The following is a 144,179-nucleotide window of genomic DNA, read 5'->3' as shown; positions in this document are numbered from 1 at the left end:
TTTTCAACTTGCGGCACACTACGGGAGATTCACTCGACGCACTTATAGATATTATTATTTGTAAATATAAAACACAGTGGTATTTTTTCTGTGATTATTGATCTCCTTCTCACAGAGAAGAAAGCTCTACGACTGCTTTTTCCATGTGGTAAATCATTATGCTTATTTTCATTCTAATTTAATAATAGAAAACAATTGCAATGAAATATTGGACTCTTTTTAAAAACTGTGTCCAATATTTTACTACGAAGGAAGATCACTAAATAACGAACGAACAAATAAATCTATTTTACTTTTAAAACACAAATGTAGGTAATTTGTCGAGAGGATTGAATAATATTTTAAATTTTCAAGTTACGAAATAGTCTGCAACAATAAAGAAGCAATAATGGTCATAACAATGATAACAAATACTCTTTTCAACATTAGAAATGTACAGAACAGTAACCCGGTATGAAATTTAAGTTGTTGATTCATAGTAGAGGTTCATAATAATGTGAAATGCAAATATATATTTTCCCCTACGTTTTGCAATTTGATTGCTATAAAATTAGTAATTTTGTTTCGATTTCCCCCGGCACACCGATTGGGAAACGTTGGAGTAGATGGTTGAATTCGGGGGTGATGATTTGACGTTCAGTGAGAAGCAGCTGAAAATGAAACTTTTCGACTACTTTGGAGATCGCGTAGTCATTACAAATATTCCAAGAAATAGAAGCATAGCGACCCTGAAAGATGCAACAGCTAATATTCTGCACGATGCTTGATATTGTGAACGTAAACAGACCCGACGAAGAAAAAACTGCGTTATACTTAACTGCGGCACAACTAAGTAGGCAAGATATACATTGGTATACATATTCAGTGGATGAATACCCAACAACTGACGATATGGAGAAACGAGGCACTTCATCTATCCCGGCTTCTTTTCACGTATTACTTCAAGAAAGTATAATGAAGACAAATAAATGGCTGGTGGGTATGTAAAGTGCGTTAAGTCAAAAATTAATGTTTTAGGGAAATCGAATTTATTTATGTCTGAAACCCAAAACCGAGTTTTTGGATTTATATTTGAACTTTCAAATGCGATTTGTCTAAAAGACTAACTTTTGACAACGCAGTTTACAAATATATATTTTCCCCACCCGCCAAATATAAGGCATCATAGGAAAGAAAATGCACCTCGACAGGCAATTTCATAATAAAAGCAACCACACTTCATTTATATATATCGACACTCCTTCTCGCTACAGAAATTCATGTTCATCACCGATACACATCTCGAAGACTGGAACATTTTTAATAACTCCATTTGTTGAATTGCTCTTAAGTTCAGTTTTGCGAGGTACTTTATGGCTTTAAGATAATATTCCGAATAATCTAAATGTCTGAGCAGTTTAGATGGCCAGACTCTTATTGATGAGGTCCGGGGTTCGAGTCCGGGAATGAAATACTTGCGAACTACAAATAAAATTGGTCTAGAATGGAAAAAGGGCTAATTTCTAGTACTAGAATGACCCATAAATATCACAGTTAATAGTCCAATGTAATCTATGAATACATTTAAATGAGAGTAAGTATGTTACTTTGCTGCTTCTTTTTCTTTATTTTGAGACTTCTGACCAAGGTGTACTTTAATAATATGTTTGACCTCATGATAATCTTTGATGTATTTGCTGAGAGACATTCGCACTATAAATGCAACATGGAGCAAAAAAAAAAAAAAATGCGGCTGGCAGCCAAGTTGGATTGACCGCCATATTTGATTAAGCAAGAGTGGGAGAAGCACAATATTTTGACATGTTGTTATATGCGTATATCTTGGCGACTCTAGGTGTAAGTTTTCACAAAGTCAACAGTTATATCCGGGTTTTCCTCCCGCCTATACTGGTTTTTAAGTGTGGTTGGCAGCCGTTTTGGATTATCCACCATATTGGATGAAGAAAGCGTCAGAGAAGTGGGGACTTTTAATGTGTTATTATACAAACCTTAGATATTTGTGTGCTAAGTTTCAGAAATTCAACAATTATGTCCAGGTTCACCTCCTAGCTATACTGGGCTATCTGATCCAATGCGTCTCTTCGGTCCTGAAAATTGAATGACCTCTTTTAAAACAGAAGAACGTAGGGCTACTGGATGTGACGGTTCTCTAGCTCTAAGATCAATTCGTAAATGAGAAATACATTACTGCTTTTTAATGGAAAGAAGAAGAGATGGAGTTACGTCGATTTGTCACCAAGTGGACCTTTCAAAATTATATAGATGCGTAAAGAAAAACGAAAATCCAATTTTTGGAGTTACGTTCTTCTGGTTCTCATATGGCGATATGAGCAAAAGAGAAATTCAATGTACCTAATAGCAAACATGTCAATCGTTGCCAAAATCAGATCAATAAGGTTGCATAAAATTTCACTAACATTCTTATTGATGTTTATTGTTTGATCTGAATATCTGCAGTAGTTCACCAGATATTCAACAGTATTTCAATGTGGTGCTATGTACTGTAGAAAAGTACATTAAGAAAAATCCGTTCTCCTGACAGCGGTATATGGTGCAATTATACTGAATCCTCTTGCTCACTACAGAAATCAGTACGGAGCATACGATTATCCATATGCTACATATGCACTGCCTTTAGATGTTACATCATGCCGTTGCAGGATGTCTGACATCTAACAGTTTTCCGTATATCTCATGCATATACTTATGTTACACTACATTTCTCAACTATTCCTTATATACGCCGATTTGTGTGTAAGATCCTGACCGCCTATACTGTTTTATACGGAAAGTACGTATAGATGGAACACTTATACAGAGAGTATTATAAAACATGCGTTATCAGTTATACGTCTGCTGTACGTTGAGTCCAAAAACTACAGGAATTACGCATATAACCTACCTTTTTAAATACGCCATCTATATTTCTCTCAGTGTATTTTACTGATTTATTTTTACATATGCGTTTATGCTAAAACTAGCCTTTGCTTAAGCATATTGTTAGGGTCTAAATTTATTTTCACAATCATTAACGAAAAACAATGCTACATTATAAGAAGTAAGACATTTTTAAGTATTCCACCTACATTTCTTCTCGGTGTACTTATAAACTCTCAAAATGCATTTATTAATGCAATCTAATGTATTTTATAAGAACCAATTTCCCTTGTTCTATTCATGGTTCATGGTTCTTGTTTGTATAAGAATGTAAATTCCTCCTGTATCTCATAGTGTATGTAGATTTTTTTTTTTAATGTGAATATATTGTTTTGTTCAGCAAATAGCTTTTGTGTGTCTGTGTGTTTAAATGGTTCACGGATTGCAGGTCACAGGTAGGCGGTATGTTACGTGTTGCTATGATACAGCTGTGTCTTCCCTCAAGGGCCGCCACAAAATCAACAACCTTATATATATATAATGTTTTATTATAAGTTTATTTGGGTGCATACATAGAACCAGAATGAGTCATCCTTGCTTCGGCGAGAGGTAGAGGCTTATGAATGGAACTTCACACATGAATACGATGTTTTGAGGTGAATATTGTCACGTACTGATTTCTTCCTTCGAGGCTTTCCCATATGATTTGTAAAATGTTGAGAGGCTGTTGAGTGATCCCTTAGAGTATACAAGGTCGGATTAGTATTCTTAGATGCCCCAAGCACTTAAAAGATATACAAGTGATTCTAACTTTAAACAATATAAACCATAAAATAAAATTTTTATTTATTAATGTTAAACAAAAGTTATAGTAAAATGAAAACTAACGTTTATTTTTGTGTAATTCAACTTTGTTTTATATTTCAAATTTCCCTTCTATTTCTTTTAATTGTAAAGTTCGTCAGATTCTCAATCATAATTATTATCAATCATTATCATTGCAGTTACCACTATTATTTTTATTCATACTGGCTGTTTCAAACGGAGTAAAACTTTTTTTTTTTGTTTGTTTGTTTGAGTGACGTTGATCAGAAAATTTACAGATTTCACACACTGCATACAAAGTTTCCCCTGTTTTACGCATTAAAGGAACATTTAATTTCCTTTGACTTAATGATTCTTGTCAGCGGCCTTCATTCTATGAGTACTCTTGTAATTATTGCATGGGTATATCATTTGTCTTTTAATGTGGGGCCTCCTTTGTGGATCCTGGTTCAGCTGCACTATTTTCAGAAGTACATCATATGAACCATGGACTATGATAAACACAAATATGGAAATTTTTATGATACCTACTTTGTTTGATGCCCTAAGCATGTGCTTATTTTTCTTTATGATTAATTCACCCTTGGGGGTGTACCTAGGATTTCATAAGTAGGAGACTTTGGCAAACTGTGGCCTCAGCCTCCAGCCATCGCCTTTGCCGGCCTACGACCTCACGTCAATTACATATCAAGCTTTCAACAAAGAATGTATTTAGTGCATTTGCTCTTAACATATCCTGAACCTGGCTCAGCTGGGGACTTCGTATTTCAACTATCTAAAAGATAAGATTTTGTGTCCAGAGAAGGCACCATTTAGATGACACGGCAATTTCTTCATCCACCTTTAGACCTCTTAAAAACAAAACAAAACAAAACAAAATAAATAAATAAATAAAATAAAATAAAAAGAAATAACTTTTGGCAATTTTGATGTGAGTTCGTCCCAGAAGGCTACAACCATGCAAAATTTTCTCATTCTAATCCTGCAGGAAATGCCTAAACATTTTGGAGAATAGAAGATGTCCCATACAAATAACATGAGAAACATTTTTCAGTTCCCTCCCCCCCCAAAAAAAAACACACACTGCATTCAGAATTTTTTATTTTAGGTTACTTACTTAGGTAACCTAACACAAACGTACAAGCTTATCGAATTTCAAGTTTTTGTTCCAATTCCAAGTACCCAAATATGAGATTATAGGTTCAAAAAAAAGTATATTTAAATAACATAGGGAATTTCTTCATCCCGCTTTAGACCCCCTAAAACTTAAACATATTCACTTTTGGCAATTTTACTGTGGGCTAGTCTAGTGATGAGCGTAAGAGTCTTCATCTTGCAGTTTGTTAGCGTTGCCACGAGACGAGACAAGACGAGACTTCAGGATATCTCGTCCCGTCTCGTGAAAAGCATGTCACGTCTCGTGTCTCGTCTCGAAAAAATGTGCTCGTCCCGTCTCGAGAGGTTCTGTCCCGTCTCGTCTCGTCTCGTCTCGTTTGTCTTGTTTTGTCTCGTCTTGTCTCGTAAAAAATATAGCAGCATACCATGGAAACGAAAGTAAAATGTAGCAGACTGCACCATGCTAATCAAGATACAACAAAGTTATTACCAAGAACACACTAGACAAGAAACGTCACGGTAGCTACACCGTGAAGCATTCACCTGGTTTGTGTGGTAGTCGGTTCGATCTCGGTTAGTGCCATGTGAGCTTTGTGGTGGACAAACATCGAGTGTGTGTGTTCTCTCGAAGTATTCTTGTATCCTATCACTTTCTTCATTCCACTAATTTTCCCATCATCATCTATTCGGAGTGGGTCAAAGTTGCCTAAAGGTCTTAAAAATAAATTCAAATAAGCTCACAAGATAAGGACAAATAGTTTACAAGATAATATACCTGTGCTGTTAGTTGTCTGAGGCTTCTCGACCCTGGCTTTTTTTTTCATTCTGAAACTGAAATTTGTTTCACCAGTTTCAATACACGAATATACAGCAAATTGCTCATAGGTGCATCGAAGATGAAGACACTAATCTTAATTAATGTTTACGCGACAAGATGTAAAGGTGTCACCATCCCCGACACTGCCGTATACTATCAGCCCACTTGCTTTAGTGTCAAGCCGTACTAATCCAAAAACTACTTCCCATTTTAGTATGTTTAGATTTGTTGCAATTATTGTTATTTTTTTTAAAGCTTGGAACCAAATAATTTTATTGAGTAATGGAAAGTATTTGATTGAAATTTTATAGGTTACTGCACAGTAAGTTCTACTTAAAGTGCATAGTAATCACTAATCATCAATCTATTCCCATATCCGCGGGATGTGTGTCCCTATATGGTGGATGCTCCGTTTGTGTAACAAACTCACGACAGTACACCCAGATTAGCTAGTGGTCTAAAAAATGATTTCTGGGTGGCCATTTTGGATTAAAGTTTCTTATATTGTCGTGATCTATTCGTAATCATACAACGTACACCTTCATACCAAGCCGAGCGGTCTGCGGCGATAGACCATCGGCTTGAAGGACCCGGGTTGAGTCCCGGAAGGGTCATGTGTATGGATTTTATCAGCATTTGTTTTTCCATATTGTGTCAGGGGTCGAAATCGTACACTGAGAAAAATAATTGGGTTGAAATTGACCCTATTGGTGCATATTACAACTCAACCAGGTGGCTAAAACTGCTCCGACCCAAATAGGGTCAAAGCGTTTAGTTAAATTTGGTTGAAATAAATACAACCCAACGTGTAGTTAAAAGTAGGAGTCCAACCCAACGACCCAATTGGTGTAAAATCGCATATGCAGTTAATACATTTAACCCAACTTGGTGTACAATATGACCTAACAAAGTGTAAATTCCATTAACCCGATAATGCGTTTGACCAAACGTGTAGTTAAAAGTGAACAAGCGTGGGGTCGCTTGGAAAAGGGAGGGAGTACAAATAACCCAACAATGAGGTAAAATTGACCACGGTAGAGTTAAAATATAACGAAATAATGGGTTAAAAGTGTGGAGGTCACATTAATCGTAACGGGATTTAATATAACATGTGCTTAATGTTAAACCATCAGTTGGTTACGAAGGTGGCCCAACACAAAATGATTATCACTTTAGGTTGTTACTTGGAATTTTTTTCACACCAAGGCTATTGCCTTCCGAGCATATCAGAAATAACTACTTACTAGCTGCGAGCATTTTCATTTCTCACAGTCGGTAAGTAGTTATTTCAGAGCTTTTATCAGTATATTTGGCATTTGTGCGAAGTAACAAATAACGTTCTATGTTTTCTGTAATTTGAAACAATAATGTTTTTTTTTAAACTTGTGACTAATCTGATAATAGTTATACGTGTAACAGTTGCGCCATCTGTTATTCTTATATGCTAGGACATAAAAATAACGTAAGTAACATATTTTGTTTACAACACTACTGTTCAGGCATTGTGGCTTTGATGCAATGATATTTTTTTTCCTTTTGGCGTTAGTTTCTTCCTGGCTGGAGCTAACGTTGCTATAGTAATCTTGCTCTGTCAAGATATAACTCCGTATAAATTTAACTGAATAGAGAATAGAGAAACATGTGTTGTAATTTTTGTAGTACTAAACTGTTCACGTAAATCAGCTTCCTTTAGACAATATGTTTCACGCATCACGCATCATGACACTTTCTGTTAACCACGACCATGACCCAAGTGTAGGTTTAAAATTTTCTACAGTGAAATATAGTCATTTTGTTGACCCAAGGGTTTATGCAGTTGGGTTGCAAGCGAACACCCATCGTTCCCAACCAACCTAATTTGGTTTGAAACTTTTTAACCAAACCGCGTGGTCACGTTTCAATCCAATCATTTTTCTCAGTGTACGGGATAAAAGGATTTCAGTCTGAAAAAAATGGAGAGGATATCCTCGCCAGGTTATTTTCATGGGAGTAAGGAATTAGTAAAAGTATAGGATATAGCAGGGTTAAAAATATGGTTTGGGTATCCTATTTCTTTTCTGTTAATTATGTTCTACAATGTTCGGATTTTTAATTATTCTCATGATCTTTTCTGCTTTCAACGGAGTTTCATGAATATTATACCAATTACACTTATCAAGTTCGAAAGGTTTTATGTGCCTGTAAGAAACCATTTTTGAAAATAATTCAGGTCCTAATCAATATTATTCACTAGGAAAGGGAAGTATTCCCCTTCTCTCAACATAGAAGGAGAGGGCAATTTCGCACTCTGGTCAGATGAAACATTTCCGCGTAACAAAAGGAATGCCCCCTATTAAACCTCTTCACTTCCAGTGTTATTGTTAGTACCATAAATTTGCTGAAAGCAAACAATTTGAAGGGTTTCTCGAAAATATCTTTGCTTTCTTTGTCCTTCGCCCCGCTTCCAAACGAAGAGGTGAATTTTACAACATGACTGCTGTAAGCGAGCGATTGGTAAAATGGTAAAAGTGTGTTTTTATGTGTGTGTGTGTGAGAGAGAGAGAGAGAGAGAGAGAGAGAAAGAGATAGAGAAGACAAAATTTTAGTTGCAAGATGACAAACTTCAATTGGCGTTTTCGGTTAATTTAGCAAAAGGAATACCGCCACCAGAGAATAAAGACAAGTGTAGTCTGTTAACTATACAGTCTGTGATGAGTGTAGACTCAGTTTTCAAATTGAATAGATTGTTGTGGTAGTTTGGTTTCTTGACCTTGTAAAAAATCTTCCCTGTCTTTGTTTTGTTTGTCATCACTCCGGCCAGAAATGAAGAAAATGAGAATTCCTCAGTTTACAGCAAGGGAAATTTGGGACAAGAGATTAAGGATGATATTCCTGGAAGCTCGTGTATCACGATTGTTTCATTCAAAAAACAGAGGACACTTTTCTATGAAGGCTTTTCAACACCTTTTCTCACAAAGGGGATTTTTCTTTTGGAATCTATATGACCACTGGCAATTTCAATTTTGGCCATTCCCGCTAGCGTTTTCATTTTCGAGGCACGAGACGAGACGAGTCATTTATCGAGATGTCCCGTCTCGTCCCGTGTCTTGTCTCGTTTTCGAGACGAGACACGAGGAATGTCTCGTCTCGTGGCAACACTACAGTTTGTGCAAAAGTCTTGCATGCCAGACCAAGACCAAGACCAGGAATCCCGATGCAAGAACAAGACCAAGACCATACCTGCAAGACCAAGACCAAGACCAAGACTCTTGCGGAAGAGTCTTGCACAAGTACTGGCTCAGTGGTAGAACGTTCACCTGTGATGCATGGGATCCTAGGTTCGATCTCAGCTTGCGCCATGTGACCTTTTTTGGTGACAAACACCGTGTGCGTAGGTTATCACTGGGTTTTTCTGTTTCCTCCTACTTTCTTCATTCTACAATTTAATTCGTTTTTTATCATCACCGTCTAGCCTCGGTGCATAATCGTCGGAAGTTAAACTAGATATTTCATTTTATTTCGATATATATTAGTGTTATTTTTTTTCAAAACTAAAGAGAAATGTAGTATTGAACATCGGTAATTTCGTACACCATAGGTGCCGACTACATGGGTATGGCCTTGGCTCTGATTCTCAAGCATCCATTGGAAATGTTTAATGCATTCTCATAAAATTAATATCGAAATAACATTTTCATGACATTTACAAAAAATTAGTGCATGTGACCGCAAGCTTGATTTCATGGGCGGATGCTTATACATTGAATAATTGTTTATCAATATAACTTTTAGCCTCCTTAGGTATAAGGCACATCGAGGATTGAACGATATAACATCATACAACGATAACTAATGCATATTCACAAGTAAGAGTGATTTTGTACAGTTATTTCAAATAACTTGGAGTTTGATGCCGTTATTTTGTATTTGTAATATAGATAAAAAATGTTTATATAAATTGAGTTTACACAAAAGACATATAAGTTGAATCGTTTTCAGTTTTCACTCAAATTTCCTAAAATATTAACAGGTTTGACTATAATCATTATTATTTTAATTTCTCTCTCTCTCTTTTTTGGCCAATATTGCTAAACATATCATCATCATCATAGCTATTCTGTCATTATAGGAAGGTGACTTATTGCAACTGAGAAGCTTCGATGTACGGTTTTCCTCAGCCATTTTCTTCGTCTTGACGTAGCAATTTTCTGTTTTAAGGCCGTGTCTAACGTTTTCAGCTGAGATCATCAATCCCTATATAATAACATGGTGAACTTCTTTCCAAAATATTCTGAAAACTATTTGTCTTATGGAATTCAAAATTTCTCCAGATGTTAGCCTACCACAATACTACATGTTCATTTTTTTTATTTTTAATCTAGCTCTTATAGTTCATTAATATTACTTTTTACAAATAAATATGACAACGTTGGAAAGCATATAAGCAGGATTTCTTTTCCTGCTCGTGGAGGTGCAGAGACCTGATCAATTCACACCATTGTTCCTCAGTGATCTTCATAAAGTTGGTAGGGGAGGGAAACAAGTTACGAAATGAGATAAAATTGTTTATCTAAAAATGGGGAGAGTGCATATCTTCGAAGCTATGTTCGTTGACAACCTGATCACATGGTCGGAAGAACATAAGGTTGCGAGAGGCAAGACTGGCTGCTGTCAGAAATGAGACAATTTTATCTATCTATGTATCTTTTTAGTTGTATTTTGTAACAAGCTTTCTTGTCAAACAGCGTGCGCTTTCCTTATTTTCCTATTTCAACTATTTTTGATCCTAAATCTTGATTTTTGCGTGGAGAAGAAAGGAGATATGTCAGAGGAATCGCAAAACTAAAAGCTTATCATCAATATTTTGCTTTCCAAAATAAGGAATATAAGTTTAAAAAATAAAACTTTAAAAGAAATATCTGGGAAGATGAAAGAACAAATCATGGCATTTCATGCGTGTGCATAACACTAGTAGGCATATAGAAAATAAATAAATAAATAAATGTTACAATATTTCTGAGGGTCTAGATCATTTGGATCCGATAGTGGTATTCCAAAGATAAGCAAGTAAAATATTTTTCACTTGATTTTGACTGAAAACTTGATTTACAGAATTATGTATATATATAATATATGTGTGTGTTGTGTTGTATAGTATATTTGGACTCAGTTTCCTGATCAAAGTTACGTTACATCTTATGAATCTACAATTACGTCACTTTTGAACAAAGAGATGTTTATCGTTGTTTCCCCTATGTAGTTCATAACACTTATAATTTTAGGGAAAAATATCTGGCAACGTGTATTATTTCTACTCTCCTGATTCATTTAAAGAACGAAGTACCGGTTGGTCGCAAACTAGAATTATTATTTTCAGCTGAGGAATATCAATTTTTCAATCAAATTTGGCCGATACATGAACCTCGTCGCAAATTGGAATGATCACAAATCGCACTGAATCAATAAAAGTATATCCACAGAAAGCTATATTAGTCCATATATCCACATTCGTGCATAAACCTACTTCTATTTTGTAGTTGACCATCCATTAGAGGAGAGTTAATACTTGATCTGATGATGATTTGCGGGTGAAACATCTCAATCAAAATCTCGCGGCCTACAATTTCGCCTGGCAAATACCTGGATAACGTGTAACTTACGTAACTGAGATACAGCACTGAAAAGTTTGCTCCATTATTAATATTATGAAGGATAATTTACATTTATGCTCTAATAATGATAAAAAATATGTTTTGGTTAGTGGCGCATTTAGGAGGCTATCGGGCTCAAGAGCTCCCCAAAATAAGTTCATTATTATTTTTTTCACATTATACGTACAACACAAATGCTTCTTACTGGTTCTCAAGCCTCTCCCTCCGAAACAAGATCCTAAATACGCCACTGGTTATGATAACATTTGAATCGATATTATAAGTACATCTCTACAAGCGTATTGGCAGTTTAAACTGGTTAATATTTCACTATGGCGCGGCGTAAGAAAAACAAAAGCTGGATATTGGTTGATATTTGTGATGTATTTAAATTTTAGCAATTCGAGACGTATGTATTTTTTATTTCTATTCACATAATGAGCGGATAAACTTCTAGTTTACGCGCAAACCCACCGTTGCTAACGCACCTTCTCCCTACAGACGCAGCCCTGCGCAAGTCCACCAGTTCATCCCATTCTGAACGTTTGTTGGCCACGAGACCAGAAATTCATCGATTATAATCTCGAAAACCACACGAGAAGTATCTTCTTAAATTAGAGACGGCGCAAGAAATACAACAATTATCGTCTCGTTTTCGAGACGAGAAATTTCTTGAGTCCCGTGGGCAGCATTGATTCACCCAATTTTTGATCTCAAACACTGTTTTAGTGTTACATGATTCATATGTAAAAACTTACAAATTGGTAAAATGATGATACGAAAGCAATGAAGAGCATTTATCTACGTTTAAAATATGCAAGTCGTTACACAATTTAGACCAATAATAAGTATGGTTTAAATGTTATTATACCACATTATTCGTGGACCAATTGTGACGAGGAACGGTTGTGATACTTCCAGATGAAATTAAGAAACATTAGGGCATAATTTCTAAAAATAAAACATAAATTACCAAAACAGAACAATAAAATGTCGAGACAAGAGCGAAAGAAGTCTTCGAGGATCGGGATGTGACGAGACCTATTAAATTTAGGAGACGAGACGAAAAAAACCTTACTTCTCATCTCGTCTCATGGGGAACACTATTTGAACGAAATAGATAGATTCTTGCTTGTAGTGATTACCTGGCAGATATTGCAACATTTTTTTGACATGAATAATAATCGATTTTGTGGCATATCAATCTGCAAGTGTTTCATCAATCTGGTGCTATTATTGGGACATTAGCCAAGAACAGAACACTGTAGAATGCATTAGGTTATTATTTAGAAATGAAGTGAAATCTTTTGTGTTTTACGTCCCACGATTATGCCGACTAGGCTAAAGGAGACGGTGATGATGAGAATGAATGGAATGAAGAAAGTGGAAGCAAATGAGAAAACTTACGAACATGATGTTTATCCACCACAAAGCCCACTTGGTGCGATCTGGGATCGAACCGGGAGCGCATACACACCAGAGGTGAACACTCTACCACTGAGCCACCGTGGTCCCCGCTATTCTTTAGGGCATAATAACTTATGTAAAAGAATCTTTGAAATTCCCGTATTTTTAATCTGCAAGAAAATAGATTTGATAAATACTATTTCTTCTACTTGGGTTCATTAAACTTCCAAACTATTCTATGCAAAGGTTTCGAAAGTCTAATAGAACGGCTACGTCCGTCTGTCTGTTAACAGGTATCACACCAAAAGCGGCAAGAGATATCGAGAAGGGTTTTCTGGAATCGATTTAGCTTCCTAAGAATAGGTTCCATCTCCTCCATCAATCTTCTATATAAATCGGAAGTAATAGAGATGGACCACTTCCGGGCCATAAATGAAAAACTATATTACCTAGCGACAAGCGGTTTTAGGGAATTTATTCAACGTCTCTAGAAAATGTACCATCTCCAATCCTATCTCTCTATTGAAAACCGGAACTGGTAGAAATTTACTAGTATTTCCGGTTTCAATATTGATGTTCATAGAGCATAAATAATATGATATATCGAAAAGCAGTTCTCGGTCGTTTTCTTCTTATACATATATTAACTGGGTCTAGGAAAATTCGGTGTAGGAAAATTTGGTGTAAGAAAACTCGGTGTAGGAAAATTCGGTGTACAGAAAATTCGGTGTACGGAAAACTCGGTGTGGGGAAATCTAGGTGTAAGGTAGTTTCGGTGTAATACATATTGAATATTACCACTTACGATAATTTACGACACTTCATATTGTGAAAACGAAAACCATAAAATGTAAGGAATAAAATGTTATTTCCTATTTCAAGAAAAGCAAATTTATTTATTTATTTATTTATTTATTTATTTATTATTTTTTTGCCTTCAGTCCACTACCTCTTGCATGTCTTTCTCGGGGTATTACTATAAACTACTTTTCATCACACAATGAAGCTGACACTTTTTTTGTCAGAAATAAAACAATTATAAGTTCAGAGAATAGTTATAGGAACAACTAAAAACACCTTTCCTATAGTACATCACAGAACATATACAAGGTGATTCTTTTAAAACTCACGGATTTCATTTGGGTCTAGAATTTCTAACTGAAGTCCGATTTTCATGTGGTTTGTGGCAAATGATCAAGGAACGTTGGGAGATTTATGGAACTATGTTTACTGGTTTAAATTCATTTGGGGTAATATCGGCCACGCCTCTAGAAAAACAGCAAATATTCGCCACTGTATCGAATTGGAATTAGGTGAGGTGCCGTGTGGAGATTTGAGTTTCTTCGTTAGATGGCAACCTCGCGACGGTCAATAAGAAACAAGAAACTGGGTCGTTATATTGAGAATTATGCTGTGCTACTGTATCAATATGATCAGGACACAGTTACAATAATGTACTCTTTGGAGCAACGTGATTTTATCGTTAAAAAGTTTTGGGAGAACGGAATCTGTTGTTGCTACGCAAAGGGCATTTACACGCAACTTTGCCTCACGTTCTGCCCCAGACAAGAACATAATATGGTCGTTAGTGAATAAATTGCAGGAAACAGGATCGCTTCTGAGGAAGACAGGGAAGCATCGGACCTCGCTGGCGGATGTTGTGAAACATGTCAGGTACCGACTCTAAGTCACCCAAGAAATCTCTTTTTAACATATGATTTCGCTTCAAATATCCAATATCTCATTCGAACTGTAACGTACAATGGAGAATATTTGCTGTTTTTCTTGCGGCCTGCTCTATATTACCCCGGATGAATTTAAACCAGTAAACATAGTTCCATAAATTTCCCATCTCCCCTTGATACTTTGCAGCAAACCGCATGAAAATCTGACTTCAGTTAGAAATTCTAGAGCCAAATGAAATCCGTGAGTTTTCAAAGAATCACTCTGTATATTCGTATGTAAGATGCAAAAATATATTGATCAAAAAAGTCTTAGTGGAAAGGGCAATATAAAGCAGGATGGTTTTATCAGATAATATTTGTACAAATAGTTGACTTCTCCTCCAATCAGACACTTTAATTTGTTTGCCTTAAGGTAAACAAACTAAAGTGTCTGATTGGAGGACTTGTAGGACTAAGGTGTCTGATTGGAGGACAAATGTCTCGTCATGTAAGGGCCATAAAATGTTAAAATCCCTCGAAATCTAGAATTTCAAAAATTTCGGGAAAACAATTCAATATAAAGCAATATAAAGTAGACAGTAAACAGTAAAAATGATAGTAGACAGTAAAAGTACGTTCTACACAAAATTTGAACTTCAAACTAATACGCTCATTTATCCTCAAGGTTGAGTTTCTAATAAATCCTAAGGTCTACTTCAGTTTGAACTTCAAACTAATACACTCATTTATCCTCAAAGTTGAGTTTTTAATAAATCCTACGGCCTACTACAACGAATCTTTCTTTACACCTAATATTCCCCACACCGAGTTTTCGGTACACCGAATTTTTTGTACACCGAATTTTCCTACACCCAATTTTCTTACACCGAATTTTCCTACACCGAAATTTCCTACACTGAATTTTCCTGCTCCCAAATTAACTATTTTGCAGCTCGTTATACATCACAACAGCATAAATCCTTTTCAATCTCTGTGTAAACGTTTGTCAGTTGATGCGACGAATAAGCTAATTTACTCTACATAATACAGTTCAAAACTTCTTTTATAAATGAACACGTCCCTCACTTGAAAGGAACATAGACGGATTTTCTGAAACTTTCGTACGTCGTTAACTCTAATAGACCTCTACAGATGACTATTCGTGGAGATGTTTGTGTAGAATCAATGGAATCTTGAAATTCTATGAAGAAAGAAAAAAAACGGACTTTGCTCTTATCTGCTGTCAATCTGCATTCCATTGGTTTCTTCATCTCCGGAGACAACCTAAGTTAACGCACGTGACCTAGCGGGGGACAGAGAATGAAAGAAACCTACCTGCTTAGCCTCCTATCTGCTGTCCTGCGCTGTTGAAAATGCAGCCATTATCTTACACAGCTTTTAAATAGGAGAAAATTAATTTTTAATTAGCGCGCTCTAATATTACCCTAGCAAGAAAAAGTAAAAGTGAACATGCAATATTAATACTAACAAACATTTGGACGAATTTTGAAATTTATAAAGTGAATAGTTTTCATAATTTTTGGAAAGAAATATGCCATGTTATTATATAGGGAAATAACAATGCATTTCGAGGGTTGGACACAGCCTTAATGTATTCCTTCAACTACAGTCTCCTTCGTCCCCTCCCTTTCTTTCTTTCCACCATATCCTCCAGCACTTCTCTCATAATACAGTCCTCAGATAATGTATCAATCAGTTCCTCTTAATTAGTCCCTACACCTAATTTTTTTTTCTTTTCTCCCCTACTGCAGCTATTACTAACACCTCATTCGTTTTCCGTTCAACACAGCTAGTACTCTACTTTTTTCTCCATGCTCACGTTTCGAAAGCCTCCAACTTTTTTCATCACTTTTGCGTAATGTCCACGTTTTTTCCCCATAGAGCACAAACGAAATCTCGATATTTAATTGCAAGTTTGTTGAATACAAAGATTGTTTAATCGTGGTTGAAAGGATAAAAATCTGACTCCTTTGGAGTCTAAAAATAATTTTGCACTTCAAGGTAGGGATGGTATCGAGACGAGACGAGACGAGACTTTGTGCAGTCTCGGTCTCGTCTCGGTTTAAAAATAGCTGTCTCGGTCTCGTCTCGAGTCAAAAATTGCAGTCTCGGTCTCGTCTCGGTCAACAAATGCTTGTCTCGGTCTCGAGGGCCAAATCTCGGTCTCGTCTCGAAAGTCTCGAAAGTCTCGAAATAAATAGATGAAATTAAAGTTGTAAAAGTATTATTATTGTAAAGTCTGTCGTTTCTGCTTCTTATTTTTGGCCATATTCTTGACTTAGAATTATAGTATGGTGTACTTCTTCAGAGCTAATTTGCTAGTGCTGATGGCTTCCATGCGTGTGTTCCAGTTTCAGTCATCAGTGGGTATATCATATCTGGGATAAAATTCTAATAGTAACCCATATTTTACTTTCAGCAAAAGACTTTCTCATATGGCCTCAATACTGCCTATACAATTAAACTCTATTAAATTAACGTCAGTACTATACAGTAGTTTATTTCCTTCCTTAGAATAAGAATTGTTCAATACATTCTAACGGATAACGCAACACATAGCAGCATGAATGTATTTAATCGTACCGAAATTGAAATTTTACAATTTCTGATTTAATATCCAATACATTCTGCTTTGACTGTCATTTTAAAAACATAATATAACGGTCATTATCTGAACAAATAGGGTAAATTATTACTACAATATATTTCGTTTAAAATTGATCAAATGCTTTATTACCGTTTCACATCTACGTGTTTAATTGACACCTTATAACACGAAATTCCTGAACTTTGTGGTGGGAGCTACGGCACTCATCTTTGCTATGTGTGGCCTCGGGTTGCATCACGAAACAAGTTAGATTCAAAGTCAGATGTTTCGTATAGTTCGTGCCTAAATTTAAGTACATTCTGTTTCTTATACAAATTCCTAAAGTTGTAATGCATTACATACGCATACGTATATCCACTGCCGTAACATACATTAAACTTATTCCTGAGCTCTTAGCGGTGCATGTGATCTTTATTCGAGAAAACCAATCGTGCGTTCATTACGTTGAAATTTTATATTGATTGAAAATTACTTGCGAAACATGAACATACATATTATATAAGTATACAGATAATTCGAGCTAGCTGTATCTATTTTCTCACTCTCGCCAAAACAAGTGATTCTTAAGTTTCTAGTTTTCTTTTGTATTCATTTTCGTAATTTTTGCAGCAACATGAAGTATTAAATAGTCAAAAATATATTTTTATTCGCTGTACGTCTTTCGTTAAATTTTGGATCCAATTTTACCCTACCTTACCTAGTAAATTTATACAGTATATATATATATATATATATATATATATATATATATATATATATATATATATATATATATATATGAACATTAGTGGTAGACTATGTTAAGTCACTTTTTGGTCAAATTGAGTTAGAATACTTTTTTAATAGACTATGTTCTTTCTAGTGGTGTAATAATGTAAGTCTAAAGCCATCTTACTAGTTTGTAACTACTTAGTATAGCTTGAAAAACAGTATTATAGATCTTAGTTAAGGAACCGGTTTTTTCTTCTCCTGTAAAATTACGAAATTATGACTTCGTTTAGTTTACCTCTGAGGTCTCGATATAAAATCATCACCATCATCATAATCAAGCATTATCAATCCACTGCTGGATGAAGTCTTCCCAAGTTTTCTCTACAACTATCTATCTTGGGTATTTCATTTCCAAGTTACTCCCCAGTGGTTCCTGATTTTGTCAGAATTTCTTGTATGCGGACATTTCCTAGGCTGTTTTTGTCACGTGGTATCCAATCTAAAATTGTTTCGTCCATCGATCATAATTTCGTCTTGCAATATGTCCATCACATTTTCCGGTCTATTTTAAACATTATTTTATTACTACCAGTCATTAGTTGCTAAATAATTCATTTCTATATATTTGGGCAAGAAATAGTTCATATCCTCTACTTTTGGAGCACAGACACGCTACTTTTTGATCTTCGGATCTGACAACACTGACTCAATTATTTAAATCAACACAATGTAAGAACCCCCATTTGCTGTAATGGCTAGTACGCTTGATTTTGGTTCGCATGGTCCCGAGTTCGATTCCCGGTGGCGGTAATGTTCAACGACTGAAGTTTTTCGGATTCCACTATGATCAGTAACTCCACGTCTCCTTTAGCCGCCCTAGCATAATCGTGAGACGTTAAACTAAAACAAACCAAACCAAAAATCAACACAATGTGTATTACTAACTGTAAGTCCTTGAATAATTGCATATAGCTATATGGTATGGATCAAGTTTGAGGTGGTCGGTGGTCAAACTATAACAAATGAAATGCAGTTAGAGTGTAATTAAAATTTTAATGAAGCAATGTTTTAATCTAAAAAATACACCAGGCCTAAGGCTTAGGGAGAACAAGTAGTGCTACTGAAAAGTTGTCAGTTACGTTTAATTTCAGTTACAATTTGCTTTTACATGTATTGCTGGAACGAAAACTTTGACATTAACATTATAAGTAGCCCAAAGACTATGAGAAACATCGTGTTCTGAAAACATTCTTGCACCATAAAACAAATTATGAGTAATTTTAAAATATTTTGCACTTTATCTACGTTATTTGTACTATATTTATAATAATATTTAGCAATTTATTTCAGTTCGAACACTGCTTAAAATAATGTAACTGCGACTTGTTGTAATTAAAACTACTGAACACTAATGTTATAATGTTACTGCCATTTGAGTTCTTAGAGATCTCCAAAATGTTGATGTTAGTGATATGTGTTGTCCTTTGTTACACTGAATAATATATGTGCTTTTGTGGTTTAATTTAATATCTAAATTAGAAATATGTAGAGCTCTTTCGTGTCTAAGCAGTTAGCCTATGGCGTGAGAGACCCGGGTTAGATTCCCGGCGGGAGCTCATGTGGATTAGATTCAACGTTAATCAGTAGGTTCAGTCTCATATAACCTCGCTGCTGAAAGGGGCGTTAAACTCAATTAAAAAAATGAAATGAAATTTTTGAGTTTTACGTCCCACGGTTATGCCGGTTAGGCTAAAGGAGACTGTGATGATGAGAGATGAATGAAATGGTGGAATAAAGAAAGTGGAAGGAAACGGGAGAACCCCGAGAAAACCCACGCACTAAACTAAATTAACTGAACATAAATATGTAATACCAATCGTAGTGCAATTTGAGAAATTACAACTTTATGTTCCGTTGGCAACATTGCTTGTTTATCTAGTGGTATTGCAGAGTATCTAGAAGAATTTCCCCTTCCATATTTCACACAGCATTTTAAAAAAATTCAGCATTTTTAATATATATGACTATTATATATAACTAGGTAAAATACCCATTTTTCGCATGGGACCAGTATTTGGAACTCAAGGCCTGTGGGAGTATCACTATCTCAGCAACCGCGAAAACTATGTATTTGACACTAATATCGGTCATTTTGTATTATTTTTACATGTCTCGGTACCCCTCTCCAGCAGGTAAACCCCGGCCCGCATGCACTGGTAGCTGACTTTGAAAGTCATCGCTAATGTAAGTATCATCATTGATCTCAGCGACTGCGAAAACTATGTATTCGACACTAATATCGGTTATTTTCTACAACTTTTACATGTCCCGGTAAACGCCCCTCCTGATTCATTTTTTTTAAAAACGCTTCTTCTTGGTCTGAGGCCTGGGACATGATACTTGTCACCCAAATTTCGTAGCTCTTGGACTCTCGTCTGGTGCCCAGGCTGCACACAGGCAATCAGAAAGACAGGCACGCAGGCACACAGACAAACAAACTCTTCCTTTTACTTATATTAGATATGATATACAGGCGAGGATCCAAGGGGAGTGTTAAAGGGGTTATACGTGTATATATATGGGGGGGATATGACTATACACATCAGCAGTGGATTTTGTTTCGGGAGAGGCTTGAGAACGAGTAAGAAATATTTGTGTTGTACGTGCAATGCGAAAAAATGATCACAAATCTATTTCGGGAGGGACTTCAGTCCGACAGCCATCCCCTAAATACGCCACTGAACATTAGTCAACTGTTCCCATATTACGTAATACAGCAAGGAAAGAAATTTTGAGTAAAGGTCAATCTTAATAGTTTTCTATATCAATAGTCGAGACGAGACCCAGACTTTCGAGACTGACCTAAGTCTAGTCTCGGTCTCGTCTCGGTAGATAAAAGGCCGTCTCGGTCTCGGTCTCGTCTCGGTAGATAAAAGACCGTCTCGGTCTCGTCTCGGTATATAAAAGGCCGTCTCGGTCTCGGTCTCGGTACCATCCCTGTTCAAGGTATAACCATATTCTGTAATCTGTTCCGTCTTGATTTCTTTCATGGGTAACCTCCCCAGTTTGGGAACCACTAGAGAATGGAATCTGTCAAAAAATATAAACTTATTACGAAATGCTGTGATTTGTGTCATAAGTAGTGAAGCGTGGGAAACCATTAACAAAAATAAAGGTCACCGCCTATGTTGTACACTATCATTATACTTACAGGAAGGTAAACTGTATAACATTTAGAACCATACATTGTATTCCCGTTACCATTGGTGTATTGCAGAATTATTAACCCTTATATCCAGAGTAAAATTTACCTACGAAAAGCAAAAGATTTCTTAAAAGCAGGATTTGCAAGACTTGCAATACTCTTGCAAGCAAGACCAAGACCAAGACGAAGACCAAGACTCGGTGTGCAACACCAAGGCCAAGACCAAGACTGGGTGTGCAAGACCAAGACCAAGACTGGGTTTGCAAGACCAAGACCAAGACCGAGACCACCTGGATCTTAGTCTTGGTTTTGCATTTAGTCCGTTAGTCGCGGAAAGCTACAATCATGCAAAATTTCAACTTTCCACGTCAACCGGAAGTACACGTTATTTTATGTCAGTTCATGTAGTTTAACATAGAGTTAGGACTATTCCCGGCTAGATGGGAGCTTCGCCTCCAAACCTCAGCGTTAGCTCCCCTACGGCCTTGTACCTCTTATCCCACAATTCTACAATTTTCACATTTATTTTCCTATTTCTAAAAATAAGATTTTGTACTATCAAAAATATGATGTTTTCTATTAAAAAAAAAACTATTTAAATAGCATTGCAATTTCTTCATCCCCCTTTAGAGTTTTTTAAAACTAAAAATATTCATTTTCGACAATTTTACTGTGGGTTGGTCCTCAAAGGCAACAATCATGGCAAAATTCATTATTCTAATCTTGCCGAAAGTGCGTAAACATTTTGGGGTGTATAGGTGTCCCATATAAGTAGCATGGGGAAGATTTTCAGTTCCTCATAAACCCACTCTAAAGTTGTAAATTTTTATTTTTGATGATTTAGTAAGTTAACGCTAGTAAAAACGTACAAGCATCCTAATTTCGAGTTTTTGTTCCAATTCCAAGTATCCAAGACACGAGATTATAGTTCCAAAAAGGTCCCTTTTAAGTAACATGGATAATTTTTCATCCTTTCTTTGTATCCACTAAAACTTAAAAATATTCACGTTTGGCAATTTTTCTGTTGTTTAGTCCGAAAAGCCTCAAACATGCCATATTTCAACTTTCCTCGTCTACCGGAAGTACCCCTACATTTTATGTCAGTCAGTTCATGTAGTTTCATGTATAGTAGGACTAGAAATTGGCTAGCTGGGGCTTTGCCCCATACCCCCACGTTTGCTTGGCCTACGGCCTCGCATCTCTTTTAAATCAGTCTTTGCATCAACAGTGAATTTCGTGCATTTGACTTTTACTTACATTTCCTTAATTTGGAACAGCTGGGGAATTTCCTCCCTGAGCCCCGCTTTTATTGGGTCTACGCCCTCGCACATACAATTCTATCAAATTTCAAGTTTTTCTTCGCCTTCCAACTATCTAAAAGAAAAGATTTTGTATCCCAAGAAAACACCTATTTAAATAACACAGATTTATTATCATTTCCCCTTTAGACACCTTACGACTGTTATATAAGGCTGTGTTATTGAAATAACACAGATAGGCCTGCATCCGGGTGACGGATACGCAATATTAATAAAGGTCTCCTCGACACAAATTAGAAATCAAGTCTGTGTAATAATAGTAAATTCAGCTTATGAACGGGTTGTTACTTTAAACTAACTAATTTGAGGTTTCGAATATAGTTTGAATCTAAATGATAATTTCGAAATTTCTGTAAATATATGTGAAGAATATTTTTAACAATACATTTTGCAAAAAAAATAAGCGATATAAAAATAACAATCCAACTATTATTTTAATTACGGCAAAATGCTCTAAATCGAAAATACCATGCCGAGATAGTATTATATTTACTTTACAGAATTCTATACTGATCTAATTCTTTCGTACTTCGATGGGTCACCAGAATGGACTACAAACAAGAAATGACTCGTGATACAATAGAGAGAAGAAAGTACGTAATGTAAAGCAAGTTTAAAGAAAAAGATATCAATTAACCAACCAAAACAAATAATGACTAATAGAAGCAACTAGTTAAATATAGAAAATGAAAAGGTGCAATACTTACGTTTCCTGTCGGATCACATTGGACATATGGTTAATTAATCCGTTTAATGCCGACACAAAGTTACAATTATCAAACACACGCTCTTAATAATGCCTTCGCTTAAATATTTTCAGTGGAGCACCATATTGAATAATGAATTATATCACCTTCACGAAAATTTGTTCCCGTAGGTCAAGTAGATTTCATGGCTTCTCACCTGTCATCGATGACGAAGGCCAGAAACCATGAAAATTCCCACCAGAGGGCAATACAATAGAAACTTACGTAGATAGATATATATACTCCAAGTACACCAATGAGCAAAAGCTCATACATTCCATCTTGACATATTTACCAAAAAATTTTAAAAATTTACAATGCAATAAAATGAATTGGAAACAGAGTTAGGTAAGACAAATAACGTAAAGATGGAAGATCATACGTTACAAGACCTAAAAGTATTTACCTTTGACAATTTCCTTGTGGGTTCACCCTGGAAGCCTACAGTCATGCAAAATTTCATTATTCTAATCCTGTCGGAAGTGCCTAAACACTTTCTGGTGTAGAAGATTGTCCCATAAATAATATGGGAAAAAGTTTTCAGTTCCCTATGAAACCACTCTATACTTAAGAATTTTTATTTTTGTCGATTTACTTAGTTAAAGCTAACAAAAACGTATAAGCATTCCGAATTTTAAGTTTTTTTTTCAATGCCATGTACTTAAAATATGAGATTATATTTCAAAAAAATAAATAAATAAATAAATAACATAGCAAATGTTCTCATCGTTCCTTTAGACCCCATAAAAATTTAAAAAAAAAAATCACTTCCGTCAGTTTTTCTTTGGCTTAGTCCCGGAAACCTATCATCATACCAAATTTCAACTTTCCATGTCAACCGGAAGTACCTTTTTATTTTATGTCAGTCAGTTCATGTTGTTTTATACATAGAATGATATGCCATACTGCAAACTCATGAAGCCATACGTTACATCTTCGTGGCACACTCTCTCCTCCATTTTTGTTGGCGCAACTTACAATCAAATCCCATACATTAAAGATATAAGTTGCAACATCACACACTTCCTATTTACTTAGAAAATAAAATGCAGTTTTTCAGTTTAACGTCCCACGATTAGTCTAAAGGAGATGATTAAAGTAAAGGAATGATTATGAAAAATGGGAGGAAATGGAAATGCCTCGAGAAAATCCATGTATACGATTTTGTCCACCACAAACTTTCTAGGTCGGGGATCAAACCGGAGACCGCACGCACCAGTGGGAAGCGTTCTACTACTCCTGAATATAATGTGAAACAATCGAAAATGTGCCCGAACCTAATTAAGCACAAGTCTCACTCCATTGAGGTTGTCAAATGACCTTATTTGGGATTAGCAAGCCCGAATCTGAGTGAGTGCAGAACAGATTGCCCTGTCTCATAGTGCTTTCTCAAACATTGGTTCATTCTTTCCCAAACATCAAGTATTGGCGACAGTTCATCTTTGCTTATTCTGTCACTTCTTGTTGTTTCGTCATCGAATCGGATGAATATACACCAATACTTAAACCTGTTTTTAGTTATATATTGGTGGTCAACAAAATATTGGTGGTCCATACTTTTTGTCCCATAGCACTTGTATATTCAGATCTTTTGCTTTGAGATGACCAGCAGTATACAATACTACAAGGAAACACTTCAATTCTCTCTTCCATCGGCCGGCTTCTACTGGTTCTGCATCTTGCGTCCTCTGTGTTCAAGTACTGCTCTTTCATTGGTATACTGAACAATAGTCTTCAATACCTCGTCTTGAATAAACAATAACAGAGCGTCTAAGAGATTTTCTATTGTTTTATTAGAAGAAAAAATTACCTTATAACTTCCCTCCTAATGATGTTCTGAGATTTCGTTTTCTGCAGTCGAGGAGGTTCAGAAAACCAGGTGGTTTCATCCTTCGCATGGAAAATCTTTCCATTACTTCTGTACTAATTCCCAACACCTTCATTCTCAGAATCACTAATCATATCAGAAATAGTCCAGTCAAATTACATAAAAAGCGGGCCAAACCTGGACATTTAGAATGAAAAGATGGGACCTTCTGGAATTTGTTCGTGATCTCTTCCTCATTCACCTCCAGAAAATCAAAAGAAAAAAATCCAGTTGCGGGTTTTCCGTCATTTTGAATAAATAGTCTGTTATCTTGGATTTCTCTCATACACTTAGTTCATGCCAAATATCTTCTAAACTAATCAACGTAGGAGGATCACTCTTTCTTTATTATACTTCTAATGTTATAGGCAATGTAACAAGTTATTATCACTTTTCTCCGAGTAACCACTTTTTACAACTTTAGGATAAAGTGAAAAATTGGGATTTGTATTAGCGGATATATTCTTTTCATTGCTTCATACAACTTAACATAATATAAATATGAAAAAAGTGCTGTAATAAAAGTTGATGGAAATTTCATAAGCTTTAAAACGATGGATATATTGTCACTATATACAATGTCAGAGATGCGCAATGAAGCTTCAAACGTCATCGGACTGCGCACAATTTCTGTAGAAACATATGAAGTAATCATTTAACATGAAGCAAAAGATATTTATTGATTTGAGACGGCTATTCATTGCAATTTCCAGTAAGTATCAACAGGTTTGGAAGTCCGGCTAGTTTGATAAATAGTTCGTAAACAGTGGCGTTGGTAGGGGGCGCGCAAGAACTCTGGAAGTAGACTTTAGCGCTATCTTTCTGTATGTAGACCTATGTGTCCATTAAAATTAGTATTTGAGATGAACATTTTAAAAAGAAGATGAAATCTATTGAAATATGTTTTACTGATGTTGTTATCTCGCAAAAGAAAAAAAAAACAGTTGTGAGTTTTCCGCCTTTTTGAATAATGAGCTTTACTCCAGTGCAATTACGACAAAAATCGATCAAACTTAAAGATTATTTTTCCTAAAAGATTAAACGTGTTAGAGTGTGTTATATGTATTGATATTATACTAAAACAGTCCCAAAGCTCTAGTTGTTTGATTTCCATAATTTTTACAGGCAATAATATGATGAATATACGAGGTTTGTCACAAAACACTATGGTAAATAATGTATTGTATTTGATGGTTATGATGGTGGACTTACTGTAAAGGATATAAAACACTGGACATGAACAAAGAAACTATAAATACGTGTAATCGTTGAGGATGACATCCATGTTAATCGTTTATCTCAACAGGAATTTCTTTCTAACACAAAGAACAAATCCGAATTCATATCACTTCTGACGATATATCTCGAGAAATCTGATTGTACCGTTCATCAATCACCTGGAGATGCAGACACATTAGTTGTGTTAATCGCAACAAATCTTGCAAAATCTGGCTCATTGGTAATAGTGGGAGAAGATTCAGATATTCTGGTTCTGATGGGAGCACTCGCAACAGCTGAGACTTACATGTTTATTCCTGGCTCGAAGCCACCACTTAAGATATACAGCAGCACCAAACTTCATAGTGCATTGGGAGATATTGTGAATTGCATTTTATTTCTGCATGCCGTCATTGGTTGAGATACAACTTCTGCTCCGCAGCGTAACGGGAAGAAGGTTTCGTACAAAATACTGAAAAAAATGAATAAGTGTGTCGAGAAATTGATATTTCAACAACCCAACATCATCTGGTGATGATGTAGCAGCTGCTGGAGAAAAAAGTGTTCTTAGCTTTATATAGATGTGCTGAGAAAGAAAATCTGGATTGTACAAGGTTCCGCATGTATATACAAAAAGATTTATCCAAATAACGCATTAGTGACACTTTCTACTTAGCAGTACTCTCTCCAACAACAGCTGCTGCAAATCAGCATAGTCTCCATGTGTTCTATTAAGTTCAGCAGTGGAAAAATCAAGAGATGACTCCAACGGAATTGTTCTGGAGAATTTGTGGTGATTGCCTTCTTTCTGTAACAACATTTGAACAACCTGTTTCAGAAAACTTGTTAAAGTTTATAGCATGCAACTGTCAGGCAACCTGCGGAAACGATTGTGGGTGCAAAAGAAGAGAGCTAGATTGTACATCACTTTCTGGACAGAGTAGTGTACACGGGTGTGGTAATAGCACTACTTTAACTGAAGATGCAGATGAAAGATGTGATGATGAAGTTGCCACCAAAACCAACTTCTTTGAGAAGGAAGTTAACGAAACTGTATACATTCAACTGCAAAACGCCATCGAGAACCGTAAGCCTCAAAGTACGCTAGTATATTTAGAATTTTAGTTTAAGTTCATTTATCATCGCTAGGTTTCTACGGTGCCCTATACACTGATCAGCACTTTAATTAGAGACAGAAGAACAGTTGTAGAAACCGCCCTGCAGAGGATCCACCAATGCACATGAATCAAATGCTTCGCGAGGTACTGCTGCCGTGTATTTCCTGTCTAGGTATCCGTGTCAGTACAGTGTGTAATGGGCAAGACGAAGAACCTGAGTGCACTTGACCGTGGTCAAATCGTAGGGGCCAGACAACTGGGTGGTTCGATTTCGGAAGTGCCTGCGGCCCTCGGATATTCAAAGGCAACTGTGTCAAGGGTGTTTCGTGAGTACCTAACTTGCTGTAAAACAGCATACACACGGGAAAACTGCCGCGGTCAGGGGCTTGTCGACGACAGAGGTAGACGCAGATGGCTCGCATCGTAACAGCCGAACGACGGGCCACAGTGCGCCAAATCGCATAGAGGTTCAACGCAAGACAACAACACCATGTCAGCAGCCACACAATTCGCAACAATCTGCTCTCCAAGGGATACAGAAGCCATCGACAGACGCGAGTATCCCATCTAACAACACAACACGGGAAACAACGTCTAGCATGGGCAAAGTAACTATACCTCTGAACCATGGAAATCTGAGACAAAGTTGCCTGGCGAGTTTCACATTGATATACACGACTCCAAAAGTGCATTACCACTTGCAATTCTCATTTTCCTGCAATAGCAGGCAACCCAAAAAGCTCGGGGGTTGGGTTGGTTGCAAATTCGAAATTCGTTGGACTAAACCTCAATTTTTTCACAAACATATCAGTGTGGCAAACTGAAAATAAGAGAATAAAACACGTTGTTAAGAATGACAATTTTATTATTGTGACGGAGTTGGATGACATAAAAGTTACAAAATGACTTATTTAAGTAGTTCAAACAAGATGAATGGTAAGAAACAGATATAAGAAGAAAGCATTTCTCCCTTTCCCTCACCCCATTGAAAAAAAAAATCATAAAAAGAAAAAGTTATATAATATAAATGTTTCATATAAAAGCCTAACAGCACAAAAAAAAATAGCCAAACGAAACGAAAAAGAAATAAACACAGAATAGCTGACACGCAGAATAGCAAACTTGCGGCCCTCACATGCAAGATAAAGAGATGGGACCCTAGTTGTAAACTTCATTGTTATAATAATAATAATAATAATAATAATAATAATAATAATAATAATAATTATTATTATTATTATTATTATTATTATTATTATTATTATTATTATTATTAAAAAGTCGTTTCCTTTTCAAAATCTCTGACTCTTCTTAAGAGCATTAACGCATATAGCGATTATGTGTGCACGTTTTGTCAATGAGCGGTCCCAAAGGAAAAAAGGGGTCGAAATCTCCAAGAGAGAGAAATAAAAAAACGTTCTTATGGTAAATTCTAGTTCAAAGTTCGAAGCACTTGCTTTTGGACGTGATATTTTGTTACTTTTTTCTGGCGCCTAAGAAATTATGCCATATAATATTGCAAATTTGCAAGTGGGTGTATTTACATTTCAATTAGTGATAATAAAGATATGATGATTAGAAAGCAATATTGTAAGAGGTAAGTTTAATTTCTTCTTTCAACGCAAGGCTTAGGAGCCCCTTATACGTCGCCCCCCGAATATCGATATCGAAAATTTAGAATGATATATTCATGTCCATATATTCGCGATATCGAATGTTGATTTATGATAATATAGATATCGACGATAGCGATATATCCACATATCACAGGCCCAGTACCGAGAAGTGATGCTTGAAATATACTGGAATCAAGAATCAAATTCTAAATAAGTTCTCCATTTCCGTATTTCATGTTGAGGGGGAAGGGTGTGAACCCGAATAGAAATTTTAGGAAAAAAATTGTTAAGATAAAAGTAGGTTTTCCGTTTCCTCTTGAATACAAAACTATTAACAAAAAACTATTATTGTAATTTACCTTTTACTTCTGTTTCTGGTTGCTATCACAAATCAGCGACAGTAAACATACTTTACACAGTATACCAATACACTCTATAACTTCTCACAACCAAGCAAGCCGGAAGATGAATTTCATGTGATATTAAAGAGGAATGTACTACAAAATAGTAATAATTCATTAGCCATATTTCTATCTGTACTTTGGTACAGACTAAGAGCTACAAGACTAACAGAACAAGAAATTAGATATTTCATTCAGTTTTTCTCTCAGACTAAAAGACTTCTGCATTTTCCAGAGATTTTCATTTTCTTAATATAAGTCCCCTATCCTGGGCTAATTCTGGCTACCGCGGTTTCGAGATAATCAGTAATGGAAAGAGTAAAGTTTGTTGACTCTCAACCCTCGACAGTTTGTGAAAACATATTTCAAAGTTCGTGTTGTTATTTCTTCGTTACAAAAACACTTCTACTTGACTCTATTCATGGTAAATTACTGAACTTATTAACATTTACAATTATTGAAAAAGGAATAGTTATTTTTAAACATAACATGTCGTTACAGTTCAGTAGAGTGCAGTAGTAGATGGAAGTGAATGAAAACATTGTATATTTGTTGATATGTGCAAACTGTATGTGAATAATAAGTGTTACCCAGACTCTTGTCCAGAGACGGATCTACGATGGACTTCTAGGGTCTCGGTGGTTTGTAATACTCCTACTTAGAGCTACTTTTAAGAGCTCCAAACTCTGGAATTGGTTTCGTTTTTATATAAAATAAGAAAAATTCCCTTTTTGGTGGGCGATCGCCTTGATAGCTCCCTCAGCTCTTGTGTAGGAGACTTTAAAGACTTTTAGTTCGTGTCTGCTCCTGACGATACTGATTAGAGATGGCCACTACTGGATAATTTTTTATTATGATATCGGATAGAAACTTATCCGGATTTGAAATATCCGGATGGCGGATAACGGATGACGGATAAGATCCGGAGAACGGATGATATCCGGATGTCGGATAACGGATAATATCCCGATATTAATATATCCGGATGTCGTATAATATCCGGATAATGGATTTATCCGGATAATTTATAAAATTAAGACAACGGATAATATCCGGATAATAGAACATCAGGATAAATGATTACATCCGGATGACGAATAAAAGATAATATCCGGATAACATATATGGTTCTAAAAAGACCATATAGAAGAGGGACATATCAGTCTTTTCTGCTCATGGAATTTTTAAAAGACGATCATCGGGCAGTGATCTTTACCTTTGAAAGATATTGCTTCTTAAAATGTTTCCTAGTAACTTCCCATTTTCTTGCTTTTGTTGTGGGGCGCGGTGGCTGATTGGTAAACCGTTTCATCTGGTGTGTGGGGTCCTTATTGTTTCGATCCCGGCCAAATAACTTGTGTGGTGGAGAAGATCGTATAAGTGTGTTTTCTGAGGTTACTACCTCTTCTTCCTACTTCTCATTCCAACAATTATTCTATTATCATTGACTTGCTTTAATCATTGGGCGCGGTGGCTCAGTGGTAGAACGCCTCCCCTGGTGCGTGGGGTCCTCATTCTTTCGATTTCCAGCTAAGTAAGTTAGTGGAATACAAGATCTTATCTTTGAGTTTTTTCAGGGTGATCCGCTTCATCCTACTTTTCATTCCACCAATTTTTCCATTATCATTGACTTTCTTTAATCATTCGGCGCGGTGGCTTCGTTCTAAAGCGCTTCCTCTGGTGCGTGGAGTCCTTATAGTTTCGATCCCTGGCGAAGTAACTTGTGTTGTGGACAAGATCTTGTCCGTCGGTTTTCTCAGGGTACTTCCAATTCTTCCCACCATTCATTCTACCAATTCCTCTCATATCATTGATTTGCTTCAATCATTGGGCGCGGCGACTCAATGGTAGACCGCTTCCTGTGGCGCGTGGGATATTTATTGTTTCGATCCCCGGCAAAGTAAGTTTGTGGTGGACAATATCGTATCTGTGGATTTTCTCAGGGTATTTCCGCTTCTTCCACTTTTCATTCCACCAATGCTTCTATTATCGTTGACTTGCTTTAATCATTGCGCACGGTGATTCAGTGTTAGAGCGCTTCCTCTCTGGGTTACGTAAGTTTGCGGTTGACAAGACCGTATCTGTTGGTTTTCTCATGGTGCTCCCGCTTCCTCCCACATTTCATTCCGCCATTTATTCTACTATCACTGTCTTGCTTCAATCATTGGGCGCGATGGCCCAGTGGTAGAGGGCTACTTCTGGTGGGTCAAGTAAGTTTGTGGTGGACAGAATTTGTCGGTGTGTGTATGACAGGGGTTCTTATTGTTTCGATCCCTGGCAAAGTAAATTTGTGGTGGACAAGATAGTATCCGTTTGTTTTCTCAGGGTACTCCAGCTTCTTCCAACTTTTCGTTCCACCAATTCCTCTACTATCATTGACGCTTTAATAATGTGGCGCGGTAGATCAGTGGTAGAGCCCTTCTTCTGGTGCATGGGGTCCTTAATGTTTCGATCATCGGCCTACTATGTTTGTAGTGGACAAGATCGTGTCCGTGGGATATTTCAGGGTATTCACGCTTCTTTCCACTTTTCATTCAACCAATCTCTATATTTTCACTGACTGGCTTTAATCATTGGGCACGATGGCTCAGTGATAGAGCACTTCTTCTGGTTCGTGGGGGCCTTATTGTTTCGATACCCTGCCAAGTAAGTTGTGTGGTAGAACAGTTCCTATCCACGGGTTTTCTCAGGGTACTCCCGCTCCTTCCCACCTTTCATTTCACCAATTCCACTATTATCATTGACTTGCTTTTATCATTGGGCGTGGTGGCTCAATGGTAGAGCGCTTCCTCTGGTGCGTGGGGTATTTATTGTTTCAATCACCGACCAAGTAAGTTTGTGGTGGACAAGATCGTATCAGTGGGTTTTCACAGGGTACTCCCACTCCTTCCCACCTTTCATTCCACCAATTCCACTATTATCATTGACTTGCTTTTATCATTGGGCGTGGTGGCTCAATGGTAGAGCGCTTCTTCTGGTGCGTGGGGTATTTATTGTTTCAATCACCGACCAAGTAAGTTTGTGGTGGACAAGATCGTATCAGTGGGTTTTCCCAGGGTGCTTCTGCTTCTTCCCACAATTCATTTTACCAATTCTTCTATTATCATTGACATGCTTAAATCATTGGGCGTGACGGCTCAATAGTAGAATGCTTCCTCTGATACTTTTGGACTTTATTATTTCGATCCTCGTCTAAGTAAGATTGTGGTGCACAAGGTCATATCTGTGGGTTTTCTCAGGGTGCTCCCGCTTCTTCCCACATTTCATTGCAAGAATTCTTCTATTATCATTGACTTGTTTTAAACATTACGCACGGTGGCTCAGTGGTAGAGCGCTTCCTCTAGGAGCCAGGTAAGTTTGTGGTGGACCATTTCGTATCCGCGGGTTTTCTGAGGGTACTTCCGCACCTCCATACTTCTCATTCCACCAATTCGTTTACTATAATTGAACTGCTTTAATCATTGGGAGGGGTGGATCAGTGATAGAGCGCTTCCTCTGCTGCGTGGGGTCCTTAATGTTTCGACCTCAGCCAAGTAGTTTTTTGGTGGACAAGATCGTATCCGCTGGTTTTCTTAGGTTACTCCCGCTTCTTCCCTCTTTTCATTCCTCCAATTCCTCTATTATCATTGACTTGTTTTAATCATTGAGCGCGGTGGCTCAGTGATAGAACATATATAATGGTGAGAGGGGTCCTTATTGTTTCTATCTCCGACCAAGTATATTTCTGGTGTAGAAGATCGTATCTGTGGGTTTTCTCAGGATGCTCCCGCTTCTTCCCACTTTTCATTTCACCGATTCTATTGTCATTGACGTGCTTGAGTCATTGGGCGCGGCAGCTCAATGGTAGACCGCTTTCTCTGGTGCGAGAGGTCCTTATTGTTTCGTCCACAGGCAAGTAAGTTTGTGGTGGACAAGGTCGTAACGGTGGATTTTCATAGGTTAGTTCCGCTTCTTCCCACTTTTCATCCACCAATTCTTCTATTATCATTGGCTGGCTTTAATTCTTGGGCGCGATGTTTCAGTGCTGGAGCGCTTCCTTTGGTGCGTGGTTCCCTTATTGTTTCGATCTCCGGCAAAGTAACTTATGTGGTGGACAAGATCCTATCCGTAGTTTTTCTCAATGTAATCACCCTTCTTCCCACTTTTCACTCCACGAATTCTATTGCAATTGATTTGTTAATTATTCCGCACAGTGGCTCAGTAATAGAGCGCTTCCTCTGGTGGGCCAAGTAAGTTTGTGGTGGACAAGATCATATCCGTTGGTTTTCTAAAGTTTACTCCCGTTTCTTCTCAATTTTCATTCCACCAATTCCTTAATTATCGTTGACTTCCTTTAATCATTGGGCGCGGCGGCGGGTCAGTGTAAGAGCGCTTCCTCTTGTGCGTGGGGTCCTTATTGTTACGTTCCCTGGCCAAGTAAATTTGTGGTGGACAAGATCGTATAAGTGTGTTTTCTCAGGGTGATCCTTCTTCTAGCCGCTTTTCATTCCACCAATTCATTTATTATCATTGACTTGCTTCAATCATTCGGCACGGCGACTCAATGGCAGACCGCTTCCTCTGGCGCGTGGGGTATTTATTGTTTCGATCCCGGGCAAAGTAAGTTTGTGTTGGACAAGATCGTATCTGTGTGTTGCTCATGGCGCTCCCGCTTCCTCCTACACTTCATTCCACCTATTATTCTATTATCATTGTCTTGCTTCAATCATTGGACAAGGTGGCTGAGTGGTAGAGCGCTTCCTCTGGCGCGTGGGGTATTTATTGTTTCGATCCCGGGCAAAGTAAGTTTGTGTTGGACAAGATCGTATCTGTGTGTTGCTCATGGCGCTCCCGCTTCCTCCTACACTTCATTCCACCTATTATTCTATTATCATTGTCTTGCTTCAATCATTGGACAAGGTGGCTGAGTGGTAGAGCGCTTCCTCTGGTAGTTCAAGTGAGTTTGTGGTGGACAGATCGTGCCCGTGGGTTTTCCCAGATTACTCTAGCTTCTTCCCAATTTTCATTTCACAAATTCCTCAATTATCGTTGACTTCCTTTAATCATTGGGCGCGGCGGCGGGTCAGTGTAAGAGCGCTTCCTCTTGTGCGTGGGTTCCTTATTGTTACGTTCCCTGGCCAAGTAAATTTGTGGTGGACAAGATCGTATAAGTGTGTTTTCTCAGTGTACTTCCGCTTTTTCCCACTTTTCATTCCACCAATCCCTCTAATATCACTGACTTGCTTTAATGATTGTGCGCGGTGGCTCAGTGGTAGAGGGCTTCCTCTTCTGCGTTGTCATATTACTTTTAATAGAAGCCAAATTACGATTTTTATTAACAAAGAGAAATTGTTCTACTAACTCTGGTAAAAAGGAATAATAATAATAATAATAATAATAAAGCATCTGAATAATAAAGATATTTTTTCACTTTTAAAATTTCTGTGCGGAATCTGAATATGTTGTTTTATAATGTATAATGCAAAAAGTCTTCAAACATCAATCTTGCAAAAGTTATTTGTGTAAAAGACACGAACGTCTTATCAGTTGTTCTATAAAAAATCAAAAGAGCTGACCTTGTTTCTGTTTGCCTTTAAACACAATGTTACAATTTATCAGGCACAAACAAAAGTATAGAGCAAGGTGGTATTTCGCCTAAGGGCTGTTTCGTTGCTAAACAGAAGACTAGCATTCTGTCAATATATTGCATGGCTATCAATAAGTCACACTCACACTTTCTTTCCAAACGTTTTGTATAACAGGTTAATCAAACTGCGTTGTTGTAGGTAAGGGATAAGACTCTGAAAGACCGGATAGTGTTGGAGCTCAGATTCGTAGCTAGAAATTTCGTTGCCCGGGGCGAAGTAAAATTCGGCGTCCCTCGACACTCACCTTACCAAGCTTTGACTTTTCCTTTCTGTGCTTTTATTTTTAGCATATAAGAGAAAAATATTTTTGTTGTTATCCTACGCTGATTTTTTTCAAGCTGCTTGGACAGACCATTGCAACAGCCAAAAGCGATTTTATGTATCCTTTAACAAATAAGTGCCCCTCTTGAGAGGCTTATTTTAGACCTCCTGTTAAACTTGAGGAAACTACTTGTACCTTGTATACAAATCCATTTGGAGAATAATTATGAAAAACGCATGGAGTCGATTCTCCTACGTCAGGGGGCCATGTTACACACGGAGTTAGTGGACGCGAGTGGTACCGTTGGAGAAGTCCGGATTCCCTGAGTGCAGTAGTAATATCAGGCCCACGAAGCTAAAGTAATGGGGTCTTGACAATATGGGCTCGGGTCCCTTCTTTCACCTATTAAACATCAAATTGTTGGACGGAGTTGGAGGCATTTCAAATGTTTCGATCCGCTGAGCACAATTGTGATGTCAGAAATCGATCGATAGCGTTGAACCGAAAGAAACGTGGTCCCGAATTTTTAGATGCGGGTCCTTTCTATTCCCCTTTTAAACATGGGGTTGTTGGACGCGGATGGTAACATTGGAAAGATTCTAGTCGTTTGAGCACAGGGTAATGTCCCAAGTCGGTTCCTGCCCTCAAAGCTAAAGAAATGAGGTTCCGAATAGGTTCAATCTCAATACCTGGTTGAGCAAGATAGAACAATATTTATAGCTCTATGAATGGTTTTATCAAGCGTAATAAAATACTGAGATTGAACCACAGCAAAGGTTAAAACCACAACCCAAATGTTTGGGACGGGATCTGACTTCCGACATCACCGCAATGCTCAAGGGACCAAGACCTCTCCAATGATAAAAGCAAGTATATGATAATAGATGAATTGGTGGAATGAAATGTGGGAGGAAGCGGGAGTACACTGAGAAAACCCACGGACGCGATCTTTTCGACCACAAAATAACTAGGCCGGGGATCGAAACAGGAAGGGCCCCATGCACCAGAGCAATTCCTCCACCACTGAGCTTTCGCGTACAATGCTTAAAGTGTCAATGATAATAGATGCATTGGTGCAATGAAGGCTGGGAAGAAGTGGCAGTACCCTCAGAAAACGCAAGGTTTAGATCTTGTCCACCACAAAATTACTTAGCCTGGAATCGAAACAATAATTACCCCACGCACCAGAGGAAGCGCTCTACCACTGAGCCACCATGCCCAATGATTAAATCAAGTCAGCGATAATAGGGAATTGGTGAAATGAAAAGCGGGAGTACACTCAGAAAACCCACGCATACGAGCTTGTCCACCACAAACTTACTCGGCGGGGGATCCAAACAATAAGGACCCCACGCACCAAACAAAGCGTTCTACCACTGAGCCACCGCGCCCAATAATTAAACAAAGTCAATGATAATAGAGAAATGGATGGAATGAAAAGTTTGAAGAAGCGGGAGTAACCTGAGAAAACTCAGGTATACGATATATCCCTCAACAAACTTACTTGGCCCACCAGAAGAGGCGCTCTATCACTGAGCCACCGCGGCAAATGATTAAAGCAAGACAACGATAATAGAGGAATTGGTGGAATGAAAAGTGGGAAGAAGCGGGAGTACACTGGAAAACCCACGGATACGATCTTCCCCACCACAAATTTATTGGCCCAACAGATGAAGCGCTCTACCACTGAGCCACTGCGCCCAATATTTGAAGCAAGTTAATGACAATAGAAGAATTGGTGGAATGAAATGTGGCAGGAGGCGTAAGCACCCTAAAAAACCCACGGATACAATCTTATCCACCACAAATTAACTAGGCGGGGGATCAAAACAGTAAGGAATCAATGGATCAGAGGAAAGATTCTACCACTGAGCTACCGCGCCCAATGATTAAAGCGTCAATGATAATAGAGGAATTGGTGGAATGAAAGGTGGGAAGAACCAAGAGTACCTTGAGAAACCCCACGCATATGATTTTGTCCACCACTAACTTACTTGGCCAGGGATTGAAAGAATAAGGACCCCACGCACAAGAGGAAGCGCTCTACCACTAAGCCACCGCGGCCAATGATTACAGCAAGCCAATAATAATAAAGGAATTGGTGGAATGAAAAGTATGAAGAAACGAAAGTAACCCAAGAAAACCCACAGATACGATCTTGTCCACCACAAACTTACTTGGCCCACCAGAGGACGCGCTCTACCAATGAGCCACCGCGCCCAATGAGTGAAGGAGGACAATGATATTAGAATAATTGGTGGAATGAAATGTAGGAGGAAGCGGGAATACCCAGAGTAAATTCACGGATACGGTCTTGTCGACCACAGCCTTTCTTGCCCGGGGAACGAAAAAATAAGGACCACACTCACCAGAAAAAGTACTCTACCACTGAGTCACCGCGTCCAATGATTAAAGCAATTCAATGATAATTGAGGAATTGGTGGAATGAAAAGTGGGAAGAAGCGGGAGCAACCTGTGATAACCCACAGACACGATCTTGTCCACCACAAATTTACTTGGCTTTGGATCGAAACCATAAGGACCCCACACACCAGATGTAGCGGTCTACCATTGAGCCACCGGGCACTATAGCAAGAAAAAGAAAATTGGAAGTAACTAGGTTCTAACCATTTTAAGAAGAAATATCCTTCAAAGGTAAAGACCAATGTCCGATGATCGTCTTTTAATAACTCCATGAGCAGAAAAGACTAATATGTCCCTATTTGATATGGTCGTTTTAGAACCGTATACGTTATCCGGATATCATCTTAAATTTGTCATCCGTAATGTAATCAGTCGTCCGAATATTCTATTATCCGGATATTATCTGTTATCTTAATATTATAAACTATCCGGATAAATCCATTATCCGGATATTATTCGACATCCGGATATTTTGATATCGTGATATTATCCGTTATCCGACGTCCGGATATCATCCGTTATCCGGATCTTATCCGTAATTCGTTATCCGGACATTGTCCGTTACCGCCATCCGTTTTGTTATAGATCATCAGGATATTGCAAATCCGGATAAATTTCTATCCGATATCATAATAAAAAATATCCAGATGTGGCCATACCTAATCAGCATCAACAGGAGCAGACACGAACTAAATGTCTCCAAAGTCTGCTACATAGGAACAGGGGTGGACCCAGAGGGCGGTCAAGGCGATTGCCCCCCAGAAAGGGAATCTTTCTTATTTCAATATAAATGAAACCCTTTCCAGAGTTTGGGATTCTTAAAAGTAGCTCTAAGTAGGAGTGTTACAAACTATCAGGCTCCCAGAAGTCCATCGTAGATCCTCCTACGGAAGAGGGTATGGAAAACACTCATTATTCACAATCAGTTTACACATCTCAACAAATAAACAATATTTTCATTCACTTCTATCTACTACTGCATTCTACTAAACTGTAACGACTTCTTATGTTTAAAAATAATTATTCATTTTTCAATAATTGTAAATGTTAGTAAGTTCAGTAATTCACCATGAATAGAATAAACTAGAAGTGTTTTTGTAACGAAGAAAAAACAACATGAACTGTGAAATATCTTTTCACAAACTGTCGAGGGTTGAGAGTCGACAAACTTTACTCTTTCATTTACCGATTATCTCGAAACCGCGGTAGCGAGAATTAGCCCAGGAGAGGGGACTTATATTAAGAAAATGAAAATCTCTGGAAAATGCAGTAGTCTTTTGATCTGAGAGAAAAAAGGAATGAAATCTCTAATTTCTAGTTCTGTTTGTCTTGTAGCTCTTAGTCCGTACCAAAGTACTGATAGAAATATGCCTAATGAATTATGACTATTTTGTAGAACATTCCACTTTAATATCACATGAAATTCATCTTCCGGCTTGCTTGGTTGTGAAAAGTTATAGAGTGTGTTGGTATACTACTAAAGTATGGGTACTGTCACTGATTTGTGATAACAATCAGAAACAGAAGTAAAAGGTAAATTACAAAAATAATTTTCTGTTAATAGTTTGTATTCAAGGGGAAACGGAAAACCTACTTTTATCTTAACAATTTTTTTCCTAAAATTTATATTCGGGTTCACACCCTTCCTCCTCATCATTGAATACGGAAATGAAAAACTTATTTAGAATTTGATTTTTGATTCCGGTATATTTCAAGCATCACTTCTCGGACCTGGGCCTGCGATATGTGGATATATCGCTATCGTCTATACCTATATTATCATATATCAACATTCGAATCACATATCGCGAATATATGGACATAAATATATCATTCTAAATTTTCAGTATCGATATTCGGAAAGGGGGTGTGGCGGTGAAGTATAAGGGACATTTAAGTCTTGCGATGAATGAAGAAAATAAACTTACCTCTTACAATATTGCTTTCTAATCATTATATCTTTATTATCACTAATTGCAATGTAAATACATCCACTTGCAAATTTGCAATATTATATGGTATAATTTCTTAAAGAAACAAAATATCACGTCTAAAACCAAGTGCTTCGAACTTTGAACTAGAATTTAATATAAGAACGTTTTTTTTTATTTCTCTCTCTTGGAGATTCCCACCCCTTTTGGCCTTTGGGACCGCTCATTGACAAAACGTGCACACATAATCGCGATATGCATTCATGCTCTTAAGCAGAGTCAGAGATTTTGAAAAGCGAACGACTTTTTAATAATAATAATAATAATAATAATAATAATAATAATAATAATAATAATAATAATAGTAATAATAATAATAATAATAATAATTATTATTATTATTATAACAGTGGAGTTTACAAGTAGGGTCCCATCTCTTTATCTTGCATGGGAGGGCCGCAAGTCTACTACGCCACTGGTGTCTCCTATTCTGTTTTTGTCTCTTTTTCGTTTCGTTAGGTATTTGTTTTTTTTGTTTTTTTGCTGTTAGGCTTTTATATGAAACCTTTATATTATATAACTTTTTATGAGTATTTTTTGGGAAGGGTTCGGGGAAAGGAAGAAATGCTTTCTTCTTATATCTTTTTCTTACCATTCATCTTGTTTGAACTATTTAATTAAGTCATATTTAACTTTTCATGTCATCCAACACCGTCACAATAAAATTGTCCTTCTTAACAATGTGCTTTATTGTCTTATTTGCAGTTTGCCACACTGAGATATTTTTGACAAAATTGAAGTTTAGTCCAACGCCTTTCGAATTTGCAACCAACCCAACCGCCGAACTTTTCGGGTTGCCTACCATTGCAGGAAAACGAGAATTGCAAGTGGTAATGCTCTTTTGGAGTCCTCCAAAAGTTTTTCATAATTTTATGCTTTTTCAAAACATGTATACTTATATTAGTGTAGGACTAATAGTACCTGAGCTATAAGCAACTTTATTCTGTCGTGTGTAAGCCACGGTGCGGCCCAAGATTTACCTTTCCACAAACGGTAGATATTAGCAGCTGATGATGAATAATACATATATAATATTCTCTGCTTGCAAGTATATAATCCTGAGGATTAAGTCTGTCTATAATTTCATTTAAAATATCCATTTTTAATATCAATTGAGGGGCTTTTCGGAAAATAACCCTTGTCAAAGCAAAAAATTTCTCTGAAGAATGAGAAGAGAGCTTTCTCTAGTACACAGTGTGAGAAACTCTGCAAATCTGCTTCTTTATACGTGTCTCTGATACTTTCTAAAACATGTACTAATATGCAGCTTTCTGTTCATTTTTTTTGAAAAAATCTTGTTTTGACAAGGGTTGTTTTTGCTACAAGTTCTTCGATTTATGTACTAGAATGGTACTGAGCAGAAAAGAGCACGAGCCAGATTTCAAAATTGCCTTCAAGAGAAAATCATGAACAATTTGCCATTCACGTTTATATATATATATATATATATATATATATATATATATATATATATATATATATATATATATATATATTACCTCCTTTCCCTCTTAAAACTTACATGCAACGGTAAGAAAAAAAGCAAACAATAAGATATACCTAACACATTTTATAAATGATTAAGTTTTTAAACTGTGAAATCTTATTTACAGAAGAAGCACTAGCCTATTATTAAGATTGTGTACAGTTGGTATAATACAATAAATCTATAATTATAAACTTAATAGAAGGAAACCATATACTTAAGTAATATCTGCACAATAGAACAAATTATTTGATTTCTTGAACTAGTTCGCAATAACGTTATAACATTTTCATATAAAGGTAAAAAAGAAAGTTCTGTCGCCTTTTCACCCACCACTTTCGAACATTGACATGTCTCCTAAGACGTACCTGGAAGATCAAAAATTGTCCTTATCAACATCGAAGATCCTCTGCCAATGTTATGGAAGACCATGCATTCTATCGCGGTAGAACTTTGTGGGCCGTGAAACGAAGAAAGTATCAAGCTATTTTGGCATATCTACTAGAGATTTGAACTGGCGTCCTCTAAAGTGACTATACAAGGAATGGAACAAGCGATAATTGAAACGTGCAATATCCGGGGAGTATGGTGGATGCATTAGTGATTCCCATCCAAGGCGTAGAATGTTGTCCCTGTTCATACTAGCCACGTGGGGCTTAGCGTTGCCCTGTAACAACCCCTTTGCGATTCAGAAGTACTGGCTAAAGAGTTTTGAGATTTTCTTGAACACGGTTCAACTGCTGACAGTACACAGTCGCATTGATGCTCTGACCAGCTGGTAGCAGTTTCCGATGTCCGATGCCGCGAACAGTCCACCAACATATAAAAGCATCTTCTTCTGGTGTAGTGCTAGTTTCGGATATTTTGGAACCGAGTGACGTGATACTAACCAATGATGACGGCGGCGTGGAGCTTCATACGGGTGCAGCTTCAAGAGCTCGTTCGTCAACATCCCACAAATGCTCTATAGGAATCAGATCCGGTGAGATAGAAGCCAATGCATAAACTACAGCTTTCCTTAAGCCAAGCAAGTGCTGTCCTGGCTTGCTGGCACCGTGCTTTGCTGTCGTGGAAACTGCCGTCTTCGTGTGGGTAGAAGTGTTGCATTATAGGGTATACGTGGTTGTCTAACGCCTGCAGGTACACAACGGATGTCTCGTTGTGGTCCAAACACACCAACGGGTTCAGTCCATGGCAACAGAAATATCCCGAAACCACACAGCTACCCGTACAGTATTCACCATGCATGAGGGATCTATAGCTCCGTTCGAGAATAGTAGCACAAAGAGTGATTTATCGCACCAACACATCTTTTACAACCATCCATGGTCCAATCAGCGTGTCCCTATGTTTGAGCGTGACGAAGTATGTGGTAACGAGTCCTGAGGAGTGGGTGACGAGTGTGTAATCTGCTGTGGAACTGCATGCGTGTCAGTGTAGGCGTATAGTTGAGTGGGATATGAGTGTTCTGCCTCCACCATTGTACTGGTCGCGAAATTCCCAGACACTGACGGTTCATTTGGCTCTCACGAACTTTTTGACGCGACGCTCGCCCTACGTTTTAAACTTCTGTATGTTCCCGTAGTTCAACCTCTTGGAGACCGTTACACCATTTTCTTCCAACTCCTTACATACGTTCATTACACAGGAACGGGCGCATCCGACAAGTATTGCTGTCTGGGTATTGATGTACCCATTGCTCTGGTTTCCACAAGAAGACCCTATTAAAATGCGGACAAATTATGTTCACTTGCCACAATAACAATGTGCTGTCTGCCAAGATGTAGCCTCGAGTGTGTTCTTTCTCTGCAATACTACCAGTCGGGCTGGTCAGATAATCATCTTGGCTGCTGGCCACACTTTCTTTTGTGGAGATCGCAATTCGAGCACTCAGTGTACATTGTAAACATACACGGAAAAAATATCACTGCCGTTTCTGACTTTTATCGTGTAGATGGAACATGTTAAAGTAAAGTTTTGATACATGTACCAAACTTTATGACTTTTCCACCTGATGATCTTCGTCTCGTTTCTCGTAACTGTGAATAATCTTGAACCAACTATATGTAGAAATGTAGAGTTAGATTTTTCCTCCATGTGTGGATACTTTAGTGGACGTTCCCATGATAATTCTCCTGCCTATGACGATGTTACCTGCTTTGATGATGACGAGTGTGAACAATGCAGCATTTTGTTTTAACTAGATCGGACTGAGAACTGATTTGAATTTTATCAGTCAACAAGTGAACACCGATTGTATATAACGTGTAGTAATATTGTAGAAAGTAGAATATTTAGTTTTACCTTCTATATTCCATGCGTTTCGGGTGGGTAGTCCGTGATGTTATCACAGTGTAAAGTACACTATTATTTTTCACTGTTAAGCAGCTACCGATTGTTGCCAGTCCAGGACATGGCAGTCTATAAGTGATGAATAATGGAGTGGCCCTGATCTAAGTTAGGAACAATTCCTCGAACCAATATTGGCCATATTAAATAGCAATAATACAAGTAGAAATCGAATTAATAAAATATAGTAAAAATAAATTTGTATATAACAGTTATAAATAAAATATTAACTTACGTGCATATTAAAAACATATATAGGCCCTAAATGCATAAATGTTAAAGCTCAGAGGTTTATTTCGTTCCGTTAGTGATAGTTTCCTCGTATACTAGAAGGATAAGAATGCTGTTAATGGATTCGATTCTCTGAAAATATCCCATTAGAATAGTCGAAAGGGTTGATAAATATTTTTCTCCTCCTAATTATTATAGATATTGTAACGAAACTAGGCACATACATTATGTATAGACAGTAGTATTATTCAAGGTATATTATATTCAAGCTCCTGTACCCGGTACCGCTTCAGGGGTTTCCAAATTTCAGAACAAAGATTTTTGCAAGGATTTTTTTTTTCATATTTATTCCAAAACGTTTTTCTTTTGTACATTACAAACACATGCCTAAGGAATTATTTAAGGCATTGTTTCATTCTGAAAAGAATGACGTATTAACCATGATACTTGGATGTATAGTACTGTGTTAGGAAACTTATTGTATATATGTGTTCCACTTTACCTTACTTATACATGAAATTCGGTATTGTCAAGTAGGATTGAGAAATATGTTTTTCCGTCGTAACTATTCTAGATATTGCAATAAAACTTGGAACACACATTACACATAGACCATTCTATTTTGCAAAGTACATTATATTCAGGTACCTGTAGCCAAGGTTGTTACAAAGGGCACTAAATTTTAAAAAAAAGAATTTTTCGGAGGGAAAATTATCTATTTAGCCTCTAATTTATCTTCCCTTGTACATCATGCAAAAGTGCGCATAATACCATTTGAACGCATGTTTTATTTTGGACAGAATAACGTATAATCTATAATACTCGAAAGAACGGTACTGAAGTAGTACTATTTAATTGAAAGCCAACATTTTCCTCAAAAACTGCAAGAGTCTGAAAGTGTTAAGGGGGTAGAGAGGAAAGCAAGAGGGGGAGGAATGGGTACTTTTAAGAAAATACCCCTTATATTGTAGTCTAACGTTCCTGAAAAATTCATCTTCTTACTAATTAGTCCGGACACAAAACCTTTATTAGCTGTACTATTGTGAATCCTAGGTTCCTGTAGGCTTCATGAGTTATTGTTTCTAAATGTTGATTGACGGTTAACCTATGATCAAATATTACTTCCAAATCTTTCACTAAGTTTAATTTGTTTAAATTTCCCCACGAATGGTGTACGAACATTCTCAAGAAAACTCTTTCCTACAGAATGTCAGAAACACACATTCATCTACATTCATCTGAATTGTGTTTACTTTTCACCAATCATTACATTATTTACGTCTTGTAATAAGTAACAGTTTTCCCGTGTTTTGATTTTTGCATATATTTTGAGATTTTCTGCAAACACTTGCTTTTTCTGAATTTGCAATACAACACGAAAGAAAAAAAAATGAAATGAAATCTTTGAGTTTTACGTCCCACGATTATGCTGGTTAGGCTAAAGGAGACGGTTATCATGAGTAATGAATGAAATGGTGGAATGAGGAAGGTGGGAGGAAACGGGAGAACGCCGAGAAAACCAACACACACCTTCTTTGTCCACCACAAAGTTAACCCGGGACCCCAAGAACCAGAGCTGAACGCTCCACCACTGAGCCACCGCAGCCAGACAACACGAAAGATTATTGATGAAAAGTAAAAGGAGAAGAGACCGTAAGTTCGATCCCTGTGGAACTCCTGAAGTAATGTCTATTTTGTAGCAAGAAATTCTTTACAGAGAACGGACTGTTTATTAGGGTAGAGTAAAAAAAAAAACTTTTTTCACTAAGCAAAACGCCTGGGGTCCAAAAAGTTGCGTAGTGGCCTGGTGATAACGGGTGTAAAATATCTACTCGACATCTATCGGGCTGTCGCAACCGGGCAATTCCCGCAAGGGCTGGGAGGCAGAAGTCATCGCATGTTGTCCCATTCACGATGGTTGACTACTGCAAATCAAATCTTGCAGCTGTATGTGGCGAGTGAAATCCCATCTGAAAACCTAGTCATCCTGTCCACGTTCGTGGTCCGCGTGTACGCTCCAATGTGGTTCAATATCAAGCGCCATTGGAGGATCACGAATGCACCAAAGAATCTATGGCATTCCATGCAGTTGTCCCAGTACCTCGATCCGGAACTGAAGAAGGTCGTTTACGACACCATGCAGAGAAACGCCTTCGCCGCACATCCCGAAAACCTCCTACTGGCGATGCTGCATGACGAGAGACCTCATATTCGTACTTTGGCCAAGAAATGAATCCTGAAGGCAAGAGAGACTCCCCCTGGTCATGGCGGCTCGATTCGAACCTAGAAGTTCCGCCGTTGAACTTCAGCGCCAAGGATTACACAGAGATCATCTTTTGGCAATACCTCGCTGTCACCGAACCTCCACTCGTTATTGGACTGCCAGAAGATAGCCTGAATCAAGATCAACTAAAAAATCTGTGGTGGAAGGATCTACCGTGCCATACGCAAGCAGTCGAACGATGTATTCGTGTGGTGACAGAAGCTGCAACTCAATTCTGTGGACAGTACAGGCACGATGGTTTCATCCGGGCACGTCTTCTGAATCGGCTCGCGATGCCGAAGTTTGAAACTAAGAAAGACTTCGCCCCTGTTAATCATTAATGGATTAATGAATAATTAACTAATTGCTTCCTCAACTTACTCTTACAAACAATACATGAATGTTGCTAACAGAACTTCAGTGCACGAATTGGGCTTAATGGAATAATAGCATTTATTGGTAAAGCAAAAACGGATGTTACTTCAGTGCGCATGCGCAACCTGAAAATATCAATCGATCAAGGAAAAATTTTACACCAGTTGTCAACTTTTTGGACCCCAGGCGTTTTGCTTGGTGACAGAAAAATAAAAAAAAATAAAATATCCTATTTTTTTTCAAATGTTCCACATTTTCGTCAAACTTCAGTGCGCATGCGCAACCTGAAGATATCAACCGATCAAGGAAATATTTTACACACGTTGTCAACAGGCCACTACGCAACTTTTTGGACCCCAGGCGTTTTGCTTGGTGACAAAAAATAAAAGAAAATAAATTAAAATATCCTATTTTTTTCAAATTTTCCTCATTTTCGCCAAACTTCAGTGCGCATGCGCAATTTGAAGATATCAACCGATCAAGGAAATATTTTACACCCGTTTACACCAGGCCACTACGCAACTTTTTTTGGACCCCAGGCGATTTGCTTGGTGAAAAAAGTTTTTTTTCGCTCCACCCTACTGTTTACGGTTTTAGAAGTAAAAAAGAAAGAAATTGACCATAGCAGGAGTAAAGTTAAATGAAGCTTATTTATATAGTAAAACATGTTGTACAGTGTCAGAAACCTTACTGAAATTAGTGTATATAACATCCGCTTGACCATTCTTGTCCAAAGCAGAAATTAAGAAGTGTGTAATAATGCCCAAATTTGCAACTGTCGATCTACTTTGTAAGAATCCATGTTGATACACCGAGATTGCAGGGAGCACGCGATTTAGTAATCGAACATATAGGACACTTTCTAATATCTTGGCAAACACGTGTAAAATTCCAACAGGACGGAAGTTTTCAACATTTTTTTTTCATTTCCCTATTTAGGAATTGGGCAAACTATTGAGTGCTTCCATTTGCCATGAAAAACACTGTTTTTTATTGCAAGATTAAATATTATAATTAGAGGGTATTTAAAATTATCCATAGATGCCTTAACAATATATGGAGAAATGTTGCTATTTCCCATTGATAAGTTATATTTTAATTTTTTGAATGCCCTTTCAATCTATTCTATGGTTATCTCCGATATAAAGAAAGAGCCTAGCATAGTATTATTATCAATATTGTCACCAAATATATAACTACTATCATCTGTTGACGACGTTGGTCGATATAAATACTGGAAATGGTGTTCAAAACATTTGAACTCTGATCACTTTTGCCCAGGCTACGTCCCTTGTACAACAATGGTCCAGAAGAGACATGTCGCGTTTTATCCTTACTATAGTTCCAAAATTGTTTTGGGTCTTTCAGTATGTTATTTTGCGTTTCTAAAATAAATAATTTATATTCCCTAGCTACTTCCTGTTTCACTTCCTTCCGCAATTTACTAAATTCATTACAAACAAGTGCTTCGAACTTTGATCTAGAACTTATTATAAGGAAGTTTTTTGTTCCTATCTATCGAAGATTTTCATCCCTCTTGGCCCCTTCGACAACTCATTGACATAAAGTGCATAAATGACCACTATATAGAGACATGCTGTTAGAAAGAATCAGAGATTTTGAAAAGGAAACGAGTTTCTAATAAAAATAACATAAAATATTATTATTATTATTATTATTATTATTATTATTATTATAACAATTGGGTTTACAACTAGGGTCTCATCCCTTTATCTTGCATTGGAAGCCCGCAATCTGCTACGCCACTGGTGTCCGTTATTCTGTGTTTGTCTTTCTTTCTGTTTCATGTAAATGTTTGTTTCTGTGCTGTTAGACTTTTATATTAATCCTTTACATTATTCAACCTTTTCCTTTCCTACGAGATAATTATTATTATTTATTTTTTTAGAGAAAAATGAGAGAAACTGGTTTCCTCTGATATATATTTCTTACCATTCCTCTTATTTATACTACTTAAATAAGATAATTTTGTAACTTTTTATGTCATTCATTGCCATTCCGATAAGAAAAACGTTATTCTTAATAATTTATTTTATTCTTTTATTTGCAGTTTGCCACACTGATATATTTGTAAGAAAATTGGAGTTTGGTCCAATACCTTTCTAATTCTCAACCAACCAACGACCCAGCTTCTTGGGGTGCCTACTATTGCAGGAAAGGGAGAAATGCAGGTGGGAATGTACTTTAGGAGTCGTCCATACCTAAGTCCTATAAAAATAAGATTTGAGCATGTACTTAACTATATAACCATATGTTTTAATAAAATCTAGTCTAAGAAGAGAAATGTATCCCTTTACACATTCATACAATCATAGAAGAAAACCCCCATTGAAGGAGATAAACATGGTCAATAACCAAACTCGGGGCAAACACTTGGCCACACTAATATTTGACAATTTTATTCCCGTGGAAGAAGACGAAATGAATTACCTAAAATGACAGTGATGCGGTTCCAAGACCTACAGAGCACTTACAAACTATTTTTTTTAGAATTCCAAATTAAAGTGGTTTGGCTGTGTACCATAACAAATTTTAAGAGGGTAACACCGAAGTACTAATAACCTATAAAAAGGAATAAGCTCTCATACTCGCCCATATAACCATATAATGTAACGAAGCCTCGTAAAAGAGATAAAATAGGTCCAAAGTAACGAAATTTTATTTTTTTGCAAATTTTATATCCATGAAGGGAAACGAACTAGACCTCCCAAATTTAAAATGATATGCATTAGAGTCTTAGAGAACATTTACCAATTATTGTTATTTGACAATTACCAAATTTTAAGCGGTGGTCCTAGATACTCCTTCCAAATTTTTAAATGTGTGCATCAATGTACCCATGCCCTATGGAAGAAAATGAACCCCTCTACACATTTACATAATCATATAAGGTAATAAAGCCCTCATCAAAGAGTATAAATTGATGGTATTTACTAGAGCAATATACTACTATACATTTTTTTTCAAGTTCGCAGTTTCCAAAACCTAAAGCGTAGGCCTATTTACTCCTCTTAAATTAGAAAAGGGGAGTTCCAAATTGAGTCCATATCTTATAAAACCTGCACACGCCTATATAAACATATAAACTAATAAGAGGATAAATTAGGTCATATACTTCCGAAATTTATTTTTCTTGGCAATTTTACACCCATGAAAGGGAACGTGATGAATCCCAAAACCTACAAAGGTAGAAATCTTGGTTCTATACTACCATACCAAATATTAAGATTTAGCAATTTCCTAAATTTAATGGGAGTGGTCCTAAGTACTTCTGTCAAAATTTTGGAGGTGGGCCAAGGTAACCCTCCAGAACATATAGGGGCTTGTCCTAGGTACCCCTAGGGTCATTGATCCCGTGGAAGATAGTTAGGTCATAGACATTTGGCCTCTCAAATGGTTGCTGCTGACTCGGCGAGATATAAAGCATGATCTACTATTGAGGAAAATTTATATTTTAATGAAAAAATAAGACACGTTAAATTACCTTTCTAAAATCGCCCACGGCATCTTTTTCCTAGTGATTCTAGATTATATTTAATATATTCGCCAGTCAAAATCATATTAATTACTGAACAACGAAATATGCCTTTTCAAAATTATCTTACTGCCGGGAATCTGGAAACAATATAACAGGTTTCACGTGCAAGTTTCTGTTTTAAAGACAGTTCTGTAAATTTACGTAGCACACCGTAGAATAAAGGATGGTTGGTAGAATTTGACGATAAAAAACTCGATAGTTTTGTATTAATATTACGATTTATTATTGCGTAATGAAATACAATACAATGGAGCTGGACAAATCATTATCAATACGTAAAATTCAGTGAAACGTTCTGAATGGATCAAGAGACTGAACTGGAACATAGAATTTTGAAAATGTACATTTTATCAACTTTTTATTATTTATAACAAATAAGTTACTTATTTAATAAATGTATGAACTATTTGTATTTGTTTATTTTCTGAATGTTCATTCACATGTGTATAATATACACAAATATTTTACATAATGCTACAATCTGACATTTCACGAAATTAAAATTAAAAATAAAGCAAAATTGAGAGGAAAGAAAGCTTTGTGGTTTAAGAACTGATTTAAAGTGCTCAACTACACTATCCATGCAGATTTATAAGATTGAGACCTATTGTATGAAGAACCTGTTCCACATTGTTGGTATAAAAATAAAGAAAAATGATTAGTCATTTTCTTTCAATGAACATTCACTTTTAATTATAATTTGAATTGTGGTTTCCTTCAACACTCATTAGTTGGTGCCTTCTCCTTTGTTTCGCTTCTTATTTTGCCCATTTCATAGCCTTCGTATCTCTCAGAGACCTCAGAAATCAAATAATTTCTTCCAATTCTATAGCAGAAGCCAGGCAGTAGTATCACCAGCAGAATCGCGAGGAAAACGATGATTAATATGCCCCTTCTATGCACAGAACTTTGGGAATAGACGATAGTTTCGTTAAAACCAGTTTCGCTTCCATTAACAATTGGCGAAGAGATGGTGTAGTTCATTGTGACACCTATATTGGACTAGGTCAGACGTACCAGAAGATATTTACTTATAGGCAGATGTCAGTTTCTCCTTCAATTATAGTTGATCTGCAATGGAAAAATCATGAAATTAGTGACACGTAGTAGAATTCTAAAGAAAATGTGTTTCAATGAAAATTTAAATGAAACAGTGTTCCTGATAGGAGCTACTTTAGCGCTTTCAGAGCCGGGTGTTTATTCGTTAGACGACTCTACAAACACATTTTTCAAATATAACTTAAATCACTCTCGGTATCTACTTAATGATCATCGGTAAAACATCGATTTTTATAAGTTGTTGATGTGACCATAAGGGGCTTTAGTAGAGTTATATACATTTCTCATCATCACATTCTGATTGGTTGAAAATCAATGAATAGGCATGTCCTCACCCATCTTCTAATACAATTAATAAAAATGGCAGTTGTGATATAATTAATATAAAAATTGACAGGTAAATGAATAGTTATAGGAAATTAATTCAGAGTTTGGCTACAACGATATATTAATGAGTAGACGGAATTTATTGTATAGTATAAATAATGAATAAAAATGACAACTGTGATATTAAAAATACTTGAATTGTAAATTTGACAGTAAAATGAATGATAATAAGCTTGAAATTAATTCATTCGTGTGCTATATATAATAACATGCAATACTGAAAAGAAATTTGGATATTAAAATCAACCTATCTACGTAGGCACTATTTAATACAAAGGAACCGAGAAAGAAGTCTTATTTCTTATATAGCTATTCCATTAATTATTACGGGGACGTTTCTTTTTTTCTTTTTTTTAAAGTAGTTTTGGACTTCTAATTACAGACCGAATAGCACGTGCTTATTCTAAAGACTTCTGGAAAATTCGACTTTAACTAATTATAAAAAGAAATAAATCGCTGATTGCGGAAAGGCAATGTTTTTAAATAAGAATCATTTGTTTTGGGTAGACAGCTGAAAGCACCCCTGGGTTGAAAGAGGATTCCGTTCAAACAGAAAGATAATGTAGGTCATTGAGAGACATAACATGGTAGAAATTTCTATATGTTATGTAGATTGGGTATAAAACCCAATGTAAAAACCACTGACCGTGCATTGTGAGACAATTATCTTTATGTTTATTAAGAAGTGCAATTTCGTAGCTATAAATAGATATTCAACCTTGGTGTAAACTTGGAGAGAAAATTAAAAAAAAAAAGATGTGAATACAAAATAAATTCCTTTACTTTGTTTCTAAATTTATAGAAACGTAATACTTGTCAAGTTGTGTATGGGGAAAGATTTGTTTTAAACATAGCGTATTATTACTTTGGATGTTTAACACACCACAACACCGATACGATATTGAACAGAAGCCATTGAACCGTACCGGAAATCGAACTTGAGGTCTTCCATGCGGAGAGCTATATAGCTCGGCAAACATTAAGTGTATACAACTATGAATTGTGTAAAAGTTTACAAGAACAGCGAAATGATACGGGACAGTGGCCACCGGATCCTACTGGTTATCCAACTCGACATCTTCACGCGGAAAGCATAAGGATTAAGCATATAGTTTCGCGAAATTTAGGTGTATGCTACTATGCATTACGTAAAGATTAGAGCACCTTCGAGTGATACAGGACGGGGCCGTTTGAACATGCCGGAAATCGAACCCGAGGCATGTCGCGTGGAAACATAAATCGGCGCACTTTAGTTGTATGTAACTATACCTCGTGTAAAGCTTAGATCAGCACCGATGTTATACCTTACAGGTGACACCTGACCCTCTTGGGAATCGAACTAGGGTATCTTGCGCCAGGAGCCATATAGTCAGTTGAACTTTAGGTGTATTTGAGTATGAATTGCTTGATGTTTAGCACAGCATCGAGGCTATTGCAGACATGAACTTAATGTAGCAACGCGGGGATTTACCAGCAATCGGCTCAGGAGTCTCTCACGGCGATAGCTTGTGGGCTAACCATGTAATTGGTGGGCCTTAGGTGCATTTGAGTAAGAATTGTGTAAAATTTAATACTTCGCCAAGACGATACGAGACAGGGCACTTGACCCTACCAGGTATCGAACCCGAGGTTTCAGACATCGAAAGTTCATGTATTAACCATACAGTTTGACAGACTTTAGATATATGTAACTATAAGTTGTGTAAAACTTCAGGGCACCATCGAGGCAATACGACAATGAGGCCTCTTATCCACTGGGAAAAGAACCCAAGGTTTCCAGCTCCATAATCAGCGCGTTGAATATATATCGGAAGGAATTTCAGATCGGTTGGAGTTTTTACTGCAACATAAATTCCACGTGAACGTTGCACAATAGATATAGTGAATAACTTTTTTTTTCAAAAATTTTGAATTTAAAAAAAAACACAGACTTTATTGTTATATTTCATAATAAAAAAACAGCAATAACACGAAAATAAACTAATTGTAACTCAGTTTTGCTCTTAGTGGTTAAGCAATGTGAAAGTGCTTTAACTACGGAAAAGAAAGAGTGGCGACTAGAAGTTACGGGTAAGAAAAGAATATTGTACAATAAACACCGATAAAGAAAAAAAAATAACGTTATATATTTAAATTATTATTATTATTATTATTATTATTATTATTATTACTGATTTTAAACCTTTTTGTTCGGTTTTGAGTTGCTTCTTTGAAAAGGTAATCTTAAGGTTAGGATTACGTACCTGCTCACTATTATATTTTTAACTCTAGATATAGTAGAGACCTGCACGGGCCGGGCTTGGGCGGGCCGACTCTGCTATTTCTTTGGACCGGGCCGGGCTTGGGCGGGCCGACACTGTTATTTCTTTGGGCCGGGCCGGGCTTGGGCTGGCGACACTGATTTCTCTTCAAGTCGGTCCGGGCTGTGGCTGATCAATTGCAATTCTTTAATAATTATTGACTTTCGTTAAACGATAATTGGAATAAAGCCAAACGTTGAAGAAGTGTGTCCCTGAAAAATGTTACAAAGAATGCAATAGGAATTTACAGTTTGTTGCTTAGCGGCTCCACTTTCACTATAGAGGATTGCAGGCATTATGCGGTAAATTGAGCTCTGACCTTGACCTTCACTGAACTCAAAATATAATAAGAAGGGGTGGGAATGTTTTGCCAGATGCCAATATTGTCATCTTCACTTTATGCTAAAAATCAATTAAGTTAGAGTTTTGTTACAGGGAATGGAGTTTTTGTTCTCTCGATGACAGGCAAAGTTCTAGGAGGCAATGGTACCATTCGGGAATCAAGCGTCAGGTTGTGAACCAGAGTTTAGAAAATGTTTCTGAGGATTAGGTCAAATTTAGTACTAAATTTTGAGACAGATTGGGGCTCGAGCTAATTTTTTAAAAAAATTATCGGGCCGGGCCGGGCTCGGCCGAAAATCCTCAAAACTTTCGGGCCCGGGCTGGGCCGGGCCTAGGTACCTTCGGGCTGGATTGGGCTCGGGCCGAAAAATTCGGCCCGTGCAGGTCTCTAAGATATAGCCCTATTGATGGCATTTTTTTCATTTTTCTAGGAATAGTCTTGCATTATAACGAACACTATTGAGGAACACATATTTCAAGAAACATTAATAGCCTAAAAAAACTCCCACTCGTCATCCAGAAACTTGGAAACAGGTTTTTGAACTTCAAGCACTAGGGTATAAATGAACGTTGGAGATTTTAAGTAATTTGCTTTCGCTATTGCACCAATATTTGAATATCAATGAACATGTTGTACTGAATACTGTACGTTCAGCCACGGATATTATTAAATTATTTATTCTTTTCTGTATGGAAAATATGTATGATGTGGCATACATAACTTCTGTGCAATATATGTCGTAGAGTAAAGAGGAGTTCGTGATAAAAGTGTGTCCGATGTGTATTTTTATTTGCTATTCGCGAGAATATGGATAATGCATGATCTATTCTTTAGGAGGGGTAGAAGTCAATTAACATTGGTTAGTCATTATTGTACGAAATTAATTTGAAGGACTTCTATTAAAAATTGAAAATTTTGGAACTGATGATGAAAATGACCCTGGAGAGATGTTGTGGCAAAAGTTCAAAGAAATAAATGAAGAAAACGAGCAAATAGATCTTTTGAATAAAGATCATTATTCAGAGTATATTCGACAGCAGCCTCCCTGGAACCGTCAGTCCGAGGTCAAGGTGGGTATGAAACGGAGTGTAATAAGTTTGAAATTGTGCGGAAGAGTGTGAAAGAATGCTCCTGGCTTAATATGAATGGAGTGGAAGTTATTGAAAGGCCAACAGGACAGTGTTGTATAACAAACTCCATGGTATACATCAGATCCATGATTGAGTATGTCTTAACACCATCCTTCAGGATACACTGCAAGTGACTTTGTAGGGCTACGAATTAATTACGATAGGAATATATTTGATAAAGTGTTTGCGTCATCGTAAACGGCTATACTTAAATGCGGGTTTTATAGTAATGAATCGTTTCTAGTGGTAGACGAAATTGAATTTCATTTCGATATAATCGACTGAATCCATGGTGGGGGAGTGCCAAAGACTGTTACAGAACGGAAATATGCATACATGACTAGTTCTGTGACAAAGCGTGTAGTGTCCACCAATGCGAATGAATTACTTTGTCTTTCCAAATCCATTTTGCATGGAGTTGCGAAAAATGAACGAAGTAATAATGTGTTATACGTATACTAAGACCCTGCCTAAGCGGAGAACGTGGCAGAAAAAAAGCAGAGAAACACTGGGTGGAAGCAAAGATATATGTAGGGACAGACAGAGGTTTTATTGAGAATATGTGTTTCATTTCCCAAATTACTTGCTGAAACATAACTATCAAGTTGTAGTTTATGAGCTACTAGTTAGATTGAAAAACATCAGTGGCATCGAGTGCAATAGTCCAATAATAAACGCCGAAAAACATATTTATATTGTGTGAAAGATGGGATAGACTCGGACATTTTCAATCCATTAAAATGTTACATTTTTATTCGTAATGCTTTTCTTTTTTGTCTTTCGTGCCTGGAAGAATTTAATGTAACATGTTGGGTTTACCAACGCGAGATGAGATGTTCATATTGTTATGGACGTGAAGAAAATGCAAAGTTGCACGTTGAACACAATGTAATTGAAACTTAGCAAGAGGCTCTTCTTCTGACAATTATTTGCAATTGAATAAAGTGATGAAATTCACATATTGTTACCAGCGGCACAAATTTGTCTTCAACATTGAAGGAGACAGGTAACACGGTTCAAAAACACAAACACAAAGTTGAAAAAACTATGCTGTGGAGGATCAGGAGATCAGAGTTGTCTTCAACATTGGGAGGCGTTCAGATTTCAGGATCGTTCTGTGGGACATCAATTTCATCTCAATTTTTTGTGGCAATCGAACATAAATAATCACACTTCTCCCATCAAAAAACGCATTTCAAATCGGATTATTGGGAGGACAGTCTCCCGAGTTTCAAGATTAGATGAACGATGTTCCCCTCATCCACCCGTCATTTGCGCCTGTGGATGTCATGTGAAATTGTGTAACTCATTTGGAGTAATTTACGATATGCGAAGAATATAAACGGCTCATATGTCCGGCGACCATTGTTGTATTCTCTGTAAAATGCACATTATTGTTGGGTATAGATACGTTGAGTATAGATATATTGTTGATTATATATACTTTTAGTTCTTTCTAAGCAAGCAAACAAACAAATAAAAAATCTGAAACGGGGAAGTTTGCAGAAATGTTTAATTGGTATATACTTGATATAAATTATCAGTACGTCCCATGCGTTATTTTCATGCCCCTGAAATCTGTGATTTTCAACAAAATATAATCATTGTAGTCACCGAGAATAGCTGTGTTGTAAATTTACCAGAAGTGATTTTTTTGTTTGTTTGTTTCAGAGAACTTCTATGAAAATTGAGACTTAGCTGAGGTGTCAAAAGATAGAATCCATATGCAGTCTTAAAAGTGACAGACCTGTGGCCTTAGAACTGTGTATTTTATGTGCAGAAGATGCAGCTAAACGACCCATTGAACTTGATGAAAAGGAAAAAGAAGTTCTAAAAACAGCATCGGAAACAACATAAAAATATCGAAATATTGCTACAAGACATGTTTTATCACCTTCATTTTATTCTGGCTGCGTATTCTGGTGTAAACAAAAACACGTTGATGAATTTCTAGCAGCAAACAAAAATCCGAACTTCCAGTTCTGGTGAACCTATATGCAGATAGTGCAGATTCTCCTTCTGCTCACTCGAGCACGGGGAAAAGGCAACTGGTAGCTTGACCTGCAAGCATTTCATCAAATGTTGCCTTTTTCATGAGGTACAATCATACACAATATGCAAAATGGGGGCTGTCTATCCATGTGAGATTCACCAGCTCCTAGAAAAGGTCAGGGCTAAATTAGACAACGGTACTTTTATTGTGGTAAGAACAAAACAGATATTCAAATAAGTGGACCCAGGTCACAGCCAGGAGTGGACGAATGGTATAGGGAAGAAAATGGTGTAATTGTTGGGATCATAAAGACATCACCAGCTCTCATCCGATAAGCCATTTCATACAACATGCGAAGTCACTTGGCTACTGAGACAAAACCTATCTTTGAGATTGGAAGGAAGGATTCCTTCATTCACGATGAATGCAACACAGGTTGAAACGGGACCTTAAATATTAAGAAAATCTGATGCAATCCTTCAAACATTCAAACTATTTGCTGAAAATCCACCTGAACATCTGGAAAATATTCCAACAAAGGACAAGGTCACAGGGCAGATTGAAAACCTTATTCTTGCTCAACAGAAGGTTCAAGAACAGCTTGTTAAATTTGTTGAGGAGAGGCTTTTGCCTGCCGCTAAGATTCCCTTTAGAGATAGTTTACGAAGGAACATGTATCTGACCTTTTCTTCTCTCTTTGAGGTTGTAAGGAAGAAAGGTCAAGCAAGTGACCACAAGGTAATCCAAGCAAACAGGAAATTCTTACAACGCCTCATCACTGCCATAAATTCTGGAAGAAATGCCAATTTTAAAGACATACTGAGGCATGAGCTGATTTCAGCCCCTCCTGCGCTTGCAGGTATTAATGGTGATCTACGGACAGGACAGTAATCACTTCTGATAGATACTGTGATTGGTGAACCCTACAAACCTTGATCCAGTAGAGTTCTAGCAGCAACCTACATTGATAATTGAAGACCAAGCTTACATATTCGCATTGGGGAGTCCCTAAAAGCAAAAAAAAGAAAGAAAAAGAAAAAGAAAAAAGAAAAAAGAAAAAAAACTTTGACGATTTTGCTGATGTGTTTGTTGCCTTTATACTTCAAACGGGAAGTACTTTCTGTCGCATAGACTTTGTGTTTGATAGGTGCTATGACATGTCAACAAAAGAAGGTACCAGGAAGAGGAGAATCAAGAATGTAGCACCAGTGCGGCGAGAAATACATGACAGGAGTCTCCTCTCCCAGAAAAACTGGGACAACGTTATGGACATGAAAGAACATAGAACTGATCTGGCGAATTTTCTGTCTGAACAGCTCATTCTACAGGCTGCTCCAAAGTCATTATTGTTTTAGGTGTTTTCACTGATGAAGAGCAGGCTATAGCATATTGCGCTTTCGTCAATACAAAAGAGCTGGAAGCCCGACAGGAGGAAACTGATACACGTATGACTTTCCATAGTTTAAAGAGCCATGCTTCCCCTATATACATGCGGGAGACAGATATGTATTTGTTCTTCTGCTAGCTCATTTCACAAAGATGGCAGGTCCAAAAATCTGGATGAGGTCAGGATCATCGAAACGGAAGTATTTTCCAATTCATGTTATTATATCTGAGCTTGATGGTAAACTAATCACCAGCTTTCCATTCACTAACAGGTTCTGATACCACATCATTAAAAAAAACTGGACCGAGGAAACCAGTTCACTGACCAAATATGTTCTGATGCAGGACAATTCATTTGTAAAATTTACAAGATTGATACAACTGGGTCAGTGAACGATGCAACACTAATACTCTTTGCACAAGGACATTCTCAAAAATATCTGTCCCTAACAAAGATGCCCTCCCCTTTTCTATCAAGAGGGGACACTTTCAAGCATCAGCCTGGTATCAAACGAATAAGCAATAACTTGTGTTGGACCAACCTAACACAGCTGGATGGGTAAACAAGAGTAGCAGAAAAATTACCGATCTGGGGCATATTACGCCATATTAGGCCAATCTGGGTCCGATCCGAAAGTCTCAATATTCCAGTTTCGCACAAACTTTCAAAATGAAAATGAAATGTAATCTTTGAGTTTTACGTCCCACGGATATGCCGGTTAGGCTAAAGGAGACAGTGATGATGAATAATGAATGGAATGGTGGAATGAAGAAAGTGGGAGGAAACGGGAGAACCCCGAGAAAAAACACGCACACGTTGTTTGTCCACCACAAAGTTCACATGGCAGGGTCTGGGATCGAACCCGGAACCCCAAGCAACAGAGATGAACGCCCTAACGCTGACCCACCGCGGCCTCGCACGATCTTTCATGTCCCACGTATAGCCCGGCTATGGAAAATCGAACACCCTGGAAACTGTTCTCTTTTATGACCTCATTTTAGGAGTATGTTCGTTCCCCTCTACGAGAACTATTCTCAACCCCTAATTAACATAGCAGAGAATGAACCAATAGCAGGGGTGTACTCGTTTTCTTTTTCAACCCCTATATAACACGGCAGATATTACATAAGACTATGAACACATAGACTACGAACATCTATTTTAGCAGCAATCATATGTATAAAAGAGTATGGAATATTTTAAACCACTATTTAACCTAGCCCAGATTACATAATACTAAAGTAACTAACTAACTAACTCTATGGCCTATGGAACACAAAGGTTCAATGCCGCGTTTACAAAAGCTCTCCACTGACTTCTATTCTTGGCCAATTGGATCCAGCTTCTACTTTGTATTCCTATCTCTGCGAGATTCATTTTAATATTGTCCTCCCGTCTGCGCCTAGGTCTTCCTAATGTGCGTTTTCGGTTGGTCTTCCAGTCAAGACTTTGAAAGCGTTTCTATATTCTTCCATTCTAGCTACATGACCTGCCCATCTACGCTTCCTGGACTTGATGATCCTAACAATGTTGGGTAAACCGTATAAATTATGTAATTCCTCGTTATAAAGTTTGCGCCACTCCTCACTCCCGTTCCTCTTGGGTCGAATATTCGTCTCAGGATCTTGTTCTCAAATACTTTCAGTCTATGTTCATCCCTCAAAGTAAGCGACCATGTTTCGCAACCATACAGAACAACAAGCATGATTATCGTTTCATATATTACATAAGATTATGAACTTATATTGCAACCCCTATTTAATACAGCGGAGAATATGAACCAATAGCAGGAGTGTACTCGTTCCCTTTCATCAGAAATTATATAATATAATAGAAATTACGCAATCATTCATCAAGTACTACATGTCCCAAAAGTACTGACCATCGAGGCCAAAGGTCAAAAATTTAAACCCGAATAATTTCTAAACGAATGCATATATTGTGGTACTGTTTCCGCATTTAGTAACAGATCATCAAATACTACATGATCCGAAAGTACTGACCATCGAGGTCAAAGGTCAAATATTCAAATGTAAATAACTCGTAAACGGAGCAACGTATTGAGGTGCTGTTTAAGCCATTTTGTAATAGGTCAAGTACTATATGTTCCAAAAGCACTAACCGTCGAATCAAAGGTCAAATAGGTAAATGTAAATAACTAGTAAACGCAGACCCATATTAAGGTGTTGTTTTCACATTTAACAATAGGTCATCAAGTACGACATGTCCCAAAAGTACTAACCATCGAGATCAAAGGTTGAATGCTATAGCCCGAATAACACATAAACGGAGCAACGTATTGAGGTGCTGTTTCCGCATTTTGTAATAGCTCATCAAGTACTACACCTCGCAAAAGTACTGACCATCGAGGTCAAAGTCAAACATTTAAACTCGAATAACTCGTAAACGGGGCGAGGGATAAATTTGTTTGACCTATTCAATCTTGTACTAAGCAGAAAAAAGTGAAGAAGGAATAAATTTGACTGGCTTATATACTTTTTCATTAACGAGAAAAAAGAAACAACGATATTTTAACTAGCTCGGTGTTTTATGCCTTTTCGTGCTCTTCAAATAAACGAAGAAAATACATTTGGATTGAGTATTTATTTTTGTACTTATCAGAAAAAAACAAAGATATGCCATTTTAAGTAGCTGAAAATTTTATATCATGTTTTACTATTTAAACAAAATTTAGTGACATATTCAATTTTGTACCAACCTGAAATGCCATTTTCATTAGCTAAGGATATTTATTCCTTTTTGCGCTCTTCAAATAAAAGAAGGAATAAACTTGAGTTTTAAATTTGGTTTTGTACTAACCTTAAAAAGGCGACGAAGGAGCATATTTAACTAACTCAGGATTTTATATCATTTTGTACTACTCAAATGGAAGAAAGTATAAATTTGTACTAACCGGAAAAATCGAAAAAGGGCCACTTTCACTAGCACAGAATTTATATACCTTTTGTACTACTCAAAGAAACGAAATAATAAATTTGTACCAATCAGAAAAAGAAAAACAAGAACCATTTTAACTACCTGAGTATTTATACCAGTTTGTACTATTTTATAAACAAAGGAATAAATTTGTACTAACCAGAAAAAAGCAAAAAAGAACCATTTAAACTATCTCAGAATTTGAACCTTTTGTACTACTCCAATAAACGAAAGAATAAAATTAGGTGTTCTACTTTTTATACCAACGAGAAAAAGTGGAGAAGATCCATTTTAACTAGCTCAGAATTGTATACCTTTTGTACCATTTAAACAAACGAAGGGATGAATTTGAGTGACCTATTTGTTGTATCAAATAGAAATGAAGGTCCATTTTAACAAGCTGAGAATTTTATATCATCTTGTATTAGTTAAACAGAAGAAGAAATAAATTTTAGTGACCTATTCAATTTAGTACCAACGAGAAATACCATTTTAACTATCTCAGAATTTATGTATTTTGTACTACTCGAAGAAACTAAAGAATAAATTTAGTCCTACTTTTCATACCAACGAGAAAAAAAATGTCCATTTTAACTAGCTGAAAATTTTATATCATCTTGTACAATTCAAATAAACAAAGGAATAAATTTGGCTGGTCTATTCAATTTTCTACGAATGATCTCACACAACAAATACATGATGTTCTGCAACTGAGAACGAATATATTTCCGGAGAAATGATGCATGTGTACATTAGTGGTAAAACAAGGGTACACATATTTCTGTTTACTTGGCATCAAAATGTTGAAGGTAAAACAGAGTAATAATACACTCTATACCCTTGCGAAATGTAAGATATCGGAAAATTATTATTCAAAACACGCAGGGTGATATAATTCAATTATACCACAAGTAGCAGAAATATTCTGAAAGAAAATATTTATTTATTTATTTATTTATTTATTTATTTATTTATTTATTTATTTATTTATTTATTTAACAATCACCAGTACAGGTCAGATGCCATTTTATACTGGATATCTAAAAGCAACGACAGCAACAAGAATGGAAAGATTATGGAAAGGTATTGGTCAGGGTATGTACTAGTAGATACCATCGCGGGATTTGCCTGGTAGGACTGAGGGAAACCTTGGAAAAACCCAGTAAGGATGTTCGGGAGTGGGAATCGAACCCAGGACCTCCCGAATGCAAAGCCAAATTCCTATCTCAATGATTCAGAAGCAAAAAATTTGTACGAATAAGATCTTACGTGCTTCCTCCTCAAATCTCTCAATTAAAAAGAAAAAGAAATTGTTATTTCATAAATGTGGTGCTTTACTTAAGTTAATTCTCGCCCCACTCATTAGTGCTCTTGCTTCAACAATCTTTTTGGAAGATAACACGCCGGAATTACGTAAAATGCTATTCGTTCCGGAAAACCTAGTTCATAGAATACAATGTATCTAAAGAACATGAAGAACATCAATCAAGACTGGATAAGGATATGAGTGATATTCTACAACGTACTAAAATAGAAATCGTATTAACGTATATTACATCAATATTTACATAATAAATCGGGTCATACTAATGAAAACCTTATTCCCTTTTCAATTGATGGCCTAGATAATGTAAGTAGCCCTATATGTAGCGGTATTTAAACACTTGTGTCAGATATATTACAACCACTACCAAAAACGCCTCGAAATAAAACAACTGTATTACTTACATAACTTATCAATTCATAAAAAATATTGTGGAGCAAAACAGATAAGTGGCTATTAATGAAAATATCATCCCAGATTCGATTTAGTGATTTATGTTGTTCCTACAGGGAGTTATCCAACACAAACAGAAAGAATGCAGACTTTTAAACGCTACTGGGTGATATTAATGTTCGTTGGAAATTTACTACTTCACGATCACCAGGACCAGCGGCACTCGCGAAAGTGACTGGTAGTAACATTCTAAAACAGCATTTCCCAACCGGTGTGCCATAAATGGGCCACTGGTGTACCGCGAGGAATAGAAACAAAATTATTAATTTTTATAGCAATCAAATTGCAAAACGTAGGGAAATATGTATATTTGTATTTCACATTACTATGAACCTTTATTATGAATCGACAATTTTAAGTTTCATACCGGGTTACTGTTCTGTACATTTCTAATGTTGAGAAAAATTATGTCCTATCATTGTTATAATCATTATTGCTTCTTTATTGTTGGAGACTAATTCGTAACTTGAAAATTTAAAATATCATTCAATCCTTTCGACAAATTATCTACATTTTTGTTTTTAAAGTAAAAGAAATTTGTTCGTTCGTTCGTTATTTAGTAATTTTCCTTCTTAGTAAAAGGTTGGATAGAGTTTTTAAAAACAAAGCGTATTTTTAAAAACCTGAGTCCAGTATTTCATTGCACTTGTTTTCTCTTTTTGAATTAGAATGAAGAATAAGCATAATGATTTACCACAGGGAAAACCCAGTGAAAGAGCTTTCTTCTCTGTTAGAAGGAGATCAATAATCACAGAAAAAAATACCACTGTGCCTTATATTTATAAATAATAATATCTATAAGTGTACCGCACCCGTAGTGTGCCGCAAGTTGAAAAAGGTTGGGAAACGCTGTTCTAAAATATAGTACTAGTAGACGGCACTCTTCGATTGCAGTATTATCAGCAACTGCACCTAATATATTTTGGTTTTGGAAAGAATATCAAATGTAATCAGAATGACTATAAAAAGTCTATTACAATTTTTCGGACCCTGCATCCTTATCCAGTGTTAGCACATTATAACGCGCAAAAAAGTTTTATGAAAGAAAATTAAAGAATAGTGAAGATCAAAAGATGCATTTACACTACACTTGAAAATACACTACATTTACCGATACACTACATTTACCAATACCATTCACCAATACATTACATTTACACTCACCAACATTTCAGCGAAAACAATGCTGTGTTTGGAGTCCAAATGAAATATTACAATTGAAATTGGCAGACATGTAAAATTTTACAAACTATAATGACGGTTATCGATATGTTTTATGTGCAATTGACATTTTATCGCGGTACTTATATCGCATTCTCTAAAAATAAAAAAAGAGGCATGAAATGGCTAATGCAATCGCTTCAAATTTTAAATCAATGTTGATCATTGATTCATGTTCAAACTATTTAGGAACAGAATTTCATAATTGACATTTAAAATTATTTGAAGATTTTGGAATTAATCACTATAATGTTCATTCGGAAATTAAATGTTAATTAGCAGAAAGAGTGATTCGTACCATAAAAAGTAAAGTACAGGGTGTTAATGAACTATAACGACAAACTTTAAGAGGTGATTCCTCACATCAAATTAAAAGTAAAAGTTCATAAGGAGCTATTGCGAAAAGTGGATGGTTTCAGAGTTAGGGCTCTCCAAAATCGCGAAAAAGCAAAATTTCAAGAGGCCCTATTTCGAATTTAAGAGACTGTGGATGGTGTATCTTATCAGCATAAAGAAAGTCACACATACAGAATCCAGAAATGCATATTTCATTAATGTTCAATGGGAATACAGATTATTCCCTGCAGAGTGAAATTCCCAGACATGCCATCAACCGAATTTTGAGATATGCTCTGACTTTATGATTGGTCCAAAGTAGTCAAACGATAAGCCTTGATAGCAGTGAACACGGAACCCTTTGGTGCGATGTCGCAAGTGATAAGCATCGTCAGCAGAATGGTTTCTCGTACTCGGGAAAACGCATGGTGTGACGTTTTGTTTCACGCTTATAAGTGAAGAAATCGTGAAATATAACGTGACGAAATATATATCGTCACACGTCATTCCGAAACAAAGAAATATGGAGCTGCCGGTCAACACTTCCGCCTTCCCTCAGATGCATTGGATGTCCATTGTTGTCAAGGTTTGCCTGGTGCCTACTTTGGACCCTCCTTGAAACCAGGGTATATCTGAAAACTCCATTGTAAACATATCTGAGAATTACATCCTGTAGAGAATACCCTCTACACCTATTGACAATTGATGAAATATAAACTTTTGGATTGTGTATGAGTGAATTTCTTTACGCTGATAAGATCCACCATCCACAGTTTCCGGAATTCGAAATAAGGCCTATTGAAATTTGGCTATTTCGCGATTTTGAACAGCCCTAGCTCCGAAAGTGTGCACTTTTAGCCCTAGGTCCACATGAACCTTTCCTCTTATTTTGACGTGAAGAATCACCTCTTACAGTTTGTCGGGATAGTTCGTTAACACCCTGTATACCATTATTTTACTGCTGTAAATATGCATCGGTATATTGATATTTTAAATAAAACCGTATACAATTATAATCATAGTTAACGAATAACAATTGAAATGATACATGCGAATATTACCTATTCAAATGTCAATCAAATGTGGAGTAGATTGTACGGGAAGAATGTAAGTTAAAATAAATTAAAGTGAAGATTTGAAGTAGAAGATTATGTTCTTCTTAGCAAATATAAACATAACTTTGTTAAATGTTATATATGAAATTGGTCAAGACATATACTTGTTTTTAAGTTTATGAAATCAAATCTTGTAACGTATACATTAAAAGATAGGATTGGTTTTGAACTTAAGTAATGTTATTTGTTGAATAAATACAAAAAATATTTTCAATTTCAATCAAGACCTATTTAAGTGAAAAAATTCTTGAAACTAAGAAGGATGAGTGTTAGTGAAATGGGTGGGTTACTTAGAAAGTGTGGATTCGAATCGAGTATCTGCTAAACAGTCTGAATTATGAAGTTGTCATTGAAACACGCATTTTAAGTGACGTTACTCTCCAACGTAAGTAATGCCCTTTTTGATTCCAACGTAAGTATTACTACATTTTCATTTTGAATGAAACTTTCACGAGCCATATACTTAACGGACGAAGAATGTTTCAAAGGTTTAAGACAACTTAATATACAGTGGAGTTTCTGTAATGTCGGTCCGGTGGACAAATTACAATTGATACATTTATTAATGGCGAATATACTCGATTTCCTCTTAAAATATCGGAAGATTATTGCGCATCCATTAAAGCCATCTTAAATCTAATTTTGGAGAAGGTACGTATATTAAAATATAATTATTTCAAAAATCAAGTGTATATTCAACATTCTTTCAGGACACGTGATCGTTGTGTTCCAGGCATTGCAGAAGGTGAGCAGCATGTATTAAATTTTATGAATGAAAATACAAATTCTTATTATCCAATTATTTACACACACACACACACGCATTAAGTACTTTAGGAAAAAGGAAAGGGATGATTAAAGTAAAATTTAAATGTAAAATTAAAATTAAAGTAAACTTTAAACTAAAGTAAAATTTCAGTGATCTCTAACGGGAATTGAGACTGTGACTACATCCACCAAAGGCGCATGAGCTAGTCACTACAGCAGCAGGAAAGACGGACCTATATTAACAGTGTCATACAAATGACGAACACGATGTTCCGTGTGTATGACAGTGTTCCAGGCTTGTTACGGTCATACCGTGTCACCAGGCTGAAAGTATAAAACATTTGTTACAACCCCAATGGGCGAGAACTAACTTTGCTCAGGTATTTTTCTCTAAAAACGGAGTTCAATCTTCGACAGGAGTTCATGTGGTACGAATCTAATGTTAAACTGTAGATTCATGTCTCATTTAGCCTCGCTGTTGAATGGGATGCTAAATTCAAATAAACGAATAACAAATATTCTCGGATAAGTTCTGAGGACCATTTTCTACGTAACAAAACTTTTTTCACATCAAACAGAATAAACATGTATACATAACAGAAACATTCTGTAAATCCTTTAAAGGAGTATTGAAACCCTTTCAGAAAGGTTTGATGTGAGAGCTTCCACCAAAAATTGGTTGTGGGAAGAAAAGTAGGCTAGTTTTGGCATTATTAAATTTGGTACATTCGGTAATGAAATGTTGTCCTTACTTGTTCTACTTGATATATATGCAAAGAAAATATATGAACTTGTCTAAAATTTTGCATGTAGAAACAAAGTAATTATATATGTTCATTTATAGACAAAATTGAGAAACAGAAGCTGGTTCAACAAGCTACTACCTGGTCTCATCGCTAGTTTAGCCAGTTTTTTAATGATAATTTTATAACCATTGTTCGTCAAACTTGTGTTGAGTTCTTGAAGATTTAAAGTTCTTCACACATTTTACATTATATCAAGAAATGCATTCAAGATCTACATTTCAAGGTAAAGTCTATATATTAAAGGAACTTGTGTTTCAGCATATAATGGTTAACATTTTTGCTAACTTCCAATATTTTGCAATTGATTGCAGTTTAATTTATCATCAATCATTGCTTAATTTAATACTTAATTGCTTCTAATATTTGTCAGATTACCTATAGCATTTTCAAGTATAAATGTACTCATTTTCTCATTTATTTATATAACGAAACGTAATGGCATAGTGAAATTTTCCACTATGTTTTGTATTTTGTTTAGAACTAAAGGTAAGTGTTTTATATATAAAGAAAAACAAAACATTTTATTTATATTTAGTTCAAGAAATAAAGATGATGGAAAGCAATGTGCTGACCATACACGAAATAACTCAAATCCATTTCCTTTCCTTAGTTATTTATAGACTGCAATTGAATAGGGTACAATTTAATTTTCAGCACTAAACCTATTTATTGTTTTTATTAATAGTAAAATCTAGAACGGTTTTTACGTTTGTAATATTCTATTGCATCTTCTTCGCTTGATAACAATAGATAACGAGGAGTATCGTAAAATGACGTATCACAGCTAGTTATTTTGTTCTACCTGATGAATGAACAATAAAACTAAAATAACGGGCGACGAAGATTCAAACACTTATTCTGTGGGTAAGAGTACAGTACGGGTACAATGATCTACGTAATAACAGGGTAGAACTCATGTACTCTGTAATTATGTGTATAATAGTCGTACTTTTCAAGCTGTAAATAAATGTAGTTTTTCTTCTTTTTATTAAGTTTTATTATATTGCTATACCGTATTGTGTGAATTGCAAAGAGAAAGATAATACATTATTGAGTTTGTTAGGGATCGGGCCTATAAAATATTTAATTAAATCGCAAGTTGGTAGAAAGGTAAGCATACCAATTTCATTCTCATAGTAAGGGACAAAATATATTATCCAGCAAAAAAAAAAAATTCTTTTACGACAGATAATACTGCTTACAATACAATAATAAATTCAAAGATAGAACCAGTTTCGTGGACTCTAAATCCACATCAAATAGCCATTACTAACTGTCTTTGATTGTTTTCGTTCCATACCGGAAAGAAACGGAAATGGTTATGCTTTTACAGCCTCTGGTTTAGGTAGAGAATAAATAAATGACAAAAATCTATTCTTGAACAGTGGAACTGTTTAAAAAAAAGACAAAAATCTTTTTATCTGTCAAATATTTTGATCTATCGCGATAAAATGTAAAACCTAAAATTGTTACTTTCAATCACTTACGTATTAGATGACATCTATACTTGGGACGCTGAATCGATTGCAAAAAACAGCATCTTAATCGCATTGACCGTTTTTGCTCTACGGCAATCAGTATTGAAATCTGGAATAATCGTGAAATTGAAAAGCCTCCATTCTTCGTAGAGATTTGTAGATGATCATGATATATTGCCTTGAAACGTTTAAAAGAAACGCTTCCCTAAGTGTTACTGTTTTTGTCCTTTGGCGATAAACGATGAAATCGGAAATGACTAATTTGAACTACTTACAATTTGAATAGAGAGTTATTGAAGGGCATGGAACCTATCCTTGGGGCGCTGTATCAAATACACAAGGCCATCTGGATAGCACTTACCATTTTCGCTGCCATACCTGTCAACAGACGGGCGGATGGTAAAGGAGTTCTATAAGACTTCTGGCATTTACGTATAGCAAACTTTGGAAGTGTAATGATTCCCAGTTCACCTGATTATTACCTTTTTCGGGTACATATTTGTCCCATTTCTTAAAATGTAGAATAAGCCTAGTTATTACAATTTGAAATTTGATCATATATTGCGTAAACTGAAATCAAAATACTCAAATATATAGCGGTAGAACTAACAAACTATATAATACTGTCATTTTATCCGTGACTTCTTAATAGATTGTGAGGTAAATCTATTTGAGTTGCAAATTTTAGAACAGTAACAGTGTGTACTCTAAGAGAATTGAGCACTTCAACAAATTCTTTTATACAATATTTATTCACACAATTTTCCATTTTCAGGCTTAGTTACATTTGTATCAGTAATAATAATAATAATAATAATAATAATAATAATAATAATAATAATAATAATAATAATAATAATAATAATAATAATAATAATAATAATGCAGTACCAATCAGAGATGGAGTGGGTCAGTGGGTCGGTGGGTCAGTTACAGTCATCGTTACCAACGTTACAATCATCAGAATACCTTGGGAAGCAACGAAAACAATCACTACATTGGCGGATCCCAGAACAAGTCAACCAGGAACATGTAGATAGAGAAAGCATTTCAGTGGATGAAATAATGATATTTATATGCAGAAACAAACGTTTTCATGACAGGAATACAAAACCACGTAACAAATGAAAAATATTACAAAAACACATCCAAACAATATTGCAACCAAGATGGAAAATTCAGAATATGTAAAACGTATGGAGAAAGAATACAACATATCACAAGTGGATTTTCAATAATAACACCAACTGAATACAAAGGAAGATGCGATAAAGTACCAAAAAGCATGCATCAAGAAATATCAATGAAACAGAAAATGATTCTAGGAGAACTACCACATTACAATTCTAGAAGAACTACCACATTACAAACACCAAACAGAAACCATACTAGAAACAGAAAATCACAAAGTTTACAGGATCGGAACAATACTAACCTATAAAAAAAGAACATCATTGCAGGACGAACATCGCAGTAATAAGCAAAGAGAAAAGAAAGGTACGTGTAACAAACATTACAATATTAAGCACAATAAACATGCAGAAAGCACACAGAGAACAAATGGAAAAATACAAATAGCTGACCGAAAATATAAAAGAAGAATGAAAGAAAAATGGAAAAAAAATACCACTAGTAATATACCGGAATTGCTCATAAGACATTAAGAAATGCTCTTAAAACAATTGGAATTGAAGAAACAGTCATAAAGAAAATTCAGTGGTATATGATATTGGGCACATGCAGAATTCTAATAAATTCCTTGCAAACCTCAGAGTAATATACTCGGGTGACCCATATGCCATATATGTACTGTATTATATCCCTGATTAGATAAGAAGTCGAGAAAATGAATAATAATAGGCCTAATAATAATAATAATAATAATAATAATAATAATAATAATAATAATAATAATAATAATAATAATAATAATAATAATAATAACACGTGTAATAATATACATGAGCGAACACTCCAAGAAAGTTCAGGTACACGATGTCAAATAATATAAACCGTAATAGCCTAGGATGAATCATTGGATATTTCGTATTATACGAAAATGCAAAGGAAGACTCGAGGCTGCATGGATAACGTATGCGCCTTTCGTATAGGAGGCGTGGATTCGTTTCCCGATTATAACTCATGCGGTTTGGCTGTAGGTTAAGTGCTCGTATAACCTCGGTGCTGAAGTGGACGCTGAAATTCAACGAACAAAGACCTTATAGGAAAACTTGAGCTGGGCTCTTATTTTGTGAGGTTTATGTTTTATAAAAAGGTTTCGCTAGCATGTATATGCTTGTTCTTGCTAAGCAATCCTGAGTTCCTTTTATAGACTTCGTAATTGAGACCAGGTGAATGCCGGAACAGTACCTACAATATAGGCACTTACAGACCTTCTTCCACTTATCTTTCTCTTTTAAATCATTGTTTGTGGGATCAAAAGATGCAATATATTTCAGGCAAAATTTTTCTTCATAGCCGTGTATCTCGAGAACCACATATAGTGTACCCAAACCAAAACAAATAATTTGCTCAGTATGATGTGCAATCTTTCGATCCGTTTTTTTTTTATCATTCCTAAACTTCTTGTTATTCCAGTGTAAACAGAATTATGGTCTTTGTCCTAAAGTTAATTCAATAAAGAAAATGAATACCTTGCTTATGAATACGTGAGTACAAACAGAGAAATAAACTTACTGAGAAGCCTTAATCACTATGATTTCTACGCTTCTTACAGGCGGAAGGAAAATCTTTGATCAGATCCGAACTCAAGTGAAGAGATAACAAAATAAAACGAAAGCACGAAGAAATGTGAATGTGTGTGTACATTTTCTGATGGGATTAATATAATCGTTGGAAAAACCTTACTTAGAGTAAGAGATAGCGAGATTCGAATCAAGGGTATGGACGTCAATCAGAAATATTACAAAAACTTCATTATGACAGGTGACTATCGTCTCTCGTATGCTAGAAAAGCTTCCAAACTTTATGTAAACAATCATATTTGGTTGATACAAGTATAAAGTTCGTTTCCAGAGACGAGGTTATAAGAAATGTTGGACTGCATTGATTACAAAAACATCCAAACCACCAGAATGTATTCAAGTTTCAAGGTCACGAATCTAATCTGAAATTTAGTCCAGCAAGAACTTAATCAAGTGTGAAACTTATTTAAAGACGAAAGTTTATCTCTAAGAGAGTGACAAGGTAGTGACTTTAAAAGCTTCCAAGCTACAAAATTATTATTTATAGTGTTACTCGCATTAAATAATAACTAATAGTTTATATGTCATGCGTTATTCTACTTAATACTGTTCGTTACACAATTTCACTGTTACCTCAAGTATGAATAAATAAATAAATAAATAAATAAATAAATTTAACTGAAAATTGATTAAGAATTCAATGACGAAAACAAAATGAAATCGAAAAATAATTAGTAACATTCTTTCCACTTCTGCAGAATTTCGGGTTACTACCACTTTCGTTTATGTTTGTCCTAAAATGTAAGTACATCAATACATTAACAAACTGTTATAACCCATCTGAGTAAACTTACTAAGATTGAAACCATGCTATTCATAAGTATGGGAAATCTTGCAGCACGGTTTTTCTCCTTTTTCCGTCTGTCTTCAGACATGCAGCTGACTAAAAACATTAGAAATAACAAGAAGTGCCCTTCTGGATCCAATTTTGTATTCCATGAATAGGATCATTTTCCCCTTATATGTCTCCCTCTGAAATTTATTAGTACTTCCGAATTCTATAATAATCCCCATAAAAAAGAAACGGTTACAAATATTAAGGAATGCATATATATATATATATATATATATATATATATATATATATATATATATATATATATATATATTACACTATTTATGTAGACCCTGTGTATTGGATGCATTATTTATCTTGAAATGCCACTGTTGTTTTTAAACTAGTGAACAAAACCAGTCAAATTTTGTACTATGAAAATATCTGCAGAAAAACATTCTTTTTTTTTTTTATTTTGCCATACACCGTAAAGCAACAAAGTGAACACTGCTACAAACCTAACATAAGGTTTTGTATTTTTAAAGGCACTGCGCCTGTTTATTAAATATTTTAAATGTGTATATAAAGAAAAACATTTTATTTAGTGTTACAATCTATGGAGGCTACAGTATCACAAACATCGAAAATCAACAAAATTCTTAGCGATTTTACAACAGTAAAAAAGAAAATGAGACGGACTAGGTAATGCACATCCCAAGTACCGATTTATCGAAAGCCAAGGCCGTTTATGACGTATTTCGAACAAAAAGAAACAAAGTTACAATGAATTGAAAGTTTAAAGTTTTTTTTTCAAACGAATTTATTTTGAAAAAAAAAAAAAAACTATTTAGGAATTATGAAATCAAATTACGCACATTTTTTTTTACAAAACATCAATATCATAGTTTTTTTTTCTATAGCATTAAAAATGCTTTTATTGGCAGGTATGTTTAGAATAAGTTCTAAAAATTGCATAATTTTAAGCAGTGTCGCTAACTTTAACAGTTTTTGTTGTATCTCCAGAATTGTATGAAATAACAAATTGCTGTTATATCCTTCGTTATCTTCATATATGTTGGAAATAATCTTTGGAACTGAATGAGCTATTTACTCAAGCATTTTTTTTTTTTTTTTTTTTTTTTTTTACAAATAAAGGTCTTTGAAAGAAGTCAAATTTTCAATATCTTAGAACTTCATACGCATTCAAAATTCTTCATACCATGACATAGTATTAAACAGTATAGACTTCGGATGTGCATTCCTTGTCTCTCTCAATTGTATTATTATTGCTTTATAGACAACCAAAATTTGAATGTTTATGATATTGAAAAATCCTTAATTTGCAACACTCATTAATAAATGTAACATTGCAAGTTTCAGTTTAACATGCAAATTTGAAATATGTAATAAGTTGACCTAGTACTATTTAAAAAAGTAAAACTTTATGCTCGTTTGGCATCTGTTAACCTCGTAGTATCACAGGACATTTCAACATTTCAAACAATGTCCGACTGCCAATATTAACATAGTACAAAATTTCATCTTTTTGGCCCATTATTTTAAAGATTGTTAGTGTGGACCATTTATACATGGTGCAAGTGCGTATCACGTTAAATAGTAATCGAGTTAAATATAAATTTATATATATATATATATATATATATATATATATATATATATATATATATATATATATATATATATGTCGTTTCAATCTACCTACACTCACCTTTTGGAACAAGAGGTCAATTTACGCTTTCCGGCTTCAACACTGATCGCTATACTGAGAAAAGATTAACAGACAGCGAGAACGAAATATTTGATATGCATTCAGTACAACATAAATATGATTCATTTTTGACCTTGTCCCTGTATTACAACCAGGAGGCACCAGATACCACTTCCGGTTTTAATATTAATCTCCATAGAGAAAGAAAACGGTCCGAGATAGCAAGAAATGTATTTATTTTTAATATATAGATCGTACGTCGCAAGAATAGATTAAATCCCGATTCTAATTCATCAATTAGGACTAGAAGTTTTAGATATGCTACTTTTGGTTTCAGTAATAAATTGGGGGACGTGATGGCTCAGCAGAAGGCTTACCTCTTGTTTATGGGGGCCCTAGTACGATCCCAGCCTAAATAAGTTTGTTATGGACAACATCATGTTCGTGTGTTTTTTCGGGATACTTTCGTTTACTCCAACACTCTCATTCCACACATTATTCCATTATCATTCACTTGCTTTTGTTACCATCTTCCTTAGCCTAAAACTCACAATAGTGGAACGTTAAACTGAACAATTAATTATTAGTATTAAATTTCCATAGTTTAAAATATATTGTAGTTTCAAATTATTTAATGGAGACACACACGCACACACAAATTTATATATTGGCGTTGATAAAACTAAAATTTTAAATCAACATACAACCAAGACGGCGACGGTAATAATTTAAACCGAAAAAATCACATGTAAAAGACCGAGTATATTGAAATCTTTCAGTTTAACTTCCCACGGTTATGTCGACTAGGCTAAATGAGACGGGAAGTATATATTATTAGAGAAAATAATGAAACTCAAAATTCAGCAAGGGCGGATCCAGCCTGAATGTTTGCAGGGGGGTCATTCGAATTCAATGCGTTTTATTTTACATTTATAATGTGAAAATTCTTAGGAAATGTTATATTTTTAAAATTAAAATAAAATTCTATTCTGAGGATAGCAATCGCCACGATCGCCTCCCCTAGATCCCCCTGAAATTCAGATTTTATTTTTTTCTGATTTTAAAAGAAAGCACACAAGAGACTAGTAGGTTACTATAAACTGATTTATTTAAAGTTACACAAACGAAAACAGTGTTGAAGCACGCGAAATATTCAGGAAAGTGGTAGAATCAATAAAAAAGAGACAATTACATAAACAAAACTAGGATAATCAAATGAAAGAAGAAGATAGGGTCTAATTAAATGAGAACTGTACGTAATGCAGTAATATTACACATACAGGAGCAAACAATTTTAAAATAAATACAAAATACTCCGTGAAATTGTTCCATAGAAGCTATAAACTTAAAAATGTGACAAAATAATCAATACTTACGTTTAAGAAAGCCTTTCACTTTGAAGAACGATGGTATATGTCACTCCTATAAACAGAAAGAAACACTATTGTATAGATATATTTTGCAAACACATACTTCCTGGCATGATTAAATGATATAGTGCCACATTCCTCAACGCCATCTATTGGAGCTATGCAACCATATACCTTTAGACATGACTAAACGATACACTGCCACATTCACTGACGCATTCCATTCAACGTTACTGCTTGCGTTGCCTTTGAACCACGTGACTTACTGCATGCATTCTGTTTTATCCTACCTCAGTGGTGGCTCTTGGGGGATGTGACACATATAAAAGCTCGAATTTTATTATTACAATGTAATGGAAGAGCGTTTACCTAATTACTAAGTTTTGTCTACAGATTTCTCAAGCTGTCTAAAGCTTTCTTCCCTTACATAGTAACGATAACATTTAAACTTTTAGCTGTGATTTCCTTGAAGAGACGCGTCTGACGTATCTCTTAGCATTTATTGAAACATAATTCTACAGAACAGAATACAAACTGATAAGCATTTCCTAAATTATAATAGGAACAATATGCTGGTTATTATACCAGAAGAAATAAGACAATTTTGAGAAGCACCCGTAATGTTGATAAAGGAAGGCGATTATAGCAGTGAAATTTAGAAGCAATTTTAAATATTGAATAAAATTTTCTTATACTGCACTTTTGTAATTGAAAATGGCATGTTTTGGTTTCTTCAAGTAATACTATTTTTATTTACAGTGGCAATGTCTAGTTGAGAAAGATATGCATATTTCAAGGATCGAGTCAGGCAATTAATGAACCTAAAATGTTGATAATAATCAATTGTCGATTTTGATCAAATAAAATTGTCAATTGCTGACACCGACTAGAAACCGAAAAATAATTGTGCTAAATGTGAATGTGCTGCCCACGCAACACCATGTTTAACGTAAATTATCTGGTATGCCATAGCCTTCCGTAAGCTGTAGTGGTAGGGATAGCAATATATTAGATTAAGCATTTCATTATTTCTCTTGAAAAGCACTCACTCAATTCAATTTATGAGCGTCTGTATTATCTACACTTCGCATACAAATTTTAAAAATCAAAGATTAAAAATAAAATTATTCTTCTTCTACGTCCCCAGAAAAATGATTTTATTAGTAAACACTTTTTTTTTCAATATCATGAAGTTTCAATTTTGGGGAATATACAATTCTTATAAGAAAAGTAAACATCATAGAACATGTTGTGATAAACAGTAGTTTCAAATTATGAAGCAGCTACAGTTTTGTTCGTTCAGTGCACTTTCACGAATGGAGTCAAAGAACTTTTTAAATAATTATAATGTGTGCAACAAAAAATATTTTCAGAAACAATATATTAGTGGAACGGTCTGGAAATGACACAAAATTGTACCAAAAACAAACGAATGTAAGTTTTCAATTCAAACTTCATACAATCAACTCTTTTGCAACCTGGGTACTTATAGAAGAGAGAGATCTAGATTGGTGAATGTCATAGTTCAAATGATTGATTTTGTGTAGTTTCACGTCCGTTTTCGACTATGCAAAATGAAAATGAAATGAAATATTTCAGTTTAACTTCCCACTGTTAAGCCCTTTAAAATAAGGAAACTTGATGATTAAGGCACGTGAATGACGGTGGAAAAAGTGGTGGAACAAGAATGAGAGAGAAAACGAGAACACCCGAGAAAATCCCCGGACAAAATGTTATCCATCACAAACTTACTTTGTTGAGAACTGAATTAGGAATTCCACGCACTAGAAGTAACCGCCACCGTGTCCCTATCTTTCGACTATGATTTCACGTCCCAAAGTAGGACGGGATCGAAAATAACATTGGACTTGTTAGATCCAATGCAACGAGGATCGAACTCAGGACCATATACTGAATATACATATATTAGCTACATGACTACAAGAAGGAATCTGAAAAATAATAAAGAATACTTTTAATGATCCCGGTTTAAAATAACATTTTTGCATTCTAAAAGCCGTATGAGTCCCTTTTATGTATCTACTTAGGAATTCTATAAAGCCCAGATTCTAAAAATGCATAAACCCTTTTAAGTTCTAGTATATGTAGGCAGTAAAGTGGTGCCTTCATTATATGATTAAAAAAGTACCAATATAGCTTTTTAATTCGTATTTTTTTTTTTTTTTTTTTTTGTTTCTTGAAGTCTAGATGCGCTGTAGAATGCGTTAAGTGTGGTTTTACGCCTTTCTGCGTCGAGACGTAGAGTTTGATGACGTCATAACTCAAAAATATTTTTATTATATATATATATATATATATATATATATATATATATATATATACACGGGGTGCCCACAGAGGGGGGCTATGACGCAAACTGCGTCATTGAAATATTTGAGGGGGTAAAAATCTATATAAATATGATTGAGGAGGTGTAAAAATTAATCGAAAAGAAGATTTTTTCATGGAAGAACACCTACGGACAGACAATTGGGGGGTGCGTCCTGGACATAAGGGGGTGGGCACCACTGGTGTGCACCATTTATAATGTCCCACATTTATAACAGAGAAACCAAGAGAAAGAGAGAAGCGAAACTTTGCACAAAACAACTACAGGAAGGGGTACATCTATCGATGTATTCGGTAACATCACCAGGTGAACAGTGTTGCCAACCCAATATAAAGTTATGATTTTTAAAATGTAATGACCTAAATTTAATTTCATCGAATCAGCAATGAAAACAAGGACGAAAGAGATGACACACGCAGATCAGTGTAGCATACTTTTTCAGAAATATTGTGAAACATGTGTCAAACTTAAACGCCTTTAACACACGCAAGGAATGAAGTAGTAACTATTTGTGCACATTAAATGAAATACTGGGAAGACCTCTTTAAAATTACTTCAAGTTTAGAAGGATCAGTTAAACAGTGTTGCCACAACAGAAGAAAGAAAAGTTGAATTTGGAAATAATGCAATAACTTGAAAAAGATCCCTAGAATAAAAATGATTTAAAATTCATAGAGCAAATCAGTATGCCATAAGGAGCATTGTCACGTTTATTTGAGATCGATAAGTCAAGTACTTACCAAGATATTCGGTACTCTGTAAAAGCTGAGAATTTTGTGCTGTACAAGATGGTAACGCTGTTTAAAAATTCCCTTTTTTCCCACTGCGTGGGAGAGATATTAAAGTAATAATCTGTGACACAAGTTATTTTCTGTGACATGCCGAATTAAAGCAAACTATTTAAAATAAGGAAACAGAATATGTTTTCTGTTTCATGAATTGTGTAATGTATGTTACGAATAATTGTTTCTTGATCATCATAAACATATATTTCTTTAATTAATTTCTTTCTCCTGAATATAAGTTAGAAAAGACAATAAAACGTAGATATTAATAGTTGTAAAATTTGAATTGAAAATACATAGGCTAAGTTCTCTTAAATGGTAGCAAAATTTTTCGAATAATCCAATTTTAGTAGACCATACACAACTTATTTTGTATTTCATTCACCACAAAATTAAATACAAATAATGTATAAATCAGGGGCGTCATTTCAGACTTCGCTTGGGGGGGGGCAAAAGCACCACCGACATAAGACTTTCATGTTTTGTACTACTATATTAGTATACAATTGATTAAAGTATATGTGTTCCTCAAACTCTTGGGGGGGGGGGGAATGCCCCCTCCTGCCCCCCCTAAATGACGCCCCTGGTATAAATATTGTTTTTTAAGAATTGAGTTGCATTTATGGATTCATAGGTGCCGATTCCCTTATGAGGACTCAAACGTGATGAGTAAAAGTACAGCACGTAGAAGTATGCCATAAAAGCTATAGTGGAATAAACACCAACCAACCCCTGTTAAGTGGTTATTAATAACAAGAAATGTATGTGATCGGTTAAGAAACGGAGAACCTGGTGGGACCATGAACGGTTGGATCCGTAGTAAGTTGACGAGTAAACGAGTAGAGTATATATTAAAAAAAAAATCAAATCTGTGCTGGATGACCACAACAAGCAAGGAAGTATTTAACCAAGTCAGGGCAGGTCCAAAGTAGTGGAAACTCAAGGTGTCTATAGGGACCAGGCGCGTTAGCAAACGTGGGTAAGTTGTAAACAAAATAGTGTAAACATACTGTGTAAAGAATATTCCATAGTTCTTCTGCAAATTATATACGAGATCGTGTTCCTTAGCGCAGCGTAACTTTCTGTATAACGTCCCATGTTTATGCCATTTAGGCTAAGGGGGACAATGATTAAGGCAAGTGACTGATGATAGAAGAACTAATGGGATGAGAATGTGAGAGAAAGCGAGAGTACCCGACAACCCCATGGGCACGATGTTATCCACCACGAACTAACTGGATCGAAAATCGTCTCAGGGACCCCACTCACCAGAGGTAAGTGCTGTACCACTAAGCAACCGTGCACTCGCAGTTTAACTTTAAGAAAGCATAACCACACAATTTTCCTATTATAATTCAATCAAAATCTTTTGTTTTTTGTACAATGGTTCACAATAATTGAATATAGATTTATGATATACTTCAAAATGATATATCTGAAAAGCGATTATTCTCGGAAAAATACGTACAAACCTCTGCAAGATGGTCACTAGAAACTATCATTTCATCTATTTGAACAGAACGAAGTTGGAAACTCACACGGGCTTTTGTTCGTATAGAGGGGGCATGTCAGCTACAGTGTATATGCGCGTAAAGGAAGATAACGGAGAGAGACAAGCACCATCCTGTGCTACGTGGGACTGTGTCCGTAGAAAACAAACACGTCACCACATGAAAGTAAAACCGAAATGCTTATTTTTGCTTTGTGTTGACGCAAACCGTTACGAAATGAGAGGGTTCAGGTATAAATACGAGGGTAATTTCAAAAGTCTTGCACACAGTCTATGCACGACCGTTTGAGTGGTTTGATCAAGTTCACTTTTAGGTCAGTTGTGGGTCAGAGTTTGGAGTTGACGATTGTTTCTATGTTTTCTGGTTTGCTTAGCTGTGTTGTGAGAAATTCAGTGGTGAACCTGCCTGAAATTGGGTTACACATGATGATAAGCGTTCCTATATCAACATCGAAACTCTATGTGGAAAGAATCCAACTGAAATTTACAATGCTTTGCGGGAGGTTTGTCGAAATAGTGTAGTGGATCATAGCACTGTATTTCGGTGCTCAGCTAGTTCCGTGAAGGTCGTGTAAGCACTGCGGACACCCCAAGAAGTTAAAGACCATCAGCTGCAACAGACTACACTCCTGAGATTATTGTGAATGACATTTTGAGAGAGGGTCGACGAAAACATGTAAGAAAATTGCATATGAGGCCAAAATATCTGTCACTTCACTTTACAGAATCATCACTGAGAAGCCGAAGATGAAAATGAGATGGGTTCCGCATGATCTGAGTAAAGAGCAGAATGCATGTTGCAAAAGAATCGCAGAAAAATTGTTTCAACGTTATCAAACAGAAGGAGATCAGTTTTTCCAAACGACTGTTGCAAGTGATGAAACCTGGATACGAGAGTTTGAACCAGAATTGAAGTTTCAGTCGTCACAATAAAACAGTTCAGACTCATGTTTGCAGCTGGTGTCCTCATTCTGAACGATAATGCAACGCCGCATACTGCTCTACAAGTAAGGGTGACAATTAATAAGTAACAAGTATGGATGGGAAATGCTTTCTTTTCCAATATAGTCCTGATTTGATCTCGCCACACTTTGATTTGTTTCCCAATTTAAAAGAACTACTCTGTGGAAATGTTTAGATTAGATTGACGAAGCTTTCAGTGAGGTGACCCGAGTGATCAGACACCTCAACAATGAAGGTGCAATATACAGAATACAGAATTTGCCAAATGTTGGGAAGCTGTCATAAACAAGTATGGAGATTGTATTGACGACCTGTAAAGGTATTTTGTACAATAAATTATTAGCTTGCATAACATCTTTCAGTGTGCAGAACTTTTGAAATGACTGTCGTACAATATATTGCAAAAAATATTCCGAACAGTTGCTAGGACATAATATTGTACGTAATGGTACATCTAAACACTAAATGCAAACATTAGAAGCTATTGGTACTATAACAAATAACAGTCTATGTGCCACGCTAAATAATAGTAAATGAGTAATTTCGTATTAAAGTTCGCAAAATTTGCGGATCGCAAATGAACACAAACAATGCAATAAATAATTATAATTGCGTACCGAGAATCGTAAAAAAAAAAAAAAAAAGTCATACTTTACATTTCGTTAACACAATCCACTGCAAAATGAAGCCGTATGAAACATTTTAAGACCTTCATTAACTACGGCCTAGCAGTTGTGTATGTAAGAGAAAACTTGAACCTATGATTTTTGTGATATTTATGCACATTTCACAAATGTTTACGTTCGCTGCAGTATTACAGAAGGAGTTTACCAAATGTACACTAAACTAAGCTAACCAAAGCCAACCTACGTATCCTAATTCATATTTTATGTTCAAGGAAAAAAGAAAAAAAACACCTAAGTAAATTTTAATGAACCCCATCAGCAGTATATTACAAAAGTTAAACATATCATGCATTGTTGTGCGTGAGCCAGTGTATAGTACAATACGTCATTCTTACTACTTGCTACTACTTGCATTTTGGTCAACTTATTTACCTTTGAATTTATTGTAAATATGGTGCTTTTTTACTTTTGGCGCACCAAATTTTGAAAGATTTACATGTAAAATGCCGTACTTCGCATGAAAAGACATAAAAAAAATTCTGCAAGCGATAGAGTTAAATACAAAGTAATACACCTGTATTTTATGTTTACATGAGTAGGTTACCATAGTCCGCGTCCCTCAATTGACGTTACTATGCCTTCAGGGAGGAACCTAATCATTCATAATTGTCCACAAATACGAACAAAATTAATTATGAATGATTTGATTCCTCCCTGAAGGTTTAGTAACAATGCACTGTGAGTTTATTGGTTGATACCACACGCCAATTTGGGTGACGCAGAGTATAGTGTAAAAGCCTTATGAGTACTTTACTACGAATAAAATAAGTGAGTGCATATAAATTATGGTTGCATTAGAAACTATTTTCCACCGGTGCTGTATTTGTGCACAATGTACAGAAGTTGTATTTTATGTTTACAAGTTGAACGCTTCAAGTATGAAACCGTGACAAGTATTATTGAAACTCGTATCATTACCAAAATCCACTCATTTCACTATCTTTATTTTCGCATATACCAATCTTCGCTGACGCACCCCCCTCTCTAGAGCTAGCGCCCTTCAGCTGCGCCCTGCCATGACTCGGTGAGATAGCATTCGTGCTTTTTAGTGGCCTACTAGCACAAATTGTATCTTGTTTTTTGCATTGCAGTTTTTATGCATACTTCCGCACGCCGTATTTACGCGCAAATCCTAGAAGAATTTTAATTATTCAACAACTGATTATGATTGTCCCCTTGAAATTTAACTATTCCATTTGACAAGTTTCCATGTCGGCCAGCGCAAATCATTTAATAAACAATAAGAAGGAGTTTGTGAAAGACTTGTAAATTTTGAACAATTATTTCGAGTTGTGCGGCAAAAGTAAAGCTGCACGAGAAATATTCCTAAAAATGTACTTATAATATTATGTCGAGCTTCACATGAAAGGCAGTAGCGCGTTTCAAACTTATTCGATGATTTGTACCTTTAAATTCAATAAATGAGCTGACAAATACAGAAGATAACGTACAGTTTGACAAGTTGGCGGCAAAGTAGAAATTTAAAAATACACGAATTTTATGGCACATATAATTAGGTATTTCCAGAAAAAAAATGCCTATTTCATTGGTGAATATAGGCTACAACTCATAAAGCTAACCTTTGTAGAGATTTATAATATGGTAGCAAAATAATAATAAATAAAAAATACTCAGTTAGGGCGAATGACTAAAATTTTAAGTTCCTAAGTGAGAGTTCATCTATACAAATAATATTACACAAAGAAATTTGCTTCTTGACCTGATGGGTAATGCCAGACACTTGGGGAACTATTCCGATATGGATTGCGTTAACGCAAAGCAATATTTAACATTTTGTTAGTGATCATCGGCATAGCAGTTATAATAAATTCTTGCATTTCTTGCATGTACAATTTCTTGAACATTGCTTCCGAATGATCCCCTTAGACGTACAAACGAAGAAAGTGAGTAATTTAATTATCATGGTTACACCGCTTGGCTACACCCACCAGCTACAAAACAGCCAAAGAAATTGTGCTTGCAAATCATCCTTTGTATTGCTTCAATTGGAACAAAACGTTACTTATTACATTCATTCGTGTTTAAAAAAGAAATAGTAACAAGTCGGTAATATTTACAGATAATATTGAATTGTTTCGATATTAAAGTTGCACGAGAATAAGTATATTCACCGCACGAAATAGTTATTAGGCAACTCTCGTAAACGTATTTCTACCATCTTGTTGAAATGTGAATTCGTATTACTAACTCAAGAACAATTTATATCCACATTAAGTTTAATTAGTCCCTTCAAGAACTCAAATGAATTTCATTTCCTTGTATGTCCATTGATTAATGTTTTATTTCGTTTTAAACCTTTCTTCACGATTTCTCTAACGCTGATGGAAAAAAGGGAATTTTGAAACAGCGTTACCATCTTGTACAGCACAAAATTCTCAGCTTTTACAGAGTACCGAATATCTTGATAAGTACTTGACTTATCGATCTCAAATAAACGTGACAATGCTCCTTATGACATACTGATTTGCTCTATGAATTTTAAATCATTTTATTCTAGGGATCTTTTTCAAGTTATTGCATTATTTCCAAATTCAACTTTTCTCTCTTCTGTAGTGGCAACACTGTTTAACTGATCCTTCTAAACTTGAAGTCATTTTAAAGAGTTCTTCCCAGTATTTCATTTAATGTGCACAAATAGTTACTACTTCATTTCTTGTGTGTGTTAAAGGCGTTTAAATTTGACACATGTTTTACAATATTTCTGAAAAAGTATGCAACACTAATCTGCGAGTGTCATCTCTTTCGTCTTTGTTTTCATTGCTGATTTGAATTACGAAATTAAATTTAGGTCATTCCATTTTAAAAATCATAACTTTATATTGGGTTGGCAACACTGTTCACCTGGTGATGTTAACCAATACGTCGATAGATGTCCCTCTTCCTGTAGTTGTTTTGTGCAAAGTTTCGCTTCTCTCTCTCTCTCTTGGTTCCAATGTTATAAAGGTGGGACATTATAAATGGTGCACCCGGTATATATATATATATATATATATATATATAGCTGGCTTACTTTTACACCCAGAAGATTCACATTTTGCTTACACACTCAGTGCACCCGTTCCTACTTTTCATTTTTTTTTAAATTTCTGTCTTAAAACAGATGGGCAAAATCTTAAATAAAAAGGGATGTTTTTAAATAAAATAAAATCCTTTTTTCACAACTCTTCTGCCTCAGATACACGATGGAGACATATTAAAGGTAACGTTTGAAAGAGTGCTCTATTGTGGAAAGAATGATGGACAAACCATGATGATAGGATAAACAGGAATGTCTGAGGAAATTTTTTGTATTACAAGCGGGTATTTCGGAGTAAACTGGGGTATTGCAAGGCACATTGGTAAATATGTTATTGCCCTTACTATTCAATATAGAAGCTTGAGATTTTACACACATATTTAGTAGGCTCTTAGTGCTTTTTCAGTTGATCTTGAGATCTGCGTTAACACAGGGGGGTCCAGAAGGGCTCAAAATTTTGTAAAAAATCAGAAAAAAAAACAAAGCGAATTATCTCAAACTTTCTCGCCTCAGAGAGGTGATACTGACGTATGAATGGTACCGTTTGAAAGGCTGCTTTATTCTCAAGAGAAGGAGGTACAAGCCATGATCTTAGGGTAAACAGGGACGATGCTCTAGATGCTCTAACTAACCTAAATTTAAAAGGGTTAAACGTAACTTGTTGCTCGCTTTAGTATATATCTATCTATGTCTATATATATATATATATATATATATATATATATATATATATATATATATATATATATATATATGACTGTTTAAACAAGTGTGTTTCCCTTTTAGTTGTGAAACGATAATAGATTTGCAAGCTATGCAAATTTAATACCCATCCCTTGATTTATATTATATGATTGCAACAGAGCTGTGGTTCCCAAGCTGGTGGAGTGCACACTGGGGCTGGTGAGGAGCGATGAAGGGGAATAAATGCTACTCACACAAGCAAACTGAGAAATTATGAATAGTGCAACACCTGTAACAATCTTTGCAATTTAGCTTTTGCTTACTTCAGGGACGAAAGGTGTTTGACATTTTGCGTTTCCCCCCTGTAGCTATCCTGTAGCTTAATTAAAAACTAATAAATACAAATTGGTTGTAATATATTTAATATTATTATTATTATTATTATTATTATTATTATTATTATTATTATTATTATTATTATTATTATTATTATTAAGAATTGCAGATGTGGTCTATATTAGCGAATGAGAACAAGGAGATTGAATTATGAAAGGAGTGTTTGGTAAACAAGTTTGCCTGTCAATGTGATAGAGCAATCAGATCGAGAGGTGAAACCTGTTCATCTGACAATGAGCTAATATCAAAAGGAACTTCTCGCTAGTTAGTATTACAATTATTAGTAAAGTAGAAAAATAACAAGTGAGTAGTAAATTAAAATTAGTATTTATTCTTTATCTGCCAAAAGCTTTATATTGTGAAAAAGTAATACAGTATTTATGAAATTGTTTAAATTGTAATTCATGACACACGTTTTATACTGAAACACATAGCAGATATTAGGTTTATAAGGATTTTTCTAGTACTTTTAGTGGCAAATGTATTGCTAGGGTTCACTATTCTTGTTTTATTGTGCGAAGAGGTAACAAAAAACTGAATGTTCAATTTATATAATATTATTTACTTTATATCTACTCTTGGCACATATTTAAATAAATGATTAGATATATTACAAATTTATAGGTGAACTATCAGGAATTAGATTTGTACTTGTTCTGTAGCCTAACAAACTCAGTACCTTAGGTTATTATGTGATCTCTCAGTTGTCTGTTTTGTTCTCTTTCTGTTATTGAGAGAAAAGAGATAGTGGCTCACTTGCAGGCGATTATCAAAGTTATCAAAATCATTGAATATGATGCTGGTCAATCACATGCACTTACCTTCATAAAAAAAAATCTTAAAAAAAAAAATATATGTTGTAACTGCAAAATACAAGCAAGTGATTTGTTACTATCGTTCCAAGAGTAGATGTGACTGACTCATCGTCACCCAGGGGATAATATTACGGGTAGAAACGTGAAATTTGGACGGAACACTCTTTTTGACACGAAAGTACAAAGTACATACACTTTTTTTTTTCTTTTGGGAATACTTATATTAATGATGGTGAAAGAGAGTTGACCTTTACATTAAAAAAAAAAAGATAATGTGTGTCTCACGATTTCCTCAAGTTAGAGAGATGAAAATCCAAACATAAATTCTTCGTTAAAAGTAAAGGGATACACGCCTAAACATTTTAGAAAATGTTGGTCTTAAAGGGAAGAAGGACACGTTTCTGAAACACTTAAATTTGGGTGACAACCAGAAGTGCTAAACGGCAGAAGTCATAAATGGCAGAAGTCCTAAAAATATAGGCACTAGACCTAAATTTTAGGACTTCTGCAGTTTAGGACTTCTGCAATTTAGGACTTCTGCCGTTTAGGACTTGTGTCGCGATATGAATGTTAGGACTGCTGGCGTTTAGGACCTCTGCCTTTTAGGACTTGTGCCTTTTTCATTCACTTGCTTTAGTTCTGAAATTCGCCACCACCGCACGAAATTGGGACGATGCAGCAACTAGTTGGCAATAATGTTACGAACGTAGCTAATTCCAACAGTAACAGCTATATTTGTACTACTAAGATTATTATTATCACTATCTGTTCTGCACTTATACACGAGTTACATAATACAACCTATTTCATTCTAAGAATTAATTACATAATTAGTTAAGAAATTCGTTTCTTTCGAATGGAGATACGAGAATCCCAAGACAAATTCCTAAAACAAAAATAAATAAATAAATAATTTTTAAAAAATGTTTAAAAAGCATATTTTACCAGACTTCTGAAACCAAGCAAACAATCAATAAGACAATAAATTTATACATATTACACATGTACATAAATACATAATATTATTATATTTCCAGTTAGTTCCTTTTTGAAACCTGGACCTTGACAGAGTGTAAATTTAAAACCACACCTTGCGGGAAATGTATGAATAAGTTAGTTATAAGAAATCGGAAACTGTTCATGGAAGTCCATTTGTTCGGCGGCTCAGGGCTTCGGGCTTCGTTGAAGGGCTTCGGCGGCTCAGTGATAGAGAGTTCACCTCTGGTGCATAGGGCCCGAGTTCGATCTCGACTCCTGCCATGTGAACTTTGTGATGGACAAACACCGTGTGCGTGGGTTTCCTCGGGGTTCTTCTGTTTCCCCCCACTTACTTCATTTCCTTCATTTCTCATCATCACCGTCTCCTTTAGCATAACCTTGGGACGTAAAACTCAAAGGTTTCATTTCATTTTTACGCTTTTACTCGTACATAGAGTGCGTATTTAGTGTTTAATCATAAAATATGTATCTAGTGAACTTTTATTCTAGACATGAAAGCTTTTGGGTGAGTTTTGTCTGCGACCGAATGTATTGCCAGGTGACCATCAAAGTGGAATTTTCTCCATCTTGCTGGCAGCCTATCAAAGTTTATCATCAAGAGTATTACACTGAGAAAAAAAATGTATGTGGCGTACTTAAAAAGGTAGGTTATATGAGTAATTCCTGTAGTTTTTAGACTTAACGTACAGCGGACGTATAACTGAAAACGCATGTTTTATAATATTTTCCGTATAAGTGTTCCATCTATACGTACTTTCCGTATGAAACAATATAGGCGGTCAGGATATCACATACAAATGGACGTATATAATATATATAGCTGACGAATGTAACATACATATATGTATGTAATATAAGGAAAACTTAGATGTCAGACATCGTGCAATGGCATGATGTAACATCTAAGGGCAGTGCGTCTGTAGCATATAGATAACGTATGCTCCTCACTGATTTCTTGAGTAAGCAAGAGGATTCCGTATATTTGTACAGCGACGGACACTTCTAAATGGTACACCTTAGCCGTAAATCTCCATATGGCTGTACCATTTAGAAGTGTCCACCGCTGTACAATATACCGCTGTCCGGAGAATGTTTTTTTTTTCTCAGTGTAAGAGTGGAGACTTTCATATGAGACAAAGATTGTTTTGAGACGAGATGGCATTTGCATCATACCACAGGAGACAGCCTACAATCTTCTCTCGCCTCATCTAGTGGCAACATTATTACATTAAGTAACTTTATCTTAGGAAGACTTTAAATGTCAGTAACAGTCGAAAACGTTAAAATAAATGAACAAGTAGTGAATTCCTGACACCTATCGCATTTCGAGCACTGAATGTAGTTATTCACCACCAACAATTACATAAATGTTGCCACTAAGATGGAAATGGGAGTTTTTTTTTTAATTCCATGAGTACCAGTAGCGAAAAATATGACATTTATTATATAGTTTATATGAAGAAATAAAAAAAAAAGTGTTTATAATCTACAAAACGATGTTCCTAAGAACGCAAAGAAAAGAAATTATTTTTTAAACAATTACAGTAATTGCCCACACTCTGCTTGAATCGAATGTATTACTGAACTTCACATCAAGCAATGGAAAGTGTTGTTTTCGAAGCTCGTTTGGTGCAGGACTGCCGTCATGAAATAACCATGTGTTTCGTTTTATCTTCGTATTCTATCACCTCCGATATTTTTGCTGATTTTGCGTTTTATTAATGAATAATTCGTAAGTTGTAGAAAATTGCTCCATTATATAAAGAAAAGGAGAGTTTCTACCGTAATAGGGACTCGAATCTACGTCCGTAAAATTGCAAGCATTATGCCTTAAACCCCTTCGCTACTCTGTTAACCTAGTAATGGTTCACAAAAGCCGTGAAATATTAGACAGTCCTTTTACCTTGTCATGAGAAATCATTTAACAAAATGAATAATTTACTCTCGTTGTTATCAATACTTCAATTCAATGTGAAATGTAGGGCCGCGGTGGCTCAGTGGTAGAGCGTTCACCTCTGGTGCTTGGGGTCCCGGGTTCGATCCCAGCCCCCGCCAAGTGAACTTTGTGGTGGACAAACACCGTGTGCGTGGGTTTCCTCGGGGTTCTCCCGTTTCCTCCCACTTTCTTCATTCCACCATTTCACTCATTTCTCATAATCACCGTCTCCTTTAGCCTAACCGGCATAACCGTGGGACGTAAAACTCAAAGATTTCATTTCATTTCAATGTGAAATGAATTCGTACAGTATGAATAGTTTCCTAACAAGTAAATAATGCTTCTGTGTTTAAATTGATGTTTCTATGTTTTCTATTGTTTCTTTCTTTTCCAAAGAACATTGAATGTACACATCACAGAAGCAGAGCATCTAGTGAACCGTATTCTACATAAAAGCTATTCACTTTGGAAAGCTATTTATTATTTGGAATCCCCTCATATATGCAGTATATTCTTACGTTACTCTTCTGTCAATTTCTCCGAAGAGGAAAGCGAGAGGTCTTTTCCTTATAAACTCGTTGTCTTTCTGTTCTGCCTAAGGGCCCCCTAGCACTTTGTAAAAAATATTGTAAATATTCTTATCTTTAGGCAGAACGGAAATTCCCGTTCTGCTTAATCTTTGAAGGTGCGAGTTCTGTACAGGGAGAAATTTCTCCTAGGAATGTTTTTTTTTCCTTAATTGTAAGAGATTCTGTAAGAAGAATAACTATTTTTTTCAGGTTTCATCATAAATTTTAAATGTTATTCTACTTGTTCTTCTCTGAAAAACGAGTAGATACTGTTTTGCTATTAGCAGTATTATTCACATCTATTTTATTAAAAATGAATGTGATTTCTTTAAATATCTGCAGAGAAATGGAAAATTGATTGACTCAGTTGCAAGAAAGTCGTTTGACATTGTAACTGAAACAAACATAAATCAAACTTAATTCGGTCTAATATAAAGTTATTTCAAAACAATTTTTTTCTCAGTTTTCCAGTGATTCGTGCCCAACATGTTAATAGCAGTAAATAAAATGTATCACATTTCACATCCCCAAGATATGTTTGGCCATACATTAAACAAATAATTCAAGAGGGTGCATAAGACGGCCCTTATCCCCGGTTTATATGACCTTTTGATTTGGTTGGAACTCTATAAAAAGCATACAAGTATTTGAAAGTGTTATATTGATATTTTGAATTGGTGCTATTTACTAGCTTCTACATTGACAATATAAATATGAAAATAGAAGTGTTATCGCATATAGTATAGATTTATGTATAGAAGACAAATAAGCTGATAAGGTGATGCCGAAAAAGAAGTTGTGATGTACAGGAGTAAGCCTCTTTCTTAAGGTACTCTTTATGCGTTCTCTTGCATTGCTTACTTAATATGTGGCCAAACATCTCTTGAGGATGTGAACTGTGACACATTTTGCGTACTGAGAGCCTTAGCATGTTGGAAATGAACTTCTGGAAAATTGAATAAAATTTTGATGTGAAATGACTTGATATTAGGCCGCATTAGGTATGTTTTATGTTCGTTTACGTCGCAATGTCAGACGGCTTTCCTGCAACTGAATGAATCGATTTTCCATGTCCCTGCAGGTGTTAAAAAATTACATTCATTTGTACTAAAGTGATGTGAATAACACTGCTAATGACAGAACTGTATCCTACTCATTTTTCCGAAAAGAACAAGTAGAATCACATATAAAATTTATGATGAAACTTGAAGATATGGTTATTATTTTTACAGACTTCGTTAGAATTACTAAACAGATGATTATGAATGCAAGACAAAATCCAAGAGGATAAGATCTTGAAAATTCTTACAAAATGAACTAAAATCAAGGGACAGAATCATAGGCGCAGCCTAATAGAAGGATGGTTATTCTTTTCTACAACTGTCACACATCTTTGACAGAGGGAGGGGCGAAGAAGTCTACAATTGATGGACGATATCAAAACAGAAAAATAATCGTACGTGAAGAGAAAGAGGTTAGCTGAAGACCGTGGAGCATGGAAGCTTCTCAGTTGTAGCAACTGAACTGCCAATAATGGCAGAATACCTATGATGATGATGATGTCATGCACCTAAAATGTTATCTGTAATTCTTCACTTTATAAGTAACCTGTTTAAAATACTGAAAACTCAATAAAATACGTAAGATAGTTGTACAGACGTGTTCAAATTATTAGACTCACTTTCGAAAAATGCGAAATTGATGTTGCAGTTCTAATTTCGGAGTTCTTGAACATGTAATTTAATTGTTTAAACCACCAATATTGGATTCTTCATTTGTTTACTTTAGACTTGAGGTGGTGATATCACCGTTGAACAGCAGATGGCATTAGTAGAGGGGAGAGAGGTCTGAAAGTGGTATTTCAGCTTAGACAGCTGTTGTGATTTCGAACAACAAGTTACAATCTGAAGTATTGTGTCGTAAGTGGTTACGACATTCAGAGCGTTCAACAGTTCGTATGGGTCAGTTCGAAGTGACCTTGACGTGTTTTGTGTATTAATCTTTTATTCTATAAAGTCCTGTAATCGCGGCATAATTTGAAAAGCCAGAGACCTTTCTTCCCGTAAAGTGGAAGTTGTCAAAACACTTCTGGTGAAAGGAAGATATACACGACAAATTGCTATTAGAGTTGGGGTAGGGCAAAAATCTGTGAGTAAAATCTCCGTTGCGATGAGCAAGAAGCAAATGTGTCAGCAAAATAGGCTTTGGAAGTGTGGGAGAGATCCAAAGCTATCGCTAAGAGGTATCAAAAAACTAAAAAAGATTGGCTCTGGGAAACAGAAACGCAACTTCTAGAGACTTAAGCATAAAAATGGCTGAGTATGGTGTAGACATTTCGCCTGAAAATGTTCGAAAGGTTACTTGTATTAAGGGAATAAAAGCACTCAGGCCAAGAAAGAAAGCAAAAATTACTTCAATCATTGCAAAGAAGCGCCTCGAATGGGCACGAGGCAAAGAACATTGGACTGCTGATGATTGGAGAATAGGAGTTTTAGTGATGAATCATGCGTCTTCGTGTCTGATGAATTATAATGTCTTCGTGTCTGATGAATATGTGCGACTAGTGTTGCAAAGGTCTAGAAAAAAAATGGAAATTTTGGGTAAAAAACTGTTTTTTACCGTTTTTCCCGAACCTGAAAAAGACGAAAAGATTGGAGAAAATTGAACTTTTCGAATGTTTCACACATTATACCTTTAAAATGAAAACTATTTTATATTTACTACTTTACAGTTAAGATCATTGAGTAGTTATGTTTCTTGTATTAGAATAGGGAAATTTTATGGTAATAAATATATTTACACCATTCCTTTAAAGTTAGCACCGTGATAGAATGGAGTTACGGCTACAAAAAATACTGAAATATAATCGAAGTTAGATTAAATAATATAGACGCATTTAAATTATCTTAAGTAATCTTATAAAGTTACCGTTTTATGGCAAGGGAAGTGTTAAAATAACAGGGCCAGAATCATTTTAGTTAATACGAGTATGTTAAATTCGAGTATTTATTTTATGGGGACACGTATCTTCCTTGTCCTGTGTAAATTTTTGTAAATTTTGAACCCATTAGAAAAAAAATCCTTTGTTCGGAAATATTGGCAAAACCCGGACAATGTAATTTGAAAGCTATTTATTCGCCTGATGCTAATCTTATTTGGTGTAGCGTGTCTGCAGCATCTATACATACAACGTATTTCGCTAGCAGGAAAAATAGTTAAAGCAACATCTTTTAATTTTACTTTTTAGTTTTCTGATATAAATACCTCTTTATTATTTGTATATTTTTCGAAGAACTCAAAAAGAGAGAGGATTTTCTTTACATATACACACATACACCGGATAAGTGCGTAAATTTGAGCAGCGACAAATATATTAAAGAATTTAACATGTGAAACTTTAGAAGAATAAAACTTCATAAATAATATAACTCATACACGTTTTGTCACTTTCTTAACTAAGTTTAATATCCACTCATGAGAACCGTACATAACAAGATGTCTATCTCTACACACACTTATTTATTAAGTATCCATAGCAACAACTCTTTTCTTTCTAATTTACGATTACAAAAGAATAATCTCTTGATATCTGTATGTATCCTTATTTTCTTTTCACATAATACTGTTCCACTAATTCGCCTCTGATCGCCTTTTTATAAGCTGGCACAGATTGCCAATACTATATACAACAACATAACAACGTTATCGTTGTAGAATGTCGTCCGAACGGGACTTCTGTAATAGTTTCACTATGAAGGAAAGAACCTTGGGTTAAAGATCATGAAACACCTACCTTTTGAATAGCCCTCGTATATACTCAACATTATTTTTAATACAAATATTTTACTCTTCAAATATATAATATATTATAACATTACATTTTTAATATTTATTAATACGTCGATTTACAATTATCATCAATGGGCTTATTCAAAATTTAAATCTAGCTAATAGTTTCCTTCATGTTCAAACAATATTAATCACAAATAAAGATCTTTAAAATATTAAATATTAGTAGGATCAGAAAGCAACACAATTAGAACATATAAACACATCGAGGATTATCATTTGATACATTAATAAACTCTGAAAAATTAAAATATTCGATGTTCATTATTCTTATTCTTTCCATATAATAAGTTGCATGTGTTTTATATATCTGTCATTACCTTGATGCGTTTACATTAAAATTATAATATTTTGATGGAACACACATTTTGATTCGATGTTCAAATTTAAAATCCTTAATTACCAAAACATAATTTCATTACTTAACATACATTTTAATAATAACTCGAATAAAGAACATAATAACTATAGACGTAAGCAAAGGTCGATTTAATACAAATTCATCGGACGCCTTTTTTTTTGATAGTTCAAGTTATACGTTCGAAGGGTTCATTTAAGCAACATTGTATAGCACAATCTTGTGTACGTTCTTCTCTTTCATAGGATGATACCATATTTTGATTCCTATTTACGGAATTCCTGCCATCTACAAATTGATTTTGTGAACATCGGCGATAATTATTATTCCTATTGAAATTTCTGTTGCTGTTTCTAAAATTCCTAACACCATTTCTGTGATTGGGTTGTGTTTTATTACCGGTACGGTTATAAGTATTCATCCTATTATTAAAACTAGGCACATGGGAACTATTTTCAGGTTGTACATTCACATTACGAACAGAAGCATATTGTGGCTGATTACGTCCAGAATTACCCTGACCTCTATCTTGTATTCTATTATTTTGTATTGCTGACTGATTTTCATAACTTTGAATAAGCATAATTAAATGGTTAAAGTTGATGAATTGGGCCGACATTAACAATTGTTGTAATCGGAATGGCAATAAGATTCTAATGGAAGCTATAATACGAGATTCCGGGTGATTTGGATTTAGTGATCTCAACTCATTATATGTAGATACTACAAATTCCGTAATACTCCTATGCAATTTTGGATTAAAATGTTTTGTTCTCAAGATGGCATCCCTATTCGCTGTCATGAAATCATTTACATAATTAGATAATAGAACATTCTTAAAATCAGAATATGTATGAAGACTACCCCTGATAGCCTTGAACCATGTTAAACAGGGTGGTAACAATATATGCGGCAATAATTTTAAATACTGCGACTCATCTACACCTATAAGCTCGCACTCATCCTCAAATTTTTCAAGAAACTCCCTAGCGGGTACATCTTCCGGTATGCCACTGAATTTGGTAAGTGATTTAACTTCACTGAATCGTATGGGTTTACCTGTTATAGTCTTCATATACCTGTTGGAGCTTCGCCGGGATGACTGCCTCACTCTTCTCTCCTTATCGATACTTTCCTCTCCACAACTTGAAGGTTCATTAGCTTCCAACATCGTCCTAGGATGGCGACTAGATTCACGAGTATTAAATGCAGGACCCACCATGTTCCTATATCCACCGTCTTTCGTTGCACTCTCGGAAACACAATTTTATTTTATAAGATTGACTTCCTCCTGTAATAACTTGATGTGGGTATCATGGGCGTTTAATGTTGCCTCTATGAGATCTACAGAGTTTTGAAATTCCGTGACTCTCTGTGATACCCTCTCCATCTTTTCGTCATATTGCTCAAATTTGACTACAATATGCTGGTTCATCTGTGAAAGTTGACGCTGAACAGCTTCCCACTTGTTTTCGTTGCATTGTTCTAACTGTTCTAGCTTTCCTTCAAAATCCTTCGTTTGTTGGCTTATTTTCCTGTCTAGTTTTTCTTCAAGATTCCTAATTTGTTGTGCTATTTCTTCATTTTTTTGCGCTTCTTTTTCGTCAAGATTCCTAATTTGTTGTGCAATTTCTTCACATTTTCGAGCTTCTCTTTCGCCAAGATTCCTAATTTGTTGTACTATTTCTTCACTTTTTCGAGCTTCTCTTTCGTCAAGATTCCTAATTTGTTGAGCTATATCTTTTAAGATGTCAGTAAGATTTTCGTTGGGATTAATCTCTAAATGAGTACTCTGCTCTCAGTTGTATTTCTATCCGTGACACTGTTGATAATATTTCGGCGTACCACTTTTCCGCTTCTTAGAGTAGTCACACTAAGGTCACTTATAATGTTGGCCGTTTTTACTGTACTTCGAAACGCCAAACTTATTTTCCGGGTTTAAGGCACCAATTTTAGAAGAAAAAAACTCCATAAATAATATAACTCATACACGTTTTGTCACTTTCTTAACTGAGTTTCATATCCACTCATGAGAAGCGTGCATAACAAGATGTCTATCTCTCTACACACTTATTTATTAAGTATCCATAGCAACAACTCTTTTCTTTCTAATTTAAGATTACAAAATAATAATCTCTTGATATCCCTATGTATCCTTATTTTCTTTTCACATAATACTGTTCCACTAATTCGCCTCTGATCGCCTTTTTATAAGCTGGCACAGATTGCCAATACTATATACAACAACATAACAACGTTATCGTTGTAACTTTCGTTCGTTATTCTTAAAGACTAGCAGAATACCCGTTCTTCACACGGGGAGAAGAGTTTCATTTTCGGTATAAGGAGCATCAAAACTATCACAGTGAACTTAGAGACCCCAAAACTATGAGTTTGACACTAGTATCAGTCATTTTCACTTACAATTACATGTCATTCTCTCCCTTTAGGAGTAATAATGGGGGCTGAAATTGGATTTAAACGGCACCGGAAGTGTCACTGTTCATCTCACCCACCCAGAAAAGTATGGATACGACACTGATATCGACCATTTTCGATCATTTTTATATACCCACATCTTCTTCCCCCACAAGTTGCGGTGCTGAATTTGGATTTAAATGTAATCGGAATTGTCACTGTTCATCTCAGGACCCCAAAACCATGAATTCAACACTAGTATCGGTCATTTTGGATCATTTATATATATATATATATATATATATATATATATATATATATATATATATATATAGGGTGGTTCAGTAATGTTGGACAGCCCTGAATAAATCGGAAACAAGAAGAGATATTAGCAAGTGGGTCCAGATACTTGTGGAGGGGGGACGTCTTTTGAGGTACAACACAATGTTACCAGGTCAACAGTGTTGCCAGCACAATACAAAGTTGTATTTTTTAAAAGTAACATATAGGAGTTTATGCCTTTAAAAGAATTAGTACAGAATGTGAATACCAACAAGCGAAACCGTACCTGTCAGTGTTGTCAAATAAGGAAGTTATAAAGCTTCAAAGATCAAGAAATTAAAGTGTCCGTAGAGTAAAACTAGCAAAAAGGCAAGAAAAATAATACTACGGAATGAAAAGAAGTAATCGAAAGAGTAAACCAGAGAACGCACAGCATCCAGTGAGTAACAGGGTTGCCACAGCTAAGGGGGAAAAATTGAAAATTTTGCAGTTGCCATAGGAGGAAAAGTGCCCATATGACGTAATGCTGGAAACACCATAGAGAGTCTATATATGATTCAAGAATCCTAATAGAGTTTGTTCGAAAGCGATATCTCTAACCGTTCCCGAGATACACCAAAGGTGTGCGGGGTTGGCAACACTGCATAATATTTCCCTCGCCCTCCAAACTACAGGAACGAGTAATGAAAATGACACGCCCAACAAAATGTAAGAACTACACGGGTCTAATCGTCAAATAGAAAGCAGTGAGTGATACCTTTATGTTTACAAGAACATATGATGAATGTGGGATTTTCTCCGTAACTCGCATGGGACTCGGAGACATCATTGTCACGCAACGTCCGTGACAATATACACATTATGGTACACAAACCAGATCAGCTGTTCTTGTGATGTAGTGGTTAACGATTCGGGCTACGACGTAGGTCGTTGGTTCGATCTCATTCAGGGCTAGGGTTGATGTTCTTTCAACAAGCACTATAATTGCGTTAGATAGAGGCGATTTACTATGAAACGTTTTACTAACGTTCCTTGCCTTCGCGTTAGGATGTAGTCGGTTGCACACATAAGAATTCCAAAATCTACAAAGAATAATAATTACATGGTTATAGCAGTGAACCATGGTTTTGAATAATAATAATACGTATAATAATAATAATAATAATAATAATAATAATAATAATAATAATAATAATAATAATAATAATAATAATAATAATAATAACGTCCGTGACAATATACACATTATGGTACACTAATACTATACTCTCTTCTTTAGATCCCCTAAAAATTTAAAATATTCAGTTTTGGCAATTTTTCTGTCGGTTAGTCCCGAAAAGCTACAATCATGTCAAATTTAATCATTGTAACCCTACAGGAAGTGCCCAATAATTTGGGGGTGTAAAAGGTGTTCCATATAAGTAACATGAGAAAGATTTTTCAGTTCCCTATAAAACCACTCTAAAGCTGGATTTTTTTATTTTTGCCAAAAGTGAATATTTTTAATTTTTAGGGGATCTAAAGGAGAGAGTATAGTATTAGTGTACCATAATGTGTACAATGTCACGGACGTTGCGTGACAATGATGTCTCCGTGTCCCATACGAGTTACGGGGAAAATCCCACACTTCATCATATCTTCATGTAAACATAAAGATAAGCACTACCTAAGTAAATCAGTAAAAATAAAAAAAAATCCAACTTTAGAGTGGTTTTATAGGGAACTGGAAAATCTTTCCAATGTTATTTATATGGAACACCTTTTATACCCTCAAATTATTGGGCACTTCCTGTAGGGATACAATGATTAAATTTGTCATGATTGTAGCTTTTCGGGACTAATCGACAGAAAAATTGCCAAAAGGGAATATTTTTAATTTTTAAGGGATGTAAAGGAGGGGTGAATAAATTCCCCATGTTATTTAAATGGGCCTTTTTTTGGACCTATAATCTCATATTTTAGGTACTTGGAATTGAAATAAAAACTTGAAATTCGGTATGCTTATACGTTTTCGTTAGCGTTACCTAAGTAATTCGCTAAAAATAAAAATTTCCAAATGGGTGGTTTTATGGGGAAGTGAAATAACTTCCCCATGTTATGTATATGGGACATCTTCTACAACCCAAAATGTTTAGAGACTTCCGGCAGGACTAGAATGATGAAATTTCGTAAGAGTTTAGCCTTCCGGGACTAACATACAGGAAAATTACCAAAAGTGAATATATTTAGTTTTTATGGTGTCTAAAGGGGGGGATGAAGAAACTCCAATGTTATTTAAATGGGTGTTTTCTTAGGAGACAAAATCTTATCTTTTAGATAGTTGAAATAGGAAAAAAAACTTGAAATTTGGTAGAATTGTGGATTTAAGAGGTGCGAGGCCGTAGACCGAGTAAACGTGAGGATCAGGGGGCGAAGCCCTCAGCTGTGCAAAATTCAGGAAATGTGATTAAAGAGCAAATGCACAAAATTCACTCTTGATGCAAAGGCTGATACCTAAGAGATGCGAGGCAGTAGGCCGAACAAACGCGGAGGCCTGGGGGCGTATACTAATACAAAATCATTACATAAATTTCATCTTTTGGACAAAACAGACTCTAAGTACGCTCAAAAATGGTGTTTTATAAGCGTAGTTGCAATCCTTGGTGTAAAACTTATCTCTACTTTAGAAATTCCATCGTTTTCTGGTCAAAGTGCAACTCAATTTGCATTTAGAGGAACATTATATCATTTCTATGGTAATAGTTTCTCAGAAAACGGCAGTTAAACGTTATACATTTATTTATAACTAGATGTCTCTACGGTGCAGATTAAGGATACATGTACAAATACAAAATCGTTACCTAGATAGATAGGACAAAACACATTCTTAGTACGTTCAAAAATGTAATTTTGTAACGGAAGTTGCAATTCTTGGAGTAGCTTTACTTTAGGGGCTTAAATATCATAGCTAACATTCCAGCGTTTCCTGGGCAAAATTCGACTCAAACTGCATTTAGGGGTGACTAAAACTACTTTTATGGTAAAATTTTCTCAGCAAATGACGGATATTATACATTTATCTATAATTAGATGTCTCAAAGGTGCAAATTAAGAATAAGAATACAAATACAAAATCATTACACAAATCCGATCTTTTCAACAAAACAGACTTAGTTCCTTCAAGCGTGGTATTTTGTCAAGTTGTATTATCGTGCAGATATTTTCTAAGTTGTGTTCCCCAGTGCATGTGTTTTGTAAGTTCAATGTCTTAGTGCAACTTTACTTTAGATGGCATAATCATTATGACTAAAATTGTGGACCAAACACGGCTACGTTAAATGAAAACTATCATCAACTTTTACTAGGTTGCTTACTTAGACAGATTTGTTCCACAATCCAGGTGGAATGAGAAATCTGAGATAGGGCTTTATACAGGGTTGCTTTGACGTATGATTAGCGTCATACTAAAGGCCTGACTACTGCAGGAACATGTTAGTCGAACTCTTTAGTAATCACGCGTCAGAATGATTCTGCATAAGTTCCCGCAGCGAGTAAACCTACGCGATTAGCACGAAGGCGCTATTTGAATTTTTCTAGTTTAATATTCCACGGTTATAGTCCGAATCTAAAAGGAGCAGTGATGATGATTATCAAAATGGTGGACTGAAGGAAGTGGGAAAACACCGAGAAAATCCAAGCACACTATGGGTCCTACATAAAGTCTTCCTGGCGAAAAGTGGGATCGAAACAACGATCTCGTGCGCCAGAAGTGATCTTTCTACCGAGCTATTTACAGCTGACTTTATTAAAATCTACTAGTATATTTAACCTACTTCATTTCTCCAAGTGTTTTGCAAGTGCTTGCTTTTGCACCATGATTGCTGTACTTCATATATCACATGATCTTCAATAACAAGCTCAAGTGTGGCATATATTCAAAACAAATTCACGCTATCTTTCAGTACTGGTTCACACTTGATACTATGCACACCTGAAGATAATAACAATTCCGAAAAAGAACACTTTTATCCAGAAACAATCGCAGGATTTTTCCAAGGGCGGGGAAGGGGCAAAAGACCGACATACATTGGTGCACATAACGCATAATGCAAAACAATTATTATTGAGGCTTACTGCATAACTTTGTGGACTATTAAATAGGTCTATATTAAATATTCTAGTAGGTGTAACCAAATATAATGTGCCTTCACGTGTGTTTCTGGATAAAAGCGTTTTGAAACAACCAAACACCTTTCGAAAATGCAAGGTAAAGCGATTGTCCCCTTGCCTCCGCTGCGGATGCTCATGGCCTTATCGTTGACAGAGCATATTGCTTTGTTCAATGGTGTCATTTACCTAGTTCGCCCGAACCGGCTATTAAAATTTCTCAGGTTCTTGGAACCGGTTGTTAAAATTATATCTCCACCTCCATATCCGGTAGTTACGGAAACAACAATTTTCTAATGTTACGAGGTGTCAAAAAAACTTTAAAACTTAAAAAAAATGAGAGTATGGAACCAGGCCGGTAGCCAGCCCAAAAATATCGTCTTCCACAATGAATACCATCATGTTCATGGGTTTTCTCGCGGTACTACTGTTTCCTCCCTTCTTCTCATTTCATCAATTCTTCCATCACCATTCACTTGCCTTTATCATAGTCTTCCTTAGCCTAAAGGGTATAATCATCGGATGTTAAACTGAAATATTTCCTTTTTTCCACAATGCACAGAGGCCTGCTGGGTTGGGAGTCCCGTTGAAGTTAATTCCGCAGCTAAGCGTTTCGAAGACAAATGTCATTGTTTAATGTTTAAGTGGCTACATGGGAAAGTGACACTTGAATGTCAATACAGTTGCTTTCAAATAAATTTTATTTGCCTATTTACCCGGTGTGCCAAATAGGATGCAATTTGCAAGTTAAAATACGCCATTACCCTTCAACCTTTCCCCCAATAAGTTTCCTTATCTTGCAAAATACGTACGTGTTGACCTTACCATTCTGTCGAGCGTCCACGAAAACACCCCAGTACTAAACATGAAGCGTGTATCTCAAAAAATGGTTTCTTCAAACTTTTTTCGAAATCTGTTCAATGTTGAACTTTTAACGCTCATAATTCGAACAAGCCTGCGATCGAGGATTTCTCCGGTTGCCTAATTGTTTCCTATGTAAAAAGAAATCGACTGAGCATAGTATCAATATGAAGTCAGAGTAGCACCCCACAACCTTCCCTAATAAGTGAAATTAATTAGTATTTTCCACTAACGGATTCAGGCAACTATTCGTGATTATATGAAATCTCAAAAACATAAATAGATTATTTTCAAGAAGATATAATATTTTACCTAAGCAAATTAAGTTTCAGCAAAAGTAAAGGAAGAAAGGAAAGAAAAGAAGAAAAAAAAATAACACATATTAGGCTACATATTTAACGTTTAAAATGATCGACAAAATAAACTATCTTTGTATTTCACGTGTGTATAATATTTACGTGGAAACAAACAGTTGAAAATTAAAAAGCGCTTAACTGTTTCTTCAGATTATTCTTCCTTTCTCTTTACTTCTTTTGGCTCTTCGAGCTTTTACTTTGAGTTGGATTCTTCTTTTCTTATATGATTCCTTCCGTTTCCCCATTTTCCACTTTTATTAACTATAATAGTTTTGTCACAATTCACAGGTTCGCCTCTGGATTTCAAACGCTAACAAGGAATTGCCCTACCACTGTGACTGCAACAGTGCACATGCAAGTTTGGAAACGAAGCATTATGGCGCCCTGCGCAAGCATGAGATTCAGCCGCTAAAACTATTTCCGTAAACATAGAGTAATATTTGGATAAAATGTAAAAACATAACACGAAAAACGGTAATATAATATTCATATTCCGTAATGAGACAACTACTTGTAAAATAATTTATGCTTGTAAGTAAAAATTTCATAAAACTGAGCACACGAGTAGCAAAATCTAACACCAAGCGCCATCTTGCGTACTCATCTTAAAACTGATAAAGTTTTCCTCTTAGGCCTATATGTTACAAGGAAGGTTTTACGTCATTTCTCTTGCCTTTATCTAACACTGATTCACACATTTATTGTTATTTTTAGTATGGTCAATACACTGTATTCAGACAGTATGACAGCTTGGCAAGGTTGGCAGTTACTTGCTTTCAGCTTGTCAGACTTCATGTTGTGAGAACCATCAGCAAGCAAGATACGAGCTTGTTGAAACATTATTGATGATTGTTATAACTGGCCTATTCCAGCGTTCAGTATAATGTATTATTATTATTATTATTATTATTATTATTATTATTATTATTATTATTATTATTATTATTATTATTATTATTATTATTATTATTATTGTTATTATTATTATTATTCAAAACCATGGTTCACTGCTATAACCGTGTAATTATTATTCTTTGTAGATTTTGGAATTCTTATGTGTGCAACCGACTACATCCTAACGCGAAGGCAAGGAACGTTAGTAAAACGTTTCATAGTAAATCGCCTCTATCTAACGCAATTATAGTGCTTGTTGAAAGAACAACAACCGTAGCCCTGAATGGGATCGAACCAACGACCTACGTCGTAGCCCGAATCGTTAACCACTACATCACAAGAACAGCTGATCTAGTTTGTGTACCATAATGTGTATATTGTCACGGACGTTGCGTGACAATGATGTCTCCGAGTTCCATGCGAGTTACGGAGAAAATCCCACATTCATCATATGTTCTTGTAAACATAAAGGTATCACTCACTGCTTTCTATTTGACGATTAGACCCGTGTAGTTCTTACATTTTGTTGGGCGTGTCATTTTCATTACTCGTTCCTGTAGTTTGGAGGGCGAGGGAAATATTATGCAGTGTTGCCAACCCCGCACACCTTTGGTGTATCTCGGGAACGGTTAGAGATATCGCTTTCGAACAAACTCTATTAGGATTCTTGAATCATATATAGACTCTCTATGGTGTTTCCAGCATTACGTCATATGGGCACTTTTCCTCCTATGGCAACTGCAAAATTTTCAATTTTTCCCCCTTAGCTGTGGCAACCCTGTTACTCACTGGATGCTGTGCGTTCTCTGGTTTACTCTTTCGATTACTTCTTTTCATTCCGTAGTATTATTTTTCTTGCCTTTTTGCTAGTTTTGCTCTACGGACACTTTAATTTCTTGATCTTTGAAGCTTTATAACTTCCTTATTTGACAACACTGACAGGTACGGTTTCGCTTGTTGGTATTCACATTCTGTACTAATTCTTTTGATGGCATAAACTTTTATATGTTCCATTTAAAAAAAAATACAACTTTGTATTGTGCTGGCAACACTGTTGACCTGGTAACATTGTGTTGTACCTCAAAAGACGTCCCCCCTCCACAAGTATCTGGACCCACCACATTCTTGCTAATATCTCTTCTTGTTTCCGATTTATTCAGGGCTGTCCAACATTACTGAACCACCCTGTATATATATATATATATATATATATATATATATATATATATATATATATATATATATCAGCCTCCAAGTTGCGGGGATGCAATTTGGATTTAAACTGCATCGGAAGTGTTACTGTTGATTTCAGCGACTCTAAAAACTATGGATTCGACACTATTATCGGTCATTTTGGATCATTTTTATATATCTCTCCGCCTTCAAGTTGCGGAGATGAATTTGGATTTAAACTGCATCAGAAATGTCACTGCTCATCTCAGCGACCCCGAAAACTATTGATTTGACACTAATATTGGCAATTTCCAGCCATTTTTATGTATCTCTTCCTACCCAAGTTTCGGGCCTGAATTTGGATGTAAACGGTATCGGAAATGTTACTGTTCACCAAAGCAACCCTAAAAACGATGTATTCGAATATAATATCGGTCATATATATATATATATATATATATATATATATATATATATATATATATATATATATCCCTCTCCTCTGTCCCCAGGTCACGGCGCTAAATTTGGGTTTAAACGGCATTAGAAGCGTCACTGTTCATCTCAGCAACCCCAAAAACTATAGATTCAACACTAATATCAGCCATTTTCGATCATTTTTTTATATATCACCCCCTTCCCCTTCCCTAAAGTTTCGGCGTTGAATTTGGATTTAAACTGCATCGGAAATGTTACTGTTCATCTCAGTGGCCCTGAAAACTATGGATTCGCACTGATATCGATTATTTTGCATCATTTTAATATACCTCCGCCTCCCTCAATTTGCGGGGATAAATTTATTTTTTTTAAACGGCATCGAAAGTGTCACTCTTCACCTTAGCGACCTTGAAAATTATGGATCCACACCACTAATATCGATTATTTTTCAGTGTACCTCCCTCAATTTGCGGCATCGAAAGTGTCACTGTTCACGTCAGCAACCTCAAAAACTATGGGTTCACACTAATATCAATTATTTTGCATCATTTTTATGTACCTCCCTCAATTTGCGGGAGTAAATTTGAATTTAAACGGCATCGAAAGTGTAACTGTTCACCTCAGCGACCGCAAAAACTATGGATTCGACACTTATAGCGGTCATTTTCGATCATTTTATACATCTTCCTCTCCTTCCCCCAAGTTGCAGTGCTGAATTAGAATTTAAGCTTCATCGCAAATGTCAGTGTTCATCTCTGCAACCCCAAAAACTATGGGTTCGACACCAAGATCGATAATTTTTAATATATGTCCGCACTTCCTTCCTCCAAGTTGCACCTTCAAAGTGAAATGATAAAACCATTTCAGGCCGAACCTCATCTATGTTGAAAGTTTTTGTCGAGATCAGTCTGGTGGTTTCAGTGTTGTTAAGTTACAAATATAGTTACATTCATTTATATGCTTATATATATATAGTTACATTCTTTCATTTCTAGTCTAGTTAGTTACATTCTAGTATACTTTCATTTATATATATATTTATAAAAAAAACTCAGCTATTGCTTCTGCACTATTTCAATGGTTCGTTCTTTAATACATCCCTTCCTCAACAATGGTTGCGGAATTGATTAAACGTAATGTTCTTGTATTAAATAAATTTATTTTAAATATATATCTTTCTCATTAATTTCAATTAAGTTGGTTTTCAAAGATCCTCTACAATTTCAGTGACGCACTATGGGCTATAAGCCACTAACTTCTATGGCCACCCTGCTACAAACTACAGACTTAAATATTCGATAAAGCATTTCAATAGTAAGTAGTTGCACAATACCAATATGAACGTATTTAATTCCAACGGTAACAACTATGTTAGTAACACTAAAATTATTATTAATAATGATAACGAGTAAGGAGTAGTTAATTACGAGTATGACAATTATTTGCTACAGAAAGACTTCTGTACAAGAAATATATGTGTAAAAATAATTTACTTCAAAACAACACAAGGAAAGCAAAATTTATGACGTACATAACTAAAACACAATATTATGTTACTAATATGAGGTCAATGGTGTGGAAATAGAGAAAAACAGACACTATGAAAGATCTGGGAATCACATTTGGTAGGAAGTTAAAATTTTGTCAACATAGAAATATATCATGGAAAGAGTAAGAAAGGACAATAGGCTTTATTTATTTATTTATTTATTATTTCAGAACGATAGAATATGTATCTATACAAATAACTTGTAAGAACTAAGGTTCTGTAACTTGAAACAGTATATCTAAAACTTTGACTAACAGATTGACAGTATTCTTCTTACGGACGCGATGGTAGCGCCACAAGAGATTTTTAGGACTTCTGCCTTTTAGGACTTCTGCAGTTTAGGACTTCTGCCGTTTAGGACTTGTGCCGTTTAGGACTTCTGCCGTTTAGGACTTCTGCCGTTTAGGACTTCTCCCGTTTAGGACTTCTGCCTTTTAGGACTTCTGCCATTTAGGACTTGTGCCACGAAATATTTTTAGGACTTGTGCACTTTAGGTCTAACGCCGTTTAGGTCTTGTGCCTTTTAGGACTTCTGCCGTTTAGGACTTCTGCCGCGTCCCCTTAAATTTCCCTTTGTTTAATCAGAGAGTGTCGAAAGTGAGGACTTTTTAAAGTCAGGAAACGGAAATGTAGTAAATTTTAAATTCACGTGCTTCAGAGTTTTAAGAGAGACCACTTTTAACGTGAAAAATGGGAAAATTTTAATAATAATGAAATTTATCTTTACCCAGTCACAAATTACTGAATGTGGGGATTTAGTATAAAATTCGTTATATAGACATTCAAATAAAAATAATAGATTTTTATTTGAATGTTTTCAAATAAATTCAAATAGATTCAAAACGGTGAAACATTCAAATAGATTTTTATTTGAATGTTTCACCGTTTTTGAAAGTCTGCTTCTAAGGGAAAAAGGACAAATTCTATAATGTTGGAATTTCCCTACTTAGTTGTATCAAAATGTCTTAATATTGTAATATCATTATTAGAAAGAGTGCATGTCAATTTTAATTTCGAAGAAAATCGAAGTATGTTTTTCTTTTTGTTTTAGTATTTGTTTCATAAAACACAGTCTGTGAATGTTGTTAATGTTGCAAGTTATCTAAATACCTTTCTGTGAATGTAAGCATTTCTAATTGTTTATGTTTATTGTTTGTAAAAATATATTGCATGCGGGGACAGGGTGATGGAAGTTATGTAAAATTCTGAATGTTGACATGATGCTCAACAAAGGTATTGGTTGACTAAGGTTCCTTTAGATAAATCTCATACGCAAGTGTAGTGATTTCTGCTAATATTCTGAGAGCCACAAACTTCAGTATAAGCACCTTTTGTTGTATAGATGCTTCAGTTTATTTCGACGAAATCAGTGAAAAGCGAAGAAAAGTTAGAGTCGTAAAATCAGTCTTGAAAAGGTTGTTAGAAGACTCATTAGGCTAGTAGCTCGTCTCTAAATATTCAAGTTAAAATTTAAGTATTATATTAAACAACTTTATTCTGATAAAATAACATTACTCGTCCAGTGCACTTCTGGATTTTGGGTCTACATAATCAAGTATGTCAGGTATGATCCAGTTAACCTATGCCTTTGTTGTCTAAAAATTATCAAACAGGTTTTAGAGTAGCATAGACATCGCATCAAAGAGTAGCATTCCAGGTTAACCAAATTGAAAAAAAAGAAAGATGTTTATGATGTTTGACATAGGTTAAAGATGTAAAATTCGGTGTATAAACAATTAAATAAAAGTAACAATGTATAATTGTAATAATTATCGAGGCATTTCACTTCTATCAACATCCTAAAATCCTCTCAAACGTTCCATTAGTAACATTGATTCCATACTCAGATGAAATTATTGGAGATTGTCAGTGTGGATTTAGACGAAATCGATCAACTATCGACCAAATATTTATCATTCGACAAATACTGGAAAAGAAGTGGGAATACAATACCCGAGATTTTAGAAATGCTTACAAGACTGTAAGGAAAGAAACATTGTAGAACATTTTTACAGAATTTAGAATACCGAAGAACCTAGTTAGATTAATTAAGATATGTTTAAATGAATCCCAAAGTAAAGTAAGCGTAGGACAATATTTGTCCACGAACTTTCATTTCGAGAATGGCCTGTAACAAGGAGATACATTGTCGCCATTATTACTCAACTTCGTCCTGGAGTATGATATGAGGAAAGTCAAAGATAGCAATCAGGGCCTATCACCAGGTTATGGTATTCACCAGGTTGTGGCGTATGTTGTTGATGTAAATTTAATAGGTAATGATATTAAAACGATAGAAAGAAGTACAGAGGTCTTATTAAACGCTTACAGGGACATGGGTTTAGAAGTAAATGCAGATCAAACTAAATGCATGGAAGTTCGTCGTGATCGTAACAAGGCAAATTATGAATGTGTTAAAACATCAAATAATACTTTTAGTAAAGTGGATACTTATTAAAGTGAAAGCTTCAAATATCCAGGATCAATATTAACAGACAAAAACAATATTCACGAAGAAATTAAATGTCGACTAAAAATAGTGATATTATTCAGTTCAAAATCTCTTGTCGCGAAATCTGTCGAGGAATTTGAAGCTTAAAATATATAAAATGATAATCATGCCTGCTTTTCTGCACGGTTGCGAAACATGGTCGCTTACTCTGAGATAAGAACATGGGCTGAATGTATTTGAGAACAAGATCCTGAGACGAATATTCGGAGCCAAGAGAAACAGGAATGGTGTGTTTTGGAAACTTCATAACGAGGAACTACATAGTTTATACGGTTTACCAAACATTCTTAGGGTAATCAAATCTAGGTGACTCAGGTGGGCAGGTCATGTAGCCAGGATGGAAGAAAGTAGGAACACTTTCAAAGTTTTAAGTGGAAGACCAATTGGAAAACGACCATTAGAAAGACCTAGGCATAGATGGGACAACAATATTAAGATAGATGTCACAGAAGTAGAAATACAAATTAGAAACCAGACTAAGGTTCGAAGTCACTGGAAAGCTTTTGTGATAGCGGCATTGAACCTGCGGGTTCCTCTAGGCCATAGGGTGAGCAAGTGTGAACCTACTATATCGACGTTTGCAAAAAGTAAGCTATTAAAGGGTGAAGCAGAGACAATTTATATCATATTAAGGTTTCACATTTTTCTCATGCCTTATGCAAGGATCGTTTAAGTTAAGAATTTGAGATTAGTTACATAAACTCCTAATTAAAAATAAGATAACGCATCACGTAAAATAACTTACTCGTTCCAAATGAATTCTGAAACAGAGTAAGTGCCAATTTATATATTTTTTTATCATATCATTGATTTTTATCATATCATTTACCATAAGAGAGAATAGGAGAGTTTAAAATGTAAACCAGAAAGAAAGTATCTTACGGATTTTCTAATTACATTTCTTTTGATAGTTGTATCCTAAGGGGAGAAGAAGCTTCAAATATTTCCATATACCTAATATCCAAGTGAGAAGAATGACGGGATAGTCTGTAGCCGGGATAAGAGGGGCTAGTCTATAGTCTATATATGAGCGACTCGGGTAAACATAATCATTTCCGATGTAATTGATTTCGTAGGCGTATTGGGTAGATATTGAACTAGGTAATTTTGGTATGCCATGTGCATTGTATTACACGGGAATGACCAACCTTCTTTTCCAATTAACTTAAAACAGTATGATGTGAAAGTCATAAACTATTATGCATACCCCGATCACAAGTGCATTCACATTTCCAATTTTCACATCCTGCAATGTTAGAGAACCAACTTTGCAATGCTATTTTCTGGGTTGAGAATCAGGCAAGGCGTTCTCCAAGTGCCCTAGTTTGTTCAAAAGATGTCCGTGTAGCAGACTTCAAAAATCTAGAATTAAATCCATGTCTCTGGCACGAATAAATAATCGGAAAGAACACTCCGTTAATATCTAGAAGCGATTGATATCATGATACAATTACAAAGAGATTTTTTTTAACCATAGACATACCAAGAAAAAATCAATGTTGTTCAAACTTTCATTTTGTTTCACAGCATACGCTTTTTTTAATAAAATTTTTGAATGTTTCATTTTATTCGTTTCAACATTACCTTCATTTTTGTTAGCTTTCAGTTTTAATATCTCTGTTAAAACTTACATTAAAGCTAACAAGAATATTTCCTTTGTTATATTATTGGTTTCCAGGATGTTCGAAAAATTAAATCGAAAGAACAAAATAACATATTAAGAAAATAAGAACGAGATATGCAGTGTGTGGTATTTTAATTTGTGAAAATCATTGCGTCAATAGAAAAGAAATCACGTCCGTCAAGCTGGCCCGCACAAATTTCATATTCAAACTAAAACAGTACCAAAAATTTGTACCCAATATCTACCAATTTGTACCACTAAAATTAGAATTTGTACCCCCACCAATTTCGAAAAAATTGAATTTTTGATGCCGGGCCAGCTTGACGTCAAGCTGGCCCGCATAATTTATTTTTCTTTCCAATTCCAACAAAAACGGTACCAAAAATTTGTACCTAATATGTACCAATTTGTACCACTAAAATTAGAATTTGTACCCCCACCAATTTCGAAAAAAAATGAATTTTTGATGGCGGGCCAGCATGACTTCAATCTGCCCTCCTCAACACATTTTTCTTTCCAATTCCAATGAAAACTGTACCAAAAATTTGTATCCAACATGTACCAATTTGTACCACTAAAATTAGAAATTGTACCCCCACCAATTTCGAAAAAAATGAATTTCTGATGGCGGGCCAGCTTGACGTCAAGCTGGCCCGCACAATTTATTTTTCTTTCCAATCCGATCAAAAACGGTGCCAAACGTTTGTACCCAATATGTACCAATTTGTACCACTAAAATTAGAATTTGTACTCCAACCAATTTCGACAAAATTGAATTTTCGATGGCGGGCAGCTTGACGTCAAGCTTTCCCGCATAATTTATTTTTCTTTCCAATCCGAACAAAAACGGTACCAAAGTTTGTACCCAATATGTACCAATTTGTACCACTAAAATTAGAATTTGCACCCCCACCAATTTCGAAAAAAATGAATTTTTGATGGCGTGCCAGCTTGACGTCAAGCTGGCCTGCATAATTTATTTTTCTTTCCAATCCGAACAAAAACGTGCCAAACGTTTGTACTCAATATGTACCAATTTGTACCACTAAAATTAGAATTTGTACCCCCACCAATTTCGACAAAATTGAATTTTTGATGGCGTGCCAGCTTGACGTCAAGCTGGCCTGCATAATTTATTTTTCTTTCCAATCCGAACATAAACGGTACCAAAAGTTTGTACCCAATATGTACCAATTTGTACCACTAAAATTAGAATTTGTACCCCTACCGATTTCGAAAATATGAATTTTTGATGGCGGGCCAGCTTGACTTCAATCTGCCCTGCTCAACACATTTTTCTTTCCATTTCGAATGAAAAGTGTACCAAAAATTTGTATCCAACATGTGCCAATTTGTACCACGAAAAGTAGAATTTGTTCCTCCACCCATTTCAAGAAATTTGAATTTATGTAATTTTTAAAACTACCTTATCTTGGGCAAACCAGGAGGTAGTGAACAGTACCGAAAGTACAGTACGAAAGTACAGTGAACAGTACAGTTCGAAAAGCCCCCCGAAACAAAATCATAAATACGCCACTGGCCTTGATAATCATTACAGTCGATCTTGTCGCCTTTCTTGTGAATAGAAACAATGATTGATTCGTGGTGGATTGAAACAATGATTCGTATCCGTGGGATTTCTCGGGATTCTCTCGTTTTTTCCCTGTTTCTCATTCCACCATTTCTTCCATCATTCACTTACAATTTCATCCGTCTCCTTTAGCACTTAGCTTGCATAAACGTGGAACTTTAAGCTAAACAGTTCATTACATGTTTACGATGATTGATCCCTTCTAATCTTGTGGCAATTCCTCCCGTTTTCCAGATGAGGAAAATGAGTTTCTGTAACTCGTTTCACAATTTCCCCTCCAGCTAAAATTAACGCGGAAGGAATTTCGTCCGCACCCAGAGATTTGTATTGTTTCCATTCTTTAATCATTCTCTTTAGTAGTTTAGACGTGGTAGATGAATTTTCTTTTTTTTTTTTTTTTTCATTGGCTTTGTATTAGAGCGAAATTATTATTTTTAACTTAGTTATTTTCCCAAGTTAAATGATACGTTCAATAGAATATGCAAAGTTATGCACAGAATACATAATTATTAGTATTAGAGACACCAGTCTATGTAAGAACATTCGGACATACTAACAGACACTGAGCAGTATTTATTTCAGAAAATAATGTTCCGGGAGGAGGCTCAACAGTATTCGGAGAAGCACTTATTATTTTCACATGGTACTGTTCTATTTATTATTATATTATAGACGAATTATTCTGTTCTACTCCGGAGGCACTCACAGAGCTCCGGGGGGCACTAGCCCCTAAAAACATATCAGAGTTCCGGGGGACACTAAGTATCTAGTTAAAATTATTACAACTATTGTAGATACACTTTAGGTTTTAATTACGGTTAAAAGCAATCGGGCCCCTGACAAAATCCGGCCCTCGAAACCATTTCGTCAGGCCTGTTGATCGGTTATATATATATATTTGTGATATATTATACTAAATTGAAATTTTTCCAACTCTCAATTCTATATATTAAACTACGTCAGTCAACTTCCCTCCTGCAACTTGACTTGATGATAAGTCTTAGATAATGGGAGTTGTTAGCGGGGGTGATGGGGAACGCGTCCCCCCAAATTTTTAGGTAAAATACCAAAAAAGGTAACGCAGTAATATGAAATTTAGTGAACTCAATGCATCTTCCCCAGAATTGAAAAGCTAAGAAAGAGTATGCTCAGGGGCCAACGTTATCTTCTCTTCACTCTAACTTCTTCCCATTGTACTGGAAACTGCCCTCGACTTTGGTTATCCGACCTGCGACGCCAGCACGATCCATCTAACTGGTTCGCTCCCTCTTTCAACTTGCTTATGCTAATTCGGACACCTTTCGCATTTTTATTTAAATGGCTTTTAAGTTGACAGAAACAATTCACGATGCTAGTATTCAAAACACAATTCTTTTCGTAAGTAAGTTGGTGTTTTTATTAATTAAGAGAATACGTACCATCTAGAACTACTTCCTACTTTAAATTCATGATTTCCTTTTCGATATAACGCTTCTCAATAGAGAGTGGTTTGCCTCGTTTTGGTTGTATGATGAATTCTTGGTTGATATATTTTTATTCCTCTAACAGAAATAAGAACTGGATACAAGATTTTTTTAAAAAAAAAAGCCAAAAGGGAGGAGGATGAAGTACGCACTTGCTAAGTCATGTGATGTATAGAAGCAATCAAAAGCTTTAACCTTATCTCTAAACTAACAATGGAAGACTAAACTAAAGATTACACTATAGACGAATTATATTCAGATTGAGAAATCTCACAATGAACCTTAGTTCCGTAAAGTTATTCCTCAAGACGGATGGGGAATTAAATTCAGGATGGGAAAATTAAACAAGTAATTGACAAAAAAGAATAAATAATGCTTTGTTTTTAAACTAAATGTATAAACACTGCAGAGAAAACTTCAAATTTGTCAAAATTCAAATTAGTCAAAATTGGCGGGGGTACAAATTCTAATTTTGGTGGAACAAATTTGTACATATTAGGTACAAATTTTTGGTACCATTTTTGTTCGAATTGAAAAAAATAAATTGTGCGGGCCAGCTTGACGTCAAGCTGGCCCGCAATCAGAAATCCATTTTTTTTCGAAATTGGTGGGGGTACAAATTCTAATTTTAGTGGTACAAATTGGTACATATTGGGTACACATTTTTGGTACTGTTTTAGTTTGAATATGAAATTTGTGCGGGCCAGCTTGATGGACGTACGAAATCATACATTACAATTGAGTGTGTTGTGACCACATAACATAAGTTTGTGTAATTTAGCATTCAATTAATAATACAAGCATACCTCAATTCGAAGCATTTATGAGATCAAAGAAATATGAGTTCTCTATCCTAGAACGCCGTAAGATATAATTTACCATCATTTTATATATTCTAAGTAACCGAGAATTGTAATTTAGTAAAGAAGAATAAACGGAAATGACCTAAGACATATTCAAATATAAATATGGATGATTTGTTCTGATAGTATTTCAATAAGATTGATATCCACTCTCCGTTTCTCATAATTAATATTTGCATCATTATTACATCTCATCTCTAGATAGAGAACTTTGAGCTAACAGTATTTATTATTGACCGTGAAAGAACAAATTAAATTTTAAAGTATTGGTTTGCAATAGAGTGGATTTGAACTGGATACTTTGGGATCCATAGACCATAGCGTATTACACATCGACTATTCTTCCACTCCCAGTGAAGTCTCGTAAATTGATAATTGCCTTCATGAAATGAAGGCCGGAGAGAAAGAAAGAACGAGAAAATGTTTGAAAAAAAAAACAGAAGTAAGCATAGAGATATTTCGCTTTAGGAATGAAGGTTAAAGTAACAAAGTCTTGATCAGGACAACCTTTTCGTAAGTAATAATCAAGCAATAGTCGGCTAAATCATACTTTGCTCTAGTAACCTATTTTTGTGACCTCTCGAGAAAATTGGCAAAAAATAACGTTTTCAACAACTTGCGTTAAGCTTTAAGTTTGTATAAATTTTTGGTTGAAAGGTATTTTGCCAAGTTAAATTAGCAAAGTAACTTTTGCCAAACAGTACTGTGATAAACATTTTATGCATTGATTGTGTTACATTGAATCAATACAACTATTATGATATTAAGAAAGTGTTTTGGTCATACATTACATACGTTAGGGAGCCGTTAGCAGGGTACACTTCTGTTCTGAAAGATATAGAAATCCTCTGAGAGATTAAGTTCGAAAATTGAGCCTAGATCCATCACAATTTCCGTAGATGTGCATAGAAGAAGTTTCATTTTCCCTTTCTCGTTACATAGATATTAGCTGCAATAAGTACTTGTGCCAACTGAAACCGAGCGTTTTGAAGCACTGAGTCTTCCGAAAGAACTTAAAAAGCTTGAAGATCGAGAGTTCGAAACTCAGTCTCAGTCCTTTTTTTATTTCTCTTTTTAAACATGAAAATACGATTAAATAATTAAGAGTGTCAAATTAGTTACACGTGTAAATTTTGAAATATAATGATTAGTTGTTAAAATAATTGTTTACTGCTATATTGGGGTTTTGTTTACTTTTAGTTCCAAAACAAATATTTATAATACTTATCATTTTGAATGGATAGAATAATCAGTGGCACACATACACACACACACACACACAAACACACACACACACATACACATATATATATATGGTGTTTCAAAACAACACCGACAACGCTTAGGAGGTGATTCCTGACACCAAAATAACACAAAAAGTAAAGACCAATCTGGGTGCACAAATGCCTGCTGTCGGAGATATAGCCTGCCGAGATCATGAAAAAATGAACTTTGAAAGTCCATAGTTTCAAAACTATGGGACCTAACGTAGTGGTGTCAAGACTTCAGTTAGGAACTAATATTTGCTCTGTCCAAATATCCATGTTTCAGAATCCTGTGGTACTTCCGCAACAATTTTTATAGAGGTAGTTGGCGAGTACTACAATTATATGCCCGTAGAAAAACTCCCTTTATAAAAGCTGTGGTATGAGTACCTTACGATTCTAAGACATAAATTTTTGGACTGCGCACATATTAGTTCCTAAGTGAAGACTTGATCCGACTTCGGTAGGTCCCATATTTTTGAAGCTATGGAAATTTAAAGTTCATTTTTTCATGATTTCGGCAACCTGTAATTCCGAAAGGAAGCATTTGTGCACCCAAGTTGGTCTATACTTTTTTGTCTTATCTTGGTGTCGGGGGGCGGTGGCTCAGTGGTAAAGCATTCACCTCCGGTGCTTAGGGTTCCTGGTTCGATCTCAGCTCGCGCCGTGTAGACTTTGTGGTGAACAAACACCGTGCTCGTGGGTATTCTCGGGTTCTCCCATTTCCTCCGACTTTCTGCATTCCACCATTTCACTCATCTCTCATAACCAGCGTCTCCTTTAGCCTAACCGGAATAATCGTGGGACGTACAACTTAAAGATTTCATTTTGCTCTTATCTTGGTGTCAAGAATCACCTCCCAAACCTTGTCGGTGTTTTTTGGGACACCCTATATATCCTAAATGTGCTGGAGAGGTTTTGATAAAAGCCTTCGGGTCTCATCCCAAACGAAGGGAAAAATACACCTCCTCGCGGAAGAGAGCGGTCAATGTCTTAAACATAGGTGGAGACCACCTGATTCTGGGTATAACGAATCAGCCTCTACCAGGTGTCAACGGTCTTTCGGAGGTCAGGGCAGCTTCTAGCCTTTAGGAAGGGAAACTGTCCAAAAAGGCGGATGAACACAAGGTGGTGAACGGCATGGAGATGTGGAAAGGAAGTGGAAATACTTCCACATTATCTTTCTTCTAGGAGGGACGAAGAAGAAGAATAAACAAATATGATACTTCTCCTAAGGTAAAGCACTCCGGAGGTAGAGTAGTCTCCCGTTCGGATCTTCGAGTAGGGACTACGCCGGAAAGAATCATCAATTGAGAAAATAAAAATAATAACTTTCATTTCAGCAGAGGAACATAGAACGTGTGAGTAAACTTGAAAATTTAAAAGTGGAAATAGACAAATGTAAAATGAACATAGTGAGCTTAACTGAAGTGAGATGGGCAGGAAAAGGTGAGACAGTATCGGGAAGTTTCACAATATTCTATTCGAGTCGCGTTATGGCCGAGAGTGGTGTCGCGATAGCAATGAAGCAAGAAGTGTTACCAATGTGGAATGTTGCAGTGACCGCTTGATGTTTGTAAAACTAACAAGGGAAAGGTTTGTCGCCACTCAAAGATAATTACACCAAATTTGGTGTAGAAGCAGGTAATGAAAAAAAAAACGTGTGGAAGGGTTAGTTTCGCAGGCATACTTTTCATATAAACATAGCGGTCTGCCACATTTAATTCAAAATGGCCACGTTTCAAACATATATTTTTCCATATATTTTTCTCATACCTTACTCTACATGTGACACCTATATGCTGAGTTTTGTTTCTTTATACTGTTAGATATTTATTGGTAATTTTACGGTGCATTTACTGGCAACCAAAACCGCCAGTAATTCTTCGTACTGTTTCACTATAGTCGACGTAAAGATGTACAAAATTGAAGAGTTTTCTCAAATATTACGGAATTTTCGGGAAATTACGGTGATTGGTGTTCTTGGTTGTCAATGAACGCACCATATAAAATGGCAACGGATCCTTTAACCGAGCAGCTCCAAAGTTTACAGCTGGGCATATTTTTGAAATATTAAATCGCTCTTTTAGGTTGCCATGTTAGTTCCTAGCTTGGAAATTATTGTTATTTTAACAAATTATGTTCGTAATATTAGTCAATACACATGCCAAAACTCATGGCTTTAGTAATTTCTTCTAATTGTTCCTAAAATTGAGCCTGTCTTAGCTACCATATTTTCGCTAGATATCACTTACACTTACAACTGCCCATTTGGACACAGATCCTCAGTATTCCAAATACGTGTACTATATATGATTGACTCACGGTTATCGACGTTCTAAAGCTCTATGTTCCCGTCTCTATCTCCTACTGCAGTTGATGTAGCCAGGTGTCAAATATTCAGGCCTTGTACACATCTGTCCACTCAAACACCGATACTGTTCTCTGAACTGTTTTATTTATCATGGAATAGATCCACAGCACGGGCTGAAAGTCTGACATCATGAACTGAGCACAAGTCTGTTGTTCCAAACCTGTTTATGTATGCTTACCACAAAACAATTAGCACCTTGATGCTTGGGTAAGCCAAAAGGTCCCAGTGACCAGTTCAGTAATTCAAGTCGCAGATTCGAGCTTCATCCTCGACATCGATTTATTTATGTGTATATATTTTCTTTATATTTTACTAGTTTTCTTAATATAATTTCATTAGGTTAACTAGTGATGCATACCCAATGGACAAGAGATGAGACGGGTTATGAGAAGCGCAGTTGATAGATTTAGTATCCAGACATTAGCCTGGTGGGACTAAGAGTGGACATTGGAGAATTTTCTGTTCAGCTCATCTTTTCTGTTTTCAGTCCACATTATTTAACTTCTTTTGCATCGGCCAATACCTTGAGCAAAAACTCCGTACTATCAATATCTGGTTGACAGGCCATATTTCTCCATAATTATAGGCTCCAGTCCTTCTGATCCGGACGCCTGCGAACCGAAAGCTTTTACACGTTCATTTTTATTCTCATTACCTACTGCTAAACCAAATTTGACTTAATTATAGCTGAGTGGCATCACACCCTTCCCTCCTAAGTGCAAAACCAGTGTGATAATACGAGTATATAAGCCACTAACGGACCATGATGACAATGAGGTAGAAGGAATGTATGATGGGATTAGCGACATATTGCACCAGGAGGGAAGACGTAAGATCAACGCCATAGCAAATGGATACTTTAACAGTGTAGTAGAAGAAGGAACCGCGAATAAGGTAGTGGGATCATTTGGGCTAGATAGAACAAACGAACGGGGCCAAATGCTTATCAACTTTTGTAAGCAACATGATATAGTGGTGACGAACACGTGGTTTAAGAAAGGAAAAGATGAAGGTGTACATATGGAAAAATCCAGGAAATAAGAAACGCTACCAAATCGATTACATTCTTGCAAACCAGCGTTTCAGGAATATTGCACGAAACGTGAAGAAACTACCGGGAGCAGATATCGAATCGTATCACGACCTCCTAGTGGGGAAAGTTCAAACCTGGTTAAAGACAGCCACGAAAAATGGGGGGAATCGAAAATGAACTAAGATCAACTAAGAAGTATGGACAGTAGGGTGGAACGAAAATGGCCTTTTTTTAATTTTTATTTTTTTAAGTTTTGTAATAGTGCGGAAAAGTTGCCTTTTAGGCTCAAAAAGAAGAAGAAGAAATTTGGTTGTTATACTGCAACATCTTGAGGTGCCGCAAAGAGCTTGAAGTTTGTAAAAAGAAATTAAAAATTGAAAAGTTATAAACTTTGGCAAATTATATTTTATGGTTTTCTCGTACATATAATGCTACAAAAGATAGTTGTAAATTCATATATAAGTATTAAAATTAGAAAAAAATATTAATTACAAAATATAATTTAAAAACATTATTGTGAAAAGGTTTGTATTTTTGCTGATTTTGAAGTTTTTGGGAACTATTTTTACTGTAACAAATAGTAGTAAATGAGGTTGAAATAAATGCTCGTGGAATCAATTACATATATTTTTATTAGAATACACGTAACAAAATATCATAATACACTTTTAAAGACAATGAAAGTTCATTTTTTATCGTTTAAAATACCCACAATGATTACAAATGTTACAGCTGCAAAATGTTTGTTTCTACTTCATTGACACATTAAACTTCTTTTAAAAATAAAATTTTGGCATGTTCTCAGGTCGGGGAAAGTCGATAAGCAGGTCCACTTGACTATTTGGTTGAGCTTCAGATGTCTTCCGTATAAAGTCTTTGAGAGAAGTACTGGGAACATGTTTTTACCAAGGGGGGTTCAGTTACGTCATTTTCAGTCCTTGATATCATGTCGATAAAACCTTTGCGTCAAAGTTTATCTGTGGAACTTTAAACTTCCTGAATCCGCCTCTATTTTCTGTTCTTGCTTTTGAAACGTCGTAAACCTAGTTCTCTTACATTTTTGCGCTCATCACATAGCATGGACAAAAGGAGATTTTCTGCAGCAGCAAAGTACCCATTTCTTTGAATAACTGGATCTAGAACGTTCTTGAAATCATCAGAGATAGCGTGAATATGAGATAAGCTTAAATAGATGTTTCGAACTATAAGTACATGAAGGTTTCAACTTAATGTTAAACCACATAGGTGCATACACTTTTACAATGTATTCAACTAGAGTCTTAAGGTTCTCAGTTGCCACATACAATCTAAGTATACGGTTTGTTAATGTAAGCCACCTGGAGTGAACAAATCTCCCAGGGTTTCTTAAACATAAATCTAGCGAACAATTTCCGCTTGATACAGCGATACACATATCCAACAAATATTTTCGATCATTTATGTTCGATGAAATAATTTATGTTCTCCAAAAGAGGAAGGTTATTTTTAATTGGCAAGAAAGTAACCACAGCAAGATTAGTACAGTTTTGCAGCTGCTGACCTATTTCGCCTTTAAATTCATTGGGTCCCTTCCCTTCGTTTTACCATCTAAATGATAGAAAATATGTCAAAAATGCAGCTCATTTCCGTGGAAGAAACAAACCATTATAAAGATGTTCTTATTTTATTTTCCATCGAAGAAATCACATCGTTACTATGTTCAGTATTTACAACGGTTCCATCACACCTAATAACGGTACAGTTCAAAAGTTGTTCGTTGTGTTCTCTATCCTCAGACAACTCCAGTATACTGTCGTCTATGTCCTTTCCAGTGCCAGATTTAGGTGTTACGTGACCTAAAACTTTGAGCTTGGTTCCTCTTTAGTGAAACGTGCTCTTCTGAAATACGTTTTTGTATAACTTAGTTCCTTTCTTTCCTTGAACAATTAATTTGTCTTTTCTTTCATCAAAAAACAATCCTCATTTTCAATTATCTGATAAAGACTATCATTGATGACATTTCTTTGATTTTTTAAATCTTGCTCGTCTAAATTTCATCCTGTCTATTACTTTGGTTTTGTCTTCCCCTGTGATTAAACCCAAGTCCTGTAAAGCAGCACTAGTTATAGCTTCAGCAGCTCTATCTGATATTTCGGTACGGTCACAAATGGAAGCTACAGGTGGCAATTTCATACGAATTTGAGTGCTTATCTTTTTATATTTTTTGGGTTTAAAAGGGCGGTAGCTGCTCTTCAAAAGTCAGGTCTATTTGGTCTTCAGTGCTTTCAATGTTGTCAGTAACCGTTTCTGTTACACTACTACTTTGTCTACGTTCTTAATTCAACTTAACTGTTTTCTGTATTTCTTTACTTTTTCTTGCTTCTTTCTTCTTCAAAGCGCTTGTGATGGCTCTATCAACATTACTCATAACCATTTTCCTGGTAGAGCGTTGATCTTTTTGAAAGTCTTGTTCTAAAACGCGGCTTTTATTTCTTCTATACAACTACAAGTATCAAAGTATTGACACTTGCAGGCAGCAATATCAAATAAACGTTTAGCTTCTCTAAATTTTGCGAGGTTCGAGTCAAACTTATCTGAACTTTTCTACTTTTAGACCTTAATAAATTCCTATATTTAGCATGACTAACTTTTATCAATTGTGAAATTCTAAGGTTAGAAACAGTGGGAATAGAAGCTCTTGACCATATTTGTTGTATTTTAGGAACTAAAGTCTCACATATTTCATTTACAGTAGGATACTTCTCTGACGCAACTTTGAAGTTATGTCTAATAAAACAGTAGCACTTCATTACATCTTCGTAAGTAGGCAGTACAACTTCACACAAATCACTAAATCTTCAAAAAAATAGGACATTCCGACATTGGTCTTGTATTCACTTGTTTAGACTAAGCCATTTTAACTCACAACAATAAAGTAGCACATAAACTAACAAATATTAGGTTGTTCTGTTACACAATAGACGCCAATTTAACTGAACTCGGCAAAGCTACTGACGCCTAATCTGAGTTTTTCACCATACGGAAACACTGTTGCCAACTCCTATTGGGAAAATGTCACTAAATTTAGCTCCTAAAGTTTGTTTTTACAAAATTTTATTGGTCTTGCGGCACCTCAAGACTTAATCCAAAAAGATAAAATATATATGTGTGTGTCTTTTTGACATAAAGTTGCTTATTTGACAGTATTTGAAATAAAAAAATATGACAACTTCTTTTATTTAAAAAATTAAAATGTTGCAAAAATTGCAATTTTATGAAACTTTATCGTCCTTGCGGCACCTCAAGACGTGCTCCAATATTTTTCATATTTCATTTTTATCTTATCTACACCAAAAGGCAACTTTTCCGTGCTATTACAAATTAAAAATCAAAACTTGTTTTTTTCGTTCCACCCTAATGGACAGTGATGTGAAAGAAGAGATTGAAGAAAAATCTTACGTAATTGGCGATATGGAAGATAATTTAGAAAATAGTTGGCGAAAAGTTAAATTCTACTTCACACACCCTACAATAGCACTGACAAGATGTAAAGATTACCAAGAAAACCATGGATAACTGAAGCGATTCCTAAGAAGATGGAGGAATGCAGAAGAGCAAAGGCCACAGACATCAAATAATGTATAAGGCTGAATAATGAATTGAGAAGAGGGACAGACAAAGTCAAAGAAAAGTACATCGAACAGATATGTGAAGAAATAATGGAATTTCAATTGTGCGGTAGTAATGATCTCATGCATCAGAAGGCACAATAATTAGGAGGGAAAGCTAGCAAATATATACACACGTTTGGAATTGAAGATCAATAAGATTATGTAGCCACTGACCATCAAGAAATCCTTAGAGTGTGAGAGGAATACATAAAAGATTTCTATGACCCAACCGCCCAAAAACATTGCGAAGTAGACGAAGGGGTTGGTGATGAAGAAAAAGGACTCAGTATGTTGAAAAGTGAAGTACTACAAGCCACTAAATACATGCGAAGGGGGAAAGATGCTGGAGACGACGACATACGAGCAGATTTACTCAAGGGATTAGGAGACAAAGGAATGCAAGTACTGACTTCACTTATTAACAAGATCTACCTGAGTGGAGAATGGCCAAAAAATTTTCTTGATATTACGATGATTGCATTGCCCAAGAAAAAGTAAGCAAAAAGTTGGAGCATCGAGCACAGAACCATTAGCCTTATTTCACACACTGGAAAAATAATTGCGCGCATACTGAACGGACGGTTGAAAAGCAAGATAGAAAAGATGTTGGAGGAAGATCAATTTAGATTCCGGAAAGGGAAAGGCATGTGAGATGCCATTGGTTTGATGAGAATTATCTCAAAACGAATTCTCGGTGTAGAGGAAGAGTTGTGTTTGTGCTGCATAGAATAGCAAAAAAAAAAAAAAAAAGCCTTCGAAAAGCTTAATTGGACTTCTTCAACTTCTGCTAACAAACGTCTGCAAATACGTAAAGAAAATGAGGTCAACTTGAGAGACCGATGACTCATTTGCGACTTTTATATAGGTCAACGAGTCAAGCTGCGCTTGAATAAAGGAGAAATCGATAGTGTGGATATAGGAAGAGCTGTTAAGACAAGTATATAATATTTCGCCCCAATTATTCAATATTTACACTGAATGTTAAATGAATGAAGCATTAATGGGAATTGGAGATTTCCAGATTGGAGGTCAGATTATTAAGAACATCAGGTATGCAAATGATATGGTAATTATATCTGGAACCGAAGAAACACTACAGGAGATGGTTGACAATATAGTTGACAACGGAAAATTATATGGAATGGGAATCAGCATCGAAAGATCGAAAGTAAAGAGAATGTCCCGTGGAAATGCGCCATTACGGGTCACACTACAACAAAGAGAACTTAAGAGATCATCATTTCAAATATCTGGGAAGTATTCTGACGAACGACGCGTACTACATCAAAGAGACCAGGACAAGAATTGCCATAATCAAAGAAGTATGCAACGAGAAAAGGTCACTCTTAACTAGCAGCATTAATATTGGACTTAAGAGGAAATTGCTCGAGAGTTACGTGTAGAGAATAGGACTTTATGGTTGACACTTGGACATTGCAGAAGTTAGAGAAGAATTATTTAGAGAGCTTCGAGATGTGATGTTGGAGGAAGATGGTGAAGATTAAATAGACAGAGATCGTAAGAAATGAAAAAGTTTCAAAACGAATAGGAGAGAAGAGAGTCCTCAGGTCGATTCCCCGCTTAGTTAAGTAAATAAAATGTTATCATTTGCAATATTGATACTTTCGATGTACAGGGTGTCCGAGAAGTCCTTCCCTGATTACAGAAATTGATAACTCAGGCTAGAAATAAGATAGAAATATGAAACTGGTGTTGAATTGTTTACAAACTATAAAAGTTTTGGTCACATCAGTACACTTCCACATGAGCACCCTTGGTAGCACGTAGCACATCTAGGCGATATTCAATTTCCATCCACACATTAGCCAACATCACTGGAGGGATCGATGCAACGACTGTGGTTATTCGTTGCTGCAGGGTTGCAAGATCTGGTACACGTGTTCAGTAGACCTCATCCTTGACATAACCCCATAAAAATAAGTCTAATGGGGTTATGTCAGGAGAGCGTGGAGGCCAAGCTGTTGGTCCATCACGACCAATCCATCGCCCAGGAAATGTCCTATCGAGATAGGCACGGACGTCCAAACCCCAATGAGGTGGTGCACCGTCTTGCTGAAAAACGACATCGGGGCGATACTGAAGCAGCTGAGGAACGGCATACAGCTGCAAAATATCCAGGTACACTGCAGATGTGATGGTTTCCTCAGCGAAGAAGAATGGCCCGATAATTCGATCGTGCAATAACATGCACCAAACATTCACCTTTGGACTGCCTCTGGTGAACTCCCTGACCTCCCTGGGGGGTTCTGAACCCCAAATGCGTACATTATGACGATTCACTACTCCACTGACAAAGAATGTCACTTCGTCGGAAAAGGCAATTCGTCTGAGATAACCATTATCTTCCTCAATACGTGATAGCATTTCGACCGCAAAGTCATATCGACGTGTACCGTCGTCGGGCAACAAGGCCTGAACGAGTTGCACTTTGTAAGCACGAAACAATAAACGTTTGTGTAAAATGTCATGGATAGAGCTTTTTGGCATCTGTAATTCACGTGAGGCCCTGCGCACCGATTTCTTAGGACTTCTCAGAAAAGACTGCCGCACAGCCTCCACCGTGTATGCTGAGGTTCTTGGTCGACCAGACCTCGGAAGGTCAGCAACCGACCCTGTGTTCTTGAACTTCTCATACCAGGCTTTAATGCTCTTGACATCAGGTGGAGTCCTCCCAAATGTTGTCTGGAACTGTCTCTGCACCGTGGTTGGTGATCGTGTCTCATGGTACCACAGGACACACTGTGCCTTCTCCTGGTTGGTTGGCATGGCTTCTTGGGCTTCTTACTTACGTACTACAAACCTAAAACAAAAAATTGAGACTTGGTAAAACAGAACAAACCTAACACAGACAAAAACTTTTATAGTTTGTAAACAATTCAACACCAGTTTCATATTTATATCTTATTTCCAGCCTGAGTTATCAATTTCTGTGATCAGGGAAGGACTTCTCGGACACCCTGTATAATGACATGAAAATATTAAATTTCTGTTAGCCATAGGGTTGAGACGACGTTCTTGATTCCACGCGCTATAGAAACAGAAATACCAACAAATGACTCAGATGTATTAATCTTGATTTGCACTGTCTGAGAATGTAACGTGTTTAACAAACAATTGATGAATACTTAAGGCACTTCCTTAGTAACGGTCAAAAGTATGACTGGTCAAAAGTAAACATTATTGTTTCCTAGCAATTGTGCAATTGTTAATAGTGGAACACTTCTTCTTCTTTTAGTGATAATAATAATAATAATAATAATAATAATAATAATAATAATAATAATAAAGTTGACCATTTCCAGTTAGTTTCTTATATCCATTCAACCAAAATTTATAAATGGGGATACTTCTTTACTATATTCGTATGTATATTTCCTTTACAAATATCAATAAAATGCATAAATAGAATATCGTCTAGGAGTTGCCATCTTCTTCTTCTCATCTTTTTCCTTCCAGAGACTAATCATTCCAAATTATCACTTATAAGGCAATTCATCCTTGGACAGTGTCGTAAGCAATATCATTTCCTTTTTGCTATCAACTTCAATATTCTTCCTTCTTCATTTATTCATCTCGAAATTTCCCTATTTTTTATTTTCCCTTTCCAACCGATTTTTCTATCTCTCTCCATATCTACGTCTCTAACCTTACTATATGTATATTTTATTTTATTAATGATGATAATTGCGTTTACAATCGCAAAAGGACAAGTTTGGTGAGGAGTATGTTCCCCTGTTATTGTCACACTGGCCCGATGAAGCTATTGCAAAACGGTACTGCCTGGCTCGTAATTGTACAATATTCACAACTTAAGGCAAGTGACTTTTATTGTTCCTTTGTTAAAACATGACCACACCAGTCAAGTAACGTTTTGATTCTATAAGAATGGTTTAATAATATTTATGCCTCACTTAATTTTATTGAGTTCTTCAGTCCCCTGTATATCTCTGCAAGAGAGTATGAGTGAAATTTGAGAATCTGAATGAAATAGATACGGGATATTTTTTTTCTGGCAGCCGTTCTTTTCGAAAATAGAACAGATGTATATTACTGACTGAATATCGAATGATCAATTTATATTCTTAGTGTTGTCCCATACTATTGATTCACACTCTACGCCACAATGGACATCTGTTTATGTTTACTTGTGTAAATTTCTTCCCATTTTTATTAGCACATTACTAAATATTTTAGAACTTCATATCAGATGATTATTTACGAAAGGGATATGGAAATTCTTCACAAAGCTGGTAATACAACTCTTTGTTTTGAGTAAGTAATGTATATATTTTTATATTCGAGATAGTAATGAAACTGAAGTTACCTTCATTTCAGTGAGTGTACTTTATGTAATTCTAGCATAATATCCGTTCTTCGTACGGGGAGAATACGTTTCGTTTTGGACACAAAGGACACCAAAACTGTCACCAATCAACTTAGGGACCCCAAAAACTATGAATTCGAAGCTAATGTCAGCCACTTTCAATCATTTTTAAATGTCAACGTCCTCCATTAGGAGTACTAACGTTGGCTGAATTTGGATTTAAACGGCATCTGAATTGTCACTGTTTATCTCAGCAAATCAGACAACTAACGAGGAAACGGTCTTAAGAGTAAACAACCGATTTGGCTGGGGTCCGGATATGTGTTAAGGGAGACCAAAGTAGGAGATACGTATTTTGGCGTTTAGGCCCATACGCAGAAATTTCCGAAATACTGGGCCCCAAAGTGGCCCTACATGCTATAACTAGTAAGCGAATGACGTTACTTGTACACAACAGATTTCGCTGGGTTCCGGATACGTGTTACAGGAGACCAAAGTAAGAGACACCTATTTTGGCGTTTGGAAACATACGCAGAAATTTCCGAAATACGAGGCCCCAAAGTGGCCCTACATGCTATAACTAGGAAGCGAATGACGTTACTTGTTCACAACCGATTTGGCTGGGTTCCGGATATGTGTTACGGAAGACCAAAGTAGGAGACACGCATTTTGGCGTTTGGGCCCATACGCAGAAATTTCCGAAATACGGGCCCCAAAATAACCTTGCATGCTATAACTAGGAAGCGAATGACGTTACTTGTTCACAACCGATTTGGCTGGGTTCCGGATATGTGTTACGGAAGACCAAAGTAGGAGACCCGTATTTTGCCGTTTGGGCCCATACGCAGAAATTTCCGAAATACGGGCCCCAAAATAACCTTGCATGCTATAACTAGGAAGCGAATAACGTTACTTGTACACAACCAATTTCGCTGGGTTCCGGATACGTGTTATGGGAGACCAAAGTAGGAGACACGTATTTTGGCGTTTGGCCCATACGCAGAAATTTCCGAAATATGGGGCCCCAAAATGACACTACATGCTATAGCTAGGAAGCAAACGACGTTACTTGTACACAACCGATTTGGCTGGGTTCCGTATATATGTTACGGGGGACCAAAGTAGGAAGACAAATATTTTGGCGTTTGGGTCCATACGCAGAAATTTCCGAAATACGGGGCTCCAAAGTGACCCTACATGCCATAACTAGAAAGCGTATAACGTTACTGGTACAAAATATTGGCTTGGATTGGAATATGTTGCAATATATCAAAAAGTATGAGACTTGTGTTTGTTGTTAGGTCCCACAAAAAGGAATGTCAAATATACAGGGTCCCATATTGCTAGATTTTCAATAAGGCCATGAAGTTAGCGTATGTGGTACCCATGTAATTCTGAACAGATGTTCAGCTGCCACGAGCCGTCGAGGGGGGATCTGCTGACCACGAGGGTGTCAACAGGGCGAAAGAACGTTTGCGTTTTTCGCTTGTATTTCTATGGCTAAGATGTGTGGAAAACGGGCGGAACACTTTTGTGCAAGAGAGTGAACATCAATATTTAATCGGTACGGCGTGTGTTGTCAGAGAAAGAGCGGGCACAGTGGCGGAAGTAAAGTTTGCTGGCCTGTCAGGTTTGGTCGGAAGAAACACTACATCTCCTCGACTTTGCCTTACAAGTAACGTCATTCGCTTCCTAGTTATAGCTTGTAGGACCACTTTGGACCCCGTATTTCGGAAATTTCTGCGTATGGGCCCAAACGCCAAAATACGTGTCTTCTACGTTGGTCTCCCGTAACACATATCCGGAACCCAGCGAATTTTTTTTTTTTTTACATGTAACGTCGTTCTCTTCCTAGTTATAGCATGTAGGGCCACTTTGGGGCCCCGTATTTCGGAAATTTCTGCATATGGGCCCAAACTTCAAAATACGTATCTCCTACTTTGGTCTCCCGTAACATATCCGGAACCCAGCGAAATTGGTTGTGTACAAGTAACGTCATTCGCTTCCTAGCTATAGCATCTAGGAATACTTTGGGGCCCCTATTTCGGAAATTTCTGCGTATGGGCCCAAACGCCAAAATACGTGTCTCCTACTTTGGTCTCCCGTAACACATATCTGGACCCCAGCCAAATCGTTTTTTTACACTTGATACCGTTTCCTCGTAAGTATTCAATACTCATATCGGTCATTTTCGATCATTCTTATATATCTCACCTTTCCCTTCCAGCTGCAGCATCAAAATAAAATGATACAAAACATACCATGCCCGAACATCATCGTTGTTGAAAATTTGGTCGCAACCGGTTGAGTGTTTCCAAAATAATTATGTTGCAAACGGAGTTGCTTTCATTTTTATTCATGTTTTATGTATGTAAGCCCCTCTCACCCTTCCACAAATCGTAAGGCTGATTTTGGATATGAACTAGATCAGAAGTGTCACTGCTCATCTCAGCAACACCACAAATTATGGATTCCAAATTAATATCGATCGTTTCTTGTGATTGTTTATATATCTTCTCTCATCCCACTTTCTTTCTAAGTTACGGCATCAAATGAAAGCATAAGAAACATCTAGACCGGAACCTCATAAAATTAGTTTGGCGTATAAATTTCTAATTACATGATTCTTTGTGTTTATTATAATTTCGCAATCGTCTTAATGATAATTCCACAGATTGTAAGCCGAGAAGTCTTACAAGTATTTGTTTTGGAACTAAAAGCAAAAGGATAAAGACCAAAAAAATGCAATATAGCATTTCAGAAATATGTTAACATAAAAACCTTATATTTGCAATTTACATGTGTAAGGAATATTACATTTTAATTATTTCATCATATTTTCATGGTTAAAAAAATAAATAAAAATCATCAGAGACCAAGTTTCCAACCCTCGATCTTCAATTTTCTGTTCGAAGACTCAGTGAATTACTAAGCTTAGCTACCGTCGGCACAAGTACTTTTTACAGCTAATACCTCTATAAGGAGGGAAGGAAAATGCAATTACTCTACATATGTACGAGAATTGAGATGAATCTAGGCTTCATTTTTGGGCTTAGTCTCTGAAAGGGTTTCCATGTTTTTCTGAACACAATGAGAAAAAAACTATAGGTGGCGTACTTAAAAAGATAGGTTACATGCGTAATTTCTGTAGTTTTTGGACTTAACGTACAGCAGACTTATAACTGAAAATGCATGTTTTATGATACTTTCTGTATAAGTGTTCCATCTACACGTACTTTCCGTAAGAAACAATGTAGGTGGTCAGGATCTCACATACAAATGGACGTATATAACATATAGCTGACGAAGGTAATATAAATACATGCATGTGATATACGGAAAACTGTTAGATGTCAGACATCCTGCAACGGCATGATGTAACTCCTAAAATACCTTCTGATCGAGAATTAAAACAATCTATAAACTTAAATCCTCAATTTCTTGGCTAAAGTAACAGAGTAAGATACTGATTTTTTTTTGTCAATTTTCTCGGTCACTAGCATCAGAGAAAAAGGTTACAAGAGAAAAGTATGATTTAACTGACTACTGCTCGGTTATTAATTTCCAAAAGTTGTCCTAACCGAGACTTAGCTACTTTAACCTTCATCCGGAAAGTGAAATATGTCTATATTTATTTCTTTTTTATTTTTTCATTCAAACATTTCTTCGTTATTTCTTTCTCTTTGGCCTTGATTTGATGAAGGCAATTATCAAGTTAGGAGACTTCACTGGGAGAGGAAAAATAGTCGGTGTGTTATAGGCTATGGTCTAGGGATCCCAAGGTCTCCAGTGCAAATCCACTCTACTGCAAACTAATACTTTTAAATTTAATTTGTCCTTACACGGTCAATAATAAATGTTGTTTGCTCAAAGTTTTCCATATAGAGGTGAGATGCAAAAATGATACACATATTAACCAAGACAAAGGGAGAGTGGAGATAAATCCTATTGAAATACTATCAGAAACGACCTTCCGTATTCATATTTGAATATGTTTTCAAGTCATTTGTGTTTATTCTTCTTTACTAAATTACAATTATCGGTTACTTAGAATATAGCAAGTGATAGTGAATGATATTACGGCAAATCCGGACCTTAATCTTCGAAATACCAGGTTGAGTGTATAGCAAGACTAGAGATGCGTAATTCATTACGAACTACTTGAGCACAATCAAACACTCGATGTAGAGCTAAAATAAATTAAAAACAGAGACCGAATAATAAAAAATGGCATATTTCTACAATACCACAAAGCCAGGCCTCACATGAATAATATGACCAGAGCCTAATTCGAAAACTTGAATGTAAAATGTTATCTCTCCTTCAATTTATGCTGATAGGCATCGTTAGATTTTCGTAATTTTCAATCACTTTCGAACGCTTTACGCCGTATGTCCTTCAACAGTGACATGGAATTCAAGAGTTCGTTTAACGGATTATTTGAGTCAAGAGAGGAAGATTTCTAGCGTCAAGGCCTGGGGAAACGTATTTAACGGCAGGAGATAGAAGAATATGATATTGATTAAACTGTTGTTGTTTGTTTGTTCAAAATAAATAAAAACATTTTAAAACACACACTTTCCTTAAATACTAAATAGTATTAAAAAGGAAAATAAAAACACAAATTAATAAAGGAAATCATACTAAAAAGGATAAAGTAATTGTTTGAAGATTTTTTTTTACTTTTTAATGAGTTTATGTTTATACCTGACCGTAAAGAAAAGCATGGGGAGGACTCTGATGTGCCAACTATTTATAAGATACGAGCTGTAAGCATCCACCGTTGAATGAGAAACTTAGAGTCTGAATAAAGACAGAGGAAGAACAATATCCACAAAGTAATTAACTAAAAATCATTCCACTGCTCGGGTATTTATACCATCCCTTTATGTACGCCTGCATATAAAATATCTACCGTAGATTGCATACATCGAAGACACACTCAGAAGCAACCTGAAACGTGGGTACCTTCTGACCTGCACAATCCCTCCTCGAGCACAAAATCAGAAAAGCGGTTTCGTGCATGATTGCATCTGGAATATATATATATATATATATATATATATATATATATATATATATATATATATATATATATATATCTGCGCACAAAATTTGTTGGCTCATATCGACTCCTTTCTACACGTATACGTTATTTTATTTATAAGTACTGAAGTATGTGAGAGCGCTTTGAATACTTTTGTTTTTAATATTTCATAAACATAATTTATGTTTTAAAAATTAAAATTAATGATATGACATTATCGAATGAAACCAGTTGCACAACTGAAGTAAGAATTAAAAAAAAAAAAAAACACTCGGGTACTTGATGCAAACTGTACAAACTTTTTAGTTTTGTTTTCAGAAAATACGTAGAGGAACAAACAATTTATACAAAACCTACTCGTCTCTCTCTAGCATTTAGAAACCTGTGTTAGCTCCTAAATATATTGAAATTATTCTTAATGACCAAATATTCCGATTATCTTAAGGATTCAATTTACGAATGATAATGTACCAATCCCACAGTTCAAGTATTCACTCAACTCTTACTTAATTATAATACAAGACTTATTTTTTGTTTAATTTCCCAGGCTTTCGCTCCGAGGCGAAAAGGACGGTGGTGATCACAATAAAAAAATGGAAGAATCAAAAAAGTGGGAGGATAGGGTGGATCTTCGAGAACGTCTACGTACAGAGTGATATTAGTTTGTCCACTACAAAACCTACTTTGTAAGAGCTGAGATCGAACCAGAGATCCTATTGTCTTCTTTAGCGCTTAACCACCGTGTCCCTTACGGAACTTTTCAATAAATGTTTTAACCCATGTACTAGGTACATAATATCATTGTTCAAGAATACAGTGTTCACCCTGTATGCGAGGTGTCTCTAGTTCAACGCTAGAACATGCGAGTTTTGTAGTTTTCTCAAGTTTCTCTAGTTTCCTCCCCAAGTTTATTTTAGCCACTAGTTTTAACAATTATTCACTCTTATAAATTATCCGTCTCAAGGGGGTAAGGGTTAGACGTAAGCCTGAAAGATTTTATTTCATGTTTATTTAGTTTGTTGATAGGGTAAGAAATGGTAAAATGTAATATCTGATCGACATCACAACTATTAGAAAAAAACGGAAACTATAGATGTGTACTTTGCTTCACTTTTAGTTCTACGAGAAACATGCAACACAGCGGAGAGGCATTTTATTATACTGTAGTCTATAGAGAGATTATCAAACTTTAGTCATTTAATACATATACATAGTAAGATGAGAATTATGCACTTATTTTATGAGTTAAATTTATGTCTGGAATGGGCTCACAAGTTGTGAATATAATACGATTTCAACAATTTATTTTATAGTATAGTCCTATGGAGGTCCAATGATAATGATCTGGTTTCATTTTGAGTTTAATGGAAAGATGCATTGTGCAGTAATACTTATAACAAATCTACAAGAAAAGCAGTCATTCTGCTTTTCTAGTAGATGTAAAGAAAACAGGAAGTGTTTGGTTTTTACCTTAGTACAAGGCTGCATATCTCCAGTAAGGTTATGGCTGAAGTACATCCAAATTTAAATTTTACATAACTTTTGCTGAAGTAATAATTTTTAAATATATATTGCAAGAGCAACTTACATTAGAACCACTGGCAATATACAGTATATCTGATTAAACTTTAGGAATAACCTGGATATACCTTACATTTGGCTGGCGTTTATATACCTGAATGCACCGTCTTAAAAACTCAGAACTGGATTAACCTATCTGGAGGCCCGGGGCTAGAAAAAATATGTGACCTCTGCTGACTTCACTTAATACATTTCTGTCAAAGTACAGAAGAAAAGTTACGGGTATATGTTTAAAATTTTGGTCATATTTTATGATGTTGATTGTATCTTTATGATTGTTTTTAGATAGTCAGTTGAGGTTTTTATCAGATTGGATGCCCCTATCCACCTAGAGGCCCATGACTGTGACCCCCTAAGCCCCTCACTTAATCCGGCCCCGCCAAAACTCGATGCAAATTAAATCCAAACCTCCGATTAAAATAGTAAGTACATATTAACAATGTGCTTTACTCTGTACCTTTTAGGAAGCAAGATGATTCTGCCACTAGTGGTCCACGGTTGGATTCCAGGGTATGTAAGTGTGATGTCAATGAGTTTTCTTAGCGTTTTATGGATACCTTTCAAATTTCAATTCCACCAATGATATCATAAATATTTTTCCTTATGAATCATTCGTTCCCTTTAACCTACACGGCATAACCGTTAGATGTGAGGTTTATTGGTTTTAAACGAACAAAAACTATTACCAAATAAACGAGATCTTGTATATCCATTAACTTGCACAACATAATGGTAATTTATACATTTTTTCGCTAATTTCTTGTGAATAAGGTAACCGTAACCTTAGAATCCCTCTGATTTAAAAATTGCATTTTTGTGTACACCTAACTATTGTATAGAAGGTAAATTTGGGTGTGTTAGCAATGGTAGCTTCTTTCTGACTCGACACGTTCAGCCTTAGTTAATAAAATTGAACAATTGTTATTTTCCTTACTTCTAAATACAAAAGGGGGACAGGAGTAAGGGTTTATGTTATATAAGTACTAATACATTTTGCGTTTCTGCTAGAAAACTACAAAATAAAAAATATTAAAAAGAGAAAAGCAAGGGCACCCACCTACTTTATTGTGAAACCAGTTATTGAAACTTTTCTTCTTTCATATTTTAAAATACTATTCTACAGTTAAATTTCATTCATAAAAGACGCAATATGAATTCACCTGATGGATTTGTAAATCAACGCCAATCCTTATGCATCTGACATATTTCCCTTTCCGGGCAGGCTTAGGTACATCAAAAAATGACGACTTGTACGACATAAACATGACCGTTATTTGATATTATAAGGGATAAATAGAGAAGGAATAGGTTTGATTTTTAACTCTCATTCTAAAATAGTCATTACATAATTTGTTACACATTTTCGGACAACAAGGGAACATTGTCATGCAATTTGCACCATTTGGTATGATTTCACACACACACACACACACACACACACACATATATATATATATATATATATATATATATATATATATATATATATATATATATATATATATATATATCGTTGAGTCTTAGGTCTATCATTGTTTAAATTAACCAATTTTTAAGATTTGCTGCTTTGTTACTTCATGAATTATGTGGATAAGATATATCGCTGGAACTGGCCAAACGTTGTTACCAGTTAAATTTAAAAGCTTCATCAATACCTTCTGATTAAGGACACCTTATGCAAAATTCATTGAATGCAGTACGAAATGTATAAATGTTACTAATATATATACTGCAAATTGAATACAAATATACTTACGATTCAGGGCTCAAATCACAGAGAATCGCTACTTTGTAACTGACAAGAGTGTGGGCTGCACTTCACGATTCACGACTGATATTTTGCCAAGTACCAGGAGAGATATGTCGCAACTATCAACAGGAAATGCCTATCACTTCCAGACATGACTAAGTGTCAATATAACGCCTTACTCTTAACACTACATCGGTTCGTTCCGCAGTTTCCTTCTAAATTCTGGATATTGAAATCAATAAATATATCGATTGACCTGCAAAATTATTGAATCTTATCAGGAGCAAAGAATAAAATGCTCTAGCACTAGACTAATATTGGCTTTAACACAAGAAAATAATTCTAGTTGATACCACTGTCATTTTGTTTGCTGCAACTCTTGTATTGAAACGTTGCGTTGATATTTTGTTATTGTTTTTGATGTCTTTCAAAGTGGTTCCTTTAAGAAGTTCTAGGAAACTTCTGTGATTTGAAGAGGTGACCACGGTTATTATTTTCCATCGTCACTCTGAGTCTCAAACAATTACATTGTGAAGGGCTAATCAATAATCTTTATTAGTTCCTAGAAGGTATTTGAAAACAATTTTAATGGTTTAAAATGAATAGCATTGTAATATAAATACTACACTAGCGGATCTCATAACAAACATGAAACGGATATGCAAATATATGGTTTCGTTCTTACAGAGGGCAAACGTGCGAGGTAGAACCACTTAAAGTATGTTAACAACGCTATTTAAAAACAAATTAAATATTCTATATTATTAGTTATTTTCTTTGATTTGTCATTATATTTATCTGGAGTATCGTGGGGGTAGAGCGTTTATCTCCGGTGCTTGGGGTCCCTGGTTCGATCCCAGCTCGCGCCGTGTGGACTTTGTGGTGGGCAAACACCGTGCTCGTGGGTTTTCTCGGGGTTCTCCCGTTTCCTCCCACTTTCTTCATTCCACCATTTCACTCATCTCTCATCATCACCGTCTCATTTAGCCTAACCGGCATAACCGTGGGACGTAAAACTTAAAGATTTAATTTCATTTATCTGGAGTACCCTAAGGGAAGATAAAGTTACGACTATTACTACAACAACAACAACAACAACTACTACTACTACTACTACTACTACTAATAATAATAATAATAATAATAATAATAATAATAATAATAATAATAATTTTCGTTAATCCTTATCTGAACAGAAAATATAGTAATATACCAATCATCCAAACATACTGCTTTTAGTCTCTGTTTACCCTTTACTCTTGTGTTTAAAGGAAGTTTCTTATGATTATGCTTTATCTAATATTACTTTTTTTTCTGTATTTTCTTTATGGTTTTCGCTTCAATTCAAATTGTTTCAGGTGCAATGTTCAAAGTCGTATGAACCACTACGTTATCCGACATTTCTACTGGTATTATTTTAACATTTTTGCTCTTCCAGTGTACTTTTTGTATTTTATTCCAGTTGCTTGTACTTGTTTCCTTTTTCTTGTCCTATATGCGCGTTTTGTAGCTTTTTGTCTTGTTGTCTTTGGTATTGCGATGTTTATTAAATGTACCTTTTCCTTCTCTTTGCTTACTACTGTAACGTTTGGCCAGTTACGATGTACTTTTTTATTGGTTAGTATCAGTAGTGTTATGCTAGAATTTTTGGTAGGTAAACGCTCGATAGTTTTCAAAAGTATAGCGTATACGCAAGAATACTTGGCGTATACGCACCCCAATATACGCTCATTCTTTCGTAAATTTAAGGTGAGTATACGCTGGACTATATAAGTTTTAGGTGGGTATACGCCGTATACTCCCGTATATGCCCCATTACATCCCTGGTTAGTATTGTTCTGCCCCAGTAAAGTTTCTGTTTGTCTGTTTCTAATACGGATTCCGGTTTGTATTTATAATATGGTACTTCTGGTTTATATTTCATTTGTATTTCTTCATGTATGATATTTTCCACTTTATCCTGCCTTTCACCGTCTGCGTTATCATTGAGCATCCACTTGTGATATGTTGTATTGTTTCTTGATATATTTGAGATCTTCTGCATTTGTGCACTGTTAAAAGCGGTTTCGTAAATTTAAGAAAAAAATCCTCGTATTTGAGAACGTCCGTTTCTTAACTGTGCATCAAGTAATACATTCTTAAAAGTGAGATATCGATTTTCTCAAATCATTTCGAGAAATAATGACTAAAATGAGAACAATTATGTCTCATTTTTGAGGGTACAAATGCTTTCTCAAATTTGAGAAAAATGCATTTTTTCTTAAAATTAAGAAAGAAACATCTGAGGAAATGGGACGTATAATCCCAATTTTGAGAAACACATTTCTCAAGAAAGTTGAGAAATGTTTTTCTCAAAAGCGAGAAACGATGGAAAGAAACGAAGTGAAGGGAAACATAAAATATAAACATGAAAAAACAAACTATTAGAACATACAGAATTTATATTAAATACACATCTACACAGCGTTCAAAGTGGAGAAAAGCAGACGCGATATGTTTTATTACGATTTTGATTCGAAATTTGACCGGCTATTTAAATGTTGAAATACAGTGAGGGTATATTGCCTAAAAGATTGCATTTCTATATACGTAATGACTGAAAGCCACTGGAGAGCTTCTCCTTAGTTACGAGGGAGGACATGGAGAGACTTTGATCCATCCCCAACAACTTTCCGGCAAAAAATCCCCTTATGTTGTATTATTGAAAATTATACACGAAAATCCTAAAAATGGAGTTTTTATATTAACAATTTCCTGCGGGAACACTCCCGCCCCCACTCGAATGAGGGGCATTTCAAACCACCGTAAGATCCGTCCCCACAGGAGAGAACTCCTAAATCTTTGTGCTTGAAACAACATTTATGTGAATTAAGACAAGAAGACACACACATACTTACGAAAGCAACCATTCAATATGGCACATCATAATATAAACTGGGTGAACTTCTTTCAAGACACCACATTTTAAAATTAAAAGATAACAATGTCGGTGTTGTCAACTTAGAAATTGTTTCTACATAAGAATTAAAAACTTTTTAGGTGCAAAGTATTCCTCAATTGCTGTGTATAAAAATGGATTTATTGAATGTATTTAGCATCTGGTCTTCTGTGACGGTATGTCTTGATCCTCAAAACACAGAGGCGGTATGCCTTAGTAGGATAATAGGGAATTTATACACCATTTTGGTAATTGAAGTAATTAGTTTTTCTAATTGAAGTCACGAAGGAGTATGACGTATGTAATGACTGCAATTATTTTGGATTGATAACACGTGTTAGATGGTGCCGCTGGCGCCATTACTGTCTGGTTATGCCGCGACTGTACTTTATAGTTTTTCCGCCCATCTACTTTGTATATTACCGACAGCCGCACTGTATTGAACGTTAGCTTTGCGCTGGCACCATTACTGTTGCGAGTTTTTTGCCCGCCCACTTTGTATTATACCGCTTGGTAGCCGTGGACGCTAATGGTATTTTCCTTTTATAGATACCGGCACACTTTGTATGCTGCCTGATACTTTAAGTAAGAAGAGAAAGTTTACTTACCTTTGATGACACGCCCGCTATTTTGCTGTGTATTTCCTGGTTGTATGTTGTTGCAGTTGTATATAATTTATGGCCATATTGCAGTGTTGTCTGTAATGAGAATAATTACAGTGATTTTTTCCCCCTAAATAGGTAAATTTTCCTTTCTTTAGGGATTTTTTGTAGTGTTGCAGCGAAAAAAGGTAACTAGATTTTCGATAATTTGTATGCAAGCTATTGAGTGTTTCCTTTTATGTACAGTGATTAGACTACGTATAGTTACCTATAATATAATTTTTCACGTAATGAGACTAAACCCTAATTATGAATTATACTTTTACTTTCTATTAGATTAATTATGAATTTACCTTGCACTTTCTTTTATTTATATAATTGGAAATGGTCAGTATTAATTAACCTATAATACTTACCATATGTATATACTTACGTATGAAGAATTGAGATTTGCCAGTTGTGGTTTTTGATGGACGGATTTGTTTTTTCAATATGGCGGCGTTGCGTGATTGTTGAACAGAGGTCCCTCCATAGTAGGAGTTTGAAATGCGAATACACGCGTTTGCTTGCATTTCTTTTTTTTTTTTGCCGTTTACCCGGTTAAAGGGTTTTGCCCTTTCTTCGGGGGAGTGGTTCATAAACATTTTGGACTCCATAATATTATAGGAGGTCTATGAGATTTTTCTTTATTCATTAAGAATTAAATAATTTATTAAATAATTTATACATACATTCAATACTGATAATGATTTATCAAGGGAACGATAACAAAACAATAACAATAATAACAAAAGGTAAGAGGTGCAAAAAACAAATATATAAGGTGATAGGTGCACAATGAGTATATAGGTGAAAAGTAGAACAATTTATATATACATATAGGCTAAAAAGGAAAAAGGCTAGTAACGAAGTAGAAAACATAATATATTAACTGAAAGGACGATATGATGAAATGATAATGAATGAATTGCACTAGACGCCACATCACGAGGTTTTGTTAGTGGACAGATGCAGGTTATCTTCTGTTCCTGGGGCCACTCAGGAACTGATGAAGACAGGGGAGGCCCATATTAGTTGGTAATCACTGTGCCTGTGATGGATAAACATGAGGTGATAGATGACGTGGATGATATATGGCAAAGATCTCGGGGTCTCTACTGGCAGGGTCAAATTGGAGGTGATATAGTGTCATGTAGTGTTGTAGCGGAGAGTCGATGTATCGTGGTGGAGTATCGTTGTCTCTATCGTAGCGTATAATGTCCAGTAGCATTTCATGGTGTAACGCATACCGAGTAGTAATATATCGGATTCGAAGCTGCTCCAAGTGTGGGAGTAAGGACGGGAAATCGATAAGATCGTACAGGAGCCTGGTTGGACTTGGTAACCTGATTCTATACGCTAACCGTAAAGCATGTCTCTCCATGATACACAATTTTTTATAATATTTATCAGATGCAGATACCCAAGCCGTGTGACCATATGTTAAGGTACTTCGCATGAAAGTTTTGTGGGTATGTAGTACTGTAGAGGGTTGTAAGCTCCAGCTTGTACCAACTAGCCTTTTAAGCAAATTGAGACGATTTTGAGCCTGGGTGACAACCTTCTTAAGATGAGGGATCCAAGATAGTTTACTGTCAAAGACGATACCAAGGTAAGTCAGAGTCGAATGAACCGGAACTGGTGTATGCTCAACATGAAGGCGTAGTAAAGTCGGGTTACGGTACACTCTGGAGCGTCGTCCTGGTGGTAAAAATACAAGTGATTGTGTCTTCGCAGAGTTAATACTCAGTCTCCATATGTTACACCAGTCGACAAATCGATCAATAGCAGGTAGCATAAGGCGATTAATTTGTTGAATAGTACGGGCTGTTGAAAGAAAAGCGGTGTCGTCAGCAAACTGATAAATTTGGATGTTGGCTGGTAATCTGAGATCGGCAACGTATAAGAGATAGAGGAGAGGCGACAAAGACGAACCTTGAGGAACTCCAGAGTGTAAGAAGATTGGATGAGAAAGAGTGCTGTTTATGGATATGTATGCCAGACGTCCTGTTAAGAAGGAATTGACCAAGCGTATGTAGGAAGTAGGTAATAAATAATGATGTAGTTTATAAATAAGCCCAGGATGCCAAACTTTATCAAACGCTTTCTCGAGATCAAACGTTACTAAACAAGAAGGAAAACCCCGGTTATATTGGTTATAAACGGCCGTGGTAAGACGTAATAGCTGATCTATAGTACTAAAATGAAGCCGGAAACCAGCTTGATGAATAAGCAGAAGGTTGTGACTTCGGATATGGTCATGAAGTCGGCGAACAAGAATCCGTTCCAAGATTTTACAGAGGCAGCTAGTTAAATGAATTGGTCTATACGACTGAACATCCGATGGGGGTTTCTTTGGCTTCGGAAATAAAAGAACCTTTGAGTATTTCCAATCAAGTGGAAAGAAACCAGTACGAAGGATGAAAGTATAAAGTTGGCTGAGGAATAGAAGAAAAGAAGGAGGCGCATGTTTGATGAGTACATACGTGATGCGATCAAAGCCAGGTGCAGAAGTGCGTTTCTTTTGTAAACTGGTAGTGATATCGTCTGGTGTGATAGGCTGCGTAAGCGGATTATTTGGTTCAAGAAGATGATTATCCGACGGTTGTAAGTGATCTGAGGTCGGATCAGTTTGCCGGTTGATGATTGTTTGAAGTCGTTGTGGCGTATGCCACCCAGGCAACGGAGTAAAGATACCTTGAAAAAAGAGGGCGAAGGTATTTGCCTTCTCTAAGTCAGTAGTAAGAGCTTGATTGTTGTGAGTGAGCGGATATGGCGTGGATGAAGTTGTGCCAGTAAGTTGATGAAATTTACGCCAATATTTGCTTGGATGAGTTTCTGCAGCCAGAGTATTACATGTTCGGATCCACTGTCGTTTCTTGTACGCAACTATGTAGTTATGTGTAATGCGTAGGTACTGACGATGGAGTCTAAGTGCTTCTAAGTTGCCACTCATTCGGTACTCTCGGTAAGCTCTACGTGACGCAGTTATTAATGAAAGGTATCGTCGCGGTAATGTGGGTTTATGAGGATGTGTGGTAGTAGTAGGAATAGAGCGGTCAGCCGCATTTTGAACTGCTTCAGTGAGTGTAGTAACTACTAAATCGAGGTTATGTTGTGAATTAGGCACAGTGAGCGGAATCATGGCATCGTCAAGTGCGGAGCGGTATTGATCCCAATCAGCCTGATTGTAACGGTAGATTTTCTTAGCTGGCAATGGATGTGAAGATTGTGCTGTGCAGCGTAGCTCTAACTTAATAGGAACATGATCACTTCCTATGGAGTCCAGTATCGATATGGTGATAAACTGAGTCAGTGAAGATGAAGTAATAACAACATCAGGACTACTGTTACTAGCTGGTCGTGTAGGCTTAGGTAGGATATGAAATTCCCCAGTAGTAGTATTTTGAATAAAATCGAGAAAGTGCTGTTTGTCTCTCTGGGTACGACTATGAAAATTTAGGTCTGCCATAATAATGTAATGCTTAGAGTGGGAGTCAATGAAGCGAAAGAAATCAAAGTTGAGTTGTTTTCCTGGGCGAAAATAGATCGTAGCAAAGGTGACGGTACGGCTGCGAAAGTAGATAGTAGTTATGTTATGTTCAGGAAGAGTAATATTATGAGGTGCTGTTACGGATCGATATGGCAGGCGATTGCAAATACCGATAGCTGTGCCACCATAAAGACGTGGTCCTGCAGGGGCATCGTGACGGAGTAGAGTATATTTCGGTATGTAGCAATTCAATTAAGGAGCCAGATATGTTTCGTTCAATGCAAAAGCTGATATTCGTTCTTCTTGTAGCAACTGCGTGAAAAGCACCTTATGGGTAAGTAATGAGCGGATGTTCATAAAAAGTAAGGTGTAAGCCATAATAGATACACAGAAAAATTTAGAGATGAATTTCGCCATACTAGACATATACTTCAAGGGGTTGGATTTGAAAGTGTACCGTGGACCCAGAATAGGTGGCATGAAGCTGAATATTAAAGAGTATTTTAGCTGCGTGAATGATTTGAGTAAGTATGTGAGTCCGAAGAAACGGATGGATATTTTGTAAAGTAATGGTGAGAAAGCGTAGTAAGTCTTCAACAGTAACGGGATGAAGTAATGAGTTGGCAGGTGGAGTCGGCGGATCAACGGAGCGAATAGGAGCAACCAGTTCCGGCTTTGAAGGTTCAGGTTGTGGTTTGGCTTTGCATTTGTAGCTGTATGTCGGATGTTTTTCAGGACATGCACTACATTGCGGTGGTGCCTTTTGATTGGGGCATTCCCTGGTAGGATGTTGCATGGAACAATAGCCACATTTAATGATATTAGTGCATTCTGACGTAGGATGTGAATTATACTGCTGGCATCGCTCACAGCGCAATGGAAGAGGGGCCGGTGTACGTGATGGCTCGACCTTATAGCGTCTGCGATAAATATACGCTCCTTTAGACAGAAGTTGATCGATTAGTTGTGGTTGGTCTGTAAGCACACGTGCAAGATAGGTTGGTCCTAAGTTATTCTTTATGCGAATGCAACGTTTTACAGGAAAACCTTCTTGATGCAGTTCCTCGAATATTTCTTCATCTGTGAGGTCTGGTTCTACTCCGCGGATTACAACCGATAACATTGGAGGGCGTTTAGGAGGCGGAGGTGTTTTACGTGTGGTAGGAGTTAAGGCAGAGAGTTTCGCTTTTGGCCCAAAGATTTCGAAGGTGGCCTTATTCCGGACATGCGTCGCAAAATTAGACCTGGTTGATTTTATGATAATGCCTTTACGTGTTTTGATTATTTCACGGATCTCAGGTCGTGGTACAAATTTGATTAATTGTTGAAAGACAGCACGTACTGAATCGTATTTGGTGTCAAAATCGGTGAGTAAGAAGTTATAGATGATGTCTGGAGTAGAGGTTGCTGAGGTATCTGATCCATTAGTTGCTGAAGTCCAATCCATGTTGTTTGTTTGCTGGCTGTCGTCATTACTAGTGCGTGGCCGTTTTGGAGGATCAGATGTAGAGTCACGTCCGTGTGGTGATCTAGAACGAGTTCGTTG

The 144,179-nt window shown here is 35.9% G+C and overlaps 1 long non-coding RNA gene across 1 annotated transcript; it reads right to left on the bottom strand.

Moving 5' to 3' along the window:
• Positions 1 to 49,989: 49,989 nt before the first annotated feature.
• Positions 49,990 to 135,641, bottom strand: LOC145674281 (uncharacterized). Its single transcript, XR_014128882.1, has 3 exons — positions 135,568 to 135,641; positions 75,416 to 75,461; positions 49,990 to 50,804 (listed from the first exon to the last, which is right to left on the bottom strand). It is a non-coding gene; the product is annotated as an uncharacterized LOC145674281 (long non-coding RNA).
• Positions 135,642 to 144,179: the final 8,538 nt, after the last annotated feature.

Source organism: Thermobia domestica, chromosome 17, assembly GCF_964235325.1.
Source record: "Thermobia domestica chromosome 17, izTheDome1.hap1.1, whole genome shotgun sequence".
NCBI lineage: Eukaryota > Metazoa > Arthropoda > Insecta > Zygentoma > Lepismatidae > Thermobia > Thermobia domestica.
The sequence above is the reverse complement of the archived record's forward strand: the minus strand, read 5'-3'. Positions and strand labels throughout refer to the sequence as shown.